The 102411-nt window shown below is 42.1% G+C and overlaps 1 protein-coding gene and 2 long non-coding RNA genes across 3 annotated transcripts; 2 read left to right on the forward strand and 1 right to left on the reverse strand.

Moving 5' to 3' along the window:
- Positions 1–1769: 1769 nt before the first annotated feature.
- Positions 1770–8940, forward strand: LOC104909463. The gene is made up of 2 exons (XR_792334.3): positions 1770–2390; positions 7844–8940. It is a non-coding gene; the product is annotated as an uncharacterized LOC104909463 (long non-coding RNA).
- A 2041-nt stretch (positions 8941–10981) lies between these two features.
- Positions 10982–101111, reverse strand: SPTBN1 (spectrin beta, non-erythrocytic 1). Its single transcript, XM_010706345.3, is given in 36 exon segments — positions 10982–12409; positions 12759–12801; positions 15513–15686; positions 17073–17311; positions 22380–22443; positions 23127–23239; positions 24332–24528; positions 25659–25743; positions 26794–26932; positions 27335–27579; positions 29694–30068; positions 30212–30416; positions 31769–31899; positions 33048–33326; positions 33583–33672; positions 33868–34092; positions 34755–35018; positions 36431–36577; positions 40570–40660; positions 46014–46216; positions 46519–46929; positions 46931–47276; positions 47929–48066; positions 48196–49066; positions 49702–49855; positions 50648–50950; positions 51492–51650; positions 53176–53293; positions 54372–54559; positions 55167–55279; positions 56300–56415; positions 57188–57268; positions 58497–58588; positions 61050–61223; positions 65085–65236; positions 100964–101111. Coding segments are annotated over 36 exon segments (7089 nt in total). The 3' UTR covers positions 10982–12193.
- On the forward strand, positions 86054–92804 carry LOC104909461. The gene is made up of 3 exons (XR_792332.3): positions 86054–86819; positions 88753–88928; positions 90872–92804. It is a non-coding gene; the product is annotated as an uncharacterized LOC104909461 (long non-coding RNA).
- Positions 101112–102411: the final 1300 nt, after the last annotated feature.

Raw genomic sequence — 102411 nt, forward strand, 5'->3', positions numbered from 1 at the left:
AAAAAAAACCTGAAGATTTCAAGCTGTATAGTTCCTGAGCATTAACTACAGTAAGAGATACCAGAGGGTTCAGTCATAGTTTAGGAGGCCCATACCTATTGTTTATTTAAAAAACAAAAAACATATCTTTCTCTCCACTTTATCATATAGAACACTATAAATGTCAAAAACTGTCTCAGGGATCCGTAGTATTTTTGCTACTGGACACAGCACATGGCTGTTCAAGATAGGTAGAGCGTTCCTACATATGTTACCAGTGTGGTGTGCCATCAGTCCTGTTACATTTGCATGTCCTTTAGCTTGCTTTCAGTTCTGCCTTCTCTTGGTCTATTAATGATAAACAAAAGAAAGTCTTTTTCTTGCTGAGGTCACATTTTGATCACCGATACACTCTAATCATTAACCTGGAATACTTGGTTTCTTCATCCTATCTTATCTCTGTGTTATCCAATGGAATAAATTCCATGTGATCTTAACAATCTAATGATACGTTGTTGTTACTGTTGTGTTGTATATACACCTTCTAAAATGATACATATGACAAATAGGTCATTTTACATCTTACTTTTACATTTTACTTTACTTAGCAAGGGCAAATAGAAACTTACTTAAGTCTCTGGTTGCAAGGCTGCCACATTTCTCTGAGCAACAGTGGCTTAGTTGAATTTCATATTCCATCCTTCAGTAAAACTTGGCATATTCTCTTTCTTTTTGTGATATCTAGTATGGTCAAATTGTGGAGGCTTTAAGCAATACACATTGCTTTACTGGGTTGGGTTTAGAAAAGATGTAGCAGTGAAGCATGCTAGTTATGAGCCAAGAAAACAAACAAACAAACCAACAAGAAAAACTTTAAATATGTGGAACTACAAGTTAATTCTCACTTATTTTTATATAATCTATGCTAACAAAGGTTTCATGATTTCATTCTTTTGATTGAATTACCTGGTGAGTTCCTTGTGTAATTTTTTCAATTAAAAAAAAAAGATTACTAATTTCTTATCAGTTATCATGTTGCTAAAAGTGTTCCTCAATACTGCAATCTGCTGTTCATTGTCAGTACAACATAAACATCACCAATGTTTTTCAAGGTTTCTCTTAAGTGTTCATACTGTGTGTAAGTCTGAGTGTAATTCTTGAAATAGAGCCCTAATAATATAAGCTTTGTTTTAGATGTGCAGTGTAACAAGCATGCATGGAATTCTGGAATTCTTCCATCAGAAGTACTAGGAAAGCTGAGAAGTATGAACCAAGACACAGTTTAAAAGAAAAAGGGTATCTATGTCCAAATGCCCTCATGGTCTGACAGTTTTTCAAATTTAAGTCATATAAAAATAAATACTTTAAAATATATTTAAGAACGTAATGAAAAGATGCATAAAAAATTTCAAAGACCAACACTGCTTTTCCTTGTATCAAGGAGCATATTAGCCTAGGCTGAAACATGCATCACCTTACATACACTTTTTCTTTCATTTTAAATGTAAAAACAAACTATTTGCATAGCAACAGGATTACGTAGCACAAATTAACTTTGCTATGCCAAAGTACAGTAAGCTTAAGGAAGCAATATTTATTAAGTTAGGTAGTAAAAAAGTCGTGTTTAATCTAATGTTTAATTTCCACTTACAGGATTTCCGAGAAGGCAATGTAAAGGATATCTGCCCTCAACCATCGCTTTTGTTGCCTACTACAGAGGGGGGTGAGGAGGCTGCCAAGAACTGTTTCAGAATGGATGAAGAACCTTCACCAAAGGTACCCCAAGAGTCAGGTGTTATCAGAAGCAGATTCTGCTTGGCTGCAGAGCCTCCAATTTACCTACAGAAGAACAGTATCATTGGAAAAGTGAGCACTGCAGGAAATGCTGCCTGGCAGGCCTTGCAGAGAACTTAGGACAAAAAAAAAAAAAAGGACCCAATAAGTTGTCTGCCACATGCAAGGGTGAGCTCCTGTTTCTTGCACGTACTAAAGAGTTGTCTGTGCTGGTAATGGGAAAAACTTTACACCCATTTATCACCCTTGGCTTAGGTATCACATTTAACAAAAATGTGTTTTCTTCAATTTATTCTGGTGACATGTGGGCCGCGGCAATTTTGATCTAACAAACATATTTTCAATATTGCACATAACCATGTTTACAGCTAATTTTTAAATGCCCCTCGATGCTTAGAATGCACTGAGAGAAGCTGTTGCCATATGCATGTGGAGGCTCTACATACTCACGTGGCAGACTGAGTGAAGCGGTCACTGTTTGTTTTTTGTTAATATTTTCTAAAGTCTAAAGGCTGTGGTCGTGAGCAGGCATGGACACACTCACTATCCAACATTTTTGGCTCCAAATATTTTCCAAGTTTTCTCTCTTCTTGAGAGACTGTTCTTGTCTTGCTCAGGTAGGTGACTTTTTAAATTTATTCCAGTTTCTACTTCATTGTCATTATTATTAGATGAAATATGACCAATACAGCGTTCTGTATGGGTATTGCCTAAGTAATACTTATTGTATTCAGTCTGCTAAAGCAACCATTTGCTGCTACTGCTGTTTTTGAGGGGTTTGAGCTGTTTCCCTTTGATTGTTTGTTTCTTTTAAATCATGCCTTGTATATATGCCAAAAACCATCACATCTCGTATTAACTCTACTCCTCTGTACTATATCCTGCCCACTCCATACATATCTGAGCCTGTGATTAATAATGAACACTGAGATTTTCCCTCCCAGAAACATCTGTGTTATGCCCTAGATCTTTCCTACACAAAATACCACTTATAACTCATATTTTTATCGATGAATGTACTGCACATGCACTGAGAAGGCATATTAATTGGTTTTCCAAAATAGGTACCTTTTGAGCTGTGATTAAATAGTATAAAATCCATAAGAACTTGGCACAAGGAGGGATCAGAGTCAGGAACTGTGATCTAGTTCTGTTGTGTTTGGTTGTTTGTTTTTTGCCTGGCATTACACTAATCCAATCCTGATTGATGCCTCTCAGTGATTTTACAATTTAACTACAGAATAATAACAGAGGAATTGGCTCTAAGCTCTTATTTCTTGTGGGTGGAAATACTGATCTGCGTTGATGAAAGGTTAAGATCTGTTCAGAAACAGTACTGGGGGAAAAAAGAATAATTTTAAAAAGCGAGTCTTTTCCATTTTCAAATGCAAAGCAAGCTAATTTCTGAAAGATCAGACATATCCTAGCCTAGAGAGAAAGCTCTTCCAACCAACCATCATGCATTTGTTTTGCTGTATGTCCAAGTGCAATCCAGGACTACCACACAGAAGAGATCAATAAAACCATCTGTCTTAACATGCTGTGCTTGTCCCTGCTCAAAGCCCGGAGGTGCAGAGCCAACAGAATGATCTGCAGAGACCCAGTGAGCCTCTGAAGCAGCCTGTTTGAGTGTGTCACAGGCTGCAGGACCTCTGCCTGAGGGGTCTTCCAGATAATCCCTAGTGAGTTACTGCCAGCCTTTATCCAGGCATGCTTTTGGGGCTGTCTTTCTGCAATCTGTAATTTTTTCAGAATTCACTGATGAATTCCAATCTACTGTCACAGAGATCTTGTTCTTCCCACAGAAACTGCTGTCATTATTTTCTGGATGGAGGTGTCCTTTGCCTTAAAGCTAAATGTCCTGGCTGCCATTGACTTGACTCAGCTTCCTTCCCACGATGATTCATCTGAGCCAAGCCTTGCCACAAGTTTACATAACCTATAAAACCTGACTTGTCTTTTCCAAGTTAAGGGAACTTGCACCCAGGTCCTCATTCTTTTGAGAATGACCTAGTGTTATCTTTTCCATCTGTTTTATTCACAGGGCAGTTGCAGGGAATTTGCCCTTCTTTGACCGTGAAGGGACTAGAAGAGTATCTGAACATCAAAGATACCAGTCTCTGTGGAAAAGATAATACAGATTGCTTCAAGTTTCCTTTAAACTACTGAACCAGGGAGAAGTATACATGCTCTTCCTTTTATCATCTAGACCACAGCCAGCATCATAATATGTTGGTCCTTCCTCATCATCGCTTCTTTATCATTATGAAATGAAGAAGGAGCAGTGAACAGCAGGGTTTTTAGTGGCAACTTCTATTCTTTTATTTTCTACATGCAGCGTCTCAGTAACAGGAGGAATGGCATCTGGATATCTCCATCCTAGGAGCCTCTGCTCTAAAACCAGGCTCACTGTTTCTTTCTCTCCATGTTACAACTTTAAACTATCATGAAGCACAAGATTTTAAAAACAGTTATAAAAATTTGAGATGGTACTAAACACAGTGCTGAGCAGGTAGCCTTTCTACATTGCCTACAATGGTGCCCCAAGCAACTTAAGTGCCAGACTGATAAGCAACTGATGAGTATTTCTTTAGAATAGCTACATTACTTTTCTTATAGGAGATGTATCTCACCTGGAAGCTGTCCTGTAAGGATGAGAAATCTTGTCATTCTTTCTTTCTATGCTGAACTAACAATCAAGGCATGTGAGCTTTGCATGTTATGTGCTTTACTTTAGTTCTCTGGTACTGGTGGCACTAGTATTAACTTCTGACTTACCTGGATCATGAAAAGCTTCCTTTTGATTTGCTGAGCATTAAAATCTAAAAATAAAATCCTGTTTTCCCAAAGGGTGGTGATAGCCAGCATTGGGCTTTCTGAAGTTTTCTGAATTGCAATGGTTATGGGTGCAAATATTTTCTGAAGACAATTTCATCTGCTATACATAAGGCATTTATTTAACCAAAAATATCAGATATTTAAAATGAAGTAACAGGCTTCTATTTTTCTAAATCCTTGCAACAACACTAAATGTACCACTACAACATTTCTTACATTTCAAATTTCACACACATGCTCTGATTCAAAGTCCACTTCCGAGCATCATCTATTGCCCTGCTACTTCAGCATACTGATGGTCTCTGAGATGCTGACTCACAATTTATGGTGTTCAATTTGATTTTTGTATTAATAAACCAAGGAAGTTTTCAGTATCATTTGTCTAATTTTCCATAGTAAGTTTTCTGCCTCGTTTGAATCTAGTGCAAATTTCCAATTTATTTGGGGTGAGGAAAAAAAAAACAATAATGGACAAAGCTTGTTTTAAAAAACACATTTTCTTCCTTTTCACTGTATTCTGTTTAAGAGCCATTTAAATAACTTGGACTGATGTGAGTAATCTTCACAAATCTTTCTCTTCTTCCATTTTTGGGGGAGTAGAGAGTGTAGCTGCTATACAAATAGCTGATTTACTTTCAGCTCCGTCAGAACGAGTTCACAAACACTTCTTCATTGTTCAGGTGCATTGTTCAGATAAGAGCAGGTCTGTTGCAGCTCAGCATCTTTCTGGATAGAGTGACCTCTCATGGAAAATGCTGGTACTCTGAGAGCAAGGGAAATTTTTTGTCTCAACTAGATGTGAGATGTAAGATAATAATGTATCAGTAAGAAAGTAGTAACAAAATTGGTATTAGCTCTAGATGTTTTCTAGCTGTAGCATCATGAACCACCATAGAATTTCATGTAATGGTTGAAGATAATGTGAAATTAATTATTTTAATAAACAAATTAAATGGTACTTCAAACATAGAACAACAGATATAATTAAACTGTATCAAAGACTTGATGTTCACAGTCAGCTGGCAGATGAACACACTGAGATCCAAGAGCAAGGGAGAATTCATTATGAAACACTTATGCACAAAATCCTTTGTATCATCCTTTACGGAATTAATTGATAACTTCTCACAAAGCAGACCACTTGAGGTGTCCTGAGTTCTGTTCTGTGACAGTCCTGTGGCTCTGACAGCCGAGGCTCTCCTTGGGCTGCTCCGTTTTCTGGATGCACACTGCATATGCTGCATTATGACACACTGCAGATGTGGTCACGTGGGCTTCGTGAAGCTGCTCTGCTGTCTTGGCTACACAGAGTGACTCAGATATCAGGTGATGGTGCACACAACTGGTCTAGATTTGCTTCAGTAGCATTAGCACATGTTAATAAGACATCTCAGCCCTGCTAGGCAGTTGCTAAAAGGCAGAGTAACAAAGGGTACAAGCTGAATGAGGAGCAAAACTTAAGCATTTTTTGCTTTTTGCATTTCATTGATATATATTATAATACATCTAGCATTATTCTCACTATTTGTCCCCTGCACTGCAGTACTTAAAATACTGAACTGTGGTTTTGTTTGATGCTTCACCTTATTTGTACTTTAATCTTGTTTAAAATCCTTGGAGAAAAAAAGAATAATCCACCAAAATTAGAATATTCATTGAGTTGCTGTCACAAAGCTAGAGAAAAATACTTAACAATGGGATAAATTGCATTCAGCAGTAGCATAGAAAATAGATTGTTGCCTCAAGCACTGAATACTGACTCCTCAGCTAGAGCCTGACTGCACAGAGCAGTACTGCTGGAGTACTGCAGAGTAGTGCAGGCTGAGCTCTGCCAAGTTACTGCAGCTGAGAAGCCAGCCCGGCTGCTTGCTCTGCCTGTTCTGCAGTTGGACCACATGCACTCTGTGCAGCTCATGAATTAGAAGAGGCTGAAGTCAGCCTTGACTATGTTCATACCACTGTACAGAAAGAATCAGATAAAACGGTTAAAGAGAAACAAAACAAAAAAAACAACCTGAAGGGCAGAAGAGTTTTTCCTCAGGGATTCAGTGAGAGAGACAACTCAAGCAATTAAACATTAAATAATTCTACAGAATACATTATTCTATTATTTAGATGTGGTAAAAGAAAGTAAGTACAAAAGTTGATTAAAGCACTATCCCTTCTGCAAGTTTCTTGCTTAGCACATTAAGTCAACTTGTGACCAGTATTTTACTTTTGAACGTATGGAGGCAGGGCTTTTATATCCTGTACTTAAAGAAAAAGCAACTCTTACAGCTTGGCAAAGCAGAAAAGGATTTTGAAAGTACCTTAATGTTGTGACGTGCATGTAGTATATTCTAAATTACTGCGTTAAGTTCTGCAAGGTAGATACACATAGCCACAATCATTAGTCTGTGTAAGAGGAAAGAAAGCACTAAGACTGTATTAAAAAAAATAATAAAAAAATCACCCTTGATGAAAAACCACATAGTTCTATATGGCATTGAATCAAGGAGAGCATGATCTTTTACTTCTCACTTTTCTATTACTTATGTCATTAACTTTTGGTCTTATTAAAGCTATTGTGTGTTCTGTGTAGTGAAATGCTACATAACATTCTTAATTTCATCTACATCTAGAATTGCAAAAATATTCTAAAATAACACCCACATTATTACAGTATACAAAGGGCTTGCAGGTATTGCCTACGTATTCTGAAAATTTTTCATTACAAGGCCACTTGCTGACTCCTACTTGAATGATGTGGAGGCATAGGTGTTCATTTGCATCAGACAAACTGTGAAACAAGGGACAAATCAGAACAATAGTGCTACCACTGAAGCAAGTTTTATCAGAGAAAGCATGGTCAGTTCCTACTGATGAAGTTACTCGAGGCTTTTAAGGAAGCTGGAGAATAGTTTCATATTCCTTGCTAATTTACAGTAAATTAAAATTGGTAGGCTGTGTGTTGAAAAGCAACTACTGCCTAATGTGCAGAACATGTACCAGGGTAGTAATTGCCATGCTGCTTTTTAAATTGAGGTGAAACAGAAACAAGCAAAGCCCTGAAAAGTGTAGAATCTTGCCCAGTTATGACATTTATAGCATAGAAATATTTGGATAAGTAGGCTGGGACAACATCTTACTAGATAAGTGATGGTCCAGCATTAATGGGTCTTAGCAAAAGGGAGTTGCCTGGGCTGGGAAGGAAAGGCTAAATAGAATCCTACTCTTGTGTTTTCCCCTACAGCCCAGGAGTCACTAATGTACTCACAGCCACACTACAGTTCCTGCCTGGCAACAGCTCAGCTCTCAGGAATCTACGTGGGAGAAGTAGAGGAGAATAAATTGCCATCAAGCTTCTCAAAATAACAAAACAATGTATGTGAATTCTACTGTTTCAGCTGTTAAGTGCTAACAAACAGACTTCAGTGCTGTCAGGGTTCCTCCTCTTTATCTGAGATAAAGAAATCAAAGGAGGAATTTGCTGGCCAGGTCACTAACAAGTTTGCAAACCCAAGCTGCTTAGGAGGAAGTGAAACAAACAGCCAAATGAAGTGCACCACAGGCAACACACTGTGGGATTTTGAGAACTAGGATAACCATAATACAACTGTCAAGTGCTAAACATCTTCAATCCACCAACAGGAGCCAGATATTCATCATTACAATCAGAAAGGCTTTATTGCTATTCCTAACATGTATGTGTCCTCCTGCCCAGCTACAAAATCAGCTGAGTTTGCAATTAAACTGGTTTTGGTTGACTGTATAGAACAGAGATCTATTGGTCATGGGGATCTGGGTGTCTGCCCATGGAGAATTTGTTATGAAACAAATTATTAGATCAGAGGAGCCAAATCCCAATCTTGCTGAAAAACAGGTGGACTGCAAGTAGGTAAACACAGGCACAATTCCAGTTCTGATGCTGTACTCTTCTGGAGTAGGAATACAGTACTTCTTACCTGAATTATATTCTGCTTGACTTCAGAATTCACGTTCTTTATATCAGCCCTCAGGAAAGCAAGCTGAACTTCAGCTGGCTGAGATCTCCAGCTCCTCTTGTTGTCAGGATACCCTCTGTTGCTCAGACTACAGGCAGAGCTGCAGTGTCAGAAGAACTGAATTCTGCTTTCTTCAGTAGTTTTGCAAGGTTGAGAACATTGTTTGTTTAGCAGAGCCTGATTTTCTGAGGTGCTCTCTTTTATTATGCGCCTCTGTTTATTTGGAATGAAAGTGTCTCATGTTTGTTTCTACTAATTGTGACTGACTTTCTGTTTTAGCTCAGCTGTGCTTAGTCAAGGTAGAAAAACCCAAACATCCACAAATAAAAGGCAATGTTGTATCACACCTGCAAGCTATTTATTATAACAGCATATTTGTAAAGACCCCACACATTTTAAGGCTACTCTCTGCAAACTCAATCATAAAAAAGAGAACACACTGAAGTGAAAAACAGTCTAAAACAGCATTTCACAGGAACATAATTTAGTCATACATGTCATGTACTTCACTGTTAATCTCCCTCATACAGAGTGGATCTCTACAACATCTCTATGAAAAGCAGATGGGTTAACAGATCATTTGCATCAATCTAAAAGAAAACCTTCCTACTCAACATATGCTTAGTTCCCACAGATAGAAGGTTTGGGGATTTTCATCCTCCTTGTACTCGATTCACAAGAACATGGGAAGGACTTTTCAGGTGCAGCTCCCTGAATACCTACACAGCTTAGATTTCAGTATAAGTCGCTCACCAAGAGAAAAAAAAAGGAGGGCAGGCATTCCTTACTAGGGAATTATTTCTTTGTAACAATGAGAGCAACACAGCTGAAAAGTGGACTGCTCTGGGCTTCTGCAATGGCTCTAGCCCCTGTTAAGGGCCCAGTTCCCATCACAGCTGTGATGAAGCTACTTGGAATCTAACCAGGAGGTAACTATGCTAAGCCAGGACTTGCCTTTTCTGACCTGGTTTTGTCAGAGGACGCTCTTCCTGACCCACCAATTCTGTCTGCGTGGAAACTGCACCCAAATGGGAAAGCAGGTGAGACTTAGAATAATTCACTCAAGCTCCTCAGGAACTTGAAATAAGTTCCTAAGCAAAAAGGACTTCTACTCAAATACTTTTCAAGAACAACTTAAGAGGCAAGACAAACAAGTAAAACAGTTCTGAAAGCATGATCAAAAACATCGCTGCTCTATGACGTGCACCAGGTGTTTAAGATTGATCTGCTAAGTATTACTTGCATATCTTATTAGCTTCACTGAAGTGACACACAGTAAGGCATCAACAGAGTTTTGTATTTTGATCAACAATTTTCAGATTCTAACATTACGCCTCAGCTTTTTGTGTTAAATTTTTACATTTACAAGACCGGTGTTATCCTACGTTTCTCTAATAGACCGGAACAATGTAATATTAAAGGAGTAAAAACTAACATGCATGAATATTTAGTTGCTTAATAACCCAAGATTTTAGAAAACAAAGAAAACACAGAACACCCAGCACACCCCATGGAAAGAATTCAGACACTGCACTGATGACATGTTCAAGAATCTGGTTTAGAAACTTCCCATCTGAAGTTACATTTGAGTGTATTTTAATAACCAGAAAATTTTAAATAAATAAGTTTTCTATATTCCACTGTTTTTTAAACTTTTAATTCCTGTTTAGACTTCTGGGAGCTTTTCCTTCCTGATGGCTCCCTACGTGCATCCAATATAAAGGAAATTCTGAAAAGCTGCTTAGTCTTCAAAATGTTGAAATATCAAGGAAATGCTAAGCTTTGGGATTCACTTTACTGGCATTAAATTTGTATCTTCACAGGACGGCAAGGGTGGCTACAATTTAAGAGAGCTATAGTTAAAAAAAAAAAAAGAGAGAGAGAAACAGTGAAATGAATTTGGGCAGAACAAGAAACCTTTGGTGCATTTCAATTCCTGTCTGATTTACTGAAGGCTTTAGCTGAGCCCATTACTGTGGGGCAGGTGGAGAGCTGCAGTATTAAGCTTACTTATAACAATGCTCATTAGCTGCAAACTACGACATGGACACCTACCCCATCAGGTAAGATGTTCACCTAACTCAGCCTATTGCCCAAGCCCATGGTTACTTCCACCGCTTCTGCTGGATTTATTTCCAACAAGAAAGGTCTGCGTCGGAATATTTCACAAAACATTGATTCCCTCTTTGTTTTTATTTTTATTTTATTTGTTTGGGGGCACAGTCCGAGGGGAAGGGCGGAAGGGAGGGCAAGTGGGAGGTGAAGGGAAAGGAAAGATAAAGAAAAGTGAGAAGAGAGATAACAATTATTTCAGTATGAAGTTTTGCACACACACAAAAAAAACGGAATTACAACTTAAGACATTAGCTTCAGTGCACAGGAGAGAAGACATTTTAAAATAACTTTATTTTTGATCCTTTCAAAATTATGATTTAACATTATCAGAAATGAAATAAGAAACTTAACCAGCATATTTAGTTTTAAAAGCATTTAATGACATAGCATATATTTAACAGATAGGGTAAAAGTCTAGAGGTACAGTTCGATACAACTGAAAACCAGTTCCAGTACTACTCTTGACTACAGGCCCAGTCATCGAAAGTTCATTCCTATTAAATGTAATTTTTGATTGTGCAGTAAGATGAAAATTTTTCATTACAATAGTTACAGTGACAGAGAAATGCACACTATGTATCAAAGAGCAAGGTAATGTAGCAAAATTATAACACGCAGTGCTGCAGCTGACAAGCAAGTAACCATTTGAGTAACATTACTTTTCCAGTAAATGCTTCAGTTCCACTTTTACACTTATCAATGATTTTAAAGGGTTTATTATACATCTAGTCTTATTATACTTTGTACTAGAATTATCTGAAACATACAGTATAATGTATTTCAGCAAAAAAAAATTTTTTTTTTTTTTGAAATTACAGATTATTTAAAACTGTATCAGCCTGCTTATCCATCTCAGATAACATTCTTATCTGTCATACTTGATGCAGAAAAGCTTCAGGTTGTGTTAATAACCAATGCCAGGATAGAAATGGTTTGTCTGTAAGTTAATGCATACCTGCACTCTGTTACAGGAAAGATAATACACTATCATTTTAATAAATGTTAGAATTGAAATGGGAGGCTCTACTAGTCAAGACTCAGCATAACAACCTTAAATGGAAGTGAACATTTTTTGAAAATTTGTCCATTGGTTTTTGATGTGCACAGTAGATTGAAAGCACCGCTGCCTTGCATACCAATAGCACTAGGAGTGGGTTATTTTCCAAGACAGCCTCACAAAATTGAGGAACAGTTTAAATAGTAAGATCTAATCTACACTAACTTCATTTAAAAAAAAAACAACAAACAAAAACAACCCCCCCAAAGCTGGTCCTCCCTCTCCTACAGAAGCTGCCCAATGCACCTCATACACTTGTAACTTTAGGTTCTTTTTTGTTGGCTTTTTATTTTAAAATGCTCTATAAATAAAAAAATGTCAATCACATTGAGGAACATGAGGCACAGAGAGTAACGTATTGGTTCTGAGCTCGCATGCTGGAATTCCACTGGAACGGTCAGAGAAGTGCAGTGTGTGGAGATGGAGTTCACTTCTTTTTACCAAAAAGGCTGAATCTTTTCTCTTTGTCTTTCTCTTTGTCTTTCTCCCTCTTGCCAGGACTGGACTCGCTGGTTATTGTGACGCTGGCAGGCAGGGTCTGGGCACGGCTGGAGGCTGGAGTGCTCTGAGTGGTTGGGGACACTTCGATTTTGTCAGATGAGATCGCTGATGTGATGGCCTGAATCCACGTGTTCATCTCCTCCTTCAAGAAGCCCGAAAGGTAGAAAGCTGTTACAACCCATGCACCACGCTCCCTCTCTCATTCAGCATTGCAGATGGGGAATGGATAGAAATGGGGAACCGAACACAGTCCTAACTCATCATCTGGCACTCCTCTGGTTATGCACCTGCAGGAGCTGTCTGCTTCAATCTGTATCTGAGACCTCCTCAACCTATGCTTTATGCACACGTACATACATGACCGGAGACCAGAAAATTGAAGTGTACTCCTGAGCTCTTTGCAGTTTTTTTTTGTTTGTTTTAATTTTTATTTCCCCTTGTCCAGCAGCACAGAATCCCTATCAGTAATAGACTGAGAAAAACAAACTTACATCATCTTTGGCTTGGAAGAGGTATTCGTTGCCATCGGTCAATCTGTAGAGAAAACAACCATCACAAATCTAGATTAGCAGCAGTCACAGTGGTTCAATTCCTGCTTTTTTAGCTACAGTACATAAGCAGACTGAGACATACAGGAAAGTCATAACATCTCTATACACACAAATACATGCCAACAACTAATGTTTTGGTATCTCATACTGCCACGCCAGCCACACACACTATATTCTGATCTCTATACATGCTTATGATAGTGTCAGTGTTCCAATCATGCTGCACTGCAGAGGTCATGATCTTTGGCAGCTGATGACTTATTTCAGTACTTGCTCTTTCAGGCAGATCTCTTCTATCTTGCACACAACAGTACAAATTACTCAATATTTTAAAAGACAAAAGTCACAGACAACACCCAGAGGTTACATTTTTTTGGTAGAAACCCATCAAAACTCTGCAGCCGCCCTGCTGTCATACCGTGATGATGAATCAAGATACCATACTGTATATGGTTCACAAGTAGTTGCATCTTCTCACAGTGAAGATCAGAAACTTCCGTCTGTTTTATTACTGTGCTGATTTTACTCAGAGAGTTTAACTGGGATACATTTAACCATTTGTATGAAGATACATTAATAAAAAAAAAAGAGTGAATGACATCAGATCAAGCATCTGAACAAGTAACAGAGTCAGTGGAAGCAGCACTTGATCTTTCTCCATAAAAAGAAGCATTAAATGGCAAAAAAACATAAAGCTGAAGTAAGATGTTTGGAAGAACCTAACTATCATAGAATCATAAAATGGCCTGGGTTGGAAGGGACCTCAAAGATCATTTAGTTCTAACCCCACTGTTATGGGCACTGTTGCCATCCACTAAATCAGATGCTAGACCAGGCTGCTCAGGGCCCCATCCAACCTGGTCTTGAACACCTGCAGGGAGGGCGCATCCCACCTTCCCTGGGCAGCCTGTGCCAGCACCTCACCACTCTCTCAGTGGAAAATTTCTCCCTGACATCTAATCTAAGTCATCCCTCCTTTAGTTTAAAACCATTCCCCTGTGTCCTATCACAATTTACCCCTATTTATCATCTCTCTTTCAATACTGGAAGGCTGTAATGAGGTCTCCCTGAAGCCTTCTCTTCTCCAGGCTGAATAAGCCCATCTCCCTCAGTCTGTCTTTATTGGAGAGGTGCTCCAGCCCTCAGAGCATCTTTCTGGCCTTCCTCTGGACCTGTTCCAAAAGGTCTACATCTTTCCTGAGCTTAGGGCTTCAGACCTGGATACAGCACTGCAGGTGGGGCCTCACGAGGGCAGAGCAGAATGGGACATCCCCTCCCTCTCCCTGCTGCCACCCTTCTGTCCATGCAGCCCAGGACGCTGTTGGCCTTTTGGACTGCAAGCACACACTGCTGGCTCATGTCCAGCTTTTCAGCCATCAGGACCCCCAAGCCCATTTCCACAGGGCTGCTCTCAAAGAGTTCTTCTCTCAGTCTGTACTCATATCTGGGATTGCCTCATTAGGTTCACACAGGCCCACATTTCAAGCCTGTCCAGGTACCTCTGATTGGCACTACTTCCTTTTGTTGTACCAGCTGCACCACTCAGCTTGGTGCAAATTTGAGAGTGCACTCGATCCCATCATCTACGTCATTGTTAAAGATGTTGAAGAGTACAGGTCCCAACTATGCCTGGCTTTCTGTAAAAAATTAAGGAAAATATTTCCATTGTATTCCCCACGGATCCCAACTAGGCCTTTCTGTGAGAGATCTGCCTGCACGTGAGCCTGCATAACAAGCCTCAGCTTTTGCAGAATTGATCCTCCCAGAGGCTCAACAGTATAACTCTTCTCAGCTTGGAGATGGAGCTTTGCCACAATGAGCTGGTGAACTCGCTGAGGAAATACACCACATGACATTACTGAAGCAGGCCTGATACAGGTGTCAGGGTACAGTGAAAGAAGGGCAATTGATTTTTCTGCTTAGGTTTGCATCTGGAACACCTTATTCTTACATTATCAATTCAGAGATGTTTTAATACGTAAAGGATGAATCACATCGCTGCAGGCCTGTCTTCGAAAAGGTTAGCAGCAAGTTTCCTTAAATATGAATTATATTTAGAGGATTCTTGCATCAGTGTAGACTTGGAAAAAAACCTATCTTAGATTACACAATCCGATCAGTTCATAAAGTGAGTCTCCTTTGAAAGAGTCCTCTAGCAGCTGTGTAATAGTACAATATTTTTTAACTGTTGGCACTAAAGTAAAACACAGTTTTGGAACTGAAAGCCTTATTTTTATATCCTTTGAACAACAAGTACTTCATATACTTCAAAAGTGATGGTCTGCAACAAGTTCAAGACCTGAAAATGTCATTGGTAGATGTCTTCAGTAGTCTCCTAAATCCATACTAAAAAAATTAAACAAATACTTGATTTTTATGAAGAGCAGAACCATGAACATTCAGCTCTTTTCATTTAGACCCAGAGGCAGCAGTTGGAAAGCTCAGGGTTTTTGAGTGCAGGCTCTTAACTATGTATCTAGTCTTGTCTCATAGATAAGTACCATTATTATTTTGACACTGATTGCTACCTTTGATAAACACACATTTCAGGGTTGGGAAGAACCCTGTTCAGAAAAGCAGATACTGCAGTTAATGCTCATTATCAGCTCTTGGGCAGGATCCTGCCCATGAATTTGCAGAGTGAACATACCCACCACAGCTTATACTCATGTAAAGAAACTTCAGCAGGTTTACCTTAGCTTGAACACATGCTTTTTCTTTTTGTAATCGACCGCTATCTCACAGACTGCTTCTTTCAAGCTGACTGGAATCTCATTGTGATAGGGAATGCCGGAAGCAGCAGCTTTTGAATCCTTGTAGAAGCCCATCTCTTGGTTGTTTATGACACAGTACACGTTATGCCATGACCTTCGAGACACAAAAAACAACAAAAATACTTATAAATCTAATGCTCTTACTTGAAAAACTGGAGAAACTGAACACAATGATTGCTATAAGATAATGGAGACCAGTTCAATCTGAGGACAGAAGCACAGTATACTATGTCCTGCAAAATGCAAACAAAAATTCTCTCATACAAGCACTATTTTAAGACAGAAGTCCTGACTTTGAGCCAAATGGAATTAAAGGTTTCCAGAGCTCTCTGTGATAGCACATAAGCATTTCCTAACAGTGGGTGGATCGTTTGGCAGACTATGCAGCTTACAGTCTTGGGAGATAAACTGATAGACCTTTTGATGACTATACTTCATTGTAGAGGGAGTTCTCATTTGCAAGCTAGTGAACAAATTAAACATGAAATCCTTGACTGCCACAAATGATTAGTGACATCATCTACCTCATTCTCTAATGCAGTTATAAAAATCAATGGTTAGTAGAAATAAGGGTCCCTAAATGTTAGTATCAGCAGCTGTCGCAACGCCAAATTAGTTCTCTGGTGTGAAGCAACTCTAGCTGAAGAAAAATGGTAGTTCTGTAATGCAGATCACTTGTCTTATGATGTGCACTCAGCTCTGCTGAGTGTCTCAACTCTGACCACATCCCTCAGGTGTTGGTGTAGCTCGATAGTCAACACTTTCCTTTTCAGCCCAGTCATACAACTATTCTCAAGAGCGTTCTCAGGTTACAATGAACCAGCATGTGATTTTCCACTGCAGACAGAAAGCTCAGGAATTCTGCTTATTTGAGGACCACATAACTGAGTCCGTAGGCATAGAATCAACTAAGGCACACAAAATCATCTTCACTAGTTCTTCTCTTTTGAACAGATTACAGTGTAGGTGGAAAGTGCTAATGTGCAAACAGAAGAAGATGTCAGAATAATACGGGCATTTCTGTTCTTACACCTACATGTTTTTCTTTTCTTGTAGTAACATACAACTTGAGAGAACTGGAATCAAATCCCACTACTGCCACAAATTCATCACATGAAGTGGGAAAGTCATGATATCTTTATGCCTCCATTTTCTACCTTCCAAATATAAGCCAATAGTGCATTTTCTAACACGTATGATTAGATTGCAAACTCATGAAATATATTATTCATATGCAATTTCTGGAACAGGAGCATTAAAATATTTTGGAGCTGCGAGAAGACAATAACAGCGGTGACAACATTGACTATTACATAATAACAAAATGCCCCGAGTTGGAAGGGACCCATAAGGATCACCAAGTCCAGATCTTGGCTCAACCCAGGATCATCCAAAATTCGAACCATACATCACAGTGAACTTGGATGCAATTACCTGCATTATTAAGCAGTGATCTTCATTAAACATCAAGTACTCTTACCTGCTTGAGGCTTTCTTGCTGTGTGTCTCCCATTCATGTTTACGATGTAAGAAGCCCTCCATCTGAGCTGAAGGAATCTCCTGTGTTTTGGCTGGTAGGGTAGCAGCAGTCTGAGCCTGGATGGCAGCCGTGGCTTTGCGGTCTGCCGTTGGAGAAGGAACAGGACTGGACTCTTTTGAGCTTGTCCTCTGATCTGCAGCTCCATTAACCATTTCATTTGTTTCTGCAGTTTCTGCCACCTAGGGACAGTGAACAAAGCGTTCAGCTAGATGCCTCACAGCACTGAAGTATTTTGCAGTTAATCTGATTCCCTGCACAATGTGGCTGTGTATAAGCTTTGCCTGGAGAATGACACAGGCCAATGAGATCTTTCTCATGGAGACACAGGAGGCCAAGGAAATTAGAAGGTATGAATGGATTAGTACCCATTTTACAGGTGGAGAAACAGGAGAATAAGAGCTGCTAAACTTCAGTGTGAATTTTACTGTGCTTTGCTCTGCTAGTCAATTCGTAATATTTTATGTATTGTTATTCCTAAAAGGAGAGCATTCAAATTCTGCTGCTTACTCAAATGTTTGGAACAGTAACAATCACACTTTCTGCAAACCTAAGAGGAACAGTAGAAGTTATACACATCAGCCACCTTAAATACACTTATGACATTACTGGGGCATTAAAAGTCTATAAAAGGTATTAACTATGAGTCAGCAGGAAAATATATCAAAACTGCCCAGGAGCATTTACAAAAATTTTCAGGATTTCTTTCTGTAAAAGCTCCTTTCCCACTTTCCCCATTCCCCTAGTGACACAACAAAATCAAAACATGCAGAAATTAGAGAGATTACACCATGCATTTCATCTCCAGCATCCCAGTTAAGATATTTGATCTCAAAGACAAGGGAAGTGAGGTCAGACGTCATTTATCAAAGTCTTTTTCAGACTTTCATTATTAGGAGGATTGGATTTTTGTTAAAGGAACTGAAAACCACCACAGTCACACAACATCACACAGCTATTTACCCCCAAACAAAGACAGAACCAAGGCCTTGCCCATCACTTGCTTTGTTGATCGCGTTGCCTGTCGCACTGTGATCGAGATAGCCTAGAGAGCAGCCATGTTTCCAGCAGCTCTGACTGGTCAAGCTTTCGACGTCTTCAGGAGCCATTCATCCCAAAATCATTTAAATTGGAATCCTAATGGCTATACACTTTTGAAATGCAGCTTGGTCCCAGTTTTTTTGTTTGTTTGTTTTCTTGTACCATTACTTTGACACGTAGAGCCATTGGTAGCAGCTCAGGAGTTACACAACCAGTGTGTATTATTATTATTATTATTAGCAAGTTACTAAAGCTTAGTGCTGCTAACGCTCTAGTAGATTACAAACATTCTGGACTGTTTTTATGCAGACAAGCAGGTATTTGTGAATGGCACAATAATTAGACATTCCCACTTCTGCACATAGCCCGGACAATTCAAAAGCAGCCGAATTATGCAACATACTAAATTTTGCCACTGCTAGAACTTCTTGTACCTGCCAAGTATACATTATTGTACCTCACACCTTTGTACCTCACATATTGACCTAGAAAGATCTAAGTGTCAACTTGCTATGGATATGGGAAGGGTTGGTTAACTGCCTTTAAGCAATCTAAATTTCCAGAGTACAGACACTACACCATTGAAACAGGGAAAGAATCACAGCTCACATTCCACTGCAGTCATATCTATTTTACTCTGTCCCTAAAGAAACACGGCCTTACAGCTCAGTTTATTAGAAGAAATATCTACCCTGCACTGAAGATCAATCTATGTAATGTTAGCCAGATTGAGTAAAAATCAATGATGCTGTCTCTTCAAAATCAAAACAAATCAAACCAGGCTATTTCTATCCAAATCTTAAAACAAAAATCTTGCATTAAAGGAGGGCAGGGGATGGGGGAGAATAAACAAATAGATGAGACTGAAGCTTATCCAAATGCTGCCGGCACTGCTACTGCAACACAGGTTGTGTCATACACAGCCAGTGATTCACCAATGAGTGCTCAATTAATTATTCATCACCACTGCTGATCACTAGTGCCCAACATTCCACATTCAAGAAAAAGGAAAACCCTTCAGAGATACTCTTCTAAACTGGCAGGTTCCCTGTCTGAGATACACAAAGCCCACAGAGATTTACTGGACACTCGCATGGTCTGCCTGCTGCACAGACCACAGGAACTCAGCACCACCTTACGTAAACTACCCAGAACTACCAGTTAGCTAAACCAGTGCTAAAAGCAGGATGTTTTCTGTACTGATACAGACAAGATGTGAAAATAATTATTAGACACTTTTGAGTATCCCTAACAATTAATCTGAAATAAAAAAAGGCAAGTTCCAGAACAGCAGCCACTGCAAAAGCTACTTAAAATGTTTTTATGGGAAGTAACGTGTAATTCAGTGCTGCAATCTGCAACCCTATGGTTTTAAGTGACAAATGCCAACTTTAATTACACAATCAGACCTGTAGTATCTATTTAAAATGCTACTGATTGTAAAAGGGCTATGAAAAGCTTTATTGACGCTCTTTCGGGTTTTATTTCCTTTCCATGTGTTATCTACAATTAACAGAAAACAAGCAAAATAAATCTGAATCATAAACAGGTTTGCAAAGAATGTGTAATGAAAATAGAGGAAAACGGGAGCTAAACAAACTTTAATGGAAACATGCACTGGGCATGCAGAGACAATGCAACAGAAGACAAACATTAATAGCAAACTGTACTGTTACAACAAAACAGTTATCACGTACATGAAAACAGTTGTCTTAATTGTGACTGAGAGGTTAGTTGCAAGTGCTTTAGTGGCTAGAGGCTGCTCCTGAGGTGTTCTTAACTCAGGGCTGTGTTTCATGCAACAGAACAGCTGGTGACAATGACTGGAGACATCCCTTTGATTTTCATAGTGCTTAAAGCAACATTATATTCATTTCATCACCTTAAGCCTCTGCACCACAGTTTAAATAATGGAGACATATTTGCCTTTTCAGATGTAAATAAGTGACAGCTTGTATATTGCTCTGGCCTCGGTATCCTTTTAATGTTCTAAGCCAGGACCACGGGCCATAATGAATCAGTAAAATCTTACACACCTAGAGCTTAAAATGATGACCTTAACTGATGACGTAATTCATTTTTCCTAATCATAAAAGTATAATTCCCATCTATCAATGTATCCATATAAATTACTTTTTACATACTAATTTTTATCCAGAATATATCTGAAGTATTTTCAGACTGTGGTGTCTGAAGCTACAGCTAAACTGCTCTACAGCTGTCACAGTCCTAAAGGCACAGAGAACCCACATGGTGTAGGTAGTCACCAGATCATTTGCATCATTTTAGATGGAATTTCTAAAAGCATTAAGAATCTATATCTTGTTATCCTGACAAAAGAAAAAAAAAAAAACATGCATCATGAAGTGGAAAGACAAGTTACAGTAAAAGTATAATCACTGAAGCACATCCTTTCCATCACCTCCCTCTTTACGATCTCAGCCAACACAGAATAACTGAGCTGCACTGATCAGCCAGAAGTTTACATTTTGACCAACAGCATGTCTTGAGCCTCAGGCCAGAAATAATACAGCTGGGTACATCGGATGTATTGCAACACAAGATCCAATGAAAAAAGCTCTTCTGTAAGACTGAAGTGTGGATGGCAAAGATTAACACAGAAATGCATTATGTTTCATGGGAATAAAATAAAAAATGAAAGGAACGGGTGGTGTATCAGACCACGAGAAGCAACAAGATGATGATGATCTGGGGTGCTTGCAGGCCACCTCGTGTTCCCTGCCACAGCTACTTACAAGTTCATAAACATTAGAGTGTACAACAGTTATCTCACTTCCTCCTTAGTACTAAAGATGAAAAGACTTTATCTAAAGGAAGAAAAAGGCAGAACTGCTTAATATCCTACAGCATGAACAGTGTGCAGATTCAGAAGCCACTGGGATGCATGATTTGAAAGGTAAACTTAAGCCTCAACTGGGACCCATTTTTCCCCTGTGCTACAGGTAGGAGCTCTGGAACCCACTGACTTGAGCCTGCCAGCAGCCTTTCCTGTGCTTAGCATGACCTCAGAGAGCGAGCTTCAAAAACATGACAGACAACATGAGAGATTTTTCCCGTGATTCTAGGCATCAGTTGAAACAAGCTGGCTTTGCAGGAAGGTAATGGAGGGGTAAAGCCAGTTTGCTACTCTTCTGTTGCTTTAAATACATACACATATTTACTAGTATTTCTACTTTAAGATTATTGGCATGCATCTTGACTCCACTGGAATATCCTCTGTCAAAAAGGACTGAATGTACAATTCAGCCCACATTATAGAAAATACAGAGCTGGAATCTTAGACCAATGTATTTTATTTCACTTTCAGAGAAAAGCATCACAACCCCTCTTTACGGGTCCACAACCTACTCTCATTTATACCACTTTATCTCCAGGGTCAGGAAACAAAATTGCTGTTGCATAAATTACAGGACTGAGAGTTTTGGGGTCCCAAAACAGCTATTCAGTATGATCACAACTCTTCATTAGGACTAAATACCAAGATAAATCTAGAAACTATTTTTTATTCTTTTATTTCATGTTTATTTTTATCTGCAGTCAATGAGTCCATTCTACATGGAATGTTATACAGCTAATCTTAAGGCTTTTAATTTGTTGGTAGTCACAACACCCCCCACCCTCCTAACCTTCACTACTGAGCTCACTTGCAGGTATTGTCTTTGGCCTTGTGAATAACTCACTTGCTAATGCAGCTGATTTAATAATGTTGCCGTGCTGAAACCTGTTAGTATAACTCGATGCGTCATACCTGTCAGACTCTAGTTCTCTTCTTCATTATGATGTAATCTCATTAAAGCTCAATTACTCATAAAAGGATGGTTTAGCTGGAAAATCTTAATACTATTAACAACATGAAAAACTCACAGTAAATAACATGAAATAAATGTGTCACCTTAAAGCAACTGAGTGTCAGCGGGGATATTCAAATAAACAAGGATTAAAGTGAAACAAATATATCTCCAAGGATCTGCTAATCAAGTAGAAGTCAACTGATGGGAAGGAAGAGAAAGCAGCAGGGAAATCTGAAGCCAAAAGATTAAACCAGTACCAGTAGACCATACTGAAAAAAAAAAGGTGTCTTTTGCTGCAAATGATTGTATGTCACAGTCCAGACCACGATCGGTCATTGGCTGTCCGTCTGCTAATAAAGTTTTTGTAGTTTTGGTAGGTTTGGGAGCGGTAACTAACCCGTGGAGATTCCTGGTCTGATGGCAAACCGTTTTGGGAAACCTGTTCTCCTTTTGTCCCATCCCTGTTGAGAGAGAGGAAAGAGAAATTTTATTAAGCTTTTGAAAGTCAGTCATCTTTTTCTCCCAAACAAGATTTTCATACTGAATTTTGCACATCTCAGAACTGCAAGCAAGTTCTTAACAACTGCCAAGTCATTTGTTGACAGCATTGTAAAAGCCTTTAACAGATTTCCACTTGCAGTGGCGGAAGCAAAGAAAAAAATGCCCAACTGAATAAAAGAAATCCAAAGTAGTTTGATCAAAGGAGGCTTTTGTGATAGTTACTTCACAAGGTCTGCTCCTATTACACAAGTAGTTTGATAAATGTTAATGTTCACGGACGTGGCTTAAAATCTATCTGTAACTGATGCTCATTAAAAGAGAAATACGAGATTGCTTAGAAATATTAATTCGTAACACATAGGCTGTATAAAAAGGCTGTGTAGCCTTTTTACTTGAAGGCCAGGTATCAACAGTAGTAACTGCTTCATGATGAAAAATTGGAACATTCATCTTAGCAGTGAATTCAGATGCCTGCAAAAGTCGTGGCCCCACCAACTGCAACTATGAAGTCTTCTAAAAAGAGTTACATCACAAAAACAGGCAACCTCCAGTCCTGCCCTTTACAGCGCATCTTCACCCTGAGAATTCCAACAGAAGAAACTGCATGAAGCGCATACTTCAGCTTCCTGCATCGTGGGCTTACCATTGCTGCTGGGAGCCTCCATCTTCTGCAACCTTTGGGCTTGGCTCTGGAGTAGGTGGCTTTCTCTTCCTCTCCTCTTCCTCTTGTTGTCGACGAACTTCCAGCAGTTCCAACTGAAACATTTTTGAACATGATAAAGCACTGCAAATCAGCCATTTTTCAGGTACATTTCCAGAAACTAAGAATAATCTCTGCATTTTTCTGAAACTCCTGAGATTAAAGTTTATTGGAATTAAATCTGAAAGCACAAGTCTTTAAAACTATTAATCATGCAAAGTTTGTCGTACCAGATTTGTCAATAAAGCCACACAGCATCAGACCCTTAGCATCAAATGGAGTGCTGGCACAGCTGCCTGGCACTTGTCCAGATTTCTTATCTAATTCATTTCATTAACACAGAACAAACAAACAAACATAAAAGCATCCCAAGCTATCCAAATACTGAAGTGACATCCTCATCTGCTTGACATACATAGAAGTAAAACGTTTCACGTGAACCCCTGAAGTGAACCACCTAAACAAAAACAGCTTGATTGTTTAAGATCTTGATAAACTCAAATTCACTTTGTCTGCAGCTGTGATGCTCCGTGCATGTGAAAAATCAAACTACTTCAATTTTAATGTCTTAATAAAACTATTCTCTAAAGATGGCAACATATTCTCCAGGTATTAATTACTGATATACCAGACCACCTGAAAATTTTTGCTGTTGTTTACCTTTTATTTCTAGGGGAGAACACAGCCTTGTACTGGAACAGTCAAAACACAACATTTTTGTTGAATCCTCCTCCCCACACTGCCTTCTTTAACTGAAAATATTTTCAAGAGTTGGATCTGGGTCTTCTTCCCTCAGAGTCTCCCTTTCCTTTTGTCAGTACAGCCTTTATATCAGAGGGCTGGAGCACATTGCTTAACTCTAGAATTTGCTTCTAGGCCATCCCTCTTGGGTCTACAACAGCTTTTGTTACCAGTAAGGTCACTCATCACTTAATTGTTCTCTGCATGCTCTTGAGCTGAAATGAACCTGAAAAGGTTTTTGTACTGTTGGGAATATGAAAATTCAGGCCCTGGGTGATTGGCCTGGGCTGATGCTCCACAGGGCCAAGAAATGGAGATCAGCTTGGTGGTGATGGGAGTTCCTAGTAACCATCAGCTGGCACTGCCATAAAGGGGAATGGTCAGAAGTTTGCACCACCAGCACTCACCGTGGTCAGTCTTTCCAGTGCTGCAAATCTCTCATCCCAAGTAGCTGCAGATTTCTCAAATGCTTCATGCCGCTTAATTAATTTTTCCACTTCATCAACACTTTGTCCTATTTCACGACTGGACAGGTAGGGCTCCTGGCCCAGCAGCCAGGCCTCAGCCACGCTCGCGTCCCTTGAAAACTGATGCACTTCCAAAACTGAATGAAGAAAGTACACATATTAGTGCCGATAGTGTCAAAAATGGTACCATGAAGTTATCAGGCATCTTCTGAATCTACTTCAGAGTAGCTGAATTTACTTCAAAATAGCATTTGGCTGAAAGTCTTCCTTAACTAAATTCACTGAAATGAATCATTTAAAATACAGAAATTTGTCACGTTGGCTTTGCTTTGAGGAAAAACAAAAGTGAAGTTTATATCTTCTACAGATTATTTCACTTTCTAATTTCAGTGTTTCTATTTGGTTCTAATCTGCTGTAACCAAGTAAACTCAGAGCAGGAATTCTGTTATCTGCTGGTTTATTCCTCAGATTGGCCTGCCTACCAAACATGATAAAGGCTGCAAGTCCCTTCAGCAAGCAGTATTTCTGTACTTCATAATTGTCTACAGCGCTGTAGTTGAAAGTTTCCTTCCAGCTGAAAAAAAGCTTCAGCAGCTTTTGTGAATGAGATCACACAATTTTGATGAAGAACATGATCCAAACACCAACACTTCCTCATGCTACTGTTTTTCTTAAACCTGCTGAGACTTAGGAAGAATGAAGAAAGTACACACAGCAGCCTAGAGCTCTACCAAATGATTACTCTGCACTGTACAGTTTGAGATGCTGGAAGGGCACAAATTGACAACTATCTGCTACAAGAGCTACAGAAAACCTTGTTGGAGTTTCTGAACTGTGTGAAGTTCCGGTGAAGAACTTGGAATATGCTGCAATGCTTAAAGGTACATCTTTTGTCAATGAACTGTCAGATAATGCAAGTATGTTACATCTGTAAGGTAACAAGACTTTGCTTCCCCATATTTTTTGTTAGCACATCCTCTGTAGAGACACAGTTGGAAGGTGATACCCGCAAAACATGCTAGATCTATTTCACCCAGCTCTAACTTCAGTCATACAGAGTAACATCTTCAGTGCAGGTTTCTTTGTTTCACCTTCTCCATTATTTTACAGTTAACAGATGTGAATTCTACAGTTAATCCAGTACAAGCACACTTTCAAGCAAAGCTAATAAAAAAGGTAAGGAGCTGCAGGTTTTTTCAATGCTCAGAAAGACAGAGGAAAGAGTTAGATATGGCCCTGCCAAGAAAAATCCAAGGACGTCCTTACTCAGTCTCAGCCACTCCCATCTGTCTTCCCACTTGTCAATCATTTCTTTTCTTTTTTCTGTCAGCTGCAGTAGCTTTTCCTTGATCTGGATTTAAGAGGAGAATGCAGGACTGTTACATAAGCATCAGGCATCACACTCACCCCACCACAGCATGTAAGCTGTTACCACAAGCAAAAGACACTGGCATTCAGTGAAAGGAAACACAGCACTAGTTTGCCAGGAAATGACTTGATATAACAGCTTTCCTTATTTTTGAAGTAGAAATAAGTATAAAGTTTGTATTAAAATATCACACCTGCATACAGCATTTCTTAAGAACTACGTTATCAAGATTATTTGGTTAAAAGAGCAGAACAGACAAACAAATGGTGCAAACGTACTTTACCTTCCATTTTTTTTTCTAGGAAATAATGCAAAACATGCTGCCCATAATTGCTATTAAAAGCCTCATCACTTGTGCTAACAACGACGTGTCAGCATAAGCCCCATATTATTCTCAGGGCAAATACTGGCTAGCAAAACCTCCCAGTTCCTCTGCAGCGCTTATGTACAACAAAGACACAGAAAATATCACCTTCCTGTGTGGGCAGTGTCTTACAGCCAGTGGCTACCCTCCTTTGGCCAAAGGAAGGCAGGAAGAAACAAGGTTTAACTGCTATTCTTTGGTCTAGTCAGATCAGAAAACAAACCAAGGCCTTAGGCTGCTGGGTACATTTTGCTCGTAACACTCCCTGTATTTGGCCCCCATAAACAATTTTCTACTCCTTTCCCTAGCAGGCCCCTTCAAAATCCAGGCACCCTCAGAGTTATCTCTGTTCTTGCTCAAAGGAAACACGTTTCCAAGCATGACCATCCCAAAGACGGCTCTCTGCAGACCTGAATGCAGCTTCTTTGTATTTCCTGGATGGACAATGATACCTTACACTTAGGTGTCATTCCTGCTTCCTAACATGAATTCACAGCATTAAATCACACACTAATTTCACATTAGCAGTTAGGTGCAGATAAGGTCCTTGAAGTAATGCGCGATGTTATAAACATGCATTATTAATCCACAGATAACACAATGATAGCTGAACTAGAATCTACACGCCACCAGCACTGCAGTTGTTACACAATCAGTAAGCACAATACCTCCTCTGATGCATAGTGTTTTCTTGCCAGAAGAGATTTGCCAAGCTCGATACAGGTAGTAAAGCTGTCATTCCGGGCATCAATTTCTGCTTTGATACCCTGGTGATTGTTCATTAGTAGTTCAACAGATGAAACATCCCTAGAATAGTCAATCCATGGTTCAGAATCACATATTTCAGACATAAAAGCAGTAACGTTTTCAAATAAATCATCGAATGGTACAGCACAGAATTTAATTCATAGGTTGTCTTTGTAGTCCAGAAAACAGGATTTGTTTATCGAACATCTGATTGGCACCAGAATGCTGCTGTTCCTGAGGAAAGGCTGCTAACAATCTCTTTGAACATGACTGTCCATTGCAATTACTTCAGTACCCCCAGCCTCTGCTGGCAGCAGTACACAAAAGCAAGCTGCCAGCACACCACCACATCTTGCCAGCCTCACGAATTTCTGGCTCAGTGACACCGAGTGTTATAAATGCTCCTGAACTGACCTGCAGCCTTATCTTTCGTGTGGTATCACACAAGATGTTTCACATTACCTTGGCTTTTCCTGGGCTTCAATCTGCCGGATGACATCTTCCATCCAAAGCATGAGATCCCGAACCATGCTGAAGAAACGGAATTTGTCTCCTGTGTCCACCAGCCGAACTCTGCGGCCCTCACAGGCATCCAGCAGCGCCTTCCATGCTTCTAGTACCTCGTTTTCTCTCTTCTGGATGTCATCAGCTTTGTCTCCAGCATAGGCAGCCTGAAGGCGTGCAGCATCCTCCTGGAGCTGTCTTACCTGGTGTGTGTTTACAAGAGATAAAGGTGTCAGGTACTTTTGAGTCACATACGTGGGAGCGTTTCAGCTGCTAACTCATAATTTGAATTGCCTTCTGAAGTCCTTGCCAATATATTTGGTCTGTCAATATAAAAAGGTTTATTTTCTTATTAAGTTGGTGTACCCCATCAAGAACGTTTATTGGAGAAGACCGTTGGGTCAACGAGCCCCCAGAATAACAAACATTTGCCACTGCCCAAACTTTGTGTAGAACTGGGTGCCAGTACAAAGTGACTGCTAAATTCTAGGCCAAAAGGGAACAAATTCCTCATCAAGTTTTCTTCCTCCCACACAAGTGACAGAACGCCACTCAGGAACTCCTGTATCAAAACAGCAACCCTGGCTGATGTAAGAGATGCTTTTCCAAAAATGTAGATAATGACTTCAAACAGCAGCAAATTTGGAAATGCAAGACCCTTCTGCTATTTGGAAACTCTTTTCCTTTCAAACTCTCTCTGGGAACATCAAATGCTATTTCTTGACCATTTCACACATTTTCTCAACTCCATTAGCTCTTTTCTAATCAATTTTTTATTTTAAAAAAGTTTGAATGCAAAATTACTAGCTGGAAGCACATGTATGATGCCACTACCACAGTGATTCACCATAGCTCTGCACTATGATTACATATTCCCTCATTTAGGTCTTGATTCTAATTACCTTTTGAGAGACTAGAATTGGTATTTTGCGAATGTCTCTCATTTTATGTATAAAATCTACAGCTCCTGAAAGTAAAACACTTGAAAAATCCAATGGTTGCTACACCTCCTTTATACTAGTGTAAACAACTATGTATATTGCAACATAATAGAGAGCTGGCAGGCAGCTCAGCCATAAAAGCTCTCTTTTCCGTCCTACTGGGATAAATGCAGTCAGTCTTAATTCCCCCATTTCTTAAACATGTGGTTCCTTTCCAAAATTCTCATTCTGGCAGTTGAACACTGTTTTTTTGGTGTAGAATCCTAAGCGTGTTGGATGAACAGCTGCCTTCTTCTAGTTATCATACCTTGGCTTCACAAGATAAAGAATTAGATCAAGTTTGGCTGCTTTTCAAAATCTTAGCTTGGACTATGCACTTGAAATTTCTGCAGAATGCTATTACAAGCATCATAAAAAAGAATATCCATGTCCAAAAGCATAAACTCATAACCAAGTCTCTCTTCTCCGTAGGGATCCAGACGTTCTCTGCCACTCAGAAAAGAAAATGGAAAAGTACCTAGCAGAGGAAGGTGGGTTTTTTCTGTCGGTGGTGCTGTTTCTTGTTGTTGTGGTTTGCTTTCTGTTTTGAAAGTTCACACATCTCTTTATAATTGCTTCTGCCCCCCCACATATCCTTCCTTCTTTCTTCCATGGACAGCCAGTTGTGGCTCGTGTTCACCAAGGTGAACGTGGCACAAGGAGTAAGCGAACCTAAGGTGGCCTCCAGCACAACTTACATGAATAATATCCAAGAACAACATTCAGAACAGAGAAACCTGAAAACTGTATTCCATGTTACCCCCGTATATTAAAAATTCTTGAGAGAGTTAACATCTCTTCAATGACTTTCAGAAATTGCCTAAAGAGACAATATCCTAAGTCAAATGAAAATTTTTCTTTGAGAGTAAGTATTTATTTTTCTATTGTACTGGCGACTTGGTGTCCTGCTAATGCTGCAGCTGCTTGGAGCATCAGAAAAAGGCCTTCTGAGGAGCTCAGGTGTGTTATCCTCACACCTCTATAACCACACTTCATTCCTATGCACACAGCAGGCTGAGACTGGCAGGTGACATCACAGAACTTTTCTAAATTCTGAGCTTTTATGACTGCTTCTCCAAACAAGGGCAGGAGAAGGAATAATGTTCTGATCCGTCCAGAAATCCATGGATTTCTGTTTTAGGGAAACTAACCTACTGCAATAAAGAGAAGTTGAAAAACAGATAAGAAAATGATGCATAAGAAGTAATTCCTCTAGGAATGCACTTGGAAAGTAGCTGCCAGCACTCAGCCTGCCAGCCTCTGGGGCCAAATGCAGTGGAAGCACTCTGCAGCTCAAGTTTCTACATCCACAGACAGTCTTATTACTTGGTACACACCTGTGTGCCGAGCGCTTGGATGTCGTGTTCAAACGTTGTGTGCATTCTCTGTAGTGTTTCCACTGTGTTTTGGTCTCTACCAAGCTCTTCTGGCAGTTTCTTGTGTTTGTCTTGAATGCGTCCTAAGATTTCCTTGGCATCATGGTAAAATTTGTGCAGTTCATAAGAGGCTGCAAGAATTTGTGTTCTCGTGTCAATGAGCTCCAGGAGATCAGCCCAGGCCTCATTGAGACCATCCTTCCATTCTGCAATTGTGGCAGCATCTGAATGTCCAGAGTTGATGAGCTCATCAGCCATGTGGTTAACGGTGTCGACGCGCTCCTGTCCGATGTTTCCAGTGTCTCGGGCAAACTCTCGGAATCGCTCCTGTAGCATCTGAAACACAAAGAAACACATTCATCCAAGGTCACAGTCACAAAGAGATCAGAACAAACCATTCAAACCAGTTATATCGACCATCTACTTGTTTGCTGTGTGCAAAAAAAGGGCAAACCTGCAGCCATATCCAAAAAACTTACAGTGACGTGTTCGTAATCCTGTCCCAGCTCATGGGATCCTGCCACCACCTCCCTTTCAGCAATCCACTGCTCCAGGTCATCCACCTCTCTGTTCAGCTGGAACAACCTGTGTCTCTCATCCAGCTTGCCCCTTCTCTCTTCTGCTAGATCCTTCAGGCCTGCATACAGCTTATCCACTTTGGACTGGCGCATGCTGATACGCTCGCTGAAAAAAAAACAAAGAACACTGAATCCTCACTGTCTTTTACAAATAACAACTAAAAGAAAAAAATAAAATGAGGAAAAAAAACACTCTTGGGAGTTTAACACCCAGAAAGCGTGCCTGCTGTATGCAGAAATTTGGCTCAGACACCCTGGATTGATCCTCTGCTGGAACAGCCGACTGCACTAGCTGGAACTCTTTCTGCCCCATGTACATATAAGCCTGTTGGCTTAAGAAAGTAAAGCTAGGAACCAAGATGTCCATTTGTTTCACCACAGATTACCCTAGAGTTTTTTCCCATAACAATAAGCAGGATTTGAGCTGCTGAGTCAAGGAACATTTCATTTTCATTTAAATTTTGCTCCAAAGTTCAGAAGCACTGATGGGTTTCTTAGTCCCTAAAGCTCAGCATTTCCAAAAGCAATTAATGTCTCTACTTGCCTTATCTTTTCACCTATTTTTGTGAGTCATATAGTTCTGCCTTCCCACCTCCATATAAAGATGATTCTGTTATTACAGTACTCGGCCAGCCCAGACAGGAAATCCACTCTCGTTGGAAATTCTGATGACCACAAGAGAGTGCTTTTGAGTTAAATAACAACCTTTACCAGTGGTGGAGAATGTTTTTGCTAAGATTGTTCTATCTTCCTATCTGCACAGCTAGGGCAGTTCATCATCAAATTAGCCTCATCATCAAATCAGCCTCATAGTCAAAGCCAAAGGAGGATTCTGTTAGCTTAGCTGCAGCTCTTAGAACAAAACAGCTCTTGCTCTTCTTCAATTCTCCCACAGGGAAAACCATTTATGAATGTTGAGACAAATTAACCAAAACCCAGATGTTACAATGCCCATGTTTAAAACACAGACTCAAGTCTGATTCTTCTGAAATCTTCAAGAGAAGAAGTAGATCTTGGGGAGCACTCCCCAAAGACAGAAGGACAAATAGCTGTCACCCTATGATCTGGATATAAATCTGGCTGAAAGAGTGAAGATGGATCCTTGTCTCTCAGGATTGCTGTACTTCCACTCAGTTCAGCAGAGCTGGCAGACCTGACATCACTAGCCCGTATAAAAGGCACAACAGGCATTTATTGAATGTGTGTAGTTCTACCCAGAAGTCAACAGTTGGACATACTGTTCAGGTCAGAATACTGCACTCAGCATGCTGTTTCTCCTAAAATCCAGTGTCTGGCCAAATCAGGTTGGTCCAACATGCATCTTGAACTGAGTGAAACTCAACTCAGCTTCTCCTGTACAGTCTCCAGAGTTATTTTCTCTTTATTATGGTCTTTATGCATCAGAATTAGCCAGCGAAGTGACTGAACTATTAAACAATTAAAAACAGCATTTAATACCTTTCAGGATGATTATCTGCCACCAAAGTTCTGCTGGTCTTTGAAAGCTGGTGCACAGTCTCAGCATAGTCTTCCACAGCCTGTTCCAAAATCTGGTGTTTCTTCAACATGGATACTGCACTCTGTTCATCCTGTAATGGTGACAGAAAATGAAGGTCCGTTCTCCCCACTCACTGAAAGACTCTGCAAACTCATCTTGTTGTACGAGCAAAGAGCAGCAGCCACAAGGATTTATAAAGAACTGCTCCAAACCTCTGATGGTTGTAAATTAACAACTGAGCTCTCAGTAAATGGTGGACACACAGAAAGTAAAATAATGAGAAAAAAAGAGTGAATTGCAACAGCTCCTCTGGGATGCAGAACAAAACCACATCAGCTGCAAATTGAGCACATTCAATTTCTTCTTCTATGAAGTTCTTTGTGTGTTTACACAACATCAGCAATAGCGGAGAGCTCAGAAAAGTGGAACAGTTTTAGGTACCTCACTGGTCAGGCTTTCCAACTACAGCCTGGATTAAGACAAGAAATCCTAACGAGCTCATGCCAAAGGCTTCTTCACCAAAGCATTTGGGAGCATTCTCATAAAAACTTCTCACGTGTTGAAAAGAAAAAATAAATAACAACTCTCAATGTCAATTAATATTGTCAATAAGCCTTTTCAGGAAAATATTTTTTGTTATCAACCGCTGACACTAATAATCCTTTCCATTTGCCTTGCTTAAATGTAAAAAGGGATACAAATCTTTGTTAACAGAAGGGTAAGCATGAAATGTGTTATACAAATACTAAGCTGGGTTTTATTTTATCAAATAAATGAACACAGCACATTCATGTACCTGCCACACTATTGGAAAATAGGAGTTCAACTAGTCTGGTATGGTCTGATGCTGTTTTGATTTCACTATGCCGGGAGTAAGGACAGGCCAGCAGCTGACTGACCACCAGGCCAGCTTCACAGACAGCTGCAACGTGCTGTTCCCAGTGACTCAGAACTGATAGGAATCTTGATCTAACTGGACTGTACTGGTAAATCTCACTTTCCAGTAAAGGAAAGCACCCAGTTGCCATGCACAGTCTGAGCCTGCTTCACGGACTCTGCAGCAAGGCCTATCATCCACACTGTCTGAGATGTCAGAACCGACAGAAGAGATGATCGCTGGAGCTTTCAGAAGGGAAATGGGTTTGTTTACGTTACATTAGTGACATATTAAATTATGTCACCTGCCCGCCTGTAGCTAAGCAATTAAAATCAAACTAGTGTCACAGCAAAGCCGCTCACCTTGGCTTTCTCTTCTGACATCATGTAAAGCTCCTGCTCACTCATCCAGGCCTCAGCCTCAGCAGCATCGAAGTAGTACTGCTGTGCCCGGTGAGACTCCTCCAGGCGCTTGTGGCGTTTCTCTGTCTCCTCAATTAGGAGGTTCCACAGCTGCTTCAAGTCTGCAAGTCTCTGCTGAATTGCTTCAGCGTTCGGGCTACTGTCTGTGATAATGTTTTGACTCCTCTCAAAAATATCATCAATACGAGGCTGATGTCCTTGGATTTCTTTCTGAAGTGTCTATAAAGGAGAAACACAGACGAACAAAAAAGAAATGCTGGTCAGGGGTCTCACCTGTAGAGGGACAGCAAAACACATGTCCTCAGATCCTGCGGTTAAACTGGGGCTCTGGCCATCAAGGGTGTCCTGGAATATGCCACTCCCCACCACAATCACACCACCACTGAAGCATCCATAATTTTGCCCCAGGCCTTTCTTTACTCAACTAGCCAGTGCTAAGGAGAAGTAACAGGTAGGGAGTCCTGACAGCACCTACCTGATTTTTCTTTATCAGTAGCTGCACAGTCTGGAGGTTGTGTCCGTGATCAGTAGATGTTGCTATAGGCATCCTCTCTCCAACCCACAACTGAAAGCAAGAGAAAAAGAGCACATCTGTTTTAATGCAACCCCAGGTACAGCTAGAACAAAAGAGAGCGTTAACAAGCTGCAAAAAGCAGCATTACTATAACATGCTATTGAGACATGATTGAAAGGTTTATCCTAAGCTCTGTGAAAGACGTGTCTCCCAGTGTCAGAGGAACGAGACTTCTTTGGTACTTACAATTTCATCCTCCACGTCCCGGTTGAACTGGTGGATTTCTTTGGAGGCCAGCAGGTTTGCTTTTCTTTCATTCAAAGGTTCCAACAACTCCAAAAATTTCTTTTCAACAGTAAGGCGTTTACCATCTACTTCATCTGTACTCTTCCCTTCTTGACTTAGAGCCCGTGCCTGGCTTTGTAGCTCTTCTATCTCCTTCTTACGAACATCCATTTGATTCTCTAACATCTAAAACAGAAACATGGCAAAAAGGCTTCAAAAATAGGGTAAAAGCAATTTATAAAACTAGGGCATGTCAATAGCATCATAAGAAGGAAGACCAGATGCTGGTAAGGGTTTATCGTATTAATAATCATTGTCATATTCCTGTTGCAAAGTACAAGGTTTAAACACAGATTCACTCTTTCGCAACTGCAGCCACCTGCCAGTATTCCTGTTATGCCTATTTGTGCAAATCTGGCCAACAGGGTGCAGATAAATCACTTCTATGAGTCGTTCACAAGTTACACTGAACAATGTCAGAGCATTGCTAGTTGCAGATGAGAGCTTCACTGTTCCCTGATGTCCTCGCTGTCTTTACTGCAAGAAACCAGGGACCAACCAGCACTGGACACATCTGGGTAGCATGCAGGCACTGGTAACTGGAGGACTACCACCAGTGATAATAGACAATAGAGTATGGAGGGAAGGAAGTACAAGGGAGTGATTGCATCAAGAAATGTATGGCTGATTTGTTTCTGAATGTTTTTGCTTTTTCTTAAAGATAAATGGAGCAAGAAGAAGAAGGAAAAGATAATAAGATTTTTTCTAAATTGAAAGGATCTCCCCTCCCACTCCTCTGAGTGCAGGTAGATGCTCAATGCCTGCTCTGTAACCTGTGCTCTCTTTACCTGCTGTTTCTTCAATAGGATGTTGACACTGGTGAGGTCTTTCCCGTAGTCGTCCGACTGAATTTGGCTCTCCAAACCATTCAGCCACTTATCCAAATCAGCACAGCTCTGGGTAAAAAGTTCTGCCTTGTTTGCATCGAAGAGACGCTGAGCCTTGGTCTGAGTAGTGGATTCGAGCTCTTCCCACATCTGATGAAGACCCGTCAGCTTTTCTTTCACTACAGCTTCAGTCTCTGGTTTCTCTGCAATGAGCTGCATTCCCTCCTGCAAAGCAAAGAGCAAGCAAAATGGTTTCTCATCAGGAGCACTCACAGACGGCTAGTGAAATTATTCCAATTAGCAAGCATTCATGATTTTTCATCTGCTGGCAACATCAACCACTCACTTTCTATCTCCAATTATCCAGTGACTCTTTCCAGAACAACATCTCCCACATCCTTCTGTTGCAAGGAAAAGAGTTTTTTGGCAACAGGAAGGTCAAGCAACACCTCTTTTCTTGTCCCCACCACTCATGTTCCTCTGTGGGACTTCCAGGGATGCTGCTTGGACTGGAGTGGGGCAGGCTGCCCCGCACACCTGTGTGACAGAATGGGAGCTGCAGCTGAACAAGCTGCCCACCTGCCTTCCCTGGGGCACCTCACCAAGGGAGTGCTTGGAAATTCTTTATTTCTCATTATACTTCTACCTCTGCAGCTAGGTGGTGCTAACAACGGATGAATTTCTCTGATGTCAACACTACTGACAGCCCAGAACACTTACTGGCAGTGACCCTGAAAACATGAACACAGTGATTGTCAGCTGTGACTCAATACAAAACTTTGGTACTTCGCTGCAATCTGATTTTTCAGAGGTGAAGAATGAGGATGTGCTAGCATTACTAAAAAAGTACATCCAGTACTAAGAGCAGCCTTTTAATTACACCATTAAAGGGTATTGCTATTTGCAGATCAGAGAAAAGCCTCTAATGGGATACAGAGTGCCAAAGCGGGAAAGGAAATAAGCAATTAAGCTAACTTACACTGAACAGAAACCTCACTGTCGGGACTAAAGACAGTTTAATTTTCTTTCCTAGTTTCCCGAAGTTGCACATGAGAAATTGGTGGGAAAAAAGCACAGCTCATGACAGAATGTAAAAGCCTTCATAGTAAGTTGGTGACACGGAGCTGTGCATCTATTAATTAATTACAAAACTGGCTGTACTTTTACTTCTTACATTAAGTTGGCATGTGAAAAGGCTGCCTGAAATTCCTGAAAGAATGACAACCAACACGGTGGTATGTGTGTCTACATTTATCTATGTTCAGTTATTTCCCGGCCTGTACTTGTCCTTTATTAGCTCAAATCACAACATTTGCCCTCTTCACTTCTGGGGTATGAAAAATAGGTTCTACCTTACTCCTAACAGGTAAGAATGATTAGGCAAAATCTAACTGTCAACTTAGCCTTTATGTGTTCTATGAATGTGTCTTGGATAAAAATATTTATGATGGATGAGGAATAAAACGGGTCTGCTGGAGACAAAATGAGACAGATAGTTATCCTACAGTAACAAGACCTCCTTTTGACTCATCTGAACACACGATACAAGGACCAGTCCTGCAGAAGAACAGATCTCCTCTTTGTGCATAACCATCTCTGACACAGACGGGGGCACATTTTGGACATTCTGTAGTTACCTTTTCAATCTTCTCCAGCCATTCTTTGTTGGATGCAAGTTCTGCCATAAATGCCTGATGCTTCAGCCATTTGCTATGCAGGTTCCTTGCCTCATCGTAAGACATATCCTGGGCTGTAAGCATCTTCTCATTGATCCAAAGTGAGAGCTGAAAAAGAAAACACACAGGTGTTCATAATAATATTTGTATCAGGAAATAATGCAAAGTATCAAAACGCATAGGATTCACAGACTGTTTTTACTCAGGATTCAGTCAAGGATCTGCCTCCTTAACAACTAACATCCATCTCTGACGTACAAACAACCCCAAACCCAGACAGAAAGGAACCAGTTCCATCACGAGCAAAATCAAATACGGAGGTCTCCACCAGCTCAACAGGAAAAGAAGCAGCGACACGTCCTACTTTGTGGCCACAGTACTTTTGTGCTGTCCTTCCCTTGCAACATTATTCATTGTGCTTGCTACTTGAGAAGACCTGAATGTCACCACCACACCCCCGTGGAGCCTTACTGGTTTCCCCAGGACACAGCAGAAGTACACACAAATGGAGTGGTGTGCCAAAGTCACTCTCCACAGCAACACAGAGCCTGTGGTAAATCTTTCATGGAAACTCTGAATGAGAAGAAGCACGGTAGTTCTATCTGCATTAAAAGCCTTAAGAATAAAGATGGTCTTAGATTATTAATTTACACCACATACCATCTTTTCTTTACAGAGGTTAAATAAATACTTGAATTTGTTTATTTGTCTGGCCTCCAACAAGGTTCTTGGTACTAAAGACATTCCTTTTGCCATTACATAAAATCCAAAGCTGACTGTGTTCTGATTTTCCTCAAATACAAAGACAACGAGAGCAGTTCTCAGGTCAACACTGGGGAAAAATCCATACTTTATAAATAGCTCATTGGCCAAGGGCAAATGGAATGTGAAAGTGATCGTAGCAGCCAACATCCAATTTCCTCATTATGAGTCTGCTCAATCTGTTCCTAAGGTGTGGATGAGAAAAACCACTCATCGGAATGTTTACAGAACTTGCAAAAAGATTTAATTTCTGCATATATAAAGTTAGCTGTCAAAGAGCAAAATGTCAAAACAAATCTGAGCCTTTTTCCTAGAATGGCACATCTGTGATGCACGCCCTCTTGCCGAGGAAGCAGCCTGACAAAAAGAGTAACAGAGCACAGGCAGGACTTGCCAGTTCCCCGCTAAGTGCTCAGGATAAAGGACAACGAATTCATTCAGATAGAGAAGACTTTGAAAAATTGTCCCTTATGGGTACTGTTGAGTTCTACAAAAAGAGAAAAATCAAAGCAATTAAAAAATAAAAATAAAAAAATAAAAACCAAAAACCTAAACCATCAAAGAAACTCATTTGATTTTGCTTTCAAGTCTAAACAGAAAAATACTCATGTTAATGAAGATCTCCGTAGGCTTCAAAGATTACAGGTAGCAGGCTGCCAGGACACTTAACAGTCACAGGCTACATCAAGGACTGCTGTGCAGCCTGAAACAAGGGGCTTCACTCCTGCCTTTCTAGCCAGAAGACAGCTGCTATAGTCTGAAAACTGCACTGCTCATCTTTCATTGTTTGCATTTACTCAGCCACTGCATTAAGCCTTCTGAGGATTTAAAAGTGCTTCCTCGAGGAAGGTCTGTTCAGCAGATGGGGTCAGCTGACACATGGACGGATGGAGGTATGCAGTCAGCTGGTGGCTGCCAGGATAAAACCCTCAGCTCTGACTTTCACAGTGCTTTTCTACTCCTTCTGATAACACAGAAGCACAAACAAAGCACTTCAGGGTGACTATTAAAGTCTGGACTTTGAAAGCACTATGGTCCCTGGAAGTCGGTATCTTCAGCACAGGCTTGAATTTAAAAAATTATACAATCATTTGCTAAAACAGTGCCTGATGTTTGGGGTACTCATTTACCCAGGAAAACATGAGCCAGCTGCTAATGGCAGCAAAGCTAGCTCTCAGGCCATGAAGCCGGCGCACGCAGCAGGCAGACAGAAATGTGCAGTCCAGCCTAATGCTTTCACTGTGGCATCCCCAGGGAAACAAGCCCAGGCAGTGCTCAGCTTCATGTGCTTACAGGGAAGATCAGCTGTAATCTTCTCCAAGGTGAGCTGTGGAATGGCAGGAAGACCAAGAAAACGAAACAGCAGAATTTATCAAATCCCCTCCCTCCTCTGAATTTCCTCGTCACTGTGTTTCATTCCCTCAGACAATTTATTTAATACATTCATATTTATGAATGTGACAAAAAAAGCAGCACCCCGGGATTTGCTGTCCCAGTGCATCTCCTAACAACACGAAAATCTGCTGCACTTTTCTTCACCTGTGACCCAGAGCTAAGCTTTATCACAGCTGAGCTGTTGTTCTGAGCATTCCCTGCCACCTCCTCAAGTGCCACCAACCCTGCTCATTGCCTCTCTTCCAGCCAGGGGCAGGACGCAGAGGGCAGGAGGCCACACTTCAGCATGGAGGGCTGCTGATGAAGGCAGCTGCCCAAGGGAAGGAGCTCACTGCAGAAGGCACTCAGCCTCTCCCTGCATTGAGAGCCCCCCCGAATGCAGCAGGCAGAAAAGATGAGGGATCACTGCCCAGTGAAACAGAACTGATTCAAATCTGCCTGCTAAGAGCACTCAGCTTCCTGGTCAGAGGTAATGAAAGAGCAAAGGGCAAGGTACTCCTCTGGCTCCCATCCCTCCCTGGGTTCTGTAGGGCACAGTGCTGGCAGCTGTGCTGGAAGTGGCACAGTCCCTCTGGCCCGATGCAGGTATCAATAGGCACTTTGTAATCCCACCGATACACATCCTACATCTCATCGTGGCTGTTCTCTCAGAAAACTAGCATTCAATTGTCACCGTGGCTAATATCCTCTGAAAAAGGATTGGAGAAATGTATAATGTTTTGATATTGTACATTCTATCTTCGAAAAGCTCAGTTGAGACATCCAGACTTCAGTGGCTGGAGAAAAACAATCAAGAGAAAAGGCATTCAGGTAGCCAGACACTGGAGCTTTTATGTGTTCCTTTTTCTTTCAGTGACTTTGGGGGGGGAAAAAACCCTAGGGAACAACCACATTGACACAGAAGCTAGAACTGCTCCAAGAACCAGGGGGATTTTTGTATTAGAAATGTTACAGAGGAAGGAAGAAGCTGTTGCTAATAACAGCAGAATTTTTGCTAATCTGTCATGTTTTTACTACCAAGGAAGGAACATTTAAGCCAAGTTTCTGGTCAGCTTACGCAATGCAGGAAGACAGACTGCATCTAGGCAACTAAGCAGTAAACATCATCTGCCCAGTTTGTGAGTGTCATTTTGTATGATTGCTTGTACAAAATCCCAGCTGTGGGGCAATTCCAGTTGGACACACTGGAGTGACTTCCAGTCTCCCTTGGCTGGCTAAAACATAAGGCTAAGGCCTTATTGAAATTAAACTTGAAATTAAAAGCATTTTCCGCACAGTCACCTTTCTTTGCAGGCTTCAGGTACAGACAGCCAGCGTTTAACACATGTCACAGGCAAGGCCTGTGCCATCCTCAGTACTTATCAGTATTGCAGGAAATATCCTGAAAATTGCTCACTTAATTCCTCATGCTAGGAACAAGGCTATTTGAACTGTAAAATGTTGCTGTCAGAGTGAAGAGTCCAAGTAAGCCACCTGAAAATCTGGAAAGGATTTCTGGTTTTGATTTTTTTTTAAATGTCATGGTTCCTAATAATTTTAAGCACATGCAAACTATCAGGTAAATCACACATTAAAAACTACCCCTATTACATCTGCTCTCCTTTCTTCTAAGCATCTATTTTTCTGACTAGCATCCCGTACAAATCACTTGAGGAAATTTCCTGGATCAGGCCAGATATACATACAAAGCCCTAAAAATTCTTAGTATGACAGCTCAATGCTAATCTACATTCTGGGTGATTAACTTATACCACAGCTGGAGAAAAACCAGTTTATACAACAAACGGGTTAATTTTTGAGGGTTCTAGGTGTCTGGTTTTGTTTTGTGAATTGTTTACTCCATACTAAATACCTTTGGATGGTTTGATTGCCAAATACTGACTACTCCAAACAAATAGGGGGTAGGGATGCTTCAGTGATACCACTGAAAGGAGATAATTTACCTCTTGACAATCCTGAAGAAACTTCTGAAGATCCCTGTTATCCTTCAGTCTCATCAGAAGTTCACTGGCTGCTTCACGGTTCTTCCTATGTCTAGCCAAAAAAAATAACAGCAATCTTGAAATAGGCATTCCATGCAAAATTGGGTTGCTCATTTCTGTAGCCTCTCTGGGATACATACATTGCATAAGCGTATGGCATGTCTTTAATTACCTCACAAATGAAGGGCATGTTTGAAGTTCAGACATGAATGTGTTATTTAGTGTGGTTACTTAAGTTCAGCACGTATCTGTTTTTGTGACCAGTTAAATACACAGGGAAAATTTTGAAATCAGCGGGATTTCACAAGCGTTACGTACAGAATTTGGAGCATTAATTTCAAGACCATAGGAAAGTTCAGACTGTTTGCCAAAAAACATAAGAAAACAATCTTCAATACTGCAGCAATGGGGCCTCACACTACGGAGCCTTTGCACGGCGCATATTTGCTGTAATGCTCTTCATAATATACCTCCTCGATGGCTCTGCACCTCCTTCTGGTAACAAAGCTGCAGTCATTTATATAACCTTCCAAATGCTGTACTTAACACAACTGACACGACACGGTTATGTATTTCTGCCAATAGAAGCATTATGCACCTTGGAATGTATTTCTCAGAGCATTTAACATTCACTGGAGAGGAAAACCAAAGGTTAGACAAAAAGCCCTATGTTTGATTTGTTAACTGCATCCCCTTGAAGGATGGATTGAGCTCATCCCAATCCCACAGGACGTGGTGGGCTCTCCAAGCAGACATGATGCCTGTTGAGCCCATTCCCCACGTAGCACTGAACGTGTTTTTGACTGATGCTTCATTTGGAATAGCTACCCCTGTTATTCAGCAGCTTTGTTATTTGTACTGCAATGTAGATGGAGGCAGAGTAAAGAAGATGATTTTTATTTATTGCTTGCCGTGTAAGATTTGATCATATTCATTGGGCGTGCTCTTAAAATGCCACTGTGCTACGTAATGGAATGAGATTAATAAGGATAGAGAGTAGGAAATTATTTTATAGGGTGGCCATTTATAAGATGATCTCAGAACACAAGAGCAATAGCTAAATAAATCCACGTTAGCAGAAATCTCCAGAGGCTCACAACGTCCTTGAGGGCCATAAATTACGTTGACAAAACTGGCTTAATGTACCACTTTTCCTGATCTACAAATCACCAGAGCAAAAAACTGGGAAGAGAGCAGTGCCTTCAGAAACATGAGGATTACCTGAGGATAAGTTTTACGTAAAAGCAATAGAGTTGCAGACAGAGGAATAGGAGAGAACTGTTCGAAGGACTGCAAACAGCTTCTCTATTGTCTCAATACAAGCAGCATCTGTATAGCTGTAGCTGTAATCAGCGGAGTTACAGATCAGATGGCAGGGAAGACACATGTAGCTGTCAAAGCAGGAGGCTGGAGTCCAAGCCCAGGTAATCTTGACATTTTGGCAGGTGTTATCAGAGAGTACAAAGGAAAGGACACGTAAATTGTGCCTCAGGAAAAACCACTGCAAGGTAGCTAACATCAGTGGGTTTGATTCAGCTCCTTCTTGGCTCATTTACATATGTTTGGGCAAATACAGTGCATTATTCTAGTTGCTAAAGTGAAGCAAGGAATTGTTTGGGTGATTCTATCATGATGATCTCATAGATTTAAAGGTGGATTACATTCTAGACTCAAGTGTTCTGGAAAGGGCACAAGTTGTGAAACTAAAAGAAGAATTTTCATGACACCAATTTGAATAAAGAATGAACAGACAAGTTCTTATGTTGAGAAATCTGGAGTTTAAAAAAACTAACAAAAATATCTCCCACAGAGCGCTGGAAACTTCGTGAACTTTGAAGGGAAAACATGCAGGGAAATAATACAGATGATGAAACACTTTTGTTTCTTTTCTTTAGTGAAATAAATCTGATCTTGGGTGCTCAGAGCTAAGTAACTAAAATGTTGTTTCTTTGTCCAAGGTGGCCTGGAATGAGACTGAGTGGTGAGTATTCTCTGAAGAAGAACAGAGTCCAATTCTGGCAAGGTTTCAACTGGATACTTGAAGATGTGATTGGGGTATTTTGAGGATGGACACTGCTGGAACAGGAAGGAATTCCTATCTTTTCATCACAGAATTGATGTGTTTTTTCTTAACGGGAATAAATGGCCGTAAGAAGCCATTTAGTATGTTCTCCTTACGCAGACTGGCTACATCTAAACATCATTAATTCCTTGTCTGTTTTCCCTAAATCATTCTTTAGAAGTTCCAGCAACATATTCCAGAATTCTCTTCTTACAGTCATGCTGCTTCCCTGGCTGCACTTGAACCTACTGGCACAGAGGGGCTGCAAGATGGCCCAAACTGCAGCTCCACCACGAGCACCATGGCATCCCTGGAGGTGGAGAAGAGCTCAAAGCTTCATGCATGCAGTTTGTTAACAAAGATTATTCAACTGCTGATTGCTGTTGTTACTATTAAAGTCCTTTTCTTCTGAGAGGTGTGCAGCAAGGAAGGGCTAGGAACCCCAATCCTGCCATACTCTGGGTTATCAATGAATGCTCTTACTGATTTGCTAGAACTGTTTGGGAAGAAAATTCCACACTAGCACAGAATGGTTTGCTCTTCAGATTCCAGTTACTTAGAATGACTGCTTGAACTCATCTGCTTTCTCAAGTAAATAATCACATATATTACTTAAATTATAGCAGTGTCCAGGTTTACATTAAATAGATACTTTCCTCTGTACACAGTGATGAGGTAACCTCAGATCCAAGTGTCCAAGCTAAGCTAGACCTACAAGGAAAACATAAGGTAGGAAACAGAGCATGGGATATCTTCCTTTTCTGGCAACAATATGAAGAATCTAGAATAGGAAAATGATGCATGTTTAGCATGAAGATGTGTCTGACTGAAATTACGCCAAGAGCAGAGCACCAAAGTTGCCATAGTGCTCCCAGACTGCCTCCCCAGAGGCCCCTGAGAAGACCAACAATGCTGAAAACTGACAACATCTCTTGTGGTTAAACTGTAAACCTGTGGGTTTCAAAGCCTCTAATAAATCTTACACAAAGCACGAATGCTACTGCCTGTTAAGAATACTGAGATATATGCATGGTAGTCCAAACTTATTTAATTGTTCCAGCTAACAGCAGGCATTCTCTTTTCTGAATGAGCAAGGAGAAAAAAATTATTTCACTTCTCTGTTGAGTAGAAAGCTGTACAAACACAAAACCTGGATTTGCCACTTTCTTTATGGCAGGATAACCAGATCTTGTGTGCCACAAGTGTGCTGATGGCTTGCTGCAATTCACTTTCTTTCCTTGTGGTAGCTTTATTCAAACCCATCTTCTCCTTCTCTTGCTTTCTCCATGTCCCTATTCCCACTTATTTTAATTTTGATCTCCACTAAAAGATAGTGTAGAATTTGTATCTCCTACCACACAGTTTCACTCAGCTTCTGCAGTCTCTTCTCCTTCCTGATGCTCCCATGCCTGTTGAGGTGGTAAGCCTTTGCCCGAAATGCTGTCTGCACTCTCAATGGACAGTGGCTTAGATTGCAAGCATTACTGTAAAAAAAGCCACTAGTAACAATATAAAAAACTACAAAGAGAACGGGAAGCATGGAGCCACTGCACATATTTGAGTTTGTTTGGTTTTGTCTTTTGCTATAACAAAAGACAGGAGCTTGGTTGGGAGAGCAATTTTTTGTTAAACCAAAGAGGCTTCCTTTGCTACCACTCCCACAACACTCAGCCCCAAGGCTTTGTTCTTCAGGCTTATCATCCTTACAGGCTCAGAGAGCAATCACAGGGATTTCCTGGATAGCAGTGCACCGGATGGTTTTTGCAGCACTCCGCATAAATAGCTTTGGAATTGAGGAAATGCGTTGAAAACAAAAGTGAGCTTAAAAAAAATATACAGCCTCTGAGACTCAACCATCCTTCTGAGTGGGGGCAGCACACGTGCTGCAGACAGGACAGCCCAGGTGGCTGACCAGAGTGCCACAGGGACACGGGGACACAGAGAAGCTGTGCTGGGGAAATAGTCATCAGAGCACCACAGTGATAGGCAGAAGGAGCCCCTCTACACATCACTGCTTTAAGGAAATGGAGAGTAAATGAAGGTGCTGACTGGATAAGCTCACTGTGTTCCAGTGTTGAACAAAAGGCACATGTAAGTGCTTCCTTTATCTGTGAGCATTGTCTTCCAGAAAAGGAAATTGTTATCATCACATAAAGAGACCTGCATGTGCCTGGACTTGGGATCTAAGTTGCTGTGGCTGGAAACCCAATTAAGTGAACAAGCTCAGATCCTAGGTTGCTTTCACATCATTTCCTTTTTTTGGTCTTTGCAGATTCTGTTCAGAATATAAAGAGAGTCAAGCTGGCCAGAGAAAGAATGAAAATATGAGCTGTTCTAGAGGTTAGGATGCCAGAGGGCTCGCACAAGTTCTGGGAACAGGAACACTCACCTTTTTTTAAAGCCCTGGGCCACAGCTAAAGCAGGTACACACATGGTGTGAAATGTTTACTAAAACAGGAAAGGTACAACATCTTCTGCACTGCTTCAGTTCAGTTGCTCTTGGAAGATAGAAGCATTTGGCAGCCTGAGCTTCCTAGCTGCAGAAGGATGCAAGTCTGACAGAAGGTGGTCAGTAGTATTTGACATAAAAGTTCTGCAGGAACTTACTGCTGTGTTCTGATAATCATGGCCGAAAACCACTTTGAAAGATTCCACTACTATTCAAACCAAAGGAAGACAGAACTATAAATCATAGCTATCAAAACTGAACATTCAGTTCTAAAAGAAAATGAAACTCTTAAAATGTCTACAGCAGTCGCACCTCAGCTGAAGAGACAAAACAAAAATCTTTTTCTAGGATGAAAGCTGCGTTTGTACCAAGGCTTTCTCATCTCATTTCAGAAGAGCCAGACAACTTGGAAAACACGATCAAAGCCAAGTAGGTGGGGTTGATAAAATGCCAATTACACTTTTGAAGAGCCACGTTCATTCCCCAAAGGAAGGACAGGAATATATTATTGTAACTGAATCAGCTAGGAGATAGCAGAGGAAATTTAAGGCTTGTAAAATCAAGTATAGCTACTGCTACGGCTTCCATTAGAGTATGAAGTCTGATAACACTCCAAGAACTATGTGGCAGCACTCCTGTAGCCAAATTCTGGGTAGTGAGCTCATTCCCTAATAAGTCTCTAGAAAATGGGAGAGGTAACATTTAATTAAGGTAGCCAAGCACATTTTTGAAACATTACAGTTCAGTTCCTACTTCTACACAGGATAAAGAAAACAGTCTGCAACAGACATTTTCTAACATGTTGCTTTGCCTCTTGATTCCAATAAAATACCATCTCTCAGAGAATGGAAATGAAACACAAACAGCTACATTCTGCTATCACTCTGACCTTACCTGTCATCAATAGAGTCCACTTTCTCCTGGATTTTATCAGAGTTAATGTTCCCATCACTAACTAGCCTTCTGCCCGTCTCTACAACTGCATTGATCTTTTCTTCATTCGCATCCATGGTGGTCATGAAATCCTCCTGTTTCTTAATAGCAGCTTCTGCTCCTTCCAAGGTAGTGGGCATTTCTGTGTGTGCCAAAACATACTCCTGTGTTTAAAACACAAATCAGAGAGGTAAAAGTACTGCACTCAGACTACATTGTATACTCTGTAAATAGATTCACCACATATCAAAAGAAAGGCCTCCTAAGAACAGTTAGAAGTAAATACAAAGAGCAAATTGCAGTTAGAAAAAAAAAAAGAAAGATAATGTATCTGTTCTTAGCTCTCCTGCTGAACAATCTCGTTTGTTAGCTCCTTGCAGTATATGATGTTAACGTGTGGAAATGAGTTTGATGAGAATTCTATGATTCTATGATAAATGAAACAAAGTGGATCTCGATCACTTACCTGGTTGTTAAGAAATGCTTCCGCTTGCTTGGTATCTCTGAGAAAGAGCTGGTAGGCATGAGACTGGGAAAGGAGATTTTGCCTGTTCTCCCACATTTTGTGAAGCTCATTCCATCCAGTGTCCAAAGCCTGAAGGCGCTGGCGTAAGAACATGTACTGAGCATCAGTCTGCCCTTGTGTCACCATCTCACCCATGTCCCTCATTTTCTGATAGTCTTCCTCGTAATTGTTGATTTCGTTCTTAATGTTCTCATGTTGAGTGAGCAGCTTCTCAGCCTCTGTCAGTGTGTTTGGCATGTCTTCAGAGGCGATTGCAGTCTGCGTTCTGGATAGCCAAGACTGGAAGTCATCCAGATCTCTCAGGAACTGCTGAAGTTTGCTTGCCTCTCCAAGAGACTCCTCCCGGTTTTTTCAGGGTGGTCTTCATTTCTTCCCATACGTCGTTGATTTCTGCAAGCCGTGAAAGGATAGCTTGTGCCTGGTCAGGGTGCTCTGATTCCAGCTTTTCTGCCTCCTTTTGCAGGTCACTGAGCTTAGCTTCAATGGCTACCAGGTCACGTTCCATGCCCGTCAGCTTCCGCTGCAGAGCCATCACTCCAGCCAGATCGTTACCCAAATCTTGTGTGGATTCAATCACTTTGGTTTTCTCCCTGATCCAGGACTTGGTTTCATTACATTCAAGGTGGTAATTCTGGATACTTAAGGCAGAGATCAGGGCATCCTTCTTCCTGTCTACCAGTTCTCTGAACTGGCTCCATCTGAAATTTATGAGGAGAAAAAGGCAGATAAATCGAGACGTGTGTACACTAAGGGAAAAGAGTATTGGTAACATTACTGAGCGAGCAGTTACTCAAATCAGCTTGTGAAGCTATGAAATAACCTAACTTATTCATGCTACTTTCAGTCCTTTCCATATTATTAATAGTTGTATCAAAAAAACTATTAACAAAGCTATGGCATTTATTAGAATATGCCAAGTATCAGCAACACTGAGTCCTTACAAATGTAATTTTTCCTTAAGTGAAAAATTGCTAGCTACCTCTGATTTTCACACTAAACACACCCTCTCAGTGGACTGTGAAGCCAGAAAATGATTTAATTTAGATAAGATATTACATGGTTTCTTTTTTATCATAATAGCCACTACGCTAAGCTTCCACCTCTCAAGTTGGGGTACTGATACACTCAGGACCTGGTTAAAGTTAATTGCAGAACTTCACCTGTTAATCAAATATTGCAAAGACACAGCTCTCTTTGCTTTTGAAGCTTTATAGTTAAGGGTTTCCTTGAAGATATTTGAGGTAGGAATACCAGAATATATTTAAAAAAGACATATAAGAAATACAAGTGACCCCACTGTATTTTCTTCATCCAGTGTCACATTTTCCTGAGTGTTAGGCCTGCACTTACCTTGTGTTGAGCTTATCTTGCTGTGCTTTTATCTCCTTCTCACTTGGATGGCCACTATGCATTAGCTGTCTTGCAATTTGGTTCACTACTGCAACACGGGAAGCCTGATTGTTCATTTCTGGTTCTAAGCTTTCAAATCTGGAAAAAACAAATAAAAATCACAAAGGCATTAGAGAATTGAAGTCACAGGCAAGTTGACAAAGGTAGCTGGTGCAAACAAAATTTCCATCCAGTATTCCCCAAACTTCCTGGTAAAGCCATTCTCACCTGTGCTGGATCACTTCCAGGTCCTCCAGCTTCTCTGGGATCTGCATATTATTCAGCCACTTCTCCTTCTCGTCAATCCAAAGCTCACAAGCATCTGCCTCACTGAACATCTTATAAAGAGCAAGGGTATCCTGCAAAGCCTGTTTACGCAGCCGAGTCAGCTCAGCAACCTCTTTGTATCTTTCTTCTATCCCAGACAACCTGCCTTGCACATCTGGAGACCCGGCATGCTCCTGTGGTAGAGCCTTTGCCTGTTCATGAAGCGAGTCAATGGTTGGCCGGTAGCTTGCAATCTCTTCAGCAACATCCTTGTGTTTCTTGACCAAGGACTGAGTGGAATATTCATCGTGGCCAACATCATTGCTGGAGACAATTTTGAGGATGTCCAACATCCATGCATCAATGTCATCAGCATCAGCCTGGAACTGGTGAAGGAGAGAGGCTTCCTCCAGACGTTTCTTCCTAATGGCAGATAACTGTTCCAAGTTAGCCCACTGCTCCCGAATATCCTTAATTCTTTCTTTGATTTTCTCAGACCCAAAATGCTCTTCCGCAATCATGTCTTCACCTTCTTTTATCGCCTGCTGAAAGTGGCCACTGCGACCACTCATTTCATCTTCAAATGCCTTATGTTTACTCAAGAGACGGACGACGCTGGTTAGGTCCTTCCCGTAGTCATCAGATGAAAGGATCTGCTCCTTCTCCCTGATCCAACCTTCTTCTTCAGCCATTTCCCAGAAGAATTTCCAGAGGCGCCGGGACTCCTCCAAGCGGGCCCGGCGCTCAGCTGCGAGCTGGCACAGCTCTTGGTAACAGAACTCCATGTGAGCGACGCGGTCCCTAATAACCTGTGGGTCACATGGCTTGTAACCTGTTCAGATAGAGAATGTAGGTTACAACAAGGTCCCATCAGTTTTCACCTCTCCATCTGGGACATACACGTGAGCTCTTAACTCCCGATAGCTCCAACTGCAAAGTTTACAGTAAAGAATCCATAGCTTCCTGAAACAATGGAACTACCCAGACTTCATTTAGAACTTAAAAAGATCTAAAAGACAAAAACTTATAAAGATGAAAAAGGTAAGATATTCATAAACTTATTAGTTAAAAAATAATCACTACTCCAGATCTATATTACAAAAAGTAAACATTATCTACTCTAGCTAATGTCATTAATTTAGTGGAATTGCTTTGAATTAGCATAAATCGGGGAAAATACCACACTCAATTTCATAATTTCTTAATGCTTGTATTAGAAACACAAAATGGAATTAATGCTACAAAGTTACAGCAGCTGCTGGTTAAAAATGTGACACTCAAGGCAAACTGAAATCTCAAGTGAGTTCCCTGCTTGAATCATTGACACAGGGAGAAAAGGAACAAATAATGGTGGTTTTTCTCATTCAAGTGCTGAACTCAATGTGATGTGCCTTGCAGAACTAATAAAGCTCAAGGAGAACCTCACATATAATTACATCTAAGAAGGACATGTTGGCTGCTGGTTACCTTCTCCATCGGTGGCAAACTTCTGAGCAGATGCATTGACCCCTCTCACTCTCTCAGCCTGAATAGCAATGTCAGCTTCCACTAGAGCATGTTTCTGCAACAGGTCTTCAACTCCTAGCAAGTGTTTGCCGTAGTCTTGTGACAGCAGAAGCACCTGACCAAAATGTAAAAGGCAAATAAAATGAGCTGATAGGCCATAAGCTATTTGTTTCTTAATGACTCCTTTGTGCTCTCTATTTTTACAATGATTTAAATCCAAAGTAACACCAGGAACATAAGCAGACTTATTGCAAAATTCTAGGGACATGACTGATGTGAATTTGAACCAACACTTTTCAAACGACTAAAACCATGAAGAACTTGACCGTGCTCTTTCACACAGTTCTAAGTCTGAGATGAAGAAAAGCTGAGTTAGCTCAGCAGGACCAATGTAGTGCACTCTGTCCAGCTGCCACTGAACTGCACACATCTTTCCTACGACAGCTTACAAGTTCTGCAGGCTGAAGGACAAGAACCAAGTTAGAATTCCTGCCTTTCTAAGGTCCCAGCAGAACACACAGGAAAATATTTCATGCTTTTTAAAGTACAGTCATGAAGAGGTGATTAGATTCCCATGTAAGCAGTGCTGAAGATATTTCTATCTAACTCCCTTTCACCAAAATCTGCATTCTCACCCAAGCCTGACCAAAGCCTCTGGTCCTTATCACAGAGGCATAAATATGAAAAGTGGCTTTCTATAGGAGCAAGCCTGTTCCTTTTCCTTACTGTTTTTAATCTCCATTTTTTAAAAAACATCATCATTTATAGGTATAAGGAATTTATTCATTGCTTATGAATTTGCCCACTAAACCAGAAAGGCAAAATGAGTCTTAAAAATTCACTAAAGAAAAGCCATGTACACCTCTCTAGAATATTTATTCCATGTTCTCAGATAGATAACATCTACCTTCATCTCATCCATCCAATCCATAATGTATAGCATTTCCTGGAAAATCTTTTGTAGGCCAAGATTCATTTCCAGCCGTTGTCTTCGTGCCCTGAGTAGCTCCAGGAGGTACTCCCACAGGCGTATAACATTGTCCTTTCTTGCAGTGATGCGTTTGATATCATGATAATTTTCAGTCTCAAGCTCCTTTGCAACTGCAACCACAGCCTGGACTCGCTCTTCATATGCTGCAATGTCTGTTTCAATGGCCTCATGCTTTTTCGTTGCAGCCTCTACTGCTGGAAGGTCAAAGCCAAAGTTATCCTGTAACGACAGAGACAGTTCTTCAGCAGTGGCATACTCAAACTTAAAAGTGATTTCTGATTGTGCAGAAAACACTTGTTATTACCAACTGAGGATCTCAAAATGCTCTGAAAACTCTTCTGATAAAATCAGAGACATAACTTTTGGGGAAAGAATCACAGTGGCCATCAGGACCTTCTTGGTTTTTTTGTGTGTTGTTGTTGTTTTAAATCCATCTCTAGTAAATAATAACAACTGGGTGAATTCCATTGAACTGACCTGAACATTCAGGTAAAAAAAATCTCAACTGTGGGTGCTTATTTCCATGAGCTTCTCCTGACTACAGACTGATAGATTCCAAGAATGGTATGTCAAACACATTAAAGACAGGACAGTAATATATACTCTAAAAATACATTTACACAGACATACAATACATATAAATATACATAGATTCAGTAAAATAAGTGGCACAGGAGAAAAAACATTCTCTTTGCAAGAACTGTGTCCTTTAAGTACTTGGAATCATTTAAGTCACACAGACAATTTCTGAAAGAGGCACCTGAGAAACTAGACGTTGATTTTCACTCAGCCAAGTTTCTCTCATAGCTGCCTTGCGATCAAATCTGCGTGCAAGTTGTTCCAGTTTCTCTTGTCTGATAAGCTCATTTCGCAGTGCCAGTTCTCTTTCATGTTCAGCTTTTTCCAGTCTTTCCCAGGCCTGAAGATGTGGAGAAAAAAAAAAGTAAAAAACAAACAAACATTTGCCTCCTAAATACACATTCATACAATAAATCATGTCTGTTTCACATGAGATCACTACTGAAGTCACTTCATCCAAGTTTCACAGAATTGGCTGATTTGCTTATGTGCCAGTATATCTGGTTTATATTGGCTGGCCTTACACCTTGTCTGCTCATACGGACTTAAACTTTGGTCTCCATTCATTCATTCCTTTTCTGAGCAAGAGATATAAGCCTTATTTATCTCAGATGCATTTTCCTGAGTTCATTTGTTATTTGCCTCCACTGACCCTTAGGTAAAGCACCTGGCTTGATCATGTAAGAGAGCAACTCTTTCAAAATCTTCTGAGTGCTATTCTCAAAGAAGGAATTCTATCTTTTTCCTTTAGGAAATGACAATTAGATATTTGTGTGCAAAATCAGTTTACAGCTGTTGTTATCACATCCTCATTGGGAAGGAAAACAAATACCAAATTTCTTTTGCTGCATCAGAGTCCTTTTTTTCCCCCAAAGCGAGAAGTTACACGCATGGCATTAGTACTATAAAAACAAAATCTTAGAAGCACACTGAAAGCCAGCTAATCACCTTTCAGATCTTCTTACAAACAACAAAAATACCCACAATTAAACATAAACTACCCCAGATTCTTCTAAATCCTAACAGATGTGAAATTGCCTGAAACTCAAAGTATTTTAGGCATTCACAGGCACAGGAGCTTAATGCAAACAGGAGAGTCATGCAGTTTACTGCTCTCTAGGATGCAGATTGAAGCCACAGACACCCAGAACAGCTGCTCTGGGAATGCCAAACATGATCAAACACAAATAAGAAAAGCTCACACTTTTAAGCTGTTTGTCATCCTTGATAGAGTTTGTCAGCTCTGCTGCAGTTCTGTTGGCTGCACCAGCATAAAAAATAGCTACTTAAATCCCAAAAGAGAACCCATAACATGAGTCACAGTACTTCCTTTTCTCTCCCATGCTGTGGACAGAAGGGCTGAGAGGCAGATAAAAGCCAGTTCTGCTCCCTGCTTGGAGCCATGGAAGGCAGAGGCATTTATAACCCTGAATGACACAGGCTGCCTGCTGCTGGGTCTCAAACAACCTTCTTCTTTTCAGGAGCTTTGGTAGAACACACCTCATCAAAACTAAGTGAGGAAGGATGCAATACCTAGATATTGCTGCTACTTTCTGCTGATTAATAGCCAGGATCCCAGAGGAACAAGAGCTACTACATCCGTAACTGACTACTCAGAACTACTGCACATTTTTCTCCATGAGGAAGAGCTTAGAAATACTGAAGCCATCCAGGGACTCAACTCATATCAGTGAGTTGAGACAAGGGAAAAGATCTCTCTACCTGTCCCATCCCTTACAGTCCCTACATGAGGCCTGGAAATAGCAGATATTATCTTCACACGGTCCCAGTATGCAAAGACTGCAGAGACAGACACTGAAAAGAAAAACCAACTGAGTTGCAAAGGATGGGCTGCCTCAGTTTACCTTGTTTATGTCAGAGATGAGTTTGCCCTCCCTTGGCATGTATACTTTCTGATTGTTGGCTCTCATTTTGCTTTGGATGGTAAAAAGCAGCACTTCCAGGTTTCCTTTTTCTGTAAACCTAAACAAAATTTTCCAAAGGAATACTGTTACAATAAAGCTTTCATGGCTACCAAGGTATTATAAAGCACTTCCTTAAAATATTGACATGAATGGAGTACTCAGATAAACACCTGAATCTCATGTGAAAGCTGGAAGCAGTAGAAATAGCCCCCACCCCTGCAATCAGCTGGGTCAAGCAGAAACAAACTCACTCACTCACTCCTTCACAGAAGTCAGCTGTCTGTCTGTTTAGATTTAAACCTCTTTGAGGCATAGAAGGCTGCATATTTTCTTACTCTATTACGTGCGCTATCCTACTTTATCAACCCAAGAAACTGAAGTTTTGTTTAGAGCCCACTGCACTCCATAAACTCTTCCCACTCTTTTCCCTGAGTTGTATGCCTGGGAAACAAACAAACTGCATAGGCACTGGGGAATAGGCTGCAATTTAGAGGATGTCTGGATATTCTGTAATGTTTTTGATTGTAATTATTATCCATTAAAACTTATATTAGAAAAAATAATAAACAGATCTGATAACGTAATGCTAAAATAAACTCTCCAGAAATAAACTGCATGGCTTTGGTTATATCATTATATATATATTATTATATATCATATCATATATCATTATATCATAGCATAGTTATGTTTTACGAAGCCAGACACACTTCCTCTTGATTATGGAAAAACAGTAAGAGCCTTTTAATAGCTGTGTCTTGGTATTATATGCTGCTAGTGAGTACGATGAGTGATATTAGCATACCAATATGGTATACTATTACTGCTTGCATTACAAGCCAGGCACCCCTGTGAAGTGATAGCTTCCAGTACCATGAGATCCTGCAAACAGCACGCTTGTTTTCAATTACTATTATTGCTATTGTTATTACTACATGCATATCAAATAGCTTAAAACAAATAGAATCCAAGTAATAATGCTCAGTGCCCATTAGAAATGTGATATCTAGTAACGCTCAGAAAAATAAATTCTTAGGCCAAGATTAAAATTACTCCTATGCGTTTGTATTTTTTTAAATCAACTACTGATTGAACAAAACAAGACCACTGTTTTTTTAAGCTAAGATTAAGATTACTTGGGTGGTTTCTCTACTGTGCGGTAGGTGTTGAATGCCTGCAGCTGCTGCTGCACACCAACTAGTGAGTTGGCAAATTTGCGGTTGTTGAGGATGATAATGGTTTGCTCAATCCACTCCAGAAGGTCAGAAGCCAGCGATTCATATTTTTCAATCATTTTCTCTGTTTCAATGGCATTGTCAAGCACCTGCAACAAGCAGCACAAAATAAGGTGAGTAACAAGGGCAGCACACTTCAGAGTCATCTAAATCCAGTAAGCTACTTAAAGAATCAGACTGCTCACCCCTGAGCACTACAGGGCCTGTGTTCCCTGGGGTACAAGGGCTTTGCATTTTTTGGTGCTGAATTCCCATGATCCCAAGGGAACAGAGGGGCAGAGCAGAAGGTTACAACAGGATTCACATCCAGTCTGCCAGCTGTAAGGATGGGGGCAGCTTTGCCAAAGGGCAGAGAACAACAGTATGTTTTTTAAATGAGAGACTTTTCTGGGCTTCAGAAGAGACAGGAGACCCAGAGGGTGAGGAGCAGCTAATGGGAAAGGCAAAGCAGCAATGATGCAAAATTAACAAGCAAAAATGAAACACCAGCCAAACGTTTTCTAATGAGAGCAGCTGGAAATTAAGTACTCCTCGTGGTCATATGGGAATATTTAACATTCAAAATGCATTTCAAAAGCAAAACTAAAAACTACCATACAGTGGATTCTCTAAGGTTTAACACTCGAGAGGAAAAAAAAACAAAAATCAGAAAGATTTAAATTGCTTTGCAATAACTTATAACTTCAATTTGCAAACCTTTCCAATGCGTTTTCCTTCAACAGCTAAAGCTTTCATTTTGGAGAAGTAGTGATAATATGTCACCACGTAGGTGATGATTGACTTTTCATCGGGATGATCAACACTGATATCTGCAAAGCAAACAACAGTTGCCTTAGCACAGCGGGAGTGCATGGACTAAAACAACAAAGCTAATAATCCAACAAGAATGGGTTCGAGAGTCAGAGAGATGGGTTCAGTGGCAGTTCAAGTCCTAACATTTACATCCTGATCAGAAACATATTTAGCAGCTTTGGACTGGTTCTGGATTACCCAATGTTGTACACTCTGTCATTAAGAAGTATTCCTTTATCCACCTCAGTGCAGACCACAGCTAAAGCTGGGGCTGGAGATCTTTGGGCCTTAGCATCTGGTTCACGATTTTGACAGACTGCACGGCTGAACAACCTCCCTAATGTCCATGTGAGTCAGCAGACCTACTGCTAATTGACATCTTCAATGCTCTATCAGTATGTGAAGAAATGCAAAACGAATGGCATGTCTGTCCAGGCAGATCTTCAGAGATGCACAGATGGAAAACAAATCGTTTTTTTCTGCAGCAATTACGAAGCACAGGAAAACAAGCAAGAAGAAACTTGCCCAGACACACAGCCCCTATTTATTTGCCCTGTGACAGAAAAATTTTGTCCTGGAGTTGTGAGCATTCCTTCCAACACACGTGAGTGCACAGCCTCACAAATGCTTGGGATAAATCTCACCAAGAGTCTGAAAGAAATGGCTCACTACTGGGTGAAATCCACATTAGTCATCTTCTGGTTCAGGATGAGAAACAAAAACACTTTTTTCAGAGCACACAGAAGGACGCCCCTAATTGGAATGATTTTATGTACACATGGCCAGTCCAGTGATCTTGTCAGATGGGGAAATATAAATTCTGAATTTAGGGCTGTTTTGCTTCTACTGCTCAGTCCTCTGCAGGAGACATCTTGCACTCTCTCCTTCCCTCTCTGGCTGTATCACTGAGTGAGTCAGCAGCATCCTGCTAGCTGCTCTTCAAGGCAAAAAGCTATCACAAAACAGCATCCTCTGACAAGGCGGGAGAATAGAACCCACAAAGAGCTGCAAAGTGTTAAAACTGCAGGAATTCTTACCCTCAGGGTCCAGGAGCTTAGTAAGACCAAGGTGTTGCTCAGCAAGGTTAAAAGCGTTCTGCAGATTGTAGTGTGCATTTGATTTCTTCAACTTGTCAAAATCAATCAGATCAGGCCTAGACAGGATGAAAAATTCTTTAGATTTGCCAAAGCACAGCATATCCACCCTCAATAAACAAATGACATAGAATGTGCCATCCCTAGAAAACCTGGCCTCTCATGCTGCCAAGGTTTCACTTGCCCAGTACTCCTATGCATTTCAGTGTGAGAATTAAAAGAATGAAGTAACACCTAGCAGTTAGCAGGGCAGCAGAACCTAGCCCATGACAAAAAATAACAGTTTACCAGGGACAAAGCTTACCAGGGACAAAGGCAAGTGAACAGCTATGGGAAGTCAGTCTCTCCTCCCAACAAGGTGAGCATGTAAGCCATCCCACTAACATCACCCGAGCTCACCAATGAGTGGCACTGAAGCTGTGTCCAACTTTAGCACCAGATTCTATAATCCTTGCTGTGATTTTTTTCCCTTTCAGGCTGCCACTGCATTCCACTCTCCTGGCCTGTGAATTCAGAACTCATAACTGGCTATGCAGTTTAGGTATAAAGACTTCTCCTCCAGTGTAGTCAGTCACAGAACCAAACAACAGTGTGTATAATTTATTCTCTTGAAACGAAACTCGTGGTATGAGAAGCTGTTGCCCAGATGAGCTCACAGCAAACACAAGAGTGAAAAAGTGAAAGGCAAGTTGCTGTAAAACTCTCAAGTAATTCTTCAACTTCCTTCTGTCCACAGATTTTAAAATCAAGCTGCATGGTAACTTCAAAACACCATGCACTTTTCAGCAGTCCAAGCTTTCCAAACCCACCAGGACATCTCCCCACACGTACCTGTGCTTGTGTATCAGTGCATTGAAAGCCATTCCGTCCCTCCAGCTTGTTGTGAAGTTGTGAATGTTGACATTGGGGTAACTGCCAGAACAAAGAGAACACAATGAATACAGCACCTCTGCTGCAGCTCTGTACAATCTGTTGCTAAGGGCTGGTTGCAGGAGTGACGTATTTGTTGTAAAGCTAATGGTAAGACATTCCTTCCCTCCATGGACAATCTATCATCACAACTGTTTTCTAATTAGACACTAGAAGTAAGAGCATCTTATTTACTGCTGTAAACCCAGAGGAATTTATATGCATGTGGCTGAATCGTAGATTCAGAGAACATGAAACAGAAGCCAGCTTACCACTGGTTTATTTTCTTTGCAGCTCTCAAAATGAATTCTGTGTCATGAATTTTGGTTTCCCAGCTTCTAGTTCACAGTCAAAGATTCGACCAGGACAAGAGACCAACCTCTACCTTTGCTGATATCCACCATGATAGGTGGATGTCACTACATTTGATTAAGTGTGAACAGAAAAAGCATTATGCCTGGAGGGCAAAAATATTTTTGGAAAGCCAGAATACATGTTTCAGTACACTTGAGACTTAAAATGCACATCTATATCTTATGCCATTAAACAAGAAGTAATTTTATTTTTGAGCATTAAAAAGTAAAAAAAAACAAAAACAAAACAAAAAAAAACCTTAAGAGGCAACAGAGTTGAGAGCAGCTTCTTATGCTCAGAAAAACCTAATCAATCACTATACACAGATACAGACTGAACACAGCAAATTATCAGCTTGCCTGCAGCCTGCTCATGCTGTAATCAAAAGGGAAAGTTTGACTAATTCCATGGAACAGTTCTGTTCCTTCTCGATATTTCGCAGACTACATGTGAAAAGCAGGAAACCCAGTACACATCAAATTCACTTTCACTCTGATTGTAAAAATCCAGATATAAGCAAATGGCATATCATTCTTTACAAGGGACTCAACTACTGCATCATCTAAGGGCACTATAGACTGGGGAACAGCTGATGCCTCCACACCATTATATGTGCAAAAAAGGAAATGATGGCAGCAAAAACCTTAACACCATTATTTCTTCAAAGTAGGAGGGTCAGCATTTACTATATACTTATTTGTGTTTATCACACAGAATTAACATAATATATCAGAATTTTCTGACTTGTAAACATCAGTGCACTTTTCTAGTTCAAATCCACTTAAAGAGATGTATGTATTTGCCCATTTAAAATGATTTCAATGAAAACTCAAAATGTCGTAGGAGCTTTAGAGATAATCACTTAATCCACACTCACCCAGCTGTCTTCATCTGGCACCACAAAAGCAGTGCATCCTTAGCAGATTTCTTCTCCTTATTGTCCTCAGTTTCAACACTGATATCTTGGATCTGAAATTAACAAAGAAGTTTTAAAGCTTTTCTTTGAGAAAACACATTTTTCTCTGTCTTAAAAATGATGAAGGACATTGTATCATAACTTAAGTAGCAAAGGAAATCTATGACGACCCAAAGAGCACGTTAGAAGAATGTGCAGGCTCTTCCTTGTTTAAGAATATTCAGTGAAAGCTTCATATGCCCTTATTTTACTGGAACATTACTGTTTTTTTTTAATCTATAGTTTGAACATCAGCAGAAAATATTTCCAATTGCCAACGCAAACCCTGTTCTACGTGGCACCATAGTTTTACCCTGCAAACTGGAATACTGTGATTGAGGGCTACAAGCTGTTTAGAAGGGATAAGTAGGGCAGGAGGGGTAGGGGAGTTGCATTCTATATTAAGAAGCAGATACACTGAAAAAAGCTGTCTCCAAAAAACAGCCATGATCAGGTTGAGAGCTGTGGGTAAAAATTAGGGACCAGACCAGTAAAGGACACCTGGTGGTTGGGGAATAATACAGGCAACCTTACCAAGGGAAGCCTGTTGGCAAATGCTTCTTGCTTCAGCTATAAGAAGCATCACACTCACAGGCTCTCATCCTGATGAGGGATTTCAACCACCCAGATGTCTGCTGGAAAAGCAACACCGTGAGCTGCAAGCTATCCAGGAGACTCCTGGAGTCTGCTGAAGATAAATTCCCGGTGCAGGTGGTGAAGAGGTGTTCTAGACCTTGTTCTTATGAACAAAGACTGACAGGTTGGGGATACAAAAGCTGGGGCAGCCTTGGATGCAGAAATCATGAGATAGTGGAGTTCAGGATCTTGTGTGAGAGAAACAGGACAATAAGGATTGCAAGCCTGGACCTCAGGGGAAGTCTACTTTGATTCCTTCAAGGACCTGTCTGGATGTATCCCATGGGTTGGAGTATTGGAAGGTAGGAGGGCCCAAGAGAGTTGGTTGATATTTAATTACCAGCTCCTCCAAGCTCAAGATCATTGCATCCCTAAGAGAAAGAAATCAGGCAAAGGTGTCAAGAGATCTGCATGGATGAGCAAGGAGATCATGGAAAAACTCAAATGCAAGGATGTTTACACAGTGTGGAAAAAGAATCTGGACACTTGGAAGGAATACAGGAATAGCGTCCACCCGAAGCAGCGTAGCAACTAGATATCTCAGATGGTAGGCTGTGTCTCAATTACTTTAAAAGAGGGAAAAACATTTATAAGGCCAAATATATCTGATATTATGGATGTGATTCACTGTTTTTTTTTTTTAAATGTATCATAGCTCCTGTGAAGCCCTATTGCTCTTGCTGAAAGTTAGACATCTTAATATTTAGAAAAACAACTGAGAAACCTTAAAATAAAGAGCTTATATTTGTTTATTATAGGTTTCTGCAAAAGGATTTTCCAGCCTTTCCTGACAGGAGGCAAAGAGAAATATGCAACTATCAGGAAAGCAAGAAATTACAGTCCTCAGCTGCGAGGCTAAACGATTCTTGCAGGCACCTTTCATACGCTCCAGTGCAAAGTCAGAAGAGTTAATGACAATCACCACAAGATATGAACAGATGAGAGTAGCATTTCCTCCTAAATAATATATATGTGTGTATATCCTGGGTTGCATCAAGAGAAATGTGACCAGCAGGTTGAGAGAGGTGATTCTGCCCCTCTGCTCTGCTCTCCTGAGACCCAACCTGGAGTACTGCGTCCAATTCTGGAGCCCCCAACACAAGAAGGACATGGAGCTGTTGGACCAGATCCAGAGGAGGGCCACGAAGATGATCAGAGGGCTGGAGCACCTCCCTGGGGCTCTCCAGCCTGGAAAAGGGAAAGCTCCGAGAAGACCTTACAGCAGCCTGCCAGTATCTGAAGGGGGTCTACAGAAAAGCTGGGAGGGACTTTCTATAAGGGCATGTATTGACAGGATGTGGGGAAATGGTTTTACACTGGAATGGGGCAGATTCAGACTAGATATTAGGAAGAAATTCTTTACTGTGATGGTGGTGAGACACTGAAGAGGCTGCCCAGTGAGGCTGTGAATGTCCCCTTCCTGGATGCATTCAAGGCCAGGCTGGATGGGGCTGTGGTCTAGAGAGAGGTTTCCCTGTCTGTAGCAGGGGGTTGGAACTAAATGATCTTAAAAGTCTCTTCCAACCCAAACCATTCTATGATTCTATATACCTGTGACAAGAGCTTCATAGTTGTTAGTGGTTAAAAAATAAAAATGTATAACCCTCTGCACAGGAAACATATGCCCTAACTCCCACTGATTGCCACAGGAGACCATGAAGTTACACTCTCTCCCCTCAGCTCTGGAACATGCCACATCAGATGCCAGGCACCTTTATCTCCTATCAGGTTGAAGAGTTTAGGAATGCTCCAATCGTAAAAAGCAAGATAAAACTGATTACAAACAAGTATGGAAAACTCAACCGTGTATAGGTATGCATGCAATGTATGCATCCTCACCTGGAATCTCAGGATAATAGTCCAAATAAGGCCAAGTGTCAGTCTGTGATTCCCATCCACAATATCATGAGATCCCATGTTTTCCAGGTGCACTCGCTGCTCTTTCAGGAACTGCAGGGCTTTATCAACATTCTCCAAGCAATGGATGCGCATCCTTCCCTTAGTTGGTTTGGGCTAGAAGGTACAAAGGAGAAGAAAAGCATTTATTACTGTTAATTAAAAAAAAAAAAAAAAAAGTATGGTAACTCTTCAGTCCAATAAGCTGAGTCATCCACAAAGCCCGCTACCAGCCACCAACACTGCGTGCACTTGTCTTGCATATTTGACCACCTATGTACAACTCAAGGATAATGGCAGCACATGTCAAATCTGCTAACCTGGGACTGCTAACATCCCAGACTTCTGCCACATACACCGGGCAACCAATTTCATTTGCTTTCTGAAATGTTTTACATGCTTACTTCCTTCATGTTTTCCACCTAGGCACTTCAGCAACTCACTCATTACCTGGAAGATTTTTTTGTTTGTTTTTTTAAGTTCACAACACATTTATTACATTTTCCTAAGTTGCTCTTTTCTCCATTATAAGCTCTTCCGTACTAAAAAAGACAGCTCTACAAAGATATGCAACTAACTGACAACTGACAGGTAACAAACGCTCCAGAGAGGATCTGTAAATACAGATGCACAATCTCTGAAAAGTCAACTCCAGTTTGGACGGTTGCTAGTCAATAAAACACCCTCAGAAAGAAAAATGATTTTTTTTTGGCCAGCTCAAGTAGATAAGCAGTTATGAAACTAACATACAAAGTTTATTCCAAATGATTCCTTTCGGGAGGAACTGCCACACCAAAGTAACATCATTTTATGAAGGCCCAGTGCAAATGAAAAAAGCCACGAGTTGTGCTAGCAGTGTGCAAAAATCAGCTGTAAAACTGAAGAAAATTAAGGTAACTCTGTTCTGCAGAGAGGGGTTACAGATGAATAGCTTGTTCCATGTTCACTGAGAAGTTACCAGAGATAAGAAGACAAATTACTAACTGACACAATTTCTTTGTTTTCTGCAATGTAGTTAACTGGCTGTGGAAACAGGTCAGGCAAAATCCTCTTCTCAGACTGCATTCAAGGGGAAGAGTTTCAGCCAGAGCCAAATTACGTCCCCTAGAAACAGCAGTCTAAGTAGCAGCACATCACAAGAGTGATCTGCTTGCTAGCAAGGCACTGCTCTGGACAAGTAAACACCAGAGCAACCATCAACTTTCAGCTGGCACTGATCTCTTCCAGAGGCTGGAGAACAGAGTAGAGAAAGTCAGATCTCAGCTCAAGAAAGGGAGCAGTTCCATGAACCCAATACTACTTTTGGGTGCAACAGTCCCTCAAAGGAGGCTCTCAATGGAGATGATGCTGGATCCATCCATCTGCTGGTATCACCAAATCAGGTTTAATTGACTCTTGCAGGGTGCCCTGGGAAGAGGGAGCTGAGGGAGCAGCAGGAGCACCAGGCATGGGGAAGTGTGGCTGTACTCAGCAGCAGCTTGGCCCTCACTGTATTTGCTGCCATACTGGAGTGCCCCACATCAGCCACTGTAACTCATGGTCACTTCTAATTATATGAAATTTAACAGGAGCAAGTGCCAGATCGTATACCTGGGACAAGGCAAACCTGGCTATACACACAGACTGGGGGACAAGGGGTTGGGGAGAAGCCCCATGGAAAGGAATCTGGGGGTTCTGGCTGGCAGCAAGTTGATGCTGAGCCAGCAGTGTGCCCTGGAGTCAGAAGGGCCAACCACACCCTGGGGACACCAGGCCCTGTGCTGCACAGCCTCACTGCCAGCACTGCCTGTCCTCTGGGGCTGCAGTACAAAAACAGACATAAAGCCATCAGAGAGCATCCGGAGGAGGGCTACAGAGCAGGGAAAGGGTCCAGAGGGGAAGTCATATGAGGAGCACTGAGGGCCCTGTGTTTGCTCAGCACAGAGCAGAGGAGCTGAGGGGAGGCCTGATGGGGGCTGCAGCTCTCACAGGGAGCACAGGGCAGCACTGAGCTCTGCTCTCTGTGACAGCACCAGGGCCTGAGAGAATAGCATGGAGCTGCGTCAGGGGAGGGCAGGTGGGGGTGAGGGAAAGGTTGTGTCCCAGCTCTGGCATAGCAGCTCTGCTCCATGGGCACCAGCCCCAGAATCCTGGATTCAAATATGTGCATAAAATTCCTGTTCTAGTGCATCAGTAAACACATCATATTAAAATAATGATCTAGACTAGTTACTGGGTTTGTTTATTGCTTCCTTAAAATTTGATATTTCTTGTCTTGATTTGGAGTTTTCTGCGTAAGATACTGCCTTTGCATTTCTGCTTGGGTGGCATGGCAAGGTCAGAACTTTACCAGTGACAGCCACAACAAATTCCAACAGGCTGGAGAACATCAGCAGGTGTATGCTATGTGCCAATCCTACTGGAATTTTTGTGCTGTGTGTAATGGTCTCAAAGTTTAGAGCATTGCATTATCTGTATTCTTGTTTGCAGAGAAAGGTGTGGTGGAATGCACTGTTCAAACAGAGACTGCTGTCCTCCATCCTGAGATAACAAAGCTACAACGAATAGGAATTTGTGGTAGTGCAGACAGCTGCCGATGCAATACGCTGAGGATGATGTGAGCTCAGATCCAGCAGTCTCACTGGGTGACTCCTGCACACTCCCCACCCAAACAGCTTGCATAAGCCCTGTTTGCATTTTTGAAACCTGGAGTAAAAAATGTATGAATCATGCAGCACGAGTCACACGGCTGGTCTGAGCTTCACTGCTGCTAACAGACACTGAAAGTCAAATCTTGGCAGGTAGATACGGAGATCTAAACAGAGGTGCCAGAATGCTGCCAGTCCTCAAATAATGGGAGCATGTTGTACAAATAAAACCTAATCCTGGTGCTCCCTGCAGCGAGCAGGACAAACCTAACATCTCACCGAAGTAAATTATTTGACACAGAGAAAAACGTATCTCCAGCAAAATATAGCAGAGAGCACTGAGATTGTTTACCACAACCCACACAATGCTGGGACAGGATACTGTCCTGCATGCCAGAGATTCCTTCTAACCTCACAGATGCATTTGGAAATCTCCCTTTTTTGCTTCACTATACAGATGCTACATTGTAGGCCATATGTTCAATTCATTACCCAGGGTTTTAGCTCATGGAGCTTTCATTAATAGGACTGCTCCATGACAAGCGATTACACAGCTGCAACCTCATATAGCCTTAGGTCTTAGCTAAAGACCCGTATTTCTTTGAAAAGATTGCTTTAAATTAGATAGTTAAGAGCATAGCCATCATTTTAAGGAACTGAATGAAAAAGTGATATTCTTCAGCCATTTCATCACACCCAGTTTTCCTGTCATGCAGCAGCTTTTTTCACTAGAGAGCTTTACTGACCACCAGAACCTAATATCAAAGGGATTTTCTTTCTTTTCCAAGGAATTTATTTATTAAATATGTTTTAGGTATTTCTCTGACAACAATAACAAAAAAACAATCCAAGCCTTATCTATTGTAATAAACTCAAGTACACCCAAGAGCATTACTTAGTAATGGGATGTGATGGATGATGGCACAGTGAAAGCACTGTAATGCTCCCCAGCGTGTAGCTGGCCTTCTCCAACCTGCTGTCCTTCACTCCCCTGCAGCACACTCTAGGGAGGGGAGAAGGGAAAACCCAGGCCTTGGGCTGGCATTTCACGAGGAGTATTTATTGATCTGCCTCTGTAAGACTCAGGAGCAGGCAGCATGCTGCACAAGTGCTCAGTCTCTCACCTGTAAGAAGCATTCAAATAAGACTTCCTTTGGTTTTTACCTAAACCAGTAGGAAGATATTTTAATGGTGTCTGGATCCAGCTGTTCCTGAAATAATAAACCTTTTTTACCTCATTTAATACATAAGACACTTGCAGTGTTGAACCTTCAATATTCAGTTGGGTCAAGCATTCACTAAAACAAATGAACAAGAAAACCACAATAAATATTAATAAGCAAACACTTACAAGTCTCTCTCCTGAAAGAACTTCCAGGAGTTTGATGAGCATCCTTCCATCACGAAGGTCGGTGTACAAATCTGTAATTCTGCATGACACACGTGCCAAGTGGGAATTAACCCACTTGGTGAAAGTCTTCTTCTGAACTGCCTCACGTTCATCTGTTAAGAAAACAACACAGTGTTACTCAAAATAAATCACAGTTCACGTACCTAAATGGGAATGTGATGCTCAGACACATCCTGTCTATTAAGTGAAAGAAGCTGGCTTCGTCTCTTTCCCAAGTCATTGCAGAAAATGTGACTTCTCATCAGAAATCCACCTTTTTCCCTGTTTTATCGCGTTCCCTTTCATCACTGGGGATTTTACTGAGTTACTATCTATGGAATAAACCTGGAGTATAGATTGCAGACTTGCATGCTGCTCATGTAAGCAGCTTTCTCAAGGTGTGAAGAGGTCAGCCATAGAGCTGTGATGTAAAAGCCACTTTGGACTGATCAAAGTGCCCAGTAGTTAGCTCAAGAATTACCATCCATCACAGGAAGAACAGGGCAACTTCTGCTCTCAAATACATATCAAATCCACAACAGATCCCTTGAAACAGCAGAGGTCTCTTTGGATTAGTACAGGTATAAAAGAGCAGAGAACAAACTTCTCATTTATTTCCCCTTTCCCCCATTACAGTATTTGATTGCAGATTCAGCATTTGTAACTGTATTTACACAACATCACGATGAACTTTTCCATAACTGCATGTTTGAGGTAGACTTGCATTTATTTTAACCATGGAAAAATGGCCTCTTTCCACATTCTCTTCCCAGAGTCTTTCACAATTACTCATACATGAAAACACTGCATATGAGAGCTGTCTTAGTGTACAGGTTCACTACAGTACACATTAATTCAGAAACTCCTGAACAGCTATCTGCCAAGCTGAGAACTCTCAGACAGAAAATTTTAGACATCTTTGTGGTTAAATTCTTTTGCCAAGGGCTTTGGATGAAGCCTTTCCTTGTTAGCAGAAAGTCATTTCATTGAGCTGGGAACTACTACAGACCAAATTTATCAAAACACAGGTGCTCAAACTTGAAATCCTAAGTCCATAATTAGACCTACAAATGAAAGCAGTTGGCATTTCCAAGCAGCTGAGCATCTAAACCTCCTACAAGTCTCTTTAATGCTGTTGATGCATTCAGAAACAGGACATACAGACTTACAAATCTTAAACGAAAATGTAACATGTCCAACCTGACAACTTTGAGTGTGCTGCTCCAAATACAGAAAATGCCAATGACAGTGCAGAGGAATGCAAAGTTTATGTCAGACTGCACAGAGTTCCAGTGGATGCCCTCTTGCATAAGACAGCACATGCCCACTCGCTGCAATGCACTTCTACAGAGCGGGGGGGTATGATCATAGAATCATAAAGGTGGGAAAAGATCATCATGTCCAGCCACCAACCCGCCCCTACCACATCCACTGCCCACGTCCCTCAGTGCCACATCCCCACGGCTCTGGGACACCTCCAGGTGACCCCACCACTCCCTGGGCAGCTGTGGCAGTGCAGAATCACTTCTGGAGAAGGAATTGTGGCTAACAGCCAACCCGAACCTCCCCTGGCACAACGTGAGGCCATCCCCTCTCGTCCTACGGCCGTTCCCTGGGAGCAGAGGCCGACCCCGCCTCACACAGCCTCCTTTCAGGTCATTGCAGAGAGCAGTGATGTCTCCCCTGAGCCTCCTCTTCTCCAGACCCAACAGCCCCGGTTCCCTCAGCCGCTCCCCATCACATTTGTGCCCCAGACCCCTCACAGCCCCGCTGCCCTTCTCTGGACACGCTGCAGGCCCTCGGTGTCTTTTTTGCAGTGAGGGCACAGCACTGAGCGCAGCACTCGAGGTGCGGCCTCACCAGTGCCGGTGTGAATGGACGCTCACCTCCTGCTGCTGACACAAGCCGGGGTGCTGTTGGCCTTCTCGGCCACCTGGGCACAAAGCTAACAGCCCTACAGCCTTTACCTCTGTGCAGCTTGCGAGCCACTGCCCCACGGCTGCAGCACTGATGTGGCCAAAGCGCAGGGCTTGACCCCACCTTGTGCCTTACCAACTACAGCATCCCACTCATGGGACTGCAGAGAAGCAACAAAAGCCTGATGACCAAGGCATCAGCTGAGGACAGAAAGCTGGGAAATGAGCCCAAGGAAAAAGAGCATTAAGGAAAGAAGTAATATAGAAAACAGTGGCAAGGAGGAGGGATCTGAGAGCAGATGAGCGCTTCACCTGTGGTTTATACAAACCCCACCCAAGATTTCAGTTCCTCCCTTGCATTTCTGAGTTTACTCTTGCTATTTAGCCATGTGGTAGGAAGTGATCCAAAGCTAATGCACTGAAACTGTCCCACATGTAACAGCTCTTACCCAGCTATACATTAAGAAACTAAAGTAAAAGCTGCAGCATCTTCTAACCATGCCGCAATTCACACCAGTGGTGTTACACCACAGCTACTTCAATCTTGGACCAAAGGAAAAAAAAACAGCATTTCTGACCAGTGGAACTGGTCATCTTTCCAGGCAGTGATTTAAATGCAGTATCGACTAACCCTAAATATATTCCTTCTGAACTGTTTATAGCACATTCTTGGTTATATTGTATCCCCGTAAGTGTTTGCCTACCAATGCTTTTAGTTGCAATATTTCTTGAAATGAATGAGTCACAGCACTAAAAACCTTGTAATGGTTGGTGCTTTTAAAAGAAAATCCCAATAGAAATTACCATGTCCCTTTATCAGCTCCAGTGGATTAAGCAAGCCCCAGAACAGCTCAGCAAGTTTATTTAATCACTGCACAACCATAACATATTCAGAGTTCCCTGTGGTTACGTTCATCTTGAAGAGAAAAATGGGTAGACAGTGTCCTAAAGATAAAGTTGGACACAGAAAATATTAGATAAACAAGAAAGCTATCAGATATCACTATGAAGCTATCCATTAAAAAAAATCCTTGGTCAAAAGCTACGGCTACCAATAATCCCGCCCCCCTAATTTAGATCACAAGAAAAGCAATGGGTGGGAAAAGAAGAACATCCATGTGTTTTTAATAAAAGATGAAGGATCAAAGCCTAATTTCAAACAGAAAGGACACAACGTAGGAAACAGAGTGACATGCCGTGTCAGGTTGTGAAAACCTTGGTGCCGTTCCATTAATTGGCAGCAACGTAGGATTTCTGTTGTTGAGACAGAGTCAAAGGAAGGCACCAGAGAAGCCGAGCGAGGGCAATGCTTGCAGTGGGGCAGGACAGTCCCTCCATGCATGGCGCCAATGTGGCCAGGGGCCCCATGGCTCTCCACAAAACCTCCCCACCCCAGCATGACTTCATGGCCCTACGAGGGGACATGGCCATGCAATCTCCAGGCAGTGGGGACCCAAGGGTAAAAGCCTGAGAAAGTTCAGGAGAGTGACTCCTTTCCATATGTGCTGCCTGAGCATCTTTAAGCACGCCAACTTCTTGGTGAGGGAGAGGGTGGGAACACTCCCTGTCCAGCTGGGGGGCCTCAATGCCTCGGTAGCTCGGCACCATTATGTGTGTTTCCTTTAGTCTAGTTCACATACAGCTGCTGCCTCTCCCCTTTTACCTTCCCGTTTCCTCTGTGTCTCTTTCTGTGGGCCTCTAGTTCCTGTTTACAGCAGAAGTTCAAGGGTTCGGTTGGTTTTTCTGGCCCCTCTGCTCCCCACCCTCGCTCTGGTCTCCTCACACCTCATCCCCACCCACCCTCTGCGGAGCAGCCTGCTCCCCGCTCGTGCTGCAGACAAAAATAACCTCCACGTCCCCTCAGAGACAACAGCTTCAGCCATTCCAGCACGTCTCCACACGCTGAGCCTGCTGCTGCCTCTCCTCGTGTGCCTGAGCAGCTCAGTTGGCTGCTGGGTCAGGTGCTGGGCCCAGGCCCTCCCCACCGATGCTTCCACGATGTGGCAGGCAGCGCGTTTCGAAAACTGGCTGACTGGGGCTGGTTGTGTTTAAATCTCTCCTGCTATATGGCAATTTCTTCTACATGCTGTTTCACAACGACTGCAAGTTTTTGCAATGCTTTCGCCATCCCTTTCAGACCCATCAACTGTATTTTCCTGCTGTGTAATTTCAGGTCATAGCACGTGCAGAAGTAAAACTGGTGCAGTTCTGACACGGAATACAACTACAGCTATTTCAACACACAGTGCTATACAAAAACCTGTATGTACCCCAGGAGCCAGGTGCACCCATGAGTGACAATACCAGAGATGGGCTCTGAAGCACTATTTGTGCACCTCCTGTGACCGTTTTGACAGATGTCCTTCATTCCTTCCAAACCACATGTTTAGGTTTTGAAGATTAATTAAAACTAGAGGATACGGGTGGGGCTCCAAGCAGCCTACAGCTTGTGAAAACATTTGTTTCCCAAGGGTAAAGAGAAACATACGACATGCAAAACATGCACAGCAGGAAAACGGAAGGGGCTCTAACAGCAGTATTGATAATAGAGAATCCAACTTATCTTGAAGCAACACTAGGAAGGAAATTTCCTTTATGCGGAAACCCTCCTGACAATACCGCTAGCACATGGCAGCTTGCAAGCTCCAGCTCTGTGACCGAGATAAATCAAGGACCGACTTTGTTTAGAACTTCAGTAAATAAGCTGGAGTTTGTTCCCCAAAATCCACATAAGCCAGGCCAGGATGTCAAGCAGCCATCCAAGCCCCTTTTCCACCACTTCTCCCTCTACTAATTCAGTGAGGAAAACACTTGACCCAAATGTAGTCATTTTACTGCTTTGACTGACCCACCCGAGTCACTGCAGTGAGAGCAGACCGTGGGCTCCATCTCCTCTCTGTTCCACATGCTGAGTAAACAAAACAGTTTGGGCCAGAATAATGGAGAACTTGTAATAAATGCCTCGCCAAATGCATTGTTCCAACGGCTGGCTGAGAGAAGGACAGGCTGCTCCTGCATGCCAGAAAGTGCTATCAGCCCCAGCCCTTTCTTGACACCACCACTAACCGCTCTCGTGGCAAGGGTTACATGTGCGGCCGCTTGTTTGCTATAAACAGCCTCCAGACACTCTGCTCCCTTCCATACCGGTCAAACCACATTTTCAACACTCTGACCTTGAATCCGTTTAGAACTGAATGGCAAGTATGTTTGGTGCTCACCGCTGCCAGCCCAGCACAGGTAAAACAGCTTTCAGAGTGCAAAAGCTCCTGCCAGCACCTGCATTGTAAACGCCTCTGCACCCCATCTGATAAGCAGTGGAGTGCTCTGAAATGACCTGAATAAATAGAGAAATAAGCGCATAAAAGGGAAGCCAAAAGCAAGAGTGAGTGCCAGGACAGTCCTGGGTGCTCGCTGTCCTGGCCAAGCCCAGGGTTTGGAGGCACCACAAATTCTCCCCACTGAGCCCCACTTGATCTGTGCAGGACCGGTGTGTGTGGGTCCCTGTCACACCTCGAGCAAGGCAAAGTAAGGATCAATTTTAATTCTTAACTGCAAATGCTCGACCTCCTGCAGGTTTAAATCTTCCTTCGTTCCATGCTGGAAGTGATTTTTCTGGCTTATTATTTTTTCACTACAGCAACAAACGCAGCCAGCGTGCACCCTACATGAAGCATTGCTAAACACATACTGACTCAGAGATCAGATGAGAGTTGCTCCAGGCACTCCACTTCTGCTGATATTCAATATCCACAGCTTCCCTGAATTCCTCAGATCGTAACCTCGGCTAACTGTGCAGAGAGAGAAACAGAGCTTTCTTTCACAGGACAATGTTGCCATTACTGTAGGCTTTCAGGGTGCAGGATATTGCTGTGTGTTTTCTCAAAGATGTGAGGATATGGAGTTCAGCAGCCACCAGTCTCACAAATCCCAGCCTGGAGGTTTTCACCCACTGGCAGTGCTGTGGGAACAGAACAACGTTGGCAGCTCCCATCCCTCGCATATCTATGCAAGACAGAGGAAAGCTGGGGACTCTCAGGCTGCCCTTTCTAGGCACACCACAGCTCAGCAGGGTGGCAGGGCCTGGCTGCAGGTTGCCGAGCTGCTGCAGTGCTAAATATGACACTGAGGGGGAAAAAAACACCTCTATGTGCCTGTACTGGTGCAGCTAAGGAGAGAAACATCAGCCTGGAGAAACACTCCCTCCCAGAATGATGGACTTTCCACTCTGTCACCTAAGTGCTGCGGCAGTGAATGTGGCCAGAAGCCTACAGAGAACAACAGATAAGAACTGCAGTCAGATACCAGTTAGACATACAGAGTCTGCAATAAAATGTATGGGAAGAGATCTGCAAAAAAGAAAATGATGGAAGGAAAAAGGATCGCCTGGCCAGGAGAAGGGCTACTAATTTCTTAGAGGAATGGGAATGAAATGAGCTTCTCACAACATCTGAGTGCCCAATGGCCATTTCCCCTTCAACAGAAAGCCAAGAGAACTGAACAGTGGATGATACTTCCCTCCAGCTGCAGATTGTGGGTTAGGACCAGAGGCAGGATAGGATGAAAATGGAAAGAAGGGAGATGAATGTAGGAAATAGAGGTTGGTAACAACACAAGCATGCAGAGGCAAGCAACTGTGCAGAGCGAGACCTGCAGGAAATAAGCCTGCGTCCTGTGCAGGCAGCATGGCTGTGCTACATGTGGGGCTGGTGCTCCCAGGTGAGTGTTAGAACACAGCATCTCCTCTGGCTTTCTTCAGATTGTTTAACACAGAGGAATGATGCTGCTGATGATGAAAGTAGCCTGTGTTTGCTATGGTTATTTATGGTGCAAAATAGTCTTTGGTGTGACTCCCCAGATAAAAATGGTGAGACTATGCCAGATTCTACATGCTCGAACATGACTTAGACAAGAACTTGAATGCAAATATGAAAGATGACAAAGCAAAGAGGTGATTCTGTTTATACCATGTTTAGCTGGTGATTTTTGTTGGGAGCAAAATCCTTGCTGCGTTCCCAGCCCTTCCACATGGAGATGATTGGTCAGAGGGCCGGGCTGTGCACAACACGCCATTCTCTTTTACTAGGAAGCACCAGCCAGCTTCTAAATCCTATTAAATATCTACCCTTCTCTATTAAACATTACAGCCAGCATGTGACTACTTTCACTGCTGAAAATGCTCTGAAAAAGAAAAAAGGGAAAGCTACATAATGCAGCATGTGGAAAAAAAAAATTCTACTGTTTTCTCTTTGATGTCACTAACCCTCCCTGGAACAATGAAGCGATGCACAGAACAATGTCCGGGAGCCAGCCAGGCGTTACGGGGCTGGGAGGGCAGCTCCCCCCATTGTCTTTATTTTTACACAGGGTTTATGGCATTTTGGTGTCAGCAGTACAAAAATAACCCTTCCGAAAGCCAGCTTCTGATTCACGTAGAACGATTGTGTCCACCTGCAAAAAGGTGCTGTGAAGGCTCCCAGAGCCAAGTAAGCGAAACACAGAAGTCATCTGGGTTTAGCAGATTAAACTCAGCTGATTTTTTTTTAATTATTTTTAATTCTGACAACCAAATTGACGTATTTAAGCAGATTTGGAGAGAATACGTGCTCAGCTCTCCCTATGTTGGCATAAATCAGCAAACTGCCCCTTTAGCATTAGATAGACCAGTACCTCATCTTCATGCTGCATTTGGATAAGTACATTAATCATGTTTTTACAGCAAAATAACAAAAATAAAGTGGAATAAAGACATTAACTTTGTGGCCTAAGGAGTGCTGAATACGTAGCTCAAATGGAGATCATTTAGAAAACAGCATGAAAAATACCTCAGTGTTATTTGTATTGAAAATAAAAGGACACAAATGCCTTATTTGATGTGTTTTGCTGCCATTTTCTCTCTTTGCACAGCAGACAGTTCTCTTCTTCAGGAGTATGGAAAAAGCGTTGGCTGCCCCAAGCTGCTGGAATTCCCACAGAACAACGACCAGCCTGAGGTCACGGAACTATTTCAAGCACATACAGTCTTGTGGGGTCTTTGCAGTTTCCTTTAGAAAACATTATGAGCATAATGCAGGGAAGTGCCAGGGTTTTTCTGGAAGGGGGCACTGCTGTTATTTTTAATTCATGCCCAGTTCACTGGCTGAATAGCACTGGGAGCAAGGGTGAGGGCAAGGCTTGGCACACACAGAGAAGACAATGGGCACTCAACTACGTAAAGTCCGTCTCATTTCCTCCTGTGCCTAGCAAGCCCAGCAAATGAAAGTATTTTTCCAGTGCATTCTACTTGTTTAGAGGAAGAAGAATGAAGGTAGGATGAAGGAGTGTTGTGTTTTGCTTTTTTTAAAGATTAACCCTCGCTACAGTTGATGCAACAATTCTCACACAAGAGTAAGAGTAACCGGCTGTTTCTGCAAAACAACTATGTGGGCAGGCTGGGATCCTCCTTATCTAGGTATTTGGAAATACGAAATTATAACTGTTAAGCAGAGGTGAGTCAGTAAGGGCAGGGCTCTCAAGACGAGGAACTGGATCCTGACACCCATCCCTTACTGAGCAAAGCCAGGTGCAGCAGGGACAGCAGCTCGCAGGGTGCACGGAGCACGGCAGCTGACCTGCTGCTGGTGCAAGGCTGAGTGTGTGCAGGCAAGGCGAGCTCCGAGGCCTCGGCCAGGATGGTGTTCAGATAGCAGCACGGGGCTCACCGTGACCGGGCCTCACCAGCCTTGGGATATTCACACCCCTGCTGGGCAAGACCCTAAGCAACACTCAAATTGCCACTGCTTTCAAGAGGTTTGTCGGACCTAATAAAACTCCTCATGTCCTTTCCAAGCCAAGGAGTTCTGTGATTCTGTGAATTTTAGCAAGCTTAAACAAACACAAGCCAGAAAACGAGCAGCTAGCATTCCCATGCAGTCCCACTGAGGGATTCCAAAGAGCTGCAGGTTCTTTCCTTCATCTGAGGCACAGGCATAGACGTTACGTAGAGTGAAATGTCAAAGCTGTGCTATGTTTTCACCGTGCTCCTTTAAAACCTCACTGCAGTCAAGATGAAAGAAAAGCCAAACCTTTGTTGGTTTCATGTTTAAATCTAATTTCACCTTAATGACAGAAAACCATGAATAGAAAATAAATAAATCTATGATGAATGCATTTCGTCCTCTCAAAATATTAAATCTGAGTGCTAAGAGATGTTATCATTATAATTAGTTGCTGTTAAATTATAATTTTCATTATCGCAGAAATATTTTAAATGGAAGAACACGTATTTAAACAACCACCGTGTTGATCAGGGATTAATAACAGTTCCAGTTTAACAGGCTGATTTTATAGCCCTGCTGAACAATGTGCTTAGTTCATCCAGTTGCCATGGTCACAGAACAATTTATTATTGGTAATTGCAGGCTGTAGCGCAGAGGCAGCCGCACTGCGCTGCACTGACGGCTTTGAAGGAAAGCAGCAGTGCCACAGCTAAGCCAGGCCATGGCTCAGCATGCTGCATGGAGAGCTAAGCTAAAACCCCAGAGGCACCCCCACAAGGAAAGCAGGAGGCCTGACACCCATAAAGACACGGTAAATTACGACAATTACTGTGTAACTGAAGGAACCAAAGGTATTTATAATGTGCAGTTATTTCTAAGAAGGGAGTTTTAAAAATGAATGAAATTTAATGAGATTTAAAACAAACTGCTAATAAGAAGCATTAGAGGAAAAACCCCTAATCTTCTCTTGCTCTAATCTGCAAACCCATCATGCAGAGCTCCTGCTGAGTCCTGGGGTTGTTGTTTGAGAACAGCAGAACTTGTGCCTTCACCTGTAAAGCTCCAGAAAATGGAACCTCAGCTTTAACACAAACACACATTCCAGTCAGTCACTCTATATATTAAAGCTCTTCTTTAACAAATCCACACGTTAATTAAGAAAATAAGAATCTGTCTTTTCGTGCCATACTTGCTCTCTTGTGACTTCTGAGGTACAAAGCTGCACATAAATTTTAATTCCTCACCTCAAAATTTTCCTGCCAGCTTGTTTGATTCTGATCCAAAGGTCCTTCACTGATCTGCTTTGGTGGAACAATGGGGCATGTTTAAGCAAAATCATGTAGTCTTTGGAGTCATGCGAGAGCAGGGGGAAGAAAAGATACATAAAATACAGTATAATTTGCCCATAGAATAACTTTCAAAGCAATAGCAGGAAAATGCAAAAACTCCCTCTGTTTGAAACTCTAGATGATCTCTGAGATCTAAAAGGTGACGCAAATTTGAAGGAATTCGTTGAGTAAAATTACACTTTGAACATCTTAAATATGCATCTTCGTTCAGAAACATCACTTGTTTTTCTAGTCTTACAGTCGACTCGTGAGTCGTTCTGGATTGTGCAATGCACTGACTAGGCAAACTGAAACGCTCTGCATGGGTACAAAGGTGCAGCTTCTGTGTAAGTTATCTGTGAGAACTCCCAATAATTTCCCTTCACTTCCTTTAATTTTTTAGCACAGTTTAACTGCCAAACATTATCAGATCAGCGCCATCCATGGAAGAAGCACCCAAACACCCCAAATGACTGACGGCCTTCAATGCACTGCAGTGGGCTCTGCACTCTGGCCTCTTCCTCCTCAAAAACACACTGTTGTGAATTTTACCCAAAAATAATCCTATGCACCTTCATAGGCAAATTGCACAGAGATGCAGGTTATACACAGGCAGTTGTGAAATAATGTAACTAATATAAAGGCTGGAAACTCACTGAAATCCAGCAGGACACAAGGACTACAGAACGTGAAAATGCATCAGTGGCATCTTATGCAGATTGCATGCACCTTATTTGTGTGTTCCCAAACCAGCACGGTGTTTTCCGGATCTCCAAATGTACAAGCACATTTCAACTTCACTCAAATGCACAAGAATAAGCTCCACGAACACATATGAATCTAAACTGAACTGCAGCTAGTGCCACAGAATTGTATTTAAACTTGGCAACACGTGCTAAACTGGAGAGCTGACCTGCATGGCACCAAACCCAAGAAGGTGGTCTGGTGTTAGGTAGCTCACATGTGTACAGCTGAAAACTCTCCTAGGAAACAACTGCAATGGGCCACACTCATGGAGAGTGGAGAAGAGGTGGAGGACAGCCTGTGCCCAGCCACTGACCAGGTGCTGCAGAGGTCATACGGTGACATTTCAGTTGGTCATGCAAAACAAAGAGAGGAAAAATCCCTTTTTGGCTGCTGCTTTGAGCTGATACAAGAGGCAGGTGCTGGTCCTTGTCCCACCACAGCCAGCCCAGAACACAGCACAGCTCTGTGCTCCACCCCCTCTGGAAGGCACCCATCACATGCCCATGGGGACTTCATAATATATCCTACCAGGCATCTTTCTTTATTTTATTTACTTTCTTTGGAGTGAAAGGAAGCATGGAGAGAGAAGAGGATTCAATAATACATGAGTAGCAATGGATTTGTGGAACGAAATGTGCCACAGCCTCCACATCTCTGGCTGTGAATCACTTGCATGAGGACTGCAGCAACAGCCACAACCAACCATGTCTTGCACAAGAATCTGTTAGAAGCTGCTGGGTCACCAAGTGCACATGTGGAAGGGACACTGGCCAGGATGTCACCTGGGGCACTGCTGGGGAACAGCCTAGAGGTATTTCCAATTTTCTGCAATGGCTTTCTTGTGCTGGGAGCAAAATACCACTTGTCACCAGGTAAGATCATGAGGACAAAGTACAGCTCACATCTGCCAGGTGAGTGAAATTGGTGGGGAATGCAAAGAAGGAATGGGAGCAACTCACCTCTAAGGAAGCAAATGTGATCCCCACCATCGTGGCTAGAATGTTTACTGACACCCTTCCCTCAGACTTTGGGTTCAAGATTGGAGCCTCAATCAGTGATCCCTCATCGATGTAACTGAAGACGTGCTGAGTATTCATGGTCTCCTCCACACCTCCAGCCCCAGCAATGGGCCTGGCCTTCTCCTTCTTTAATCTGCTTGTGATGCTGAGCACTTAAAGGTAGGGTTAGCTCCCCAGTGCACAAGAACAGAGCAGAGGTCAGAAGTTCAGGATCAAACCAACGTTTCTAGACACCTCCCCTGTGCATTCAGAGCAGTACAGAATTGTCACTCCATAACGAATATTACTCATGCAATCAAGGTACAGTCACATCCGCAATTTCAGAGCAGTCACTTTCATTATATTGCCAGGCGAAGTGGAAAGGCTGAAAGGAGGAACACACCCTGAAAAAAGGGCAGTTGCACTACCAGAGTAAGTCAGTTTCCCTGGAGATAACCATGGAAAGATATTAAACGAGATGCAGAATTAATAATTACCCAAAACAAACTATAGTTATCTGACTGCGGATGACACAGCCCTATTATCACTCTCCTGTTTTTCCTGGAAACAAATCACATTCAAAAACGTGGAAACACTGCTCGGGCACAACAAACACCATGAACTGGACTCTTGGTGTTTTTTGGTGAGGGAAGAGGAAGTCTGAACCCAACAGACGATGTCAGCTTGGAGAAGCTGAACCCACAGAGGAGTTATCTGAGAACGAGGGAGCAGCTTCATTACCCTCAGTGGGGCTCAGATCAGCAGAGAAGCGGCTCTGCAGATTTCTGGAATGCCTGCCAAGCCCTTGAGATACATTTAGATATCTTTCTTAAAGCAGAGGGCTTTTACTGAGCAAAATCTGGGCAGCCAGCATTTCTTTTGTTCAGACTCTTAATCTCTTCGCAACAGGGCACTGTTTCACTGTTTTGCTGAATCCTCACAGACATGAGGGCACCCCTTGTTTGTGAACAGAGTGCGGAGGTAATGCAGCTAATTGCTGTACCTTGGCACCGCACTGCTCAGCGTCTCTTTTGCATCTAATTCTCTAGGGATTCTACCTAAAAACTCCATTCTGACAGAACCAAAACAGACATGAGAAAATCCCTAACAAAAAAGCCAGCCACCCAAACCCAAAGCAACCCTTCAGAATGTTTGCCATTGTGACAATCACTGAAGCAGTGGCACTTTCTGCAAGCAACAACAAACGTGATTTCTGTGCAGTGCCATCTGGGACCATACTACTTCTGTTTGCTTACACAGGAAATACATAAAACTTCCAAATGAGAAATCATATTTGTGACCTTCCTCCCTGACCTTGATACAGTTCTGCTGTGCAGGACTGACTATTGACAGTGCACACATCAACTAGAGGACTGACCTCATGAGCAACTCACCATGTACACATAACTCGGGCCATGCTTCCGAGATTTCCAGTTCCTAATGCTTATGAACAAGCCCAGCTTGACTGAACATGGCATTATATCTACATTCCCAGCAATCCCATGAAAAGGCCGCTTGCTAATGTCAGACCTTTCACAAGACCTTTGAGAAGCCATGAACATGGCCTCTAGACTATGCCACAATTTGTCCATGCATGTCTGTTCAGCTGCACTGCTCTCCCCGAAAACTGAAGGGCCTTTTTCTTTCAGCTTCTTTCTAAGTGAAACAGTGGGGCATTCAGCCCGGTCGGGGAGAGTGGTTAATATTAGTTTGGCTACAGTCGTTCTCCTTCAACAAAGGAGGCTCTTAGCCCGGGATACCCGCGTTCCAGCAGCAAGTGCACAAGGGCTTTGTGTTAACGTGGGCTCTCCCGGCCACCGTGACCTTAGGCTCCACATCAAAGTCACAAGCATGAGTGGTCACCGTCCCGCTTGTGTTTTCTCCTCTGAAAGAAATGCAAGGATTCCGCTCTATGCGTTTATAAGAGCGACCAGCAATGTTAGACTGTCCTTGCATGCCCTCCGTAACTGCATTCGGGGTATTGCAAAGGACAGTAAGGCCAGAACTCCTTTGGGTGCTAATCCAGCTCCATTCAGTATGGGAACGGGATGCCATGTTGAAAACCACATCAGGAGAAAAGCCCTCCTGCTCCATTGCAGGGAAGCACAAACACCCTGCATGCCAGGCCACTCCTTCTGCAGCCTGCCCACCAGTGACCCTTCCCACAGCAGGAGGCTGCAACAAGATGATCTTGAAGGTCCCTTCCAACCCAAGCCATTCCAGGACTCTATGACCCTCTGCTCAGCAATAGCCAACACATTTCACGCAGGGAGAGGAGCTGCTTGCTAACACCTACTAGCTAACTTTCCATCTCTGGAGTCTTTATGTCCCTTCATCTGGATGGGAAGCAGTCTGCCACCTGCCCACCTCCAGCATTAACCTCCAAATGAAATCGCATATTTGTTTTCCTGTGGGAAGAAAAAAGTAGGTTCTAAACCTTTATTTTTTTTTATTCTCTCTTTCACCATAGCTTTTAAAATTAAGAGAGACCTGTTTCCAGTATTTGGCCTAGCAGTTTTCCCAAACCTGTCCATCTAATAAAGAAAATTCGTTTTCACATAATGAAAAAACAACATTACCATACTCCACTATTAATACTTAATACTTCTTCATTCTACTGAAACAGGAACAGAAAGACCTTCAGAGTTGTTGGCAATCAAATACTCTTTCAATGAATTGGCTCAGATCAACATCCTCATAACATTACAGCAACTTCTTCCAGAAAAGTCAGAATCTGACCCCGAGGAGTACACATACCTTCCCAAGCCCCATGTCCTGCACTATGATATCACAGAAGAGCAGCTTATTACAGGAAATAGGAAACTTGGATTTTGTCAGCCATGCTGCAAAGCTGCAATTTGATTTTCTTTGGCATTTCTCCTTAGTTTAGTAGCATTTCATCCATTTTCACAGTCAAAGCATGCACCCAACAGAAAACAAAGATGAAAAGAAAAGAAGAAAAAGGAGGAAATCACAACACAGATTTGAGAAAGAGCTGAGGAATGAAAGCCTATCGGTCTGGTTCTTTATGACCACTTTCACCTCCACCCATATTCTTCTTTACCGCTTCTCTTTCCACGGAAGTCGCTGGCTAAAACCGTAATCAATTTGAATGGGGCTCCTGGACAAAAGAAATATTTGGACTTGGACACTCCTGTGTGGTTACAACATGCCTAAGGTACTTCAGGATTCTCTGTGGCACTTAGCATACTAGAGGCAGTCAGTGCAGCAACACAAAAGCCAGTTCCCACATGAGAACAAGTCTCTGTATTTCCACATTTGCAGAGCTACGGGCGTTACACCCCACAGATCACCTTACCGTTCCAGAAGGTAACCAGTGGCCTCCAGGGTATTCAAAGATCACCTGACTGTCACCTGTGACAACATCTGCTTACAAGCTTTGTTTACTCCATAATATCAGAGCCACAAAGGCGCACAGCAATTGTCTTAGAAAAAAATAATACAAAAATTTCCACTATTTTCTAGATCTGGAGTTTGGATGAAAACAAAGTTCCTTATCCAAACACATAAAAACTAACATTGTAAACAATCAGAAGCGGAATAGACTACCACACAAACTTGAGGCAACAGCTCCGAGCTGTGAGTTTTCACAGTTATTTCAGTCAGGAGTCAAATCCAATTTAAACATTTACTTTTTCAACTCTATCATTACTGACCACATTAACAGAAATACTCTACCGGGTGCTGTTTAAATTTGCCCTCTACAACTTCACAAGTATCAAAACCTACAACCAAAAGGACAAACTGCTCAAAATTTTGAAGACGTGATAAAGAATTCAGAACTTTTAGAAGGAGGACACAACCATTCTCTTCAGAACCTGGGATATTATCAAATCTAGATATGTCTCTAACAGTAACACCTTAGCCCCCATTTAGCTAACCTTGAGCCACAGCAGCACTTTATCTAGCAGTTATGGAGTTGCCGTGCTGCCCTGTACACCCTGTAAAATGGAAAGCACGCAGCACTAACATCTCAGACTCTCTTTCTCCACATTCATTCTAAAAGAAAACTTCTGGCACGAACTTTCTGTAAAGTTTTCCTAAAAATCTCACATTTATTTTGGCTTCAATATTATGACTGGTAAACAATGAGAGCGAAGTGTTTAAACGTTTTTATTTCCTGGGTGTTTTTCAGTTTAGCCTTCACAGACCCTATTCCAGATCCTTCCACGTGAGCTTGTTTTCTGTCACTTAAGCAAAAGTTACAGAAATGTAGGAGCAAAATAAGTTGGCCCACGTGTTATAAAATTAACCAGCAACAAACATGGACACTAAAACACGGCTTTCACTTCTGACCATGCTGATTTCAGCAGTCCCCATCCAATGGAAAGGCATGAAAGTGACAAGAACAAAATACAATTCCTAACAAGTGATTTGCCTCTCAATGGAGAAGCTGGAGATGTTAATTACAACACTCACCCAGTCATTTCCTCTAAGTTACATCCCAAAATTATACACTCCATTGGTTGGCAAGAACACTTTTTTTATCCTTTTCCAAACAAGTGTCTGCCTGAAACATTTCTAGACAAAGGAGACTTTGACCACTATTCAGCCACCTTCTAAGTCATAGATAGCTAAAATGCTCCCAAATTGAGTCCAGCATTCAAATATGTCTGCAGAACTACTTTATGACAGAAAGAATAAGGGCCCAGCTGACACAGAAATGCATTTGAGGTCATGTAAGCCTTTGCATTTCTGACAGCCCTTCCATCAATTTAGCTTCTGCCCATGTTCTCTGAAAACAGAAATCTGAACTATGATGCGACACGAAGATTTTGGAAGGGTTGCAGACAGCAGAAAAATCAAGCAAAATTTGCCACAGGAACAAGAACATATTTGCAATTCAAATAGGTCTGAGAGGGGAGAAAAAAGCATGTAAACCAGACACATTTCATCTGAAATGAAATTAAGCCTTTCCTCCTTTTCCCCTTTAGGGAAAATTACCATGACAAGAAATGCCAGTGACCAATTTGGTAGACAAAGTAGGGCATCCTTCAGCAATTGCTGCCTGTAGCTATGCAGGTCACTGCTAGCAAGCGACTGTGAAATCCTCTAACACGTAAATCTTGCAGCAAAGAACGCAACTGTTGAAACTGTCTTTTCAAAGGGCACCCACATAACTCCGGAGGATCCTGAGCAGAGCAGATTTCACAGCCCCACCCGAGGCCTGGTCCTTCAGCTCACTGTTCAGATCTTGCAGCTCCCGATTCTCCCTGGGCATAGGCAGGGAAACGGGGACAAGACTCTTGCAGACAAGAAATGGTATTTCCTATCTGAAATGCAACATTAAAATAACCCAACACATCAGAACATATTGCACGGCACAGCGCAGAGCTCCACTGGAAGCCGGCCTTCCTCTGGAGGTTTATCAGGAGCACAAATGTAGCTCGCTCCCCTCCCCCAGGATTTCAATCTGTAATTACCACTCGAAATCTTGCACCTCTGGCACAGTCCTAGAGCTGAGACCCAACTTCCCAGTTACGCAGCAGGAACTGATAAGGGCACCGCTGAGTGCCAGCAGTGTTCATGAACACCACGCTGCCCCGTTAGCCAGGTGGGAAGGAGTCTGAGCACGGCGATGAGAGCTGCTCATCTCCCCTAGCACCAGCACTCTCTGCCCTTGCTGGGGAAGGTGATGCAGCTGCCGAGACCTACTTCCAAATTCCTGACTTGCATTAACCTCTTCCTGCCAACTCTACATCCCCGCCAAGCCACAGGATCCTGCAGTGTTAATGCACCACAGGTGATGTCTTGGTTTACAGTTATAACTTATCTGTTACGCCTGTCATGTAATTGCTCAGCTGAGCAGGATGAATTTCTCCACTGCCATGCCCTGCATAAGCTACATGGCAACACGTTTTCCACAAACAAGCTTTGGGGTCCTGTCTTTACTTGCAGAGCTACGGCAGCCCTACTCCAGATCTCTTTTTACTGAACAACTGGCCATGAGAACCAAAACTCCACGCCTAGGTTTAAACGATAGCAACTGCTGATACCATCTCTCACCTATCATTCCAGGACAGGGTGAACTAACCATAATCAGAACTGACAAAGCTTACTGAAGACAACAGGACTTGTTAAAGCATTTTTCTTTTTACACCTGCACTGACATTCTCACAAGGGCTAAGTATGCTGAGAAGTCCTGGAGATTATCTAGTTTTCCTCCTCCAGCCACGGCCACTTTAATAGGCACCTCCACTATTTGCATCATCTCCACACAAGACTTCAGGTTTTTTTTAACACCAAGCAGCCTCGATCCTCAGATCCATTTGTATCGGCATCTTCCACTGCATCTTTCCTCTCTGCCCCCCGTAGAGCATATGGGAGCAGGGATCTCTGCAAGGCGACTCCAGGTGCAGGCTGGAAAATCTGCTCAGAAGGCTCTGTCACCATAGCCAAGTTTCTTAAGTTTCCATAAAAATCACCACTTCAAGGCACTTAACAGAGGTGGAATGTAAGAGTGCCTAAGTGGTCATTTGAATTTGCATCTGAATTTCCTTTGTCCTTCCAGGCTAACTTGTTTACCAGGATTTGTTTAGCATTTGGGGGCAGAACTCGTTGTCTCCTGGCTTCTCTTTCCTTCTAAGCAAAACTCCGTGCCAAACCCACCCAGCCCTCTACCTTAGGAATCAGAGAGTGATTTGATCTTATTTGTTTGTATGCCTTCCAGTCGATGATAAAACTGCACTTCAAGAGTACTATACATGTATTTAGCTCACCCTTGCTGGGTCTGTGTCTGGCACCGAGCAGGCTGCAGTGCCACAAGTGCCTGCAGTCTCACTGGAGCTTCCAGCAAATACACAAAAGTCACTCGAAGGTACTACAACTCCCAAATAATGGCTTTCAGCTATTCCTCAAACAAAGAGCTATTAATCCAAGGAAAGACACCTTTGTCAGCAGTCGGGCCACTCCCTTTGTAGCACGAAATATTTTGTAAGGTTATTTAGCATTTCATGGAGTATCTAGTGCATAATTTAAAACATTTCCTGTACTTAAGCTCCACCCTGTAGGAGATCATCGTCAGCACTCGTTTTCAAGCCTGTCTATCCTCTGCAACATGAATAAACAGCTAGGGATGGTCTATTGCAAAGTCCCTCCTTATGCTTTCAGAACACAGTGTGTTATCTTCTTCCTTACAGGAAACTGCAGTAAATTTAAGAGGAGTATTGCAGTCTTCCCCCCCAAAGTCAACACTGCATTCCACTGCAGGGTAAACTCACTTTCTGTGCTTTCAACACTGCAGTTTGCTTTCTTCTTTCAACGTCATGTAAACATGCAGATAATGGATTCCTGAAGCAGTGACCCTGAAAATGATAAAATCTGCCTTCCTCCGGCTGCTACCTTCATCAGCACAGAAAGAGGTGGGAGCCACTAGTTCTCCCCCCGTGCCGCAAGCTTACCTCGCTCATTTTCAAGCAAGTACCGCAGCCTAAGACCTGACAGACGTCCAAGATAAAGCCTCTAATGTATGTATTCCCTCATGTGTAAGTTTGGAGCCTGGACTTTCCATGCCTTCCTGAGGAATGTCTCAGTTATCAGCTCTTAAAATGCTGTCATTTTATCTTCTTGCATCCAGAACGCAGCCATTACTGTGAGCCAGTTTACAAGATAAACACAGTACTATGAATGAAAGATTTTCTTGCCTCTCTCCTTAAGCCAACAACTGGGAACATTCTTCACTCTAACCAAGGCTCTTCCTCCTTCTCCAACAGGAACCACAAGACCACACTTGCGGTACAGATCAGCGTGAAATAAGAAACATGCTCAGAAGGGATGAACTTCACTGTACTTGGGTTGCAAGTATTTACAGTCACATGGCTACAGAGGAGGAGGTGGTTTGGTTTTGGTTAAGAATTCTGATTGATTCTGAACTGCACTGCCAGAGCTCATTCATTCCTGAGAATTGCCTTGCACAGGAACAGTGGTGTTGATGTTCTTGTGCCCGAGGCAGAGAAACACTGGGCACAATCCTGCACCACTGCAGCATGAGCAATCTGGGTTTCCAGCCCAGTTCAGAGGCCTATCCTCTGTCAAGTACATCCCATTCCCCAAAGGAAATAGCTGATTTCTCTTCTCACACAAATAGAGAATTTAATGGGAAGACACCGCAGAACACTGCCTCTGTCTAAAAGTAAAGTAGTAAAAAATGAAGGAAGCTGGGAACATTAAAGTATGCAAAAGTTTTCAGAGTAATCTACTATCAACATGAGCAAGGCATTTTATTTGGAAATGATGCAACTGCCCTTGGTTTGAGAAAAAGTCAAGCTACCTTTTCGTCTTTACAGGAGGTACACAGGCAGTTAGAGCTGCTGCACTGCACCCTGCACCCAAACAAAGCCAAGATTTCATGACTAATTTCCACAATTACGACTATCTCTCATTTAAGGCTAAAACAAACAGAAAGACCACTTCCTCACTCTCCCTCTTATTGTTCCGACTGACTTGGTCTGGGCTACTTCTCATTTGTAATGCTGAGTGCTCACAGTTGGACTGCACTGCACCGCTGTGTAAGACTGAGGACACCTTCAGAGGGATAAAAGTCACACAGGGGCTCTTAAAAGCACACACAGCTTTGTACTGTAGCACTGTTTTTGGACTCTGTATCGTTCCTGCCTCCCTGCAAGGAGAACAAGCCCAGGCTAACATATTACTGGGATCATATCATAGCAACACTTACAAAAGGAAAAAGAAAAAAAACAACAAACACACAAAACAGCACGGGCTTACCTTGTAACTGCTTGAATCTTCCTTCTAACTGATTATAGTTATAAGGCACCTGAGCTGCGTATCCTGGGGACAACGGCCCAGGCATACTGGTTGATTTCTGTAATTCCATTTACAGGTAACACAGGGATACGATGAACTGCAGCATAAAGAAACCACGGGTTTCTCTACCCCACATTCAGGTAAATCCCAGCTTCCTCTGAAGTTTGGCTTCGGTCCCTGAGAAAACGCTCTCACTGAGCCCCGAGCAATAGCAGCTCCGGTTCAAAATCCAGCGGTGTGGGTTGGCGGCACGTTTTCTGTAACAGATTCAAACTTAAAGCACCAGGAAGAGTTTTTTTGGTGGTGGTTGTTTTTTTTTTTCCTCTGCTCCACTACAGTGCTTCAATCAGGTTTCAAATGCCCAGCTCTGGTGAAACTAACCTAAAGAAAAGTGAGCTTGCGTTTCAGCCCGGAGCCACACGCAGCCGTCCCAGCAGCGCTCCCAGGAGCCGCGCACACCTCAGACCTTACGGCTGGTTTGTAATATAATCAGCAGCCGCCCGGGCGGAGGCTGATGTCACTCGATTACCATACGGTACGGTAGAGGAAACGTAGGCTGTACCAAGGGCGAAGGGGCGGTGGAGCTGGGGAAGAGCGGGGCTGGCGGTGGGACGCTGGGGAGGCTCCTTCCGCTGGAAGCGCCCGGCGTGGCGGCAGCACCCAAACCGAGGGCAGCGTACGGGATGGCTGCCCGCGCCCCGCTGCACCACACGAGCCGGTGGTATCTTCCTAAACAAAGCTGGTGGAATTACACGCTTCTGTGGAGAGCCTCATGTAACGGAAAAGTCTCAGATTACTATCGCTTGAAAAGGAGGGCACTTCTCTTCATTTATTTTCAATACCGTTCGCTTGAAAAAGCAACACGCGCACAGAAGCACTCATTCAGTATTTAGCAGCAGGCGAGGAGAGGACTCAGAAAAACGTGCTCTCCAGCATGCTGGGTACAAACGAAACCTTTGTGAAGGGGTTCTGTAAGCAGCCAATTCCTTTCGCTCAATTCCATGTCGCTGCCGACGTGGAAGATGTTGACACGTCCCGTGCACGTGAGCGCAGGTGCCCGCTCTGCCTGGTGGAGTGCAGCTCCTGGAGTTGGCTTTAGGATGGGTCAGCTTTCCCTTGGGGCCGTGAGCTCCTTCCCTCACTTACACACAAGTGAAATGAAAAGGTCAGTTCTGCATTTATATTCTAAATCTGCATCGTTTGCCCATTTGTTTTTAGAACTGCTAAAACATTCACGCAAACGTTTTCTCTTTTTTTCATTTCTTGCATTTCCAAATTCCTTCCCAACTGAATCAATGTTCTCTTCTCCTCCCACTCCATCTCCTCCTTAAATGTTTCAAAATGTTGCCTTTGTTTTGATGCTGCAGTTTCACAAGTTTTTAGTCAGATAATAATTTCTGAGGACAATTTCTGTGGGCGAAGCACCCACGGGCTGATTGCAGCCCTGGCTCCAGAGAGGTGCGAGTTGGAAAGGCGAGCGGGTGGCACCGACGGACAGGGAACAAGGAGTGAGAGTGGGAACAAGCAGCGAGAGGTCCGGCTGTGAGCAGCGTTAATTCAGAGAGAAGGGATGAAGGCAGCACCTCCCAGCTGAAGCTGGGGTTTCCAAAAAAATAATAAATCCACAGTCTGCTGAAAGTGCCTGGCGCATCGCTCCCAAGGCCATAAATGCACTTAAAATATTTACAGCCTTTTACTACACTGGCTTACTTAAAACAAAAACCTAACTCCCATCCCAGAGTTCCTTATTATATTGATGCAGAAGGGCTTCTGCCAGCATCTTTCAATGAACCCCTCTATAACAGCAGAGCTGTGTTTAGATGAGACTTTTGGTGCTACAGTAGGCCTCAAGTACAGCCTAATGCATTTTGGTCTTTATGAAAGCTGGCCTCCAACCTTTTCAGTACTACCCAAAGCCCATTCAGCTGCCCAGAGAAGAAAGTGACCGTCTACAGCTGGAACACTGCTGTACAATGGAACGAGGTGCTGCAGGCTCGTGCCCCCAAATAAGCACTTGGAAGGCACGAAGGGATTTGAGGAAGCACCTGTACTCGCTCCTGCTGCAGGCAGGATGCTGCTGTGGGGACAACAATGTGCTGGTGCTGGCACGGTGAGCCCTGTGTTCCTGCTAAACCTTCCCCTGCTAATCCCTGTACAGCCAGCTGTCCCCAGCGCAGAGAGCTGTGCAGAGAGCTGCCAGCCACCTGACTTCCAGGATGGGGGAGGGGAGGGAAAGGGAAACGGAGCTGGTCATATACAACTGCAGACTCCTCCAAAGCTCCAAGGGCACGAGGACAGGCGCATTTCGGCTGCAGATTTTTTCCTGCAGCTTTCATCAATGGCAGCTTTTGCCTGCAACGTCTGACCTATGTCATAATTAAAGGAAACCCTTCCCTTCGAGAGCAGGCAGCCAGCCAGGCCCTACCTGCAGGTGTATCGGCTCACTGCTGTCCCACCTTGAGCAAACAGGTGTTGCTATGTGAGGCAGCCATAAGGTCCAAGAGAGTGACAGGAGAGCTGCAGTGTTTTTAACATCATTAAGGCCATAAATCAGGAGCCAGGAGCTCTTCCCCAGCTGAAAGCTTCCCCAGCGCCTTTGGGCAGGGGACACAAAAAAGCACATGGCCGTTATCAGAAATATTGACAAATAAAATATTACAAAAAATGGAACACTAAAAACTAAAAATAGTCATCTGGCTTTGACCCATATAAAACACAGACTGGCATTCCCCACTCTGCCATAAAATATTAACACCGCATGCATGAATTCACTCCTCAGATCATCCCCTGTGGGACAACTCAACGTGGTAAGCTTATAGATCCCAAGAAATACTGAACAAAAGCTGGATTTAGAGCATTTTTGTTCCTTCCCCTGTTCTGGCCTGCACACCGTGCTACATGAAAAAGTGAAGGAACTGAAGCAAGGATGAGCAGTGTAAGGTACACCACAAACAAAGGGAAAGCTAAAGGAAAAGGCAAGAATTTGTGCTGGAACTGAGTTTAATTTCTTCAGGATCTGACACAGAGATGCTGGGATGCTATGGAGAACTCAGCATCAGTCACTGTGAAACTCTGACCTCATTTTATCTACCATCCAGGTTGGCATGTGGGCTGAACAACGGGTCCCCAAGCAACAGATGTGACAGACTTTGTTAATGATGATATCAGCTCCTTGGGATGGCCCCAATCACCGGGTGCTGCCGACTCATCTGCCAGAGCATTACTTACGCTCTGCTGGGCCTCCTGTGGACATTTTGAAGGCTCCACTTAACAGGTTGGTAGTAATTCAGTAGAAGAGCAAAGCAAAATGGGGACCTGCCTGTATTTGTGAAACTCTACACAACTGTACGTAGCAATTTCTTAAAAACGGGCACCCTGCCAGTTCCCATTTTTATTTGGGTAACATCAGACCTAATACAGTCATTTGCTGTTGATTCCAAATTAGTGACCCTGCGACCAGTTTACTGCTGTTTGTAGCAAAGCACTGAATCAATTACAAGGTTCTCACATGCACAAAGCCCTTTTTTATACCTAATTTTCACTCATTCTCTTTTTTCTCTTTGACTAAGCCCTTGACAATGCTAATTAGATTATTTGTTATGGAGTGGAATTAATACTTTAAAGGCCATAAATAGGATAACTTAAGTCACACTCAGGCCATTGCTTATCAAATCAACCCAGCTTGAAATTGTGCATGGTGCAATTCATCACTGATTACAGTGTTGGAGAAAACTAAGGGGCAAATCATGTGTTAACTTCTAGTAATCAAGCAGGGATTTCTTTTCTTAAATTCTGCTCCCACTTTCCTCTTACAGCTCTGAAATACAAGTTTCTGCTTGTATTCTTTGAATTGTACCTCTCCCATGGTGCATGACTGGTAATGATGGTCTGCATTACTTGTGCACTCATTAGGAGTTATTAAATAAAAGCACAAGTGATTATCCACTTAGCCATAAATACATGCAGTAATGCAAAGTGTGACTTAGTTGCTGTGATTAGAGCTTTGCAAAGCCTCAAGGAGAACAAGAGGTTGATTGCAGTAACAGGAATGTAGAAGCAACATCTGGAGGCAGGTGCTTTCCCCAGAACAAAAAGGATCTGACCCAGGATCCGCTTTTATACAGCACTGCTGCTGAATTATTGCTTTTATCACGAAGCAATTGTATGGAAAGTAATTGAGATTAAATCTGGCAAAATTGCCACCCAAACCCCTAACTATCAATGTTTCTAAGGTTTAACCAAACCACCACTTCTCTCAGCCCAAAGAAAACCCATAACCAAACCCTTAACATATTCTCAAAAGAAGTATAGACCAAAAATTCTAATTTCCAGGCTAAGGATCCAGCTCATAACTCTTCTGCAGAAAATAACTGCTAGGTAACCTCATCCAGCCATCACTCCGTGCTGTTTTCCACCAATAAAGTCAGTCAGTACTGGCTGACTTTACGGGGTTGACAGTGAAGATAATGTTTGAGGTGGACACAATATCCAAACAGGCCCACCCACAAAATACATTCATTTATTGCAGATGTGAAAAACCAAGAAGGTAATTCACAAAATGTTCCCTGGGTACTATAAAACAAATGCAGGCTTTACACTGCTGTGTTCTGAGACAAAGATGTGATTTTACAACTTCACAAAAGACAATTATCTTTCTAATGGAAAGCAGAGTGCACGCCAGAGTTTACAATAATTACAAATCTGGTTAATCATCACCCTTGTCTTTCCTTCTTACTCTTATTTGCTCTTCTAAATTCTCTATGTGGTGACTAACTAGAAAAAATATCGCTAGATAAAAAGGATGATTTATTAATCTAAAATGCCACAAAAGCTATATGATATTTGATTCTCTCTTGAGAGGGACTAAAGTTCTTACACAGCCCCTCTAAGGCCACAGTTAAGAACTGAAAACTCCCATCACATTTGCCTTTCTTGACTCCTCTTGCTAATACCTCAGTCTGCACAGTAAAAGGAGAATGTCTCCTTACATATGCAATAGGTCCAGTAAGGAAAAAAAATTTTTTTTTTTTTTTTTTTTTCCTGTGGATTGTTCAGGAAATACTTATTTTTATCACATTTGACAATTTGCATAAGAAGAATCCTGAGGAGTTAGCTGCCTTCCCTGCAGTTCACACGCAAGCTGCCGGAACGCAGAGGAGCAGCCCACACACCGAGCACAAGTTGCTGTGCCAACTTCATTTTGTCTTCCCACTGCAGGTACAGGCAGAGCAGGTCTGCTCCTCTTACTAACTTGTCATTCCTGGGACACTTGGCAACTATCTCAGACGGTCAACTGAACACAAACTAAACAGAGCTTCTCGTCAGTAATGCTTCCTTGTCAGAACTGCAGTTTAATTCTTCTGTCTAAAGGGAGTTTTAGGTCAGTGGCAAATAGAAACTTCCTCAAAGTCCCTTCCTGATATGTTTGGGAGAGCCAAGGACATCGTAATGGAAGGGAAAGGGGCAGACTGAAAAGCAGGAGACCACAGAGACTGCTGTCACTAAAGGACCTGCACACACTTCCCTCCTGCCTGGCCCAGGTAGGCCTGCAGCAGCTCAGCACTGGTCCCTGGTACAGACCTGGGCTCAGGATGAACCTGCATGCGGTGACAAAGGCGGCACAAACCCTTCGGGAAAACTGACGGATCTGCCCATAATGTCAACCTACTACTGAAACTGGGTCAGTTCCACCTGGTTTCGAGTTTCAGAGTGAACAGTTTTCACAACTCCCAGATGAACAGGAAAGTTGACATGACTTTTGCAAGAGCATGTCCTTGCTAAGCACAGCAGCGGAACGCTTGCCAGAAAAGCCTGCAGAGAAGAGCTATTCTAGCATTTCGTGTCTGGAAAAGATCGTGGCTTCTCTTGGTGTGTATTCCAGTCTAAATGGCTTTTTCTGAGCTGTATTGCTTCCCATATCAAAGCAAGAAGAACCCCTGAAGTACCCCAGAAATGACACTTGCAGGTTTTCCTTGTGGCCCACACAGAATGCACTCAGTTTGCGACCTGACTTAGATGAATAACTCTTTTAAAAAGTCTATTAAAATCAAGCATGGCACACAATCATACAGTTAAGATGCTCATTTTCTCTGAAATTTTGGTGTGAAAGCACTTCTCGATTTGATTCCAGAGAAGAAGTTTTAGCATGCTATTTTAAAAGGTGATGTTTTTATTGCCTCTCCTCAACCCCTCTCCTTCTCTGACTGAATTGCACCCACATTTATATGTAGGGAGAAGAAAATGTTTCACCACTCCTTGATCTTTTCTTCCACTTGTCCTGTTTTCTTTTTTTTTCCCCCAGAATTAGACAACAAACAGAGGAAGAGATGCACTGTTGCTGCACCATAATCACTCGGGCATGTAAATTCAATCTTCTGTAGCTACCGAGCCAAATGAGAATCGGGTGAAAACAATAAGCAGGACACATTGATCTTTATAAATCTCCATAAGCCAGATAATTTATTTCTACCGTTTCTCCTGCTTCCCATATATGGTAGGGAAAGCAGGGAGGCTGTATTAATGTTTGTAAATATATCCTAATGGTGACCAGCCATTTCATAGGTGATAAGTTCAGGGGAAAGAAATAAGAAGGCACCTTTCTGCTCTGCCTGTTCCGTAACCGGAGAAACTCGAGCCTCTAAACTAGAAACCTCTGAACCAAACTGAGCTGCATAAAGAACCTGAGCTCCTCTTATACCTAAGCAACAAAGTTCCAGAACAGCATAGGTACAGGCATGAGCTGTTCCTATAGTTCATTCAAAATAAACTGGGGAGAAAACAGGAAAATGTTGTTAAAAAAGGTGTTGGAAGTTGTGTTCTTGTTGGTGTTGTTTGCTTGTAGTCCCAGATGCAGAACTATGAGCTGAAAGCTTCGTTTTGAAAATCAACATAAATGAAATGCTTCTTTCAAGAGAAAACCTCACCCACAACATTTCATCATCTGGCGACTGCCTGTCATTGCAAAGAAAAAAAGTTTAATGATCAACTGACTAAATACTAATTGTCTGACATAAAGTTATTATTCCACAACAAGCCATGTTTCATTCTCACACATGTACAAGAGCTGCCTGTGTACAACATACATCCACCCCAAAGGCTTAATAACATTTAAAGAAAGTAAAACAATGTTTAAAAAATCCACATTGTGCAACATATAGATACAAAGTGATTGGGGGAAAAAAAAAGTGTTGGCACTGCTCACTGAAAGAGATCAAAGCTAATAGGAAGAACGCTACAAGCTGAAAAAGTGCCACTCAGAAGCAAATTTTCATCATCTTCCGTGCTAGTCCAGTCTCTGCCCCTGTTCCTATTCATTCTGCCTCTTCCCATCAAGGCAATCTGGGTTTATATCTCTCCAGGATATTACCTCAAGATATGAATCAAAGCTCTGATCCGAGGAGATGATTTCATCACTAATCTTTCTCCATTAGAAGAACTCCAAGGTTAACAGAAATTAGTAAACATCTTTTAATCCTGTACTGCATTTTGCTTTGCAGTATGCTCTGCTAGACATTATTTATACTTCAGGGAGTACTTTCATGCAGTATCCAAGCAACAAATAGAAGGAAAAATGCACAGTACATTGCAGATTTGGCTGAATAAATAAAATAAACACAGAGACATTGCTAGTTAGATACTGAGGATGTAAGACAAGAACACTCTTTTCTGCATACACATCTTTTGTGGAAAGACACCTATTACACTGTAGATTCATGACTCATTTCTGAAGTGCACCCACAACCAAGCTCATCCCCGATAAAATCACAAATTAAAAAAGTGACATTGCCATTGCTGGCACACAATTTCTTTAAGTGAGAAATCCTTTCCAATAAGACGATGCAGCAAAATATATAGAACAATCACATTAGTTCAGTGAAGGGTCATTAACAGTTACCCCGTGGTTTCTCTGTATTAAGTATCTCTAAAGCATTGATTCCAACAGCAAAGGTTAAGACTAAAAAGATTGTAATGATCAGGTTTCCTATGGTGCCATTATGGGTTAGATTCCCAGCTGGTGGAAGTCAGCGTGGTCTCACAGAAGCCAGCAGGAAAATGCCAATCTGTACCAACTGACAATCTGGTTGGTTGGTCTCCTAAATCACCAACCTCTGCCCCAGCTCTGCTATTGCTCCAGGCTCAGCTCTCACTATGGAGAATGCATCTCACAGTGAGGCTGCTTCCTCTCTTGAAGCAGCTGGAGTAGGCAGCGTTTGATTCCACAAAGCCAACCCTGCCTTTCCTTGCTGCTCGTTGGATGTTGACGCAGAACGCTGCATCTCACTCATCCCATCTCTGCAAGCAGCCAAAAGCAAATCCCCTGGTGCTTTTACTCTTTCTCAACGCCGTGGTGATGAATGGATGATGAAAACTAAAACAGACAGGAGAGAGCTGTGCCGTGCCAGTGTGGGAGTTAAGCAACACACCTAAAAATCAGTGCGTGTAAGGAAGCACAGCACGAAGGTTAGCACAGAGACCACGAGCCCAACACCAAGGTATGACAGAGCAGATTTACCTGCGCTTTCAGGGTTACCCTCACAGGTATTTCATTGGTAAGATCCTAAAAGTAGATATGCATATAAACACACACAGCGTACATACATCAGATTTCTTCTTACTCTAAGTCCAGATGGCTTTTTATTATTTAATCATTTCTCAACTACAGTACTTTTTCAGATGTCCTACATCTACTACAAAAATGTTCTTCTACCTTATTTTGCCAAATTACTGCATTGCTGACCTCAGCATAGAGTCAGCCTTCTGTGAACTGAGGTCTGGCATACATCTGGAGATGTCCACAAGAAAATGTACTACCTGTGCTCTAGTCCAAGGACTTACTGGGATTCAGAGATCAGTCAGTACAGCCTCATTCACTGGCGAGATGCTAGGTTCTCCCAAGTGCATCTCTGACTGGATATTGCCTAGTCTTGAAAGAATGTAATCAGAGATGTAAAATGATTGCAGCTGTCAGATTTTCCACACTGTGAGGCTGCCAGCAAGTGCTCCTTTTCCACCCCCAGCCCAAAGCAGCTCAACGCCCATTTTCCAGTTCCACTCGTTCTGCCTGAGCAATGTCTGCTGGATCAGTTATTCACAAGGATGCAATCACTTCCATGCATCACTCTGTTACCATGCAATCATAAATACTATTCATCAAGTAGACAAGCATGTATGATTCCAGATAATTCACAAATTACACTCAGCACAACTTTCTTCACAAGCCTAGTTCCACGCTCAGGCAGTTCCACTGGCTCATGGATCTGGGATCTGGTCAGTTTGCAAAGATCTCCACATTGTTCATACACTACCCATTGATTCAAAGAGAGAACAAAACTTCAAACTATGCAGAACTGGTAATAAAATCGTATTACTATAGCAGTGAGATACAAATGGTCTTTGTACTTAATTACATTTTTGATGGGATATCGTTGAATCAAGTTGTTCACTTGAAAGTAATTTTTTGTTGTGTGGACACAGTGATGCCTTCACAGGTTGAAATTGGTCTACTCATTATCTTTAAAATTAAAGTGCTAAGAACAAAATATTATTGATTATCTGTTAGTTGGTTTGGGTTTTTTTTGTGTAATTTGTTTCAGAATAATCCTCCACAAGCAACATCAAGAGCAAATGCATTAATCACCAGTGACAGCTGGGCTAAGCTTTCCTTGCTTTATGAGAAAAGCACAGTGCTCACCAGTAGGCACAGGCAGCACTGCAGGTGACATGCTAACTACAGCAGCTTCAGCAGCACCACACTTTCTCCCTTGATGTCTACATGACACATAATATGAAAAACGTTACTGCTGTTTTCAACACGAGCCTCCCACAGATTCTGGTAAAGTACAGCAGCTTAGGAACTCCAGCTGAGGAACTGTTCCAGACAAAATCCAGAAGGAAAGCACTGGGTGATGTCCACACTTCTAAAACCTTTTGGTGAAATAATTTCACCAACTTCTGAGCAAAATCAGATTTTTAAAAGTATGCACTTTCACATCTACTTGAAAGTAAGTTTGTACTGGGCCTTTGGCTGCTTAAACCTGGACTTAAAACCATGTCTAAAACCAGCACTATCCAGGCCCATGCTGTGGAGATGCATCTGCAGTTTCATTGCTGTATGGTTATTTCTGTTTAGTGTCAGGTGAACCCTGCACATGCCCTTCAGACTTGACCTCCCAGATTTCCATACTAGTGACAGGAATCAGTATGATGCAGGTTTCCCTTTCCTTAAACGCGCCTTAATAAAATCAGAGAGCTGATTTTCAAATGCTAGATACCTCAGATATTTATGAAACATATTGCAAGAGCTGATTCCCAGCACGCTCCTTCCTTCAAAGCCAAAAAAATAAACAAAAATATGTATTATCTTGAAAGCCAAAACATTTTGGCTTTTCATCTTAAAAAAAACAAAAAAACCCTAGAGACCTAAAACTTCATTCTGGCTGCGGAGAACTCCTCTCTGTCGAAGCAGTAACAACTCTGCTAAAAGAGATGCTGGACAGCAAGGCAGCAGGTGCACAGCACCTCAGGAATACAGCAAGCACCTTGCCTTTCTGAGGGTTTGTTCTGCTGACTTTGTGTGCTGGTGCTGCTGGGGGAATGGCTTGAGGATAGGGCTAACAAGTCTCAAATGTGAGACCTAGTGCAGGTTTTCTTCACCTTTCCTTAATCCTCAAGGAACAGGTACTCCTCTATTCTAAAAGGAAACATTTCAACAGTAGAACTTCAGTAACAATTTCAGCAGCTTTCCCTTTTTGCTTCTTGAGAACCTAAGTTACTAGCATGAATTACAATCCTATTTTCTCTGCATAAAAGAGCTAACTAAGGAAAGCTCTACTCCAAGAGCAGTCTTTTTACCTGTGTTCCCCTATGAGGCTCATGAACACCATGAAGTGCAAAACTATAAAGTGTTCTGACCTATGCACAGTAAGCTAGGTGGAGCTGTAAAAGGAACATACAGTATCCCCTGCTCTGCCCTAAGGAGATACGCCTCTGTTATTTCATCAACTTTGAAACTATTTTTCATTCATATACCAGACAGCTGAGTCACAGACCTTCTGGTCACTCAGATGAACATAGATGACAAAAGGACAAAATACAGATGAAAAGCGGAAAAGCAAAGACTTTTTTAATATTGAATTAATTAACTGAAGAAAGGGAAAGTTCTGGAGGACGATTCTTAATTCATCTGAGATGGTGAAATCATCTGAGATGGTGAGCACAGCACACCTGAATGTCACAGTTCCAGAAGGAGTGTGAAAAATTCTGCTGAACAATTGAACAGTTTCTGGAGGCTTTCATAAGAGCTCTGAGAGCCAAGGTGCTGCACAGCAAATCTTGTTAGCTAATGGTCCTTGATGGCCGAAACCCAACACCTGAGGTTTGTGAATGAAGAATTTTGCACAAACATGATATCTTTTTGGCTTCTACAGAGCAGGTAGAATTACCTGGTCTTCCAGCAAGACCTTCTGAAGAACCAGGAGAACAAGGACAGGTGAAAGATGATTTCCTACAGTAGGGTTTCTTAATTTACAAAGTAGGGATCAGTTACCCTCTTCCCATATTGGTTGCACAGTGAGTGAGTTCAACGTGAATGGCAGTCAATCTGGTTGTATATCTTCGAATCTGAATTCTGATTGAAAGCTGAGTTCCAAGGCAATTTTCTTTGTTTTAAACAGAATCCATCATTAGCATTATGGTACTCACAGTGTACAGACCTCTTTGATAATATCAGTTAGCTGCTGTGCTGATATTAATGCTTCACTATCACTATTTATCCTACCTGCTTTAACTAAGCTTTTCTCAGGACACGTTGTCCTGACCATAGATTATTCTGACCACCATCTCCTGCACTGCTCTTTAAATATTTCACCATCCTGCTAGAAGATGGGGCCAAACAGAATGTCAAGTTCTGGCTCAAACGCACTTCTTGCTTACCTGCTCTCCATCCTTTGCCTTTAAGGTAAAGGAAGTAAGCTTCATTTGAATTACAGTAAACTAGAATCAATACAAGATGGAAGCTTTACAGAAAAGGCATTTCACAGCTTGATGAAGAATGTGGACAGAAGATGCTTGCACCAACAAAAAAGTTTCACATTGAATACGTAGTCATTAGGCAGCATAAAATGCTTGTGGCAGTTATACTCTGGCATCTTATCAATGGGGGAATAAAGAGCTTTTTATTTTGAAACCTCTTGTACTAGGATAAGGAGATAATGCTACACGTGTGTTTCAGAACACGCACGACAGGGACGGTGTTTTGATTTGCCTCGTCAGTTAAAGAAAAAGAAGACATACTAAAAGAAAGAGCTGGACTCCACCAGGCAGTTACCTCTGGAAAGAAAATAATAACCTCTGTAAAGAAAAGTGCTGTTGTCAGAAGATAGCCAGTCTAAAATGGCTGCCTTGGGACTCAGGGTGTTGGATGATGCTGAGAACCACCGTCCTTTTAAGTCAGACTGGACTTGGTTGTTCTTCAGAGACTTTGGGCCCTGCAGATGGTGCATGACCACTTCTGCCTCAGAGAGTGGTGAAATCTGCCCATTAAAGAAATGATGGCACAGACAAGCCCAGGCTTTCACGCAGTGATTACTGTGTCTGATCCAGTGACAGGCAGCTGAATTACGAGACACCTCAAAAGGAGTCTGTCTCAAAGGGTCAAAGACTACACGAGAAAAATAATTAGTATCCCAGCTCCAGGCTGAGAGTCAATTCCCTAGTGCTTACAACATGAAGCACCTGCCCTTCTGGGGAGACACAAGGAAAGATTATCCACCAGAAAACATATGTTGAATGGTGCCAGAAGTAACACGGCTTAGTCTTTAACTGTAACCTCCGATGTGCAACATAAGCCCGTCCTCATTCCTCTCTCCCTGCATCATCATTAGGATTTCAAGCAGTGCTGCAGCAGTGCAGTATGCTGCATGTTTCGGCAGCACGCAGTATTATCAACACTAAAGGTACAGAACTGCAGGCAGGAAGCACATCAAACTAAAACAGTCGTGCACAAAGTTATAAAAAAGAAATGCATCATACTCTACGACAATGGTTATATATAGCTCTGAATCAGATCTTCAACAAAGTTATTTGCTTTGAAATTGGTATTTGTTCTAGGCTGACTAAATAATTCAAGTACTTTCCTTGCATTACCTCCTGAAGTAAGAGTTTCATGTTTATTATTCATTATTCAGGTGGGAAGCTTTGCTTGCTGTAAAATTAAGTGCAACAACAGACAGCAGTAAGAGCAAGATGTGGGGCCTGAATCCTGCGAGTGAGATTTCTACCAAAGCACTTCCACACACCAAGAACGTAATACAGCTCACATCTGCCAACGTTGCAGGAGTGAAACACAGTTTATCCTTAAATGAGGTCATACTACAAAACTCAGGTCAAGATTCTTCTTGTTTTAGGCCAGTTTACACCAGTCTCCTCTCAGAAATATTTATCAGGATACTTCTGACCCCACTTTGCACAGCCCCATCCCAAGTCTTGCATTTTACCTGTAACTGCAAATTCACACTGTGATGAGCTGCTGTGTATTTAACAAGTCTTCTTAAGACAGTAAAACCTAACTAACACACACCCTTTCTGCAAGCAGTTCAATTAAGCTGATACAGATACTTCCCTCAACAAACGTTACACGATCTGCTTTTTGCCCACCTGCATGAACTATTTCATTTCCCTGTTACTCAGCTCCAAATTTGATCCTGCCCTGAGCCTGGCACACAAAGGTGTTCTGCATCTAATGCATTCCCCCAGCTGGCAAGAATAGGAGAAAGGGTACGCCACGCTTCAGACAGTCTCATTGGAATCACAGATTAAACACATGATACCTTTGTCTCAGTAACAGCAAACTTAATAAACCTGCTTCAACTTGTTATAAAATGTTGGGTTTAAAACAGTCTCTGTAACTAAAATTTCAACAGTGGAAAGCTCAGCAGATTTTGAGCTGCTTCCATGCTTACAGTATGTCCCACACCACCGAGGCATTTTGTTCAGAGGTCAGGAATGTGGGCACACTACCATAAGAGTCAGGAAATCATTTACAGAATGCATAAAAAATTGCTTTGCAGGGTAATGCCTGAGAGCTGAGAGGACATGACATAATCTCCTCGTTGCATAAACAAATTTGGTTAATGTACAACTTCAATACGCAATAGTCAGATGTTTTAAGGAAAAGCAGAGCCGCTCAAATGTAATTTCTCTGCTCATGAGAGTAACTCAATAGATGACAGCACATACTACAGAAGCTCTGCTTCTTGGGGAAAAAAATAATAGCTTCAGCTTTAGTTACTAAATAACAACCATCACCATGTACCACATTCCTCCATTTCAGGACAGGTGAGATGCTCTGAACATCTCTAAATAGAGATATTCTGAAGCAGATTTTTGTTATCCTTCAAGTTTTCTTTTCTTACAAACTGATGTCATTACCAATCACAGACAACCAACCAAAACAATGTAAACACACAACCCAAACATTTAATGTCTGATGAGAGTAATAAATTGTGTATTACGCTAGTAATTCAAAATTCTAAATATATTACGATAGTGAAATACTCTAAATATTAATAATTAACATATTCTAAATATAATACAACAGTGAAATCAGATTTCAAAAGCGACAGAAATTTCTTACACAAAGAAGAGCTTATTTATAACATAAAAAAGCACATACATCTTCCAAAAAATTAAATGATTTTGGTTAGAATTGACATTTCAAGCAATTTATTTGGAAAGTTAATAGGAAGATAGAATAGCTACTGGTATCTTATCCATCAGGAATTTTGATATCCAGAAACTTACATTAGGGTATGCAAGTAGAGCACTGTTGTCATTTGTTGCCAGAGAAAATCAGTGTTAATTATGTCATATCACTGAAGTCATCTGGTCTGACTGAAAGAACATCAACACCTCTGAAGGGCCCATTTAGAGTAAAACAGATGGCTACCTATGTGAACCTTCAGAGAATACTGGGAATGTTATACTTTCAACAACATATACTGCACTTAACAGCCAGCAAAATCTAGCAGAGTAGTTTCAGGAACAGATTAAACAAGATTTCTAGCACTTTTTTTTTTTTTAATTGAGACATCATATATGAGCACATGCTCCTCAAAAACAATATAAGACCATCATATCCTACTGATGTCAATGGAAGGAATAAATATCAAAAATCTTTCAGTCCAACTGCATTTGTCCTCAGGAAAATTTCAGCTCTAGTTTACCAACAAGGCACAGCACTGAAGACAGACTATCCTATACTACCACTTGCATACAGTATATCAGAGTTTTGCCTATGTGATGAGCACTTACCAGCGAGGGCCTTGATGCGAGAGCGTTCAAACAGTCGAGCAGAACTATTTTCATTGTCCCAGTCATCGACATCCCAGCGGTTGTTGACATCACTGTACTGCTGCTGGATTTCAATGTTGTCGTAATCTGTCGCTACTGTTGTCGTCATCCTGAGTCCTCTTAATCTATTCTCAGCATCAGATTCTTCTTAAAATCCTCTGTAAAACAAAAGTATATAATAGTGTGATGGATTTAGACAACATGGAAGTAAGTAGTAATGTTCTTATGGCTTATTGCTTATTTATAAAAGCAAAACTTCAAGAGATTGAAGAGATGCTGTGCAGGCCCCATCCTTGGAGACACTCAAAATCAGGCTGGATGGGGCTCTGAGCACTGATGGAGCTGTAGATGTCCCTGATCGTTACAGGGGAGTTGGACCAGATGGCCTTTAAGGGTCCTTTCCAACAATTCTGTGATTCTATGCATAGACATTTGCAGAACTGTCATGTTGGACTCCACACAATGGAAGTGGAGCATACATGAAATAACTGCCATTTTCAAGAGCAGCCTGTCTCTTATAGACCCATGACTGTTGGCTGAAGCATACGGTCACACAGGCAAGTCAGCTAAGAAAATCCTCAAGTGCAAAGAAAACCTCAACACTTTAACAAAACAGTGAAAATTCTGACAAAAAAAAAAAAAATCTACATGCTTACGAATCACAGAATCATAAAGGTGGAAAAAATCCACTGGGATCATCCAGTCCAACCCCCAGCCCACGTCCCTCAGTGCCACATCCCCACGGCTCTGGGACACCTCCAGGTGACCCCACCACTCCCTGGGCAGCTGTGGCAGTGCAGAATCACTTCTGGAGAAGGGAATTGTGGCTAACAGCCAACCCGAACCTCCCCTGGCACAACGTGAGGCCATCCCCTCTCGTCCTACGGCCGTTCCCTGGGAGCAGAGGTCGACCCTGCCTCACACAGCCTCCTTTCAGGTCACTGTAGCTGCATAAGCATTTGACCAGCAGAAGCCTTTTAACACAGACCTGAAGCAACATTTCTTGCATACACGCTGTGTGTCTGCTTCTGGGAATGCATGCACGATTTCAGCCAGCCCGTCACACACACAGCAGGGCTCTGACCCCCGACCAGCACAGCTCCCCACACGAGTTGCTCCATGCAGCAGACCGTGCTAGCACGCTTGCGCTGCTTTCTGACTGGAACGTGCACGTACTCATCCGCAGTGCAGGTGTAAGACAGCCTAACACCTCCTCTAGGGGAAGAGGAGGGATGCTATAAATGGCTGCTAAGCTGTTTATTTCCTTCTGCTCTCACTCCCGCCGTTGCCACTGCGATGTTTAAAGTAGCCGAGCAGACAGCGGGTCACGGCACGGAGCTCCACCAACACCGCACCTTTCGCCTCAGTGCGGAGCCAGGCCTCGCGCTTCCCGCGCAGCGCCATCACCA

This window comes from Meleagris gallopavo, chromosome 2, assembly GCF_000146605.3.
Source record: "Meleagris gallopavo isolate NT-WF06-2002-E0010 breed Aviagen turkey brand Nicholas breeding stock chromosome 2, Turkey_5.1, whole genome shotgun sequence".
NCBI classification, from domain to species: Eukaryota; Metazoa; Chordata; class Aves; order Galliformes; family Phasianidae; genus Meleagris; species Meleagris gallopavo.